At 35.0% G+C, this 125,577-nt stretch overlaps 2 protein-coding genes and 1 long non-coding RNA gene across 4 annotated transcripts; 2 read left to right on the top strand and 1 right to left on the bottom strand.

The window, feature by feature from the left end:
* The first annotated feature begins 19,253 nt into the window (after window positions 1-19,253).
* Window positions 19,254-121,502, top strand: cep85l (centrosomal protein 85, like). Of its 2 annotated transcripts, none has more exons than XM_073933608.1 (13): window positions 19,254-19,708; window positions 24,072-24,271; window positions 66,932-67,629; window positions 101,978-102,063; window positions 103,353-103,470; window positions 106,526-106,723; window positions 108,284-108,436; window positions 109,297-109,451; window positions 111,555-111,672; window positions 112,789-112,839; window positions 114,847-114,954; window positions 117,598-117,778; window positions 120,509-121,502. In XM_073933608.1, exons 3-13 carry the CDS (start codon window positions 67,006-67,008, stop codon window positions 120,670-120,672), a joined length of 1,956 nt encoding a protein of 651 aa, XP_073789709.1. In that variant the 5' UTR covers window positions 19,254-19,708; window positions 24,072-24,271; window positions 66,932-67,005; the 3' UTR covers window positions 120,673-121,502. The 2 variants fall into 2 exon arrangements, with proteins under 2 accessions (XP_073789709.1, XP_005170254.1); XM_005170197.6 differs by having other exon boundaries at window positions 19,254-19,611; window positions 24,113-24,271.
* pln1 (phospholamban 1) lies at window positions 70,817-86,466 on the bottom strand. The gene is made up of 3 exons (NM_001201561.1): window positions 86,356-86,466; window positions 75,722-76,024; window positions 70,817-73,386 (listed from the first exon to the last, which is right to left on the bottom strand). The coding sequence occupies exons 2-3, from the start codon at window positions 75,874-75,876 to the stop codon at window positions 73,368-73,370; spliced, it is 174 nt and encodes a 57-aa protein (NP_001188490.1). The 5' UTR covers window positions 75,877-76,024; window positions 86,356-86,466; the 3' UTR covers window positions 70,817-73,367.
* LOC141379424 (uncharacterized) lies at window positions 76,024-82,456 on the top strand. Its single transcript, XR_012396031.1, has 2 exons — window positions 76,024-79,504; window positions 80,669-82,456. It is a non-coding gene; the product is annotated as an uncharacterized lncRNA (long non-coding RNA).
* Window positions 121,503-125,577: the final 4,075 nt, after the last annotated feature.

Raw genomic sequence — 125,577 nt, forward strand, 5'->3', positions numbered from 1 at the left:
ATTATTAAAACTGATGTTCAGCAAAAGAGAGGGTATGTTTCGTATTTTCAATGAAAATTAAAAGAGGCAGTGATGGTGTAGGCTCTATTTTGTTATAAATATGCATGCAGTGAAGATGACGATCATATAAATATGTAGCTACATGACGCCTCAACATTTTTGGTGTCTGTTAAGTTCCTTAAATCATGTTTTCATTTTATTGTTAAGAAACGTAGCCAGGGTGATGTGAATGAGGTTATAGAGTACACTGTTCCCTTTGAAGATTTACCCGACGTGTCCTCGGCAGTTTGTTTTTCCATATCAAACTTGCGAAGTCTGAACTTACAAGGAGAGGATGCAAGACTGAACTGTGTAGGCTACCTTATATTGAGGAAAAAGCCCCAATCGGATGCAGCCCTGCTTCAGTTTTTCCCCATCCACATTGAGATGGAGCAGCAGCGTTTTAACACGAAAACAACCTCTTCAGCATTTTCAAAAAGCTTCGTTTTGTTGACGGATGGCAAAACCGCAGTAAAACGTATGTGTTATAAAAATAAAACATACTGGTGTCAACAGGGCCTCAGTGAAGATGAAAACAGGCTAAATTAAGCTAGATTCAATTACTGCAGAGATGTTTTCTTTGCAACAGAAATGCTAAGATAAATTTGTTATTTGTTGTAAATGCTAAAATGTAATGTTTTACAGTCACTCCCTGTTCTTCGCCTTTTACAAATATTTTTAAACCATAGAATTAAATACAGGGTCAGCAGTAATTGTGTTTGTTCATGTATAGCAGTTTCATATTTCCTTATGTGGGAGATCTATAAGAGAGATTAAGCAGATGTGTAAGTCTGCTCAGAGCAAGAGAGAACGCTCCGACTTATGCAACCCACACTCATTCTGAAAATATAGCTCTATATACATTTCTGGAGAGCCCCAAATACGTCAGGAGGCAGTTTTGTTTTCGCAAATCCACCAGAGGCCACTGTGTACCATTCACGCCTGCTCTTCTTGCGTAAGTCCACCAGAGGCCGCTGTAGACTGACTGACCAACCGGCTGATTCACCGCCCCACCTCCCACCCCTTTTCAAAACCCAAACAGCACTGATTAACCAGCCACCCACTTCCCTAAACCCGACCAACAGTGTTTAGAACATAGATCAAGAAAAATAAAAGGCCCCTGATTTTTACTACGTTTTCAGATTTTAACATGTCCTGTTATTTACTTGTTTATTTTATTTTTTGGCTTTGGTTTTTGTCTTACCTGCTTTCTGGAACTGTTCTTCAGCAAAAAAATTATATAGGGCTACGTTTTCAGAATGAGCCAATGTTGGACTTTTTTTTTTTTTTTTCCACCTCATATGTTTCTGTTAAATCTCTGCAGAAAAGTATTGGAAGTTACTAGATCAGTGGACGAGAGTGGATTATTTTTCAACATAACTGACTGGTTAACATTAGGTTTTATCCATATTTGCATCATTAATTATGTGATTGACTTTGTGGTCTGTTTGAGAATGCAGCAAATCTACACTTATACCAAATATCTACACCAGGCTTGGCGTAGCGGCACATTCTCATCCTGGATCAGCAACAGATTAAGCCAGGATGCACTGATTAAACTACTGTAGGTCAAATGTCACTTTTTCCGTTATCCTAGCTTTCTTTATTCTACTTTTGTGCTTTCGGAATTACTTAAAAATTAAATAGTTCAGCCCAAAAATGAAAATGCACATACACTCAATTGCTTTCAAACCTTTATGAGTTTCTTCATTCTGTCAAGCACAAAAGAAGATATTTTGAAGAATGCTGAAAACCTTTAACCATTTACTGCATTTTGCAAAGCATCTTTTGTGTTCAACAGAAGAAAGAAAACTCATAAAGGTTTGGAACAAATGAAAGGAAGGTAAGTGATGACAGAATAAAACATTTTAAGTGAAATATTCCTTTAAGATCTGTGTTTCAACTGAACACTGTCGAATATTCAATAGTCTATAGTATCCTTCCAGATTATCAGACCGATTACAACTCCCAACCTAATAATAGGCATTTAATCACCTTCACTGCAAAAAATAGTATGACAAAGTCAAGACAACTATATTTTTATGTTGCTTTAACTTATTTTAATAAGTCAATCAGGTCTCCACAAAAAAACGGTAAGTTATAGAATGGCTGCATCCAAAATTGCATACTTTCATCCTATGATAGTACGTAAGCAAGCGATTTCAGATGCAGACAATATTTTAAATCCGTTTAATTGATGTGGGTTGAGATGACTAGAAAAGTTAATTTGATTCAACTAGAAAATTGAAGGCAACATAATTTTTTCACAGTGTTCCAGTGATATTTTTTATTCAGCAATATCTGTATTTGGCCAGGAAAAATAGCCTTTTTGTTGTAAAATCAAATAACCATCAAAACATATTCTTTAATATCTGTTGCGGATGTTGTAATAGATGTTTTCATGCTTGAACAGTTCACCACTGGGGACCTGCGAATGATACCATGGTGAAGAGATGTTGTGTGTCTTCATGGAGACTGATTTGACTCTGCTGGGAGTTTAGGGATGAAGGTACAGCCTTGGGGGATTAATAGGATCATATTGGATCTGCTGCTGTCCTCAAGATCAAAATCATGGATGAAGAAACTTCTACATTACTTGATTGTTTGTTTGATCTGCTTTAAAGGGATAGTTCAGTCAAACGTGAAAATCTGATGTTTATTTACTTATCTGCAGGCCTCCAAGATGCCTTTTTTTCTTCTTCAACAGTAAGATTTTCAGTAAGACTTTAGGTCACAATTCATGCTATTAACTACTGGCTTATTGCCTGCCTATTATTAAGATATTAATTGCTCAAAAGTAGTTATAAAGCATGATCATAATCTGCATCCCTAATCCTAACCAAAACCTAAACTTCTACTTTACCTAATTTGAATCAACTGCTGATTAGTAGTTTATGAAGCTAGTAGTGTTAGTTAATAATAGTTTGTTAATACCGTGAATTGTGATTTAAACTAAAGTATTACCTGATTTTCTGTGAACTTTGATGATTCATAAAATGCTGATCAACAGCAAATGGCAATTAGATTTTTCAATGCAACATACAGAAGCAACCCTAACTGAACATTATAGCCTGAGCACCTTGTTTATAGTAACAAAGGTTTAAATATGGTAAATAATGTTTACACAGTCCAATTTATTTATTTATATATTTTTCATTTTAAGACCTCAGTGTATCATACAACACAGGCTCACTGTGAATATGTACCTCTGTAAAAAAATTCTGAAGAGTGCAATTTATGTAGCCAGATATACAAATGGCTGTATTTCGTCTTTAACATGAACGCTATGGGGTGATATGACTCTGCTGACAGCTTCTGTTCCTTTTTGCGCTTACCAGCTGACCACGTGCCTCAATGTGGAAGGCTTTTCTGCTGTTACCAGTTTGCCCATTAGCTCGCCATGCACTTAGGCAGACTTGGGACGAATAGTGGAATTGCTCATTTGAAAAAGTCGTGATTTTGTTATAAGAGATCATATAATGATAAAAATGTTTGTGATTGAACATACCAGCAGGCTGAGCACATTGTAAAGCATTTGAAATGTTGTTTTGGTTATTCTAAAATGCCTTTTTACCATTTCAGTATGTGTTATTATATTATTAATGACCTCCAGAACTTTCAAGAGCGTCTGCTCCGCGTTGCACTCCTTCCACCGCGCGTTCACTGCGTGCCTTCATTTAGTAAATGAAGAAAAGGATCACGCAGCTTCTCCTACCTCAGTAAATGGCGTTTGTACTGTTGATATTTGGCGTTAATTAATCAGGAAGTGACTATTTTGTTGGCTTTAACTCGTTTAGAAACGCTGCTTTATTCACACGTCTTTTATTCGATAATCAAGTTTTGCTCGTAAAGTAAATTCGCATTTTTGGATGAAAGCATAGCTACTGTTGGGTTTAGGAAAGGAGGTGGGTTGGTCAGTCAGTCAATCGACAGCAACCTCTGGTGGATTTATGAGAGAACAGCAAGTACGAATGGCAATCGTGAGAAAAATTTGAGATATAAAAAAGCATACACAGCAGCCTCTCGTGGATTAGCACACACACACAAAAAACGTACCTTCTGGGATGTATTTCATGCTCTCCGAAAATGTATGCAGGGGTACATATCCATAATGAACCTGGGTTGGTATCAACAGAAGCAGGGTATTTATTTTGTAGTCTTGATTGTATGGGGTTTTTTTAAGTGCTGATGAATTTCATTTTTGTAACGCATCAAGCCTCACAGTTTTAGCTAAAAATCTTAAATGTTCTAGTAATTAAAAAAAAAAAATTGATGACCTGAGAGTGATTAAATTCGCAGCAAATTTTCATTTTTGGATTAACATTTAATAGCTGGTAAACACCTTCTTTGTTTATTTTTGTCGGAATAATTTACTATTAATGTAACCTTTATTTTACCAGGAAAAGCACATTGAAATTAAACATCTCTTTTCCAAAAGCGTCCTTACCAAGATTAGTAAACAGTTCTCATGGATTTCACTAACAAACAAATAACAGTTAACATCATTCATCCATCAAAACACATAAAATGACAGTTATAAACTATTCAGAACATCTACAGGCCAATATTTCAAACTCCGTATCATATTTTACCAGAGTACAGTTCTATTAAAACCTGTTTTGTTAAATATCTCAAGTGCAACAAAAATTGATGGCTCGTCACTTCACCAGTTTAACCTCTAACATAATCTAGTGACACTGGCAGAAAAAAAATACAATTAAGTCAAAGTCTAGAGCCCCGCTTGTGTTAGTCTATGTTCTCTGTGGTATTTGTAATGTTTAACCACTTGTTATAGTGTTCATGCATGTGTTAACGTGTCTTTAATAATCATGTATTTCATCATGAAGGAGTTGTGAGACTGAGTTAGTGACGTGTGTCCTTGTGTTGAAGAGGGTCAAGGGCTGTTCAGCTTCGGTGTTGGTTTCAGAGGAGAACGACTGCGGTTTAGGGAGGCTGGAGGTAAGATGAGCCTTTAATGGATCTTAAACTTCCTGCAAATGCATCGCTGGCCTTATCAATAATGAAGCGTTATTGATTTAATGCCTCTGAATGTGCCACCAAAGAACACAAAGCCACCCAAACTCAACATTACATCATCTCTGAGTCTTATCGGAGGCTTTTAGACTAGAGGATTGGATTGACACATTGTCAAAATTCTAATTGGGGCATTTTTATAAAACTTTTCATTACAGTATCAGAAATGAAGGTACATTTGCAAATAGGTATGTTTATATAAGTTTTAAATACTAATATGTAACTTTAACGTACCTTTAAGGTTCAACACAGATCCTCTAGGAACTGATATGCACCCTTTAAAGGGATAGTTCACTCAAAAATAAAAATTTACTTAGTATTTACTTACCCTTGACTTTCCATGCCTGTTTGCGTTTCTTTATTATGCTGTACACAAAAGAAGATATTTTGAAGGAAGCTGAAAATCTGTAGCCATTGACTTCCATAGCAGGAAAATCAAATACTATGGAAGTCAATGGTTACAGGTTTCCTGCTTTCATCAAAATATCTTTATTTGTGTCCAACAGAAGAAAGAAACTCAAGTGAAGGATGAGCAAATGATAGATTTATTTATTTATTTAGTTTTTGGGTGAACTACATCACTTTAAGCACAAAAAAGTGTTCGTATTGAAAGGATGCCGCAACAATCCCATCATATCTTTTATTGCTGGGAGTGTGTGGTTACAACCAAGTTTATATACTTCTGATCATTATACAAATGACTTTTTATTGTTCATAATTATTACAAATAAATAAATACAATTACATCACACTCTAATCGATTAATCTGTAAAAGAGCAGAGAAGATACTAAAAGCTCATTAGAGAATAAATATCGTTTAAAACAACTAAAAATGCCAATAAAAGTCACTATACTCTGTTTAACTGTTTTTACATTTTCATTACATGTGTGTATATTTATATACAGTAATGTGAAAAAGTGTTTGCCTCCTAAAATCTCAAATCTTTTCTCATTTGTTTTTTTAATTTATTTGCATATTGTCTAGTTTTTGAGGATCTTTTGGTCTACTGCGCTTTGTCAGGCTGGTCCTATTTAAGTGATTTCTTGATTGCAAACAGCTGTGGCAGCAATCAGGGCAGGGTGTGGCTAGAGAACTTAAGCTTATGTGTGATAAACCAGAGTTGTGTTTTAACCATTTTAACCAGAAGCAAACACTTTCCCACAGGGCTATCTAGTTTTCAATTCTTAATATTATTATTATTATTTTTTAAATAATAAAAACCCTCAATTTTTAAAACTGCATGATGTTTACTTTTGTCCTTTTTGACTAATATTTAAATTAGTTTGACGGTCTGAAGTGCATGCAACAAACATGCAAAAAAAAAATCTGTAAGGGGGGGGGGGGGGGTCAAATACTTTTTCACACCACTGTATGTATACGTACACCTGTTAATTAACAGTGCAGTGCTATTTTTGTATTGAGTAAGAATTGTAATATAATTATTTTGATTAAATTGGTTCATGTTTTAAGGATTTATTTTTTGAAAGTGAAGTTTTCTGTTGACCATTGGCTTGTTTTGAAGGTTTTAGAAATGTGTTTGCTCACGTCAGCAGCACATGTGTGAGTGGCTTTGCCAACTCGAGTGACATGAATATCTGAAAGAGCTTCTGTCTTTAAACTGTTTTATCACATTCAGCAGAAGCTTGAACTTTCATGAAGCATGAAATTTTGTTTGCAAGTTTCCTTTTAGGCCTTCATCGGAACACTCTTCTTTAAGGGTAAGTATTGACATTTATAAGTAATATTAATTAGCCATATAAATACATGATGCGTGGAAATATGTAAATTACCTATATGACATACAAGTTCATCTTTAGATTTCGCATTTATAATATACAGTTGAAGTCAAACTTATTAGCCCCCTTGTAATTTTTTTTTCACAATTTCGGTTTAATGATTTTTTTTTAACACATTTATAAACATTATAGTTTTAAAAACTCATTTCTGATAACTGATTTACTTTATCTTAGCCATGATGACAGTAAATAATATATACTTGTTTTTTTTTTTTCTTTCAAGATTCTTGTACTCGGCTTGTATTCAGTGCAATTTAAAAGCTTAACTAGGTTAATTAGGTTAACTAGGCAAGTAATTAGGCAATGTAAATTAGGCAAGTAATTAGGCAATACCGATGGCTTATTCTTTAGACAATAAAAAAGGAATATATATATATATATATATATATATATATATATATATATATATATATATATATATATTTATATATATATATATATATATATATGTGTGTGTGTGTGTGTATATGTATATATATATATATATATATATATATATTGCTTAAGAGGGCTAATAAAATTGACCTTAAAATGTTTTTAAACATTTAACAAACATTAAGAACTGCTTTTATTGTAGCTGAAATAAATCAAATGAGAAAAAATTCACAGGAGAGCTAATAATTTGGACTTCAGCTGTATGTATCAAATATGTATATATATGAACACGTAATAATATAGCTAATATATTTTAATATATACTGTGATAAATGCTGGATTGAACATAAATTAAGTTACCCACAAGAAAGTCCTAAAAGCATGGATGGAAATTACCACGGACATTTATAAAATGGAGCAAATTACCACATTTGTAAATCGAAAATTGGAGCAATTTATTTCATCCTGGGAAAAATGAATCAAATATATGACATCCCATAGACCTGAACTTTTCTGTTTCCAAAGTAGAGGTGTAAAAAACCCTGCTGAAACAGGGGGGTTTCATGGCCCTTTAAAATCAGACGGATCACTCCCCACATGTGCATAGTTTTGTTGCTATATGTGTATGTATATCTTATTTTATTCATTTTTAAATATTTGTCTCCCCCTTTTTTCTTTTTTTTTTAATTTATTTTCAATTTCCTTTTTTTTAATTATGTAAAATATTAGTTTAAATGTACACAGAAATGGAAAGCATATATTGCTGAAAGAGAAAGTGGATGTACAGAATTTGAGCTTATTTTTGTTCGTGTATTCAGATGTATGATCTCTGACATGTATCTGATGTAAGTGTAAAACTATTTGAGAAAATAAAGATAATTATTTAAAAAAAAAAAAAACTATGTTTCCCCAAAAACTCCAGAATTGTGTTGTTTAAGCTTATGTTTAGATAAGCAGTTTGAGCAAGCAGCAAGTATATTGCCTTATATCATTCAGATATCTATCTGGGGATGCTTTAAGTAGAGATGTAAAACCAAGAATGTGAGTGAAGTGAATGAAGTAAGAGTTGGTGTTAGAGTTGTTTTGGTGTCTCACAGTGTGTCACATGATCAAATAAATGGGACAGAGCTCAACATGTTGGCTGACGGTTGGGGTGTAGCTCCATCTCATAAACCCAGAGGTGTGATGCAAATGTTGTTTTTGCAACTCTTCACAGGGAGCACTGAATGAGAAAGAAAAAAAACATCAAACATTGTGAATGTCAGCCTAACAGGAGTTGCTATGAAGAATGCTCTGTTCTGTTTCATTCTTAATTCATGATAAATGTAAGTACATTGCAAAAGTGATTCATGACATTTACTACATTTTTAAGGCAAGTGGTTACAACTTATATGGGCTGAATTTAAACAAAAAATTGGTAACACTTTACAATAAGGTACATTAGTCAATGCATTTGCTAACATGAACTAATCATGAAGAACACTTGTACAGCATTTATTAATCATAATTAAACATTTACTAATGCATTATTAACATTCAAGTCCATGTTAACATTAGTTAATGCCCCATGAGTTAACATGAACTAACAATGAATAACTGTATTTTCATTAACTAACGTTTATTAACATGAATAAATACTGTAGTAAATGTATTGTTTACCATCTGTTCATGTTAGTAAATGCATTACTTAACATTAACTAATGAACCTTATTGTAAAGTGTGACCAAAAAATGAAATGTAGTAATGTTTAACTTAATTTGATTGTTCAAATTCAGCCTATATAAATTGTTTGCAACCACTTACCCTAAAAACTTTAGTAAATGTAATAATTCACTTTTTGCATTGTTTCTTAGTTTGAGACATTAAATGCGTGTACAGTTAACACGTCTTCCTCGTTTGCTCAGTAATCGGCTGTTAGCTGGAAATAAAATTGCTGATTTAGAAACACACTGACTCACATGTTAGAAAGTTGGCGAAATGCGCAACATCCTTCTGGCTGTCTCAACAATGCTGAGGAGAAACTCCCTCCATAATGAAAGATCTATTATTTGACACTCTCACATTTTTAAGCTTTCCAGTATGTTGTTATTTTACATGGAGATTTGAATAGGGAGGTATTTTAAATTTGAAAATAATAATAATAATAATAATAATAAATATATATATATATATATATATATATATATATATATATATATATATATATATATATATATACATATACATACAATCAAGTTGAAGTCAGAATTATTAGCCCCCATTTGAATTATTTTTATTTTTTTTTCCAAATGGTGTTTAACAGAGCAGGGAACTTTTCACAGTATTTTCTATAATATTTTTTCTTATATATTCATTTTGAGGTCAGAATTATTAGCCCCCCTGGTTATTTTTTCCCCAATTTCTGTGTAATAGAGAAAATATTTTTCAACACATTTCTAAACATAATAGTTTTAAGAACTAATTTCTAATAATAATAAATTTTGTCCCTAATGTTTTTTTTAAGAATTAAAAATTGCTTTATATATATATATAAATATATATATATATATATACATATATATATATATATATATATATATATATATATATATATATATATATATATATATATAAATATATATATATATATATATATATATATATATATATATATATATATTCATTCATTCATTTTCTTTTAAGCTTAGTCCCTTTATTAATCATGTGTCGCCACAGCGCAATTTTATTTTAATATTTTAATTTAAGTTAATTTTAATATTTTTTTGAATATTTATTTTCATTTTTATTTTATTATTTTATTTTGTATTTTATTTTATTTAAATATTTTATTTATTTATTTATTTTAGTGTTATTTTATTTTAATATTTTATTTAACAGTGTAGGTGCACATACACAATAAAGCACTCTGCATATCCAGAGTGCATATCCACTGTACCTTCAAAATGCTGTGTAAATGAGTGGCCAAAAATACTTCTTGTTTTTAGTAGTAGTGCTGTATTAACGCCACATACGTGCCAGGTCATTTACGTTTGTGGTGCAGAATCAAAGTCTGCTGCAGTTCCACAAACACCTCATAAAGGTCCCTCTGACCTAGAGCTGTATTGATCTTTGACTCTGGTTTCTAGCGTGGCCACTGAGACCGGACGCCTCCTGCTGGGACAAGTCACAAGTCCTGACCTTTGCAGTTCAAACAAGCATCAAAACCTTTTTTTTTTATCTTAAATTAAAAGGAAAATTCTGTCATCATTTATTCACCCTCCACTTGCTCCAAATCTGAGTTTCTTTCACCTGTTGAGCACAAAAGTATATATTTTAAAGAATGTTGTCAATAGCTACCGGTTTCTGTAGTTGTTAAAAATATAATCTTTTGTGCAGTGTTTTATAAGTCTCTTAACATCTTGCTTTCCATTTATGAGACGCACTCTCCTTACTTATAATTTATTTATTAATTTACATTTTATCTAATATTCTTTTTTTTAACTATTATTAGCTTATACTGTTGATTTGTAAATATTTACTTTCAACATTGACAACATACCTGAACACTTGATTGTGATTGTTGAATGACTGCATTCAGTTGGTTGTAATATTTTTTACACTTATTAGTCTTGACTTGTTTCAATTTTTCTCTTTTTCTTTCCTTTTTATTCCTATTTTCCTATTTTTGAAAAGCTAACGATATGTAACAATTATATTGTAATTGAGGTTTTTTTTTTTTGCAAAAACAGAATGTGAACAAAAATATTAGGTGAGTAAATGGTGACCACGTTTTCATTTTGGGATGAACTATTCTTTTAAATTGGGAAATTTAGATCCAAAGCATTGTGATGAATGTTGACATTATTTTCGTGACACTAAGGAAGTGATTATGTCACACCTATTCAAAAAGTGTCAGTGTTGTGTTTGTTGTCATCTCATTGGCTGACAGATTTCCCCACGAGGTAACGTTTGCTCAAACACCACTTCCTCCCGCTACTTCTCCATAATGTGCCTTTCTCATGTCGACCAACAACTGTAAGTTTGCCATTTACACATCTATATTTCTGCTTGTATTTTTCTGTACACTGTAAAAAAAATACTGAGCTCCACACAATCGAGTTTTGTTGGGACAACATAAGGGAATTAAGTTTAAGTTTTAAGGGAATTATTAAACTTGTTAGTTTTCACAAATTTAAGTGGATTGAACATAAAACAATGAAGCTGTCCCCAAATAAATCAAGAATTGTGTTGTTTCAGCTTCAAGTAGTTTGTACAAACAGTAAACATGGCAAATAATATCATAAAATGGGCCATTGCTATTGATTTTGACACTAGAATTGATTTAAATCAATTCTGTCATCTGTCAATTGTCTGTCATAGGCTTTGAGATGCTTCGTTATTAACGCAGATGACCCTTTTAATGCTTTGCTTGAACGCAAAGGTCATGTTTTAATCATAACAATGCAAGAGTTAAACAAAACATCCATGTTTTATATTGAATTATGGATCGTTTTTGTATTTTTAAAAAGCATAGGCTATATTTTTTGCCATTTTCAAGATATGTTTAAATTCTGAATTGCATTCATTAAATGAAATATAGCCTAGCCATTCTTTGCAATATCTACAGGTTGATAGTGTTACTCTGCAGGTCTACTGTGTTGAATGCAGCCGCTGGTTTCCTGGCAGAGAGACAGGAAGTGGGGGTTGGGCGCAGTCTGCATTAGTCCGATAACATGCACAAAAACACTGATTCTTGATGCCCTGGTTTGTACGTCCCACATGCTCCAGACTGCAGGGAATTATTCATGTAGTTTTCTCCCAAACCAGCCACCCCCCCCCCCCCCCCACCCCCCAAGTCTGGTGACAAAATATAGGAGTGAAATTGTCAACATGAGTGGCGTGCTAACCTGTCTCTCTGAGAGGAAATGTGTTGTTTTGGTCGAGTAGCAATAGTGTTTATTCATTTGCAGGGAGGTCAAGCGCCTCTGCTCTGTAAAAACACGATTGCACGGTTGGAAATGTGAAAATGTTGTTTATGGAAAATGATCATTGAAATGTTATCTTGCTGTATGTGATTGGGGTTGATTTTTCTGTGCTACAGTATTGTGTTGTCAAGTTTAACAGTGGATTCTTAACATTGTAGATGCTGATGTTTCAAACAAAACCAACAAACTAAAAAAATCTAACTGAATTTGATTTGTTTCAGTAAGTTGGTAAACACTCTATTCTGTAAAAAAAAACTGACAAAAACTCAAGACAACAAATATTTTTATGTTGCTTTAACTTATTTTAATAAGTTAATCAGGTTTCAACTAAATGTTTAACTAAACTAAAAGTAATACAAAGGCCCAATCCCAACTCTATTTTTGTACCCCTACCCCTTCCCCTTGGCCCTTGAAACAGAGTGTGAAGGGAAAGGGGTACCAAATTTAGCCCTAAGAAATGGGACAGCACTACAGCACCTGCACACTTCATCATATGTCATCGCAATCTCTTACTTCATATGAGATCGACAATGGCAACTGCTCAAGTTGCATATTTGGTATTTATCTTCAGGAATTTACTGAAGCCATGTATTATGTTATCATAACGATCAAATGTGGCAATAAGATTGTAACTGTACTGCGCATTTGCACAGTGGCCATATCCATCTATCTAAACACACGAAAACAACATTAACATTATAGCGGACACTGCAAGAAGCCCATTTCCAGCCAATAGACTTTTTTAACAGGGTATTCGATTGTCATTGAGTGTCAGAATGTTGTGGGACTGCTATACAGGATTTATTGTTAGGGATTATAGATTTAACGGTTTTATTTCAGCTTTTTTTTTTTTAAGCATGATTGTAAAATACGAATACCATTATGAATGTATTAAAACATGCGCTTGTTTGTTGTTAAAATTTGTAATGACAAAAAATACTAATTTGTGCATCTTCTGACTTCTGGGTGCAGCTTGTGGCTGGTGTATTTTGGAAACTTTCGTACCCCTTGGTTTCGAGTCTGGTCCTAAAAAATCATAGTTTCGAGGGGTATCCAGCTCTTCCCCTTAGCCCTATACCTTCACGCTAAAGAGAATTGGGACACCAAATTTTTTTTAAAGAATTGAATTGAATTGAGGGTGGCGCAGTGTGTAGCAATGTCGCCTCACAGCACGAAGTTCGCTGGTTTGAGCCTCAGCTGGGTCAGTTGGCATTTCTGTGTATGAGTTTGCATGTTCTCCTCCTGTTTGTGTGGGTTTGCTTCGGGTGCTCCGGTTTCCCCCACAGTCCAAAGACATACGCTTCAGTTGATTTGGGTCAGCCAAATTGTCCGTAGTGTATGTGTGTGAATGAGTGTGTATGGGTGTTTCCCAGTGATGGGTTGCAGCTTGCTGTGGCGACCCCAGATTAGTAAAGTGATTTAAGTGTCTTAAATCATTTTAAATGGGTCTTAATTTTTCTCTGTTGAATTAAAGCTACCAAATCAGTCCAACATCCATCCAATCACCAACAATCCATTTAATAAACCATTTTTTATATATTAAGTTTATATATTTTTTTAATTTTCTTGCGAAGAGAGACAATACACAATTGCTGTTAGACATTTTAACAGCAATTTCTCCAAAGTAAAATTCCTTAATTCCCAGGAAAAAGAAAAACACACAGTTTCTCATGACAATAACAAAGCCATATATCCCTTTACGTTATCTTCCATTAAAAAAAAAAAAACTCTTTACTGAAGTATTGGGGAGTAGGCATAATATTTCTAAATAGGCAAGAAATGTAAGGTTTTATAACACAAATGGCCAACAAATAAATATATATATTTATAATATTTATAAGCATGTAATGTGTAAGAATATTTTAATGATTTATATTACATTTTTTATTTAATAATTTATAATATAAATAATCATTATTATATATATATATATATATATATATATATATATATATATATATATATATATATATATATATATATATTTATTTATTTATTTATTTATTTATTTATTTATTTATTTTTGGCAAGCAAAAAAAGCCTAAAATGTAATTTATAATGGTCTTAAACTGTCTTAAATTTCACTTGATGAAACCTGCAGAAACCCTGTCTATAGTTCTCTGGGTGGTTGCTTGGCAATTATTTATTGTTCCAAGAGTCGACCTTAAAGGGTTCACAATGTTATGTTTTTCTTGGTGGTTGACAGCATTGATATATGGTTCAATTGAGTTTTGAGTAAACTACAATATGTTCTCAGATTTGGTTGTTAGGATGTTAATGGGGGTGTTTTGAGTTCTATGTAGTTGCTGGTTATATGTTCGTGGTGGTTGCTACTCTGTAAAACAAATGCTGGGTTCTACACAACCGATTTGTGTTGGGACAACATGAAGTAATTAAGTTCACTTATTAGTTTTTACAAATTTTGTTTGTTACAAAGTGGATACTGTATAACAATTAGATTGCCCCCCTAAAACTCAAGAATTCATTTTTAAAGGAGTAGTCTGAACAAACAGCAAATGCCTTTTTTGTGTATGTAGGTTGTATCTTTTTGACCCAACTTTCTTTAATAGTCAATCATTATTTGCTTTCGCTCATGTTCTGCTCTTAAGTGTATTTTTCTTATATTTTTTCAGAAGTCAGGTCACTTCTGTAAGTAATAGCACACCTCTTCCTGATAAGCTGTATGATCTGAGCTATCATTCATTTCTGTTGTGCAACAGCCCAGAAAAAGTTATGCGCTGACATATTATGAGCAGTAGAAGTGATGCCTCTTGGCTGCATTTTGGCTGTATCACAGAGCGGTTCAGAAAGTGTGTGTGTGAGTGCTCTTTGTTTTGTGAAGTGTAAGGTCTCTGTGTGTGGAGTGAGTGGGCCAGAACTGTGCTTCTGTTGTGTGACGACAGACCTCAGTGTCATCCAGTACCACAGCTCTATAGTCTACAGGAATGTCTGCTCTGGGTTTTTGTTCACCTGCTCGGTATGGGTTTATATGCACAGGTGGTGTTTAGCAAGACACAGCTTGTAGCAGAAGCCTTTTTTAAAGACTTTGCTTGGTCTTAATGAACACACTGTCATTTATTTACTCTCTCAATTGTTGGTTCAAACCTGTTTGATTTTCTTTTTTCTACAGAACATAGTTTGAGGAATAATATAGTAGTGGTCGCTGTTTTACCTACAGTTGCTATAAATGGTGTCTAATGTGTTTAGGTGAACTTCTGAATAGGATCTTTGTTGATGTAATTCACTCATGAAACGGATTTGATTATCAGTGGAATATTTTCAGCATATTTTTGCAAATGTTTTGGTTTTTCAGATTTAATTTTATTTGAACTTGAAGCTTAAGACTATGATATTTTCATTAAGCCCCAATTTGCACAACGCTATTTAAAATTCAAGAGTTCACACTTACCAGGATTGCTCCAGGATGGGCCAGCCCAGTCACCAGAGATGAACATTATTGAGCATGTCTGGGGTAAGATGGAGAAGGCGTTGAAGAGGAATCCAAAGTCCTGCATGTACACTTTCTTTGCCATTCCAGATGACTTTATAAGTTATTTGAGTCATTTCAGAGATGTATGGATGCAGCTGTAGCTGCTGATTAATAATAAGGCATGTTAAGTGGGGAGTCTGAGCTCACGTAGGTCTCGAGAGCTCCACTGGGTTAGTTCTTTGGGCCTATTAGTGATTATTGGAAGTTGCCACAGTGTGATAGACCCCTAAATGAAAGGCATATGTTTGTGCATTGGAAGCCTAGAGCTAAATGCTCATATACTGTGCCAATTTGGTTTAATCAATTCACTTATACTGCATGTCTTTGGACTGTGGGAGGAAACCGGGAAACTTGGGGGAAACCCATGCGAGCACAGGGAGATCATGTAAACTCCCCGGCCAGTGGTTATCTTGGTTATCTTGTTCAAGATGAATATAACTTCACCTCCCTTGTCCAGGAGGGATCCAAAACAGATGCCCGAGCCACCTCAGCTGACTTCCCTCGATGTGGAGGAGCAGCGGCTCTACTCCGAGCTCCTCACCCTATCTATAAAGGTGTGCCCTGCCACCCTGCAAAGGAAACTAATTTCGGCCGCTTGTATTGGAGACTTTGTCCTTTCGGTCATGACCCAAAGCTTATAGGTGAGAGTAAGAACGTAGATTGACCAGTAAATCAAGGGCATTGCCTTTCAGCACAGCTCCTTCTTCACCACAACGGACCGATACATTGACTGCATTACTGCTGCCGCTGCACCGGTTCACCTGTCAGTCTCACGTTCCAATCTCACATTGCACAAATCTATTACATTATTTCATTTCCTTCTTATTTTCATTCTGTACAACCAGTGACCAGTTAAGTTCTTAACAACTTTGTCTCACACACACACACACACACACACACATTTGTTTTTGTAAATTGTGGGGACATTGCATAGGTTTCCATTGTTTTTAAAGTGTACTAAATCACAGGAAACAGTTTTACTTTCTGAAAAAATCTCATTCTGAGTGTTTTATAGGCTTTTTGAGAAATTAGGACATTAGCAATGTCCTCATATTTCACCATCTTCTTGTAACTGTCATACCTAAGTTATTATACAGATTTATGTCCTGATGTCACAAAAACACTTACACACACACACACACACACAAAATACAAGCCATAAAGTTTACAAAGTGGGCGAGTAATTAATACATTGATTTTGGGGTGAACTGTTCTTTTAAGAAACATTACATCGTTTTAAATGAAGTGCAGGTCAGCTCCAGCTCTAATTGTCAATATAAGCACTTTATGCATACTGTAATAAATCAGGTTAATAGACCCTGAGGTGCTTACACAATACTGCGGAAGTATTTTTTTAGACTGAGCTTTCGTTTAAACTCAATCTTTTTATTAATACAGATTATCTCTTATCGTCAAAGGGATACAATAAACCCCGATAGAACAATGGTTTGCACCTTGAATGATTCCAGCACAAGCTATAAACCATAATTGTTAATCTAGAGTTGAATTTGAAGCCTGTGTAAATAGCTTGTCCACAGAACTGGATAATTGGAATTGAATGCATGATCTTAATTAAGACATCATGGACAACTGAATTTTGATAATACACTTGTTATGCAGCCTTTCATCAGTTTAAATAAACCCAATTAGGCAAATAACTAACCAATGTTAGTCTTGGTGTGTGCAATTAGAATTTTGACGTGTAGTGTAATTATTTTTTCCAAACACATAAATATATCAATTTTTCATTTTGAAAAGTTGTTGCATTACATTAACGTGTGAATACATGTGACAATTGTTTCCTCGGTTATCATGATAATTGTACATTGATGTAATGCTATGTGTTTTGCAATACGGATGTTGTGAAAAATCAGGGCCACCATCCCTATGTTTTGTGCATTTATATGTTGCGCAAGAGACAAAAGCAGAGTTTCCTGCGTCTCTCTCGGTAGTTCTCCTAAGGGTTTGAGTGTAATGAGACAGCAAGGTAAATAGATGTGAATACTGCAGAGGAATGTGAAGAAATGAATGGCCCATTTGGGCAGCTTGGACAACAACCCCTAAGTCTGTCAAGCAGGTGTGGAAACAAACAGCCTTAAACAGCTTTAAATATAAATAGTTGTGCTGTGTTTCCCTCTAGAAGAATGTGCCATCTGAATGGGGGGTGGGTGTTCTGGTAGATTTCTATTCATTCATCCATCCATCCATCCATCCATTGTTTTATCTGTCTGTCTGTCTGTCTGTCTGTCTGTCTGTCTGTCTGTCTGTCTGTCTGTCTGTCTGTCTATCTATCTGTCTGTCTGTCTGTCTGTCTGTCTGTCTGTCTATCTATCTATCTATCTATCTATATTTCACTATCTATTCATCCATCGTTCTATCTATCTGTCTATTTCTCTATCTACATTTTCATCTATTATCTATCCATCATCCATCCATCCATCCATCCATCCATCCATCCATCCATCCATCCATCCATCCATCCATCCATCTGCCGTTCTATCTACCTTTTTATCTATTGTTCTATCCATCCATCTATCTATCTATCTATCTATCTATCTATCTATCTATCTATCTATCTATCTATCTATCTATCTATCTATCTATCTATCTATCTATCTATCTCTTTCAAAATATTTCACAATCCATCCATCCATCCATCCATCCATCCAACGTTCTATCTATCTGTTTATTGCTCTATCTACATCTTTACATTTACATTTTTGCATTTTATCTATTATCTATCTATCCATCCATCCATCCATCCATCCATCCATCCATCCATCCCTTTTTAAACAACTTCACTATCCATCCATCCATCCCTTTTCAAACAACTTCACTATCCATCCACCCATCGTTCTATCTATCTGTCTATTTCTCTATCTACATTTTTATCTATTATCCATTTATCCATCCATCCATAAATCCCCTTTTATTCTGTGTCTGTCTCATTGCTCTTTTATTCCATCTGTTCCAATCTGCATTATTTTTATTTATTGTAAAATAAATAGAAAAACATATTTTATTGCACCATTAATGATTATTGTATCTTTTAAAAAGCAAAGTGTGAACTGTAATTAAAAACTAAACCATAGAAATTATTTATAATATACTCATAAATTAAGATATAAATTAATTCCTCAGAGTTTAAGGTCAATATTATTAGCCCTCTTAAGCATTTTTCCCCCCAATTGTCTAAAAAACAAACCACTGTTGTACAATAACTTGCTGATTTAACCTAGTTAAGCCTTTAAATTGCACTTTAAGCTGAACACTACTATCTTGAAAATATCTAGTAAAATATTATTTACTGTCACCATGATAAAAATAAATCAGTTATTAGAATGAGTTATTAACACTTATGTTTAGAAATGTGTTGGAAAAAAAATCTCTCCCTTAAACAGAAATTAGGGGGAAAATACACAGGTGGTCTAATAATTCAGGAGGGCTAAAAATTCTGACTTCAACTGTAGTGTGCTCCTGCGGTGGCTCCGCCTTTCTGCTCCCGGTGGGCGGAGTCAGTGTCGCTGTGATTGCGTTTCTCCGTCCGCGTCTCTGGAGGAGATTCTGCGGCCAGTGAGATCACATCCTCGCGATGCAGCTGCCAGCGAGTCACAGTGCGAACAGCACCGCTTCACAGTAACTCAAATCTGCGACATTTGCGCCAGCTTTTCAGGAGCTACAGCGTCGCGACACACGGAAACGCTTCATAAACGCTTATAAAAACGCAGGTTCTTCCAGTCGCCCATCACTATGGAATGCGGTTTGACTTAAATTCCTCCCCCTCTACCTTCTTGGTGGGATCGCGCATTTTCTCTCGGTTTTTTGTGTTGTGTCTGAGGCTTGAGTCACTGAGACCGAGCGCGATGTGGGCCAGGAACGACTTCGAGGACGGTTTCGACGCTTATAAGATTGGTGAGAATATATCCCTTATATTTTGACATGCTGTAAGGCAGATATATGTTCATAAGGACAGCCATGTTTGATCTTGGACTGGCGCGTGTAACGGCGCGTGTATTGTTGTTCCTCGCGCTCAGCTTGTGATATATTAGATAATGTGATGTTTTCTCGTGGGCTTTGTGATGTTGTTGTGCGTGTGCAGTTTTGACGGCATCGTTTATGGCTGTTTTGTTTAAGTCAAAGGACAGTTTGAGACACAAGGGTCTCTATAACAGGATCTGTCCCTTTAATAGAGGAGTCTCTGTAATGTATGCAGTGCTGTGGCACACAGATGTCATAATTGTTCCTATGCATGTGTGCGGTCTCTGAATTTTTGGCATGATTTGTTTAAGACATTCACTTAGACGTCATTCAGTGTTACAGGCATTAATATAAACAAAAAAATTGTCAGGCATATTAAGAGTAAGGATCATTTGGTAATGATACTCTGGAACCCCAAAATAATAATTAAATCTAAATGTTAATAAGTATGTTGATTGAGTTTTATGTAGATATCTGTTTTGACGTTTTTATTTTCACAAATGCTATTTGAAACTTTAAGATACTTTATTTGCATAGATCAGTTATTACCATCTATATAAAATCACTTAATTTTACCCTATATGGTTAATTAGGTAGTATATATATATTTTTTGTAAAATGTTAATATTTCTGAGTAAAAGGTCTGACCCACTGAGAATGGTCACTATTATACTTAGTATTATAGTAGTATTAAAGATTTCAAATAGAGCTTTCTTAAATTTTCTAAAGTTATATTGAAGTTTTGTCTAAAAATCTATTCAAATATGACATCTAAAAAGATGAACAAAATGAACAAAATTATGAACAAAAAAATTATCTAAATAAAGGACTATTTTTTTGGATTGATTTTATCCTAAAGCAAAGTAAACTGTCATTTCTAGAAAGATATATCTCATAAATACTATGCTATACTATACTATACTATAGTTTCAGGTTTGTAGCTTCTAACAATGTATGAAAACTAATTTCTATGATCTTTTTACTGTTAAAACATTTAAATGCTCTAAATTCTGTTAATAATTGTAGTTTTTCCTCTCAAATATTGAATTTTTTAATTTCTTGCCTTACATTAGGGCTGGACGATATCGCAAAAATGCTATCTCGATAATTATTTTCCATATTGAAAGATAACGATATATATTTCGATATAAGTTGCTAATGCTTCCAGATTTAAAAGACTAACCCAACAATGACTAAAGCCACACAAATTAAAGGGGCCATTAAAATGGCATGACATATTTTTGGCTGATAAATTTTCTGCGGCAAAATATCTCTAATATCAACACACATTTAGTTTCCCATTGGTGTACATTTCAGCTGTGTGATTGGCTCTTCAATCAATATAGAATAAAAAAGTCCAGAGTTTATCATTTTTATTGACAAATTTTATCGTGATTCGATATAATAAAGTTTATCGGCCCAGCCCTAGCTTACATGCATCTTTAGTACAATATTTCAGTATTTTTTGCTCTCTTGTGTAAATCGCACATTAATTCAGTGCTGATTATTCTGTGTTGAAAGTTGTCTAAATATTGAACAGCGATGCTACAGATTCAAACTCTCTGCCAGTCGTCTTAATAATTCATATCACATTGCATAACTGCTGGTGGGCTAGAAGAACGCTTGGTGCCCCGTCAACAAGCAGCTCTGTTTACCCAGGATATTTACAGATCTGCTACTCTGTCATGATGCCTAATGTGGATCACTTTCATATGAACTACTGTGAACTTGAGGTTTTTTTCTACCTAGGAATTACGAGGGTCTAATTTGGGCTCTGACCTTAGTGATTTTCAATGAGTTTTAGCGTCTTCACATGAAGCATCTGAAGTATTTAACTTTTCATTTTTCTGTAAATTAGCTCTGTGATGTAATGCTGTTTCAGGGAAAAGTACTTGAAATTCCATTTTTTGCTTTTCCAAAGATATATATTGCACAATAAAACTGCATGTGTTAGGTGTTTCTACAGACTGTACCTACAAAAGAAGAAAAAAAAATTAAAATAAATATATATATATATATATATATATATATATATATATATATATATATATATATATATATATATATATATATATATATATATATATATATATATATATATATATATGCATTGTTTTTCAAATACTTTGCAAGTATTATTTAACAATAAAGGAAATCAAAGGTAGCAGTCATATGCACCCGTCAAGCGCAGGTTCACATATTAGAAACAATGGAAAACATTTTAATTGAAAAATGCATTCTGTGTTAATGGTCTCTGAATAGATAAGCTTAGATAGATAGGTCTAGAGAACATCACATGTGATAATGCATAATGCATTGTTATTATTACTGTAGTTATTACATGGATCATGTGTAACAAGGTCAAATAAACAGTTACCAAATATAAAATAATAATATATTTTCTCAGTTTTTCTGTTCATCTTATTGGAAGCAAATCATAGATGCGCAAGAGATGTTGGCAAGAGAGATTTCTTATACCATTTTTTCCCCTGGCAGGCTTTATGGAGGACAGCCTAAATGGTGGCATCTAAACGGATTACACCTTAGAATAGATTAGGCCAGCACACATCGGGGACAAGCTTTTTAGCACAAGACTGACCAATTGGTTCACTGAACTTGACCTTATTTTGTGTTTGAACTGCTCAAATAGGTAAATGACTAGGGATCAGGTTTAAAATCTTAATAATCATAAGAACAGTTTAGGTGTTATTATACATGTTAAAAACATTGTGGTGCTTTATTGGATTGTTTTTGTATTTTTTGTTTAATATGAAGTAATAAAACACTAGTTATAATAAATGCAGGTTACATTTAATTTTGTTGTCATTGTTATCTTGCCATGAAATAGCCATATATAGCTCATTTGGCAATAAATAAACATACTGAATTATTTAACTACTGAGGGGGAATATGAAATAACTACATGTACTTAATATGGTTAGGGTTAGGACATGGGCTAGGTCTTGGTTTAGTTGCAATTAATTATGCATAATTGATTAGTACGTACTGTAGTAAAAAGAAGACCTTAAAATAAAGTGTGAACTGATTGTATTATTATAAATAAATTTACTAGCATTTTTGATCAGATTAATGTGTTCTTGCTAAATAAATTAGTATTGATTTTTTTCAAAAATATTGGCCCTGAAGTCTCTTGGTGAGAGAGACACATTCCCAATGGTTCAATCCGTCTCTTTTGTCCGCTTTTTGACCACTTTTCTTTGAATGGAAAGTCTCTGGACTGATGTTCGGACATTTTCTAATCTTACAAATAATCTATTACCGAATAAATACCTGTGAGCACGAATGAAGTCAAATTGTAAAAGATACAAAACGCTACAGCTTTTCATTTCTGCTCTGATATCTGTAGGTTTGTGTTAAAATCAGGACTGTTTTTAAAGATTGTGTGTGTTTCATTTACAATTTTACATAGCAAAGCTTAAAGTGCACCATGCTAGTGCACATCAACACCACATACTGAATCATTGAAGAATTAGGTCAGTAGGCTGAAAAGTAGGTGATTTTTTTTTTTTTTTTCCAACCATATGAGCATCTATGAAAGCAATGTGAACAAATGTGTTTTCAACCTCCTCTGGAAGTGGTCGAAAGCATAAATGCTTCAGCTTAAAACGTTTACACCTGCATTTAGCAATTAGCGTTCGCTTGTAGCTGAATCTAAATAAAATGCATCTTAAAGCCAGGTGTAAATGTGGCCAAATGTTTGCAGTTCTGTAGTTCTTAAGCAAAATCCAGTTTAGGGCTGAACAATATATCGTTTGAGCATCGATAGCGCAATGTGTGTATCTGCAGTAGTCACATCGCCAGATTTGATTGTTTATTAAAGAAATTGTTATTTAAAATAACTAACTAAATAAATAAAATATACAATGATGACCATGCAATTTTACATTTGATGTTCAAATTTTTAATTTTTTTTCCCCTGAGTTACTTGATTACTGTTAGACCAAAACTATAAAGCACCATTCATTTGTTTTTGCATGTAATTTATTATGATTTATGTACTGCATAGAAAAGAACTTAAAGCATCCTGCCAATCTAAATCAATGAAATCTTTCCAAATAGAGCTATCCAAATCATCTGGTGAAATTATATTCATATCGCAATATATTCATTCATTCATTTTCCTTGCGGCTTAATCCCTATATTAATCCAGGATCGTCACATTGGAATAACTGCCAACTTATCCATCATGTTTTTACGCAGCGGATGCCCATCCAACCGCAACCTATCTCTGGGAAAATTGCAATATATATTGCAGCTAAACAAAATAATGCAATTTCAGATTTTTCTAATATCGTCCAGCCCTAATCCAGCTGCATTTCCTAGTTGTTTTGTGTTATTGGATGCTCAATTAACTGTAAATAAAAACAACTAAGTGGACATCTTCCATATTAACCCTCATCTGTTTGTTTCGTAGGTTCGAGCACGTCCTCTCCTGGATGGGTCCCAGGTTGCGACTCGGCATGGCAAGCATCCTCTTCTGCCACTGGCATTAGCAGCCGCGGGCGCCGTCATAGTGCCGCCTCAGACAGTGGTGACACCGGCATCGGGACCTCATGTTCTGACAGTGTAGAAGGTACGAATCTTTATGTGGCGTAACAATGCTTGATGCCTTGGTTGACTAGTCTAAGGGTGCTTTCACGTCTATAAATCGATTGTTTTGTTCCAAAACAGGGTTTAAAATTGTTACAATGTTACTTTTTGTTCTTGGTGCGGTTTTTTCTAAACGGACCAAAATTGTTCAAACAAGTCACGAGTGAGTAAACTCTCCTCACATTTGTCAGAGTTTGGTTTATTTTCTGGGATTCCGCTCAGCTGTCATACGCCGTCATTTTAATCTATGCTTTCATTTTGAATAGTGACACCCACAGATTTAGCCATCACCAAATACAAATCAGAGGTAATAATATTTCATACATAGCCTCAGTTCAATTGTCAAGGGTTGTAAAATATATAGTGGTTCTATATCAGAAGTTGAGTTAACCAAAAAGTTAATTATATTATATAGATATTGTATATTTTTTAATAGTTCAGTCAGACAGCATGCTTCCACTTTCCTATTCGACATAAAATGTACTTTTACCAGTAGAAATGATCTCTACTCATCATTCTCTCTTCCAATAGGCATATACAGTTAAAGTCAGAATTATTAGCCCCCCTTTGAATTTTTTTATTATTTTTTTTTTTAATTTCCAAAAGATGTTTAACAAAGCAAGAAAATTTTCACAGTATGTCTGATAATATTTTTTCTTCTGGAGAAAGTCTTGTTTGCTCTATTTCGGCTAGAATAAGAGCAGTTTTTTATTTTTTTAAAAACAATTTAGGTCAAAATTATTAAGCTTTATTAGTTTTCGATAGTCTACAGAACAAGCCATTGTTATGCAACAACTTGCCTAATAACCCTAACCTGCCTAGTTCACCTAATTAACCTAGTTAAGCCTTTAAATGTCACTTTAAGCTTTCTAGAAGTGTCTTGAAAAATATCTAGTAAAATATTATTTACTGTCATCATGGCAAAGATAAAATAAATCAGTTAGAGATGATTTATTTAAACTATTATGTCTAGAAATGTGTGGAGAAAATCTTCTCATCGTTAAACAGAAATTGAGGGAAAAAATAAACAGGGGCCTAACAATTCCGACATCAACTGAATATGCCTTTTATATATCCATAATCTATGATATAGTCTGGTTAGTCCGTTAAATCGTATTGCTTTTCTAACTTCGATCAATCCACTCTAGAGTTAATTTCAACCGAGCTGAGACCCCCTATTCTGGCGATCTCGAACTGATTGTTTGGAGCAGATTAGAGTCAACTGTGGGTTTCACACATGCTCAAACGAACCAAGCTAACGGGGCAAGTGCGCCAGAATGTGTGTTGTGAGGTGTGGAACACATTATTGATTGGCTGTTTGCAATTCATGGCTTTCGCAGACAGGATTTTCATGCAAGCTCATTACAAAAAACAAAGAGCCAAAAGTCATGACCCGTCCTTAAGCATCGCTTTAGTCAGACAAAACCCTAATCAAGATCTTTGAACATCAGCTCTAGTTTCTATCGCTAAGAAACAGTAGAGCTTCCAGGTGATTGTTGATTTTTGGGATGTCATCCTGAGCTAGCGACAGATTGTCAAAGCAGCTAGAAATAGGTCACGCTTCAGTGTCTCCTAAATGTATGTAGGCCAATGTGTGCAGTGGCTTATGGGTAGAGATTATACGATGATGAGTAATGTGAAATCTGTTCGGTTTCTCTCTTTTAACATGAATATTTGCATCTAAACACACTGGTTCTGGCAGAAGAGGATGCCATGGCCACATGTGTATTTATTAGGGCCTCAAGCTGATCCTTCAAACTGAGCCAAGCTTTTTAGTTAACATGTTAGACAACATGGGACTTATAAGGTCAACCAAATACAACTTCAGTTTAAACTAAGAGTTTAGTGTAAAGAATGTCTGCATGGAAATAAATTAGAAGTGAAGAGAAAGTTATTGTCTTAATACTTGAAATTGTTCATTCACGCAAACATGAAAATGTTGTCATTGTTTACCTCCACTGGTTACAGACCTATAGGAGTTTCTTTCAAAACACAAAAAAGAAGTTGAACTAGTTTAACTCTTTATTTTAACACTGGGTAAAGGAACTTTGCATTGTTAGCATTGCTTTTTAATTGAGGATTTGGAGCAGAGATAGGACCACTTGAACATATTTTGGATAGTTATGTAAACAGTTGTTTTAGGAAAAGTTGGGAAGTGTCAGTTGTAGTGAAAAATATAAATTTATTCTTATTGTTGTCCAAAAATCTTGATATCAGTCAGCAATACATATTATGAAGATGCACATTCATGCATAATCCTGCTAGATGCTCTGCGCCAATACTTCTTTCTTGCAATATCTGATATGGTCATTCATATTTCAGTGTTTATAACTACTAACAGCTTAGCAGCTATAATCACTTGAAGGCAGTTTAAAAGTAGTACATTCACTGAAGAGTTCTTCATGCATTATGCAGGAGAATTCAGTGCAAGGATGTTTCTCTGCATTCTAAATAAACCAATGAACTTCATTTGCAAACAATAATTGAATGCCAGTTAAATTTAGCCATTCTACTGATATTTATTCATGAGGTGCTGGTGGTCCATATCTAGACTTTCAATGCTGATTAGTTCCTGTATCTCATCAGAAGTCATAGCTAGCATTATTATAGCGTTGTTGTTTTGGTTTGCTAAATTATTAGTTCACCCAAACATTTTAATTATGTTACTAAGTACTCACTCTCATGTCACTCTAATCTGGTCCTTCACATTGAGCCAAGCTTTTTTAGTTAACATGTTTGAAAACATGGGAATTATAAGGTCAAGCAAATACAACTAGCAATGTCTGCATTGGAATAATTTAGAAGCAGAAAGAAAAGGGAACTAGTGAAACTTTTGAAGTTTTTGAAATACTTTTAAATTGTTATTTCACACAAAAATGAAAATGTTTACTCAATTTACTCCTCTTGTTACAGATTCAGTTTTTTTTTTCAAATACATCAACAACAATAAAGTTTTCCCTTCATAATTCCCTTTGTTCATCTTTGAAACACGAGGCAATAACAGGATTTTTGATTTGGGGTGAACTAATGCTTCAACTAATAGAGCACTTGTTTTATGCCTAAGTGGTACAGTATGGTACGGTTCAGTATGAGTCACCTTTATCAGGCTTGAGTCTCCACTGCCAAGATACCAGTGGTACCCTTGTGGTAGGCATGGTGTATGACAAAGTTGCAGTCGAAGTCATTGTCATTCGAGGAAATGTCAAAGTAAAGCTATACGGGTCGTGTATCATACGAGAAGCACTTCTTACAAAACAGATGCTTCACAAACATAAATACTGTTGTATAAATGTTCATTACTCACCTTTCTATGTACATAATTTCATTATAACAGCAGATCTATAAATAGCTTAATAGCTTACTGTGATGCCTGCAGTTATATAAAACAAATAAATAAATGCAACATGTATGAACACATACAGACACTTACAGTCTCCAGTCTGTTACTAATTACAGAAAAACTACACACAGCATACATTTAGTTCTTATTTGGGTACAAAAACAAATCTGTCAATCTGTATCTTTATTCTTCACCAGCACATATGTCACGTTATAACATAATTTCATCATTTCGAGTTCATAATAGTCCAAAAGGACCATTGCTATTGCATTACATATGCGTGTCTGTGCTTCTTTTTGGCTTTGTAGCGGTTCATATAGACAACGACAAGGTTTATTTGAGCTCGGGTCGACCATGGCTCGGTATTTTATGTATATATTATTACGATGTAATGTCTGGGCTGTGTATTTAAATCATGGGAGTTCCTTTATTTTGTTCTCCTGGCTTGTGCACGAGCAAGTAATGTATCTCTATCAGGCCTCGAAATTGCGACTATTTTGGTTGCATATGCGGCCAAAATTTTACCTATGCGACTTCAAAATATATTTGGGAGCATGTGTGCGAGTGCAAAAAATTGTTGTATGCGACCAGTTTTTACTGTTTTTATTGGCCCACTACTGCTCTAGCACCGAAATATCAGCTGTCAATCACTCAGCCAATGCCCTCTGGCTTGGGATGACAGAGAGAGCTACTACCGCGAAAATCTGTAAAGCGCTGAAGATGAGAATGAAGATGACACTGACAGATTTTCTGTGGGATGGAATTTTCAGGTAACTGCATGCCACATCTTGCACGAGATCTTCTGTTTAATGCTTCATATAATCGCCAGATGCTGTACTCTATGCAAGTGGCAGCTATATGTCAAATTTAACACCACAGACACCACCGCAAACGGGCTGACATTGACTAAACTATTATCGCTACTCATGAAAATTATTGCTTTTAACATGACGTATGCATATAATAAGGTACAGTATATTTCAAAAACATCGGTGCAATATTAGATACGACCCGTGAGAACAGCACAGTTATATCGTTAACAGATTCATTCATGTCAAGCAGTGCGTGCAGGGCCGGTGAGCGCTCCGTGTACCTTTTGGTCACTCAGTTATGTTATAAAAATCTATTCTTGTGATAACGAGATTTCGTTGAGACATATTTTCCTCACGCTTGCATATATATTTCTTTGCTTGTTAGTTTGATTAGTGTTGATTTCAAATGCAATAAATATGTTTGTATAAAACTTGTAGTAACGCTGCTTATAAGTGCGACTAAATTTTGGCTGATGCGCCTATTTTTAAAGTTAGGAGCACCGATGCTATTAAGCAAAAAGGTTAATTTCGAGCCCTGTCTATAAACCAATAGCGTTCAGCTGTGTGTCTGGCTCCACCTTTTGGTACCCTTTTGTTGTGCTAGGTACTATTGCTAATTGGGTACCCTAAAAGTGCTATGGTACTGTTTGCTTTTTGGTATCTTTTGATAGTGTAAACGAACATAAAAGCGTACCGAACTGTACCGTACCATATCACTCAATAGAAACGGGCCACTAAACTACACTTTTTTTTTTTTTTTCAACATCATTCAACAGAAAACCTTTTGTACACTTTACCCATTCATTCGGTTTCTATGTTTTTGTGGTCACTAGGACAACTGTGTATTCCCCCCATCAGTGGAACTCAATGGGGTTTTCTTTGCCCCTGTTTTATAAACATAATTGTTTCCTAGGGCTGTGATGGATTTGTTCTCTGGCATATCATGTCTTTTCCAGCGTGAGCTCCCAGCTGGAGGCGCATCGTCCTGCCCTACATTTCAGCATCTAATAGCCAACATCCCCATCTCACCATCCTCACCCTACTTCCTGTCCCATTGCTGTCTAAAGGGAGTTGACGTCTGTCTGGCTCAGGGCCACAGGAAGACTGTACAGAGCCGTCGAGTCGACCGCGGTCATGCTCGTATTGATCAGAGCTTGCTGCTTTAATTGATCTCTTTATCATTAGTGCAGTAAAAACGCCTCCGCTCTGGGCTCAAATCAAGGTCAAGCACAGACACATGGCTGCTCGTACATTGCTTTTAGGCTGCTGTTGTTTTTGAGATTTTGGCGAAAACTTGTGACTTCATTGAAATGATCCAAGGATATAAACCCGGGGCTTTATTTTAGTGCTGATGTAGATGCAAGCCGTCAGTGTGAGTTGGCTCCAGAAGTAGGACAGATCTGCTCTGGAAACATCTGTAATCGTTGTGTAGGATGAGTGCCGTGATATCACTGCATGGCAGAGAAAATAACTATGACCTCCCCTGCAATGCTAGACGTGATGACTAATCTCCAGGACTTTGGTTCTAAGTCTTTACGACTGACTAATTTTCATTGCTGATTTGTAAAAGGATGTCTATTGTGCTTTTAACAATTTTAAGTGTGTAAAGTCGCTGCTTGAGCATAAAAAAGATTCACAAAAGGTGAAGATTCTCCAAAGGGAGTCACTTTCCATATCTGTTGATGAACTTTCTTAAACCCCTTGAATGTGCTCTTCACAGGCACATCCTTCTGACACCTGAGACTTCAATTATACAACCCATTTAAATATTGCTAAAGGATCATGAACATGGTTACATGTTACATGGTTTCTGCTATATTAATTCTTCCATGGTGGGGCACCACACCGAAATTCATCCCGCCACGGCTACATTATAGCTTCTCATTCAAAACAATTAGTCGTTGTTGTTTTTTTAGGAAATCTGCGGGCAAGCAAAAAGATTTGCATGCTCCGATTACATAAATGCAATCTCGACTTGTAATACTGCGCTCACGCCATTTGTCATTGATCTGTGTAAAAGGTCTGCCGCCACTTAGAGGAAACACTGTGTGAAGATGTTTCGCATCATTTAAGTCAACATTAGTATGTATGGGTTCCCATGCTTCTTTATAGTAGTTGAATTTTAGACATGGAAAGCACTTAAAAGCAAACATAGGTCATTGAAAGGGCTTAATTTTAAAGTGTATGGTGTTAATTTAACAATTGTACTGTGTTGCTTTATAAAACTGAACTAAAAAATGAAAAAGTTCCTAATAAAAAAATCATACTTTTAAATCTTATACAAGAACTATGACAAATAATGCATTTCATCAATATTTCAGAAATCACATTTAAATATGAACAGTATTGAGGTCAATTTATTGTATTAAATTTCTTTGAACATGAACATTTTTGGAAATGACACATTCAAAACATCATTTGTTCTGTCATAACATGAGACTGAGTACTTCGATAATGCGCTGGTGTCTAATTATTATTCATGAGACATTGCTACTGAATCATTTGGTCAATTTGTGAGACCATGCAGTTAAGTGATCACGATGGGTCGTGGTGGCAGTAGTGTTGGCAGAGGTACAAACTTCTACATTTCAGTATAAAAATGTAATTAATATTATTTTTTTTTTACTATAGCAGCATTTCCTGGTTGTGTTTTATGCACTGCTGAGTAACTTTTTGAACACTGCCATTGTGTTCATATGCTTAATCGATATGACTGTGATTAGCTGTAATGAGCATTGCTTTACAAGTGCACTTACATGGACGTTGAAAAGTTTGAAAGCTGCGCCTATTAGCTGATCCGTCAATGGATTGATGCGGTTTTCTAATGACAGACATGACTTTTAAATGTGCCAGTGCCCGATGATGTTTCTGTTCCTATGAAGCAGATGTGTGTTTCTAAATTTATAAATAATCACTCTTTAAATATAAAAATCTTGCATTTCCTCAGTTTTCTAGTTAATTAGTCTCTCTCTGCTGCTTTATTCTATCACAAACCCTCACCTTCTGCTCACAGCTTTCCACACACATTTAAATTGCATTAAAAGAAAGTTGAAGTAGACTTGAACTGAAAAATCAGAGATTCATCATGACCCTTTACATTTTGTTGCTTTACTTTTTGGTGAGCCTGTAAACAGGAAAGTTTAAATTTAAATTCTAATTTAGGGTTTATTTTTGTGCTGATCGTTTCCTCTTTTATAGCTCAACTAGATTAACACAACTAAACCAGAAGTTTCTTTTCAAGTACGACTGTTTTACTGCAGTGAGACCAGGGTGATTTTGCAGACAATGCTATAGAGCCGTGCAGGGCAGGGGAAATCTGATAAAGAAAGGCTTACGAATGATTCTCCAAAATAAGCCTCTTTGTTTTAATCTGGCCATGTTGTGCTGTGCTCAAGGATGGTTTCATGCAGGCCTCAAGTCCTTCTCTGCTAAATCTTTCTTTCATGAAGTATTCTAATGCAGACTCGCTGGCTATAATCTGCATGAAAAAGTGATACTATTCTGGGAGCCTCTGCAAAACCGCTTGATTTCAGCTCACAATTGGCTTATACCATTTTCACTCTATTAAACTTTAAAACTGCATTTACTGATAATGTACAGACAGCAGCACTCTAATTTAATAGCTATTGTCCCATTTCCTTTTTCTTGGATGATTTTAGCAGTGTAGTTCATCACATTTAGAGTTATAGAATCTGTTGAATATATTGCTGTCATGCAGTAATCTAAATTATATGGACACTTTGCTACTATCTGATTGGCCCCCTTTTGTTCATGTCTTCATGGCTAAAGGCCTTGAGTTGCTACAACATGATTGGCTGCATTGTTGATATATGCATATTTGCTTTAATGAACAAATGTATATAAAATAGTGGACGGTGAGGTTAATCCTTTCTTCCTAGTAATGTTTGGGATTCATTAATTTAGTCACCCACTTACATTGATTCAATTTTTCAATTCAGCTTTATTTTTATAGCGCTTTTACAATGTAGATTGTGTCAAAGCAGCTTCACATAAATGGTCATAGTAACTGGATCAGGGTAGTTCAGTTTTTAGTGTTTAAGTTCAGTTCAGTTTAGCTCAGTTCAGTGTGGTTTGAAGTCATTATTGAGAGTCCAAGCACTGAAGAGCAAATTAATCGATGAGTAGCTTTTTCAGATCCTGAACCATGCAAGCCAGTGGCGACAGCGGAGGTGGAAAAAAAACTTCACCAATGGGAGAGTAAAGAAAAAAAACCTTGAGAGAACCAGACTCAGTTCGGCACAACCATTTAAATTTTTTTTCAGCTGGCCATTGCTAGTCAAAGTAGTACTGTTTGGGAATCAGTAATCTAGTTCTCATTTACATTGCTATTGCTAACTTCTAGTCAAAGGCCTTAGCTTCTTTGTGCTTTGAGACTTATATACTATGGATGCTCTCTCCTCGTGTGGATTTCAGAATTAGCAGACGGCCTCATTACGGTTCATTAGAAAGTGCTGTATATCTGTGTGCCTGGGGACATGTCCTGCATTGAGGACATCCTGTCATATTGCAGTCAGTCAATTTGAGCTCAGATGCATCGAGACAGATGCATAGTCACCATGCCTCAAGCCAGCCAGCTTAAAAAGGCTTATGAGAAACTGTATTTACAATTCGATACATGGGTATTTGGCTGATATGATGAAATGGCATTGGTTGGGTGTTGCAACTGATTGTTTATAGTTGCGTCTTGCACCTCACATGTTATAGACACAATATTAGTTCTTGCAGTCAAAACTTTTGGTTTTGGTTTTGTTGACCCCAACTTTATGGGTAATATCACTGAACATTAAATACTTTTATGCATCAGATCTTTATTTCACAGATGCTGGCTTCAATTGGATGACATGACATTATGGTGTGATTCTCTCTCATTGCTTATTTTGTTGAGGATATGACACATACAAATTCAAAACTGATTAAGTAATTAATATATCATTACTAATTAATATTAATAAATATAATTAATTAATATATTTTTTATTGATCACATAATCTTTTTTTTTTTTTTTTTACCCATTCTTTGTGGATACAGGGTGTCTGCAGGGTCTTAAAGAATTAAGAGTTGATAAATCCATTTGGAGAAATTTAAAGGCCTTAAAAAGTATTAAAAAGTCTTAAATGCTATTTTACAACTATTACATTTTGTATCAGTATGCTAAAGTTTGCCTGAATTTAACATTTAAAGCCTGAGATACTATGTAATTTTTCAGAAATCGGTAAAATCCTGCTAGATTTGACACCACGCTGCTTTGTTTACTGCAGTAACCAGGGAAACACTGTTATTTCTGCTGTTCTATAGGCAACACCTGCTGGATTAGCATTTTTATTCAGTCTATGAATAATGTTTTATCACAGTATTTAGTAAATTTACTGCAAGTTAAAATGTCTGCCACTTAAAATGTATAGGAAGAGTCTTAAAAAAGGACTTAAAAGGTATTGAATTTCATTCTCTGATTCTTGTCTATACCCTGGGATATTAATGATTTATTGTATTTTTTTTTGTTTATATGCATTTTACATTTGATAGAAAGGGATATTTTCATTATTAGAGTTTTAATTTGTCACTCTTTTTAACATTTGATGTTGTAAACCATTGATTTTTTTTCAGCTGAAGGAATATATAGAAACTACATATCTGTATGTAAATATAGATGTATGTGTTAAGTTGTTTTATCCATCTAACGAAGCAATTTTAACAATTGTGAATGAATTTGTTCAGTATTACGGCTGTTATCAGTTGTCATCTTGCCCTTCGGCCCACCAATGGTCTCATGACAATCCGACTTTTCCATGCAAGTCGACTTTATTCTCAAAACCCCACCTAAGCGTCTGGCTTTCCTGTGACACGCATCTAACCTTGAGAAGCGTCCTCTTGCAGATTAATTTACCTACTTTTATCCACCTTGAGGATCAGTATTCCCTCTCTCTAAATGAGCTGCCGGTGGATGACCTAGAACAAGGCTCAGGAAATTCCTTTCGTTTTGAACCAGGACGCCTCATGACCCGAGTCACTAATTATACCTTTCTATGGGCAGCAGCGGAAGTTTCGTAATTACCCCTGTGGGTCCTTTGGCTCCATTTAGGGCCTTCATTCTTGTTTTAACATCTCTTGCATGGAATTGATGTTATGAGAACGACATTTGAGCCAAATCACTTTTTATGTCCTGCTTTCAATCAGTATGTTTGCATGGACAACTATATTCAAATGATAACAAGAACAAGAATCTACCATTTAAACTTTTTATTTATTTATTTATTATACCTTAATTCGGCTAAAGTCATATTTAGTAAATACAAATCAAATTAAGACATGGAGTTTTCATATTTAAGTCACGTGTGGGTAGGACTTTTTGTTGTGTTTTGTGATCAGATACACGCATTACTGTGCAGAATTACGGCTCATTCACACTAAACGCTTCTTTCCTTCCAAAAAAGCAAGATGAAATGCTTTGAAATGGTTTGTAAACAAAAGCACAGCATAAAGCACAAGGGTGTCTAGACACAGCCGCTGAGTGCCTGTAAATGGAAACGGTTGTCACGCCTTCAAGCGCTTCTGATTGGTCAACTGCTTTGATACTAACAGTAATGAGCAGCACTGCATGTGAAATTTGAAAATTTCACTTGACACACTGTCTAAAAAAATTTGCATGCTACAAAAGACGTGATCGTTACAGTCGCACATGTCTGTCAAGCATGTGTTTACAGTGAAAAACAATAGAAAACTAGCACATTGTAAAGGAAAAATGTATTCTGTGTGAACCACCCCTTAATTTCATCAACAAAAAGATGGTATACAGTACAGTAGTGGTTTCTGCTGACTATTTAAATAAATATAGTGAATTTTGATGTCTTGTCGCAAGTCAAATTATCGTAGTATCTGTATTTATTGACCGGACACCATTGTCAATAATAATAAAAAAGTGTGACATTTACCTTAAGTTTGAAACATTTTATCAAGTTTAAGAGTCTACTTAACACTTATGTTTATTTTTTTTATAAATCGAGATATTTCTGTTGAATATATATATATATATATATATATATATATATATATATATATATATATATTTTTTTTTTTTTTCTTTCTTAAAATAATATAAATAAATAAATGTATCCTAATATTCCTATTTAGATTATTTTAAAAAAATCATTAAGTATTGATTCCGAATGATATGAAACATTGAATTATAATTTTTTTTTTTTCTGTATCGCCCAGCCCTGACTATTTTCTCTGACCAATCGGTGTCACTTTTTTGGTAATGGTACGGCTTGCTTGAAACTTCAACCAGGGTGGTACTAAAAAAACACTAGGTAATAGGTAAGGAATGCCATGAAAAAGACCCCAAAAATGAATCGCACTAAACTAGAATGTGTCACACCATGCAGTGGAAAGCCTTTAGAAATTTTTTTTTTTTCATTGATTAAATGAATGCTAACAAGTCAGTAGTTTGACAACGAACAAATTACATATATTTTTATATCACTTTTCCAGGGCTGAGGGATGCTTTACAATGTATGTTCAAGAATCACAATGAAAATGTAGACAATAGTGTCAAACAATAGTTTTATATAAGAGTTTATTTATAGTTTCACTATATAGATTAAGCTAGGGTTGTCCAAACTCGGTTCTGAAGGGCCGGTGTCCTGCAGATTTTAGCTCCAACTTGCCTCAACACACCTGCAAGGATGTTTCTTGAAAGCCTAGTAAGAGCTTGATAAGCTAGCCCAGGTGTCTGATTGGAGTTAGAACTAAACTTTGCAGGACACCGGTGCCCCAGGACTGAGTTTGGACATGCCTGGATTAAGCAAAACAAAGCAGAAAAGAGTCAAGCACATCAAATAAACAACTTAGGATGCAACGTTGTGGAATGAAGTGTGTTTCAAGTAATGAGTAATGTTGTTGATTTATGTAATTCTGGATTGAACTTGTTGGGTGGAGATACAATGACTAATCAATCTATGTACTATAAAATGTAAAATGAGTGATGAAAAACATGTAGTGTCTCCCTCCCTCCCTAGCTTTTATTTTTTCAACAATGTTAGAAATATTTTATTAATTATTCATTCTTTAAGTATTGCCTCTTTAAAAAAAGTTAACTAAAGCCTTCCTTGTTTGTAAGTTACTTTGGACAGAAGTGTCTGCTTAATAACTAAATGTAATTGAAAACGAAAGGAATATTCAAAAAGCATCTCATAACACTTTATTAATAATCATGTGTTATTTACAATAAGGTAAATAATCCGAATACTAATGTCCATCCGAATGTACTCCGTGTGTCTGAGTAATGTCTCCATCTTTGTCATTGAATGTTGTTTTAGTCAGCCACTCTTGTTACATGCACTTATGCAACGCAGTAGGCCGGTAGGTGTCATCTTGCTGTGTGCGGATCAGCTGTGCTTGAAGGGAAACGTGAGTCGCATGACTTTTTAGCCAAGAATAAACACAGAGGTGCCCGAAGACTTGCTGGAAAGGATGCCTTGGATGCCACTGAAGCATCTAGAAATACACAAGAAGCAACTTTAACTAAATGACATGCATACCTGTGTATTTGTAGCTATTTAAAAAAAAAAAGTTTTTAGCTTTTAAGAGCAGTAAGTCACATATCGGTCCTTGTTATGTTTACATAACTTCTGTATTTGGATAAAGCAAAATGTAGGGTGAGCTAGGGTTGTTGTTGTTGTTGTTAAAACTAAAACCAATGTAAAATTAAAGTGGTTACTTGTAGAAAAAAAAGTATTGACTAGAAAATATTTATTTATTTGCTATTTGTTTTTATAAATTGTATTATTTAAATATTTTTTAAAGCTGTATTATCAAAATATATTTGTATATTTGTGTTTTTTAATAAACTTTAATTTTTTTTATTTAACTCAAATTGACAGAAAAAAAGAAAAATGTTCATATTAATTCAATCAAATTAACATAACCAAAACACTAGAAAGTGCAAACATTTTATTTATTATTTTTATCTATTTTTCTAAATTGTTTGTTTAATATTTACGCTGTTTTATCAAATATATATTTGTACTCTTATTATTAAGTTTAATTTTCGAGGAAACTTTTTCTCCTTTTATTTTAATTCAAATTATATTGACATAAAAACCAAAAACTAAAAAATATTTTATTCATTCTTTCACTGATTTATGTATAGTGCTCAGCATATATGAGTACACTACTCGCAAATCTATCTTTTAAATACATATTTTTAATAGGAAGCTCTACAATATTATTTGTGTAAATACATTACACTAGTCAGTATTGAAGCCTAATCTAGAGCTCTTCTAACAAAATAACTTACAAAACAGGCCAAATCAAGAAAAGCAAAAAAAATAAAAATAAAAAAAATAAAATAATAATTCAATTTTTAGAATATGTTTGGTGACTAAAATATTACTTTAATAAATATATCTGTTTAATAAATCTGTTGTGTTTAAATGCACCAAAATACATTGCCCATAAATTTACTGAGAAATGGATAAAAATACTCATTTTTAAAATGGGGTGTACTCAATTATGCTGAGCACTGTATTTATTTTTCTAAATTCTATTATTTAAATTTTTTAAGTTGTATTATAAAAATTAAGCTGTGTTGTTATAATATACAGTTTTACTCTTTTCAATAAATGTTTTTTGAGGAAATTTTTCTATTTTTGTTTAATTTAAATTAAACTTGCATGAAAACAAACAAAAAAACTAGAATATATTTATTTATTTATTTTATTTTATCTGTTTTTTTAAATTGTATTATTTAAAAATAAATTGTTGAAAAAAAGTTGTATCATCAAAATGTATAGTTTTACTCTTTTTTTAAAAAATTTCTTTAAGGAAAGTTGTGCTTTTTTGTTTAATTGAAATTATATTGACATATAAACAATAAAAAATAGAAAATGTATTTGATATTTATTCTTTAGGATAAACCCCTTGAGATGTACCATCTCATTTTTAAGGGGGTCCTACAATGAATCACAAAAAATATTTATTTGTTTGATTATTTATTTTATCAGTTTTTTTTATTCTATTATTTTTATATTTTTAGCTGTATTATCTAAATATATTTTGTACTCTTTAATATATTTATTTTTTGAGGAAACTTTTTGTTTTTTGTTTAATTCAAATTATACTGAAATTAAAAAAAAAAAACTAGAAAATATTTAATTATATATATATATATATATATATATATATATATATATATATATATATATATATATATATATAATCTGTTTTTCCAAAAAAAAAATGTATTTGTTAAAGCAGTATTATCAAAATATATTTGTAATTTTCTTTGTAAATGTTGTTTTTTTGTTTTACTTTTTCATTTAATTCAAATTATATTGACTTAAAAACAAACCAAAAACAGGCTAAAAATAAGAAAATAATAATAAATAAAAAATTTCTAAAAACTTCAAATGAAAACAAGGAAAATATTTAAATGCCTTTATTCATATTTGATGTTTATTTGCTTTTTATAAATAAATAATGATATATTAACTAGTAATAATAATTATTATTTTAGTTTAAATTTTCCAAGTTTTGAAGTGATAATCTGTGTTTTTTAATAAGCTTTTCTGCTTTTTCTATCTGTTTCCGTAGTTGTTGGAAATTCATATTTACAGTGACACAATAATTGTTTTTGTTAAATTAATGTTTTTAATCAGTTTTTTTTGTGTCTTCTAATACTTTTATTTGCTCCTGTGATTTAAAAAAAAGTGTCAATCCAGTAGTATCAACCGAATCTCTCGTTTTAGTTCTGTCTGATCTCCCCTAAACCTCCTCGTCCCGAGGGAATGCTAGGTCAGAATGTTAGCCTGTATTAGATTTGGTCTAGATTAGCTCTTGGCACTCTCTGATTAGCCAGTTGGGACTAGCGTATTAGCGTTAGACTGAGACTAGGGTAATGCAGTTAGCATGATTAAGGGGGGTATTGTTTGCTTACAGCCTTCTGTGTCTCATACCCCAAAACCCCACCCTGAAACAACATATTTCACACACCAGCTGCTCCAAACCCATCGCTTTAATGATGGCTTAGACTCTGAATGAGGAATGAGTTCGACAGGACACTCAATTAACATTTGCTTTTCCGTTTACATGAGCACCAAAACCATTGTGCGCAAGATTTTTGGTGCTTTTGTAAATGTAATTTCAATATGAGGTATTTTTATTCATGAATATCCAATGAGGTATATGGTAGATGTTATTAAATTTGGTAATTGCTCATAACATCTCATGCATATATGCAGATGAATTTGTTAATTTGCCTTGCAGACATGTCCCATTTGAGAGAATGGCAGTTAGCCTAATACTGTAGCATTTCCTCCCAGGACAAAAACAAATTTTGTTTATACAGTTAAATACAGCTTCTATACAGCTTAAATTGACATTTAAAGGTTTAACTAGGTTAATTAGGTTAACTAGGCAGGTTAGGGTAATTGGGCAAGTTATTGTATAATGATAATTTGTTCTGTAGACAATCAGAAAATATAAAGGGGCTAATAATTTTGACCTTAAAATGAATTAAAAAAAATTAAAAACTGCTTTTATTCTAGCGGAGATAAAACAAATAAAATTTTTTCCAGAAGAAAAATTTATTATCAGACATACTGTGAATTTTTTTTTGCTCTGTTAAACATCATTTGTTAAAGATTTTAAAAAATAAAAACAAACTCAAAGGGGGGGCTAATAATTTTGTCTTCAACTATATATATATATATCAGTGTTGGCTTTTTTCTTAGAGTCTTGAGCTTTACTATATATTCTTTGAAAAATCTTGGAATTTTGAATTTGTCTTGGTATAATATGTATTTATTTTCTGCAGGATAACACTGTCTTACACAGCCAGACCTCTAACTAGATGATCATTTAATGTTGGTGAACTTTTAGTTGGTCACAATTCATGCTATTAACTACTGGCTTATTACCTGCATATTATTGTGAAATTACCTTTTGTTTTGGTAGTTATTAAATGTGATTTTATTCTACATGCCTAATACTACTCAAAACATATACCTTATTATTAATAAGTAGCTAATTAGTGTTTTATTGAGCTAATTGTGTTTGTTAATAGTTTGTTGATTGCATGAAATGTTACTTGAAATAAAGTGTTACCCTTGTGTTTAAATTAGGCCTGGGCCATACAGCAAAAAATATCAAGATTTAATGTTTCATATCATTCTGTATCGATAATTATTGAATATTTTGTTACAATCTATTTAGAAATAAAGTCCTGTAGATTTATTTGAACCCTTTATTTTAATTTACTAACATTACTTACGCAAATATTTTTATAGTCAAAAACAAAAAACTAAACAAGTATATTGTCTCTTATGTCTTATAATAAACATGAGTGCAAAAAAGACTCTTAAAATTGATTAATAAAATGTTAGCCTACAAAGAGTGTGTAATGCAAACTTTAAGGTAAACCAACATCTGTAAGATGTCAATAGTGATCCATTAAACCTCAAACTCTGTATCTTAAACAAATTCATTCATTCATATTCTTTTCAGCTTAGTCCCTTTATTAATCGAGGGTCGCCACTGTGGAATGAACTGCCTACTTATCCAGCATATGTTTTACGCAGCGGATGCCCTTCCAGCTGCAACCCATTACTGGGCAACACCAATACATTCATTCACACACAAACTATGGACAATTTAGCTTCTCCAATTCACCTACCACATGTCCTTGACTTGTGGGGGAAACCGGAGCACCCAGAGAAAACCCACGCAAACACGAGGAGCTAAAAACAATTTTGATAATCAAATCTAGGCTTTCAATTAAGGGAACCAACCATCATTATTTAAATACATATTGCAACATTACAAATCGTGAGCAAAAAAAGAAAAGTTGGTTAACTCTCTAACTAGAGGTTTTAATGCTCTCAGAGTACATGTACATCACCCCATACGCTAAAAATTATTTTAGATGGGGTGCTAGTAGCTGGGATGCACAATAAAAGAAACCAAAAAGCTGTTGTTCTGACCTTAGGTTGCGATGACAAAGCCCAACCCGAGTTCGTTCACATCCGCTTGTTAAGTGTGATGTTGTGCAAATCGGTTTCCGGGTCTAAGTGCTCTATCTAAATGTATGGTCTAGACTCAACAAATGAAATAGTAAACATTTGCAAAGCGCTGTAATACTTTCAAAAATCTCAATCGCAATATATATATATATATATATATATATATATATATATATATATATATATATATATATATATATATATATATATATATCCATGCCTAAAATCAGATGGCCTGAATGTGATTAATTTTTAATTAATAATAAAATGTTAAAATATTGGTGTCTGTGATGCAGCAAGTCCAGAACCTCTAGTGTACACCATGATTTGTTATAAAATTCACTTTAAAGTGTGATATGACTAAATAGTGGTCATAAATGAATATTTTCTCAATTCAAATAAGTAGCAGCTTGGACCCAGAAACAGAATTTCATCCTTCATGACTTAACAAGTGGATATCACGTCTAAAACCATGTGAAACCATTGTCAGAGCGATTTGCGCTCATGCTACTCTGGCGTCTGCCGTAAACCATTGCTACAAATTTTACTTATGGAGAAAATGAAAAAGCACTGCAGTGTTTGGGTGCTCTATGTTTGTCTGTGGTAATTAGTCTGCCGTTATTACTGAAATTGCTTTTCAATAAGAAGTGTGAAACTGATTTGTTAGTTCTAGTCAAATTAATCACGGTGCACTTGCGACATTATAAAAGTTTGAGATCTTTTTAACTAGGTGCGCCTGGAAAATGCTACATATTTGTCGTGCACCTCCATTGGGAATAACAAACTTGCACTATCCCTAAGCTTATTGGCGCGTGCTCAGCCAGCCACATTTTAATAAAACTATAGCGGTTCAGAACCATTTTTTTTATATATTGACAATGGTGTACTCTCAATAAATACTGATATGGTTTTACCGCCTAGCACTCGTTTTTTTTTATATTTTATACTATAATAAATGTAAAAACTAATATAATTTATACTGAAATCTTGGGTACATTTTTGACCGTTGTAATTGTTTTGTGTGATTATTTAACTCGTGATGCCCCCCACCTGACTTTTTCCAGAATGATTTTTCTCTGGCATTTGCTTTAAGACAGCTGGCATCTTCATTGACTCGTCTGTCACACTGTGCTGTGTTGAAAGCTCAGTGGTGTCCTACCAGCGCAGGGTCGCCCAGAAATAACGCACCATTTCCCTTTTTGGCAAAGATGTCAGGATTTCTGTGCTTGGGAACTCCGGATTAATCAATTCTGAATTAAGGGTCAAGCTGAGTGGTGATTAAATCTCACTTAAATAGGATTTCAATCACAGCTCCATAACAGGGAAAAGCTTTTTTCTTTAATTATTATTATATATATTTTTTGTAGTATATAAAATGCCTTTGTGCTTATAGATGAGGTTGGTGTGAAAGGATGGAAGTGTGTCTGCATGAGGCTTTCTAATTACACTGGGAGTGCAGCCACAAACACACACTTGAAGCTACTACCCTGCCCTTTTTAATTAATAATCTCTCTGGGTTTTAACCACACAACCATGACGAGTTACTCTGGAAAATTCTCTGTATTTAGCATGCATTGACCATATGAAGGATAGTGGAAGATAAAGGTTTCACACTGACAAATCACTTAGAAATAATATTGAATGTATGCGAAGTGTACATTTTCACATCACTAAAATTAGAAAATCACAAATGAGTCTGCATAATTCTGTCAATCATGTTAAGGATTAACAACATGCTTAAAAAATCAATATGTTATATTTGAATTCAGAAAGCTTATAGTAAAATAAATGTCATTTGTAATTGTTGTTAAACCTGTATATTCACAGATGATTTTCCATGCGACGTTAGGTGCGATGGACGAGCAGTTCACATCTGTGCTTTGAATCGCTATTGCACTTAGTTTGTCCATAAGTCATTTTTATTGCACTTAGTTTGTCGATAAGATGATTTTTATTGATCATAACGATTTTGGGGAAAAGCACAGACATGGCAAGTTATTGACTGACAGATTGTGAGTTTAAAGAAATAAACAATATCAGGATTTTGAAGAAACCAACAATGTCAGGATTTTGGACTGTAGCAATTGAGGATTGTCATTGTAATTAGTACTAGCCTATATCAATTTAAACAATCTTTTGATAGGTCAGGAAATACTCTAATTCAAAAAAATTTATTTAAATATTTTTGCACAATAATGGCACAAATTGTCTTTATTTAGCCTGAGTAGTACCATATCAAGAATGCAGCGTACTTTGGTGTTATTGTAATACTTACTGTATAATACTGTAGTTGAGATGTGTTGCCCACTTATGTCTTCATAGTATTTGCTTGTTTTTTGTTTTGTTGTTTTTAATTGTGACTCTGGACCATAACGTCATCAGTGTCAATTGGCTAAAATTGAGATTTATACTTCATCTCAAAGCTAGGTAAATACACTATTCGTTGACGTATGGTTTGTCAGGATAGAATACTATTTACATAAGATTTTATTGTGAAGTTTTACAGCGGGACATTTATTTTCTTGGAAGATGATCTGTATTTTAATGATTATTGGCAAAAATAAATTACTTAATAATTCTGACTCAAATGTATTGATGGCTAATGACAAAAACATTTTTAAACATTTAAATAAAATCTTTTTAATAAAAAATCTGTATGTCATTCAACTTCATTTTTGGCTCTTTTTTAAAGTATCAGGTCAAACAACAGTACAGATTTTTAAAAGTATTGATTTAACATCAGTATCATAAATGAATATTTTATATCTTATTTTCAAGTGACATTGAGGATTTTTGACCCAAATATTGCTACTTTTATAAATGTAATGTTTAAGTTAAATAAATCTTCTCAAGTTGTTGACACATTTGATAGTCATTGGCTAGTATTCGATGCTCAGTTGGTTTCAGTTCAGTGATGAGTTATCTGGTAAACAGGAAGTTGTATAAGATCACTATAAAATCACACGGACACATCATTCACTTCCGTTCTGGTATTGTTTTAGTGTCATTGTGTTGTTGTAGAGAATCTTTTTCCTTGTTTTTTAGTATCATGGAACAATACTCTCAAAAGACATAGTTCATCCAAAAAGAAATGTATGAAATCCTAGATTTATCCTAGACTTATTTTATTCAGTAAAATCTTTAAAGACGAAATTTTAGCTGAAACCGTGGTCTTTGGTGATTCATGAAATGCAAATGTCAATGGCTACCAGCTTTTTGAGAAACCAAAATGCATATACAAGCAAAACAAAATGAATACCTGTGACTCCTTATGGTACAAATGAGATCTTATGAAGTAAATCTATTGCTCTGTACCAAACAAAAGCATATTATTTACAAAATTAAGTACATGCAGGCACAAGCCTTCTGTCACATAATAATCTCTAACTGTCAATACAGAAATGATTAGAATTTATACAGGACTCTCTCATAACTAGTTGATTTAATAGTTCATACATCACGCACGCTTAATTGATTTTCTGGATATGTAGTTCTGCAAATCCCTGATCATGGATATGAAGGCAGTTCTTTTGTTTACTTGTGCCGCATTGAAACATGAGTCATTTGGCCACCCCTGTAGAAACCAGAATGAAATCCAGCGATGCTTTGCAAAAGAGAGATAATCCTCTTGCCTTAGAGAAGCCAGATAACAGCTTTCAGCCCTTCAAACACTGCAAGATGTACTGTAGTCCTGTGGAAAAAAAAAAACTCTCCGCTGAGACTGAGTAATTTCTCTAATTATGAACCAAGGGCCAGGCTCACAAAAGTAGGTTAGCATCTCTTATTCAACTTGCCAATGGTTTGAAACGCACTGTTTTGTAACTAGAGAACTTTATTTGTTTTTTTTTAGTGGGTTAACTTTTACCTATAATTAAATGAAAGTTCACCAGAGCCATTTATGTTAAAGTCGCTGGATCTGGTGCTTCATCAGAGGAAGGAAACTATTTAAGTGGCTTAAATCTGGAACAAAGCTTTGAATGACTTTTCCGTAGTGGAACTCAATGAAAAAGGGGAAAGATCAGGTCCCGGTTGTTTTATGTAATGGTGCATTTTGCTGATTTTGGCTTCTTTTAGTTGCATTTTACACTCAGCAGTATAGGTTTTTGGAGGTTAAATCTGTTAGATGGATTTTCTGCAGTCAACATATTTGACTTGACGCATTAAATGTGCCATTTCTTTCAGATTTATTTTTAATTTACACTTGTAATGTTAGCAAGATTGTTACATCCAGTTTTCCACCTTGTTTAAACGTCTCTTTGAAAAATTGCAACATCGACTCATTGAAAATACATGCTTAAAGGGATATAGTTCACTTAGGATGGAAAATTACCTCACCATTTACTCACTGGTTTCAAACCTTTATGAGTTTCATTATTCTGTTGAACACAAAAAAGATATTTTGAAGAATGCTGAAAGTCTTTAATCATTGATATCCATAGCAGTAAAAACAAATACTATGGATGTAAATGGTTTCTAGCTTTCTTCAAAATATCACCTTTTGTGTTCAACAGAGGAAAGAAAGTTAAATAGATTTGAAATAAGCTAAGGACGAGTAAATGATGACAGAATTGAGTTTTGGGTGAACTGTTGCTTTAAGCCTACCTTTTGGTGAAACCACAAAAATGTTTTTAAGTATGTTCGAATTTATTTGTAAGTGAAATGGACACTACAGAGCAGTATGATGCCAATAAGTTTTGTTTCTTTTCACACTAATGATATTAACAAGGATATGTTATCAACGAATAAGATAGATAGTCAGAGTCAGATAAAATATTGTAAATCAGTAACAATCGTGGAGCAAGAACTATAGTTTAAAATATCTGTTTTCAGTGAGAATACGTACATTTTCAGTAATTTCTCCAGTCATCAGTGTCACATGATGCTTCACAAATCATGTTGACATGCTAATTTGAGCACATTTATTAATATGATCAGCACAGAGAACAGTTGTGCTTTATGAGCATACATACATTTTTTTAAGCATACATGAACAGAAAACTCAAGGAGTATCCGCATCTGTTTAAAATAGAAACTTTGTGACATTATGCATCTCTTTACTCTTTTAAATCATTTGTTGCTGAATAAAGTCTTTGGTTTTGAACAGTAGCCTAGCAAACTCTTGTAAAATATCAAGTCTGTAAAATACATGGCTCTACTTCAATTCATCAGATTTCAGTTTCATTCACGAAAGACCTTGAATGTAGAAAAGGAGAGCAGCTCTTCTTATAATGAATGAGGTCACCACCAGCTAATCCTCTTCTCTCAAACCACATTATTCTCCTCCTGTCGGCCTGTTTTACTATTTCATGCCAAACTGTTCCATATGTTTTCTGGCACAGCTTAACCATAAAGCAACCCTGTACATAGACCTTCCTTTATATTGCCCTCCTTTCATCTGTTCAGGAGTCACATGTAAGCCATTACAACTGTGATGATGGTCCTTTTGTGGTGGAGTGATCCTGTGCATTTGGTCTCCGTTTTTTTTTGTGGCCCCTGAGGGCCGAATGTCTGTCATCAGACTCCAGCTGCAGTGTGCTTCAGTGTGAGCTTTATGAGTGATGTTTGTGTGGAAAAACACAAAAACGTCACAAAGAATAATATCTATGTAGCCAATGAAAACTCGACGGCTTGTTGCAAGAAAAGATTGTCTGCATATTTGGATGTTGGAGGCATATAGTCACATTAACACAGTTAATTAACAAATTTAACATCTTAAATTTGCTTTAATTGCAATATAAAAACATTGCAAATAGATTTTTTGTGATCTGCATCTTTTTTTTTTCTTTGTATCGAGGTCAATGCGCTGCACTATGCTTGTGTTGAGAGGTATGTTGAAGCCTTGACTTTACGAAAGGGCTTTGAATTTTCTCTTTTTCTCATTTTACTTTAGGTTTTGTTGTTGGTGGAAAACCTTTTATATTGTGATTTTTATGGATGGTTGTTCTGTGGAATAATTTTATTGGGAACAGTTGATAAAAATGTAATTTTTTAGATCTTTTTTTAAAGCTGCTTTTGTTTATTCGTACTATAAAACCACTGTTTCTGTGGCCATATTCATACTGAGACATTTTATTATTAGTAATTTAATGATCAAGTTAACTACAAGAATTTTCATTATTAAGTAAATTACTTTTTATTTTGATATATCCTTTAAAGAGCACCTATTTTACCTCTTTTTCAACATTTAAGATAAGTCTTTTGTGTCTCCAGGTTGTGTCTTTAAAGTTTCAGCTCAAAACACCCATCAGATTATTTATTTGACCTTTTTAAATCTTGGAAATTTGAGCTTTTAGGACATTAAATCTGTTTTTGTTGCCTGTGCTCTTAATGCAAATGAGCTGGTGTTCCCTGCTCACCTCTGCAATGTAATCTAATGCATAACTCATGAATGAAATAAGGCAATAATTGGGAATATTTTGAAACTCTTTTTTTTTTTTTGAGCAAGATGATAATGGTCTAATCCGATTTAATGATCTATGCTAAGTTAAGCTGAAAGTGCTTCAAAAAAAAATATATATATATATATATTAGGGGTGTAACGATTTATCGTTGTACGATTTATTGCGATGCAAAAATGTCTCGATATGCATCGTGGCGTTATGACGATTTGATTACGATATGACGTCCGTTTTCTTTTATTAGTTGAGCTGTTTGCACGTGAGCTACGTTCCACCTGCTGTTGCACGTGAGTTCAGATTGCAGCAGCAGTAATGTTAGCAGACCAAGATGAGTGGAGTTGAAATAGAGGATGGCCCATCCTCTCAAAATCAGACGTCTGGCTACATTTCGGTTGTACAGTCATTGCTTTAGACTCGTCCGCTTTTTGACACACATACTGGGTCAAACATCCTAAGTTTTAAAGTCTTCACAGTGATTTACATACTTTGCAAAGCGACATGGATACCTCCTAATGGTATTGAAAGAGTCACATACTGTATTTATAAGGTACAATTCACCCTAAAATATCATTCTGTCTTCATATAATGATGTATTGGCGGCCGCAAAATCACACATGACGTGAGCTGTTACTACAGAGGGCGGACAATGATAGACGCGCGCGTATGGCAAGCCGTTTTAGCATTTAAACCTTTGATCTGACTATCCATAAATATATTTAGAGATATCTCTAATTATATTTTAACTAGTCATAATTATAATTCGACTAGTCAAAATATAATTAGAGATATCTCTAAATGAATTTAATTAAATATGAATTAAATATATTTATGGATAGTCAGAACAAAGGTTTAAATGCTAAAACGGCTTGCCATACGCGCGCGTCTGCTTCAGTGAACAGAACCTGCAGGTTGTGACTAATAAACTAGTAAACAACATTCAGTTTGTGGAACAGAGTGATCTTTCAGGAGCCCGCGTGGGAAGTATGAACAGCACTTAGCAGTGGAAATGAAACCGAAAACGTACACATAATTTAAACAATCATATCGCATTTTAGAGTTATGATTACGACGAGCATTAACCCTTTTGAGTACAGAGGTACACAAAAATGCACGTCAACATGATACACTTGATAGCGCCGACATCAGCGACGTCGAAGAAATAGTAAACCTGCCTAAACTGCTGAAAAGAGCCACGACTGTCCTGTGTAATGAAAAGACGGCCACCCTGTCACTCATCATGCCCAACATGAAGACAGCCATCCATAAAAACCTCTCAGACAGATACACATAAGTTCAGGATTATCTTATAGAACTGTTGATTACCTGGAAATGTGGATTTTTTTGCACACACAAAAAACGCAAGTGACCAAGCAAAGCCTTAAGCTCTTACTGTTGAATTCAATTGAATAGAAAGCTTATTTTTTTTGCACTTTTACTTATATTGTTCCTTAATTTGGTCTCTGTCATTTCAATAATATTTTTAAAGAAGTTTTTTAATTGTTTTATTTTCCAGAGACAGGCCTGTTTAATATATTTTCTAAAAGAAGGTTCAGTTTAACAAGTTGAAACAAAAGAAATACATAAAAAATAGTTTACTTGGTAAAATTTGCATTTCAGTTAAATTTTCAATTTTTATTCCAAATATCGTGATACATATTGAATCGTGAACATTATATCGTGATACACATCGTATCGTGAGCTGAGTGTATCGTTACACCCCTAATATAAATATATATATATATATATATATATATATATATATATATATATATATATATATATATATATATATATATATATATATAGTAGAACCTTTACAACTTTACAATATGTTTGTAGTGTAATGTGTAGCTCGTGAATGAAATAAAGCATCCTGTGCAAGGCAAGAGGTCATGAAAGAACATTTATGATGAATGAGAAATCTCCACTTGCTACTAGTGCTTTATTACATACTGTAAATCTGAAAGGAAGCAGGTAAACTAATCATACAGCAGCAGGATGCAGTCAGCGGTGCCTCAGACCGTACAGCATGTCTTAATATGGATCTAATCAATATATATGCAGTCGTAGTACCTCTTTTACTTGAAAGTAAACTGCTGATGAAGGGATGTGAAAAACCACACAGGAAGGGATTGTTTCATTCATGCTTTTTAGAGGAGGATATTGATCGGAAACAGGATATTAGATTATGCAGGCTGTTTTATGATGGAGTATAAAATTTCAAGACAGTGTAAGCATCTCATTCACATTTGCATCTAAAATATATATGAATGATCAGTGTTTAAAACTCATGTTTAAAAGTTTTTATGAATGTTAAAAATAAAGTATGTAAAAATATATGAGAATAAAAATAGTAGTGTGTAAGTGGATAACTAGGTCCCTTCAAATTTGTTTATGTTATTATGTACATAATATTCTTCTTCTTCTTCTTGATATTGCGATTTAGATTTGTTATGTGATTTTAATTTTGTAATGAAGCTTCAGCTCAGCTTTGTACTTTGCTGTTGCTAGTTACTAGATTGAGTGTGACTGTCTGGCAGTACTTTTAGTTAACTTTTTAGCGAGACACTCCTCATATAGCCGCCTGTGGTGCTTTTGTATTTCCTTGTGCAGTGGCAACAATTCTGCGACAGCTCTTATAAATTATCTGGTTTTCTTTGTTGTCTGTGACTTTAAAACCAAGATATTCCCCTTTTACCAACGTGCTGTTTTTTCGTTGATTTTAATTCATCTATTAATGCATCTGAAGCAACAGATGCCATTTTTCATCACACTAACTGTACCCAAAAAAAAAATAAAAAATTCTAATACTTCCCTTCTTAGACTTTACAGACCTGAAACTTGCCTAAAGCACTTATTCATTGTTGCTCTTAGTTGTGTAAATTGCTTCCTTGTCCTCATTTGTAAGTCGCTTTGGACTTTCCTGTTTGTTTGTTTTTTTTATTGTGGGCGTCCCGCATAGTTCTGTTGCACAATTCTGATTAGGCAGAACGAAAGTGTACTCACCCAATTGGCTAGTAAGAGTGTCACAGGCTGATGGCAGTCATGCATTTGCTCTGAGTGGGGGACGTTAGATAATATGTATTTCTTATTGCAGCCTCTTGCAATTAGCTAATCGCAACGTTTCAAATTGCTATTCGATTTTGATTAATTGCACAACCCTAATCTCTAGTCCATGTCACAATTTGATTAAATATGCAGCACTGCTTTTGATTCATTAATTCAAAACTGGCCAAATGTGTGTTACTCTGTACTATTCTTTAATAATTAAACCACTTTTATGACAATTAAATTTTTTTTTTCAGTTGTTTGTTTTTTGTGTTTTTTTTTTCACTTTAGGGCAATCACAGTGCCTTAGCCTGCTCTTATCTTTTTATTAAGGAAAATATTTTCCAAATGTTCCAAAAATTCTTTTTCAAAGTTCCTATGGTCATGTAAAACCTGGAAAAGTCATAAAAATGTTGTCATGGCATTTTCCAGCCCTGGAAAATTTAAAAATAAAATAACAAAAAAGTCCTCAAAGTTTTGGAAAAGTCATGGAAATTAGTTTAACAAATATCATGAATACTTGAGTGTAGGTTAGTTGTCTTCTTTTCTGTCCTTGGCCAATCACATACTCTTATTATTGATGTGTAAGTGTTATCTAAATTAATTTTCCATAGATTTAAAAGTGAACGTAAACTAATTAGACTGTTGCATGTTTTACTATGTGGTGTCATAAATTTGAGCATGCATTGTTTTTCTTATTATTTACCACGTATACATAGATTTTAGTAGAAAAAAATGTGTATGAACCCTGCTTTATGCACTTCCGAAGTTTTTTTGAATAAAAAGCACAGGACCCTGGAAGGAAAGTAAGCATCAAACCCTCTTAATATGCTTGTTTGTTAGTGACTTTGCACAACTGGCATCTAACAAGATCAAATCGCATGTTAGCCCTCCTGGCTCCCTCGGGTTTGCTCACAGACACCTTGTAATGGTTCAGCATTTCTGTTCCCCGAGCTGATAATTAGCCTCACCGGTTTGAAAACACACCCCGTATCATCTCAGCCCTCATTAACGCTCTGCTGAGGCTGTGTTTTTTCAGCTTACTGTTAAACTACTGTACTCCTCCTGGTCCACCCTGATGACGCCCATCATGTTCATCCGTACTAGACTGTGTGGAGTGTTAATTCTAATAGCAGGAGGAGATTACACTTCACCATCTGTCTGTCTACTCCCTAAAACCATCAGAAACCATCAGAATGTGTCTGCACTGTAAAAATTCTGGGTTCTACACAATTACATCATGTTGTCCCAACACAAATGGATTAAGTTAACTTAATAGTTTTTACAAATTAAACATAAAACTATTAAGTTTTTGTTTTTTTTGTTTTTTGAGTGGGTAATGTTTCAGCTTAATATACAGAGTTCAACGCTAAAGATTTTTTCTGCTGGTCCGATCGGGTCAGTGGTTCAGATTTTTACTTGCCCTACCAAAATTTTCACTGGCCCCACCAAAAAAAGGGAAGTTAATAGCTATTTTTAGCCACATATTTTATATATGCGTGTGTGGCACAAATAAAGTCTTTAAATCTAGAATTTCAATACTTCAAAACATGTTAATAAAAGTGTTATGCAAACAAAAAGAGCAGAGGAAAATGTGGAGGTATTTCATCGCGGTTTGAAATTATTTAACAAAAGGTGGCTGACTTGTCAAACTGACGGCAAACTGTGCAAAACATCACTTTATTTATTTATTTATTTTTTTGTCGCGTTGTTCACAAGATGTTAGAAACAGACATTTTCTTTTAGCCTTAGAATTTAATGTTGCCGCCATGTTGCCGTTTCTTCGCTGTACTGGTTGTTACCAGGTTACGGAAAAAAATAGCATGCTCAATCAGATAAGAGGAACCGGAAAGCAATATGGTCTTGACGACATCACAGAGAAGGAAGTGTTTAAAGACTTAAAAGAACAAACTTAAAATGCATGCAACTGACAAATAGTTGCAGACAAATTAAATGTTAGTGACAAGGCAGCACTGTCCCAATCGGGCCAGTAAGGATCCTGTCTACTGTCCCAAGTGTCTCTCACGCTGGCCCTGGGCCACCGGGCAGTCCTTATTGTTGAGCCCTGATATACCTCACATATTATGTATTATAGATTTTAGAATATTTGTGTGTGATGGATAGACAGACAGACAGACAGACAGACAGACAGACAGACAGACGGATAGACAGATAGATAGATAGATAGATAGATAGATAGATAGATAGACAGACAGACAGACAGACAGACAGACAGACAGACAGATAGATGGATAGATGGAAATAGGGTTGTAACGGTATGAATTCTTCACGGTATGATAATCGTCTAAAACAATACCACGGTTTGACGGTTTAGCGGTATACGGTATGTTACAAATGTTACAAAATAATAGAACAGTGAAGCAAATTTGACTTTTTCCAAATAATATATTTTTAGTTACTATAAACAACACCACTTACAATGAACAAATAAAAATAAGAAAATAATAAATAATTTGTCAAAGTCCAAATAAACATGGTGCAAATCCTCAGTAAAAAATAGATATAAATATTTACTATACTATAAATAGTTAAATAACGAAACTAGATTCAATATGAAACATCCTTAGGTTTTATGTGCCAGCATGGATATGGTTGTCTATGGATATGGATTTGGTTGTCTGCAATGCAGACAAACAGCTGCACCTTCATTTGCGTCTTTTGAAAACAGCAAGAGCAGCACTTCGTCTTTGCTGTGTCACTATTTTGTCATGTTTCTGTGCTGCTGTGCATGCAAAAGTGCTTAGTATGAGAATTATTTCATGCAAAACTTTTTTTTTTTTTGCGTTTTATTTAGCCGCGCATAAATGTATGCCTTTCTCTCATTCCGTGTTGTTCAAAAAGCTTGGTCCACAAACAAAAGCGAAACCTATGCTTATTGGTTGTGATATAGCGAGTTTGAACCAATCTGGGCATGGAGGAGGGACAATGCATCAATGTATTTTGTCTGATTTGTCCAGAGACACAGTGACAAGCGTTTCTTTGTCAAATCAGCGTTGTCAAATGTTGATGACGTAACCGCACTGATTCCGGAGCCTCTGAAAGTCCGTGAATGTTATGTGATACAGCACTGGAAAGCTGAGATTCTCTTCTTTATGCCAATCTTTGAATTGTATGAATCGGATCAGCGGATCAAAAGTTATTAAACATTTAAGAGCAATACTTATTTTTAGCCGCGGGCGGCTGTCTCGGTCTTTAAGGGTTAAAACCGTTGATATGCAATTGTTCATGGTATGATAATCGTGCACGTTCAAATCGTGGTAAACCGTCATACCGGTATATTGTTACAACCCTAGATGGAAACATGGATGAATGGATGGAAGGGAAAAAAAGAAAGAAAAAAGAACGTTGTAAGATTAAAGTACACTTATATTTGTTTCCGTGTGGTCTGTGCTTGGAGACGTCCTTGCTCAGCCAAGGCTCTAAAACTCTTCCTGACATGCGTGTCTGTCAGCAGTCAGTATTTCCGGCTCGCTGTTGCATCACCGGCTGCTCAGGATTCCAGTGACTGGAGAGGAGCTGATGTAACCAGTCAGAGAGCAGGTCACGGTCAAACCACCAGAAACATGAGCATCTGAGCTGCAGACGGACATTTACTGACAAAAGGCCTCCAGATCTGGAACATTTCACCAATTTAAAAGGAATATATGATGAAAACCTGACCTTTTCTGTGTTTAAGTGCTATAATCAATCCCTGGCCCATCAGCAACCCAAGTTCCCTAGTGACACAGGACGAGGATCTTATTATAATATCATCCCTTTAGCTGCTCCTTTCCACCCAGTACCAAAACATAATATAGCATCTTATAAAACACAATCCACCAACCATTCAGAATCACCCTTAGATGTTAAGTTATAACCTCTTCAGTCTGTCCATCACAGTCCTGAAACAATAATTATTGTGAAAAGCGCTATACGAATAAACTTGAATTGAAGTGTCTAAGCACAAACACAATAATGTAGGAGTTATCTATCTGTCTATCTATCTATCTGTCTGTCTGTCTATACGTCCGTCCGTCCGTCTGTCGTTCTATCTATCGTTTAAGCTATCTATTTGTCTGTCTACCTACCTGTCTGTCTGTTGTTTTATCTATCATTCTATCTATCGTTCAAGCTTTCTATCTATATGTCTGTCTTTGTCGTTCTATCATTCTATCTAACGGTCTGTCTGTCTAACTATCTATCCATCCGTCAATCTATCTATCCATCGGTCTATCTGTCTGTCTGTCCTTCTATCTATCATTTAAGCTATCTATCTGTCTGTCTGTTTTATCTATCATTTTATCTATCGTTCAAGCTATCTTTCTATATGTCTGTCTGTTTGTCGTTCTATCATTCTATCAGTCTGTCTGTCTCTCTGTCGTTCTGTCTATCGCTTAAGCCAGGGGTTTTCAAACTTTTTCAGCTGAGGGCCCCTTTGTGTAGGGCGAATTCTTTTGGGGAGACCCCAAAAATAAAAATGACGCCAAAAAAAAAAAAAAAAAAAAAAACCTCAAATTAACAACTGTACTTAAAAAAAATGTTTAATTGTATTATTCAATACATTTATATTATTATATATTATTCAATAAATTTATATTATTCATTATCTGGATTAATTTTTGTAAGATGTAAGAAGTTGAGTTGACATGATTTCAGTGCTTCAATCTATTGATCAAATCTTCATGCGCAGTGTTCATTGTGGTCTGCTCTCATTGGATTCCATCAAGCCATATTTTGTGTTCGAGTCATCACGTTTACACAGTTTTTTATGCCATATTTATGCTTTTTTTCTGCCTATGCACAGCTAGACTCTTCTGTATTTACCCTTACATCTGAGAGTCTAAATGTATCTACACATTTAAAGCTTTGAAGTTTTAAAGAGTTTTGTCATTCATCAGCCTGTTAACAGTTAACTGTACTGTTGTAACTAGCAATACTACAATGGAGGCTGTAGTGGTTCAGTGTGTTTTGTTTATTTTTATACCTTTTTTTTGTGCACATCAAAATTTACTCAGGTCGACAATCCTGACTTACACTGATAAAAAATAATTTCCTAAATGCAATCTAGAATTGGGTATTCAAGTTCAAAGAGCCACAAGTTTTACTTTGCATAATTTTAGAAGCTTTGCTGACTTTAAAATGTTCATACCAGTTTGTTCTATTAATAATAATACTGAACATTACATTTAAATTACACAAATAAATATGAGAAAAAGTGGATTAACATCTTGAAAAAATGCATTTACATTTAGAGTATTAAAGTTTGATCAGATATTGAGCTCCATTAAATACAGAGCACTAATACATTTTAATATTTAATAATTAATTAGCCCTATAACATAACACAAACAGATACATTATAATTTTTATAGGTTATAGTGATTTCACTCAGGGTGTATAAAATGTAGTTTTTTTAATCATTATGAACCAATGTGAGTAAGAGGTCCACTGCAGAGCTCATCCAGCTGTCATTAGTGTAACAGGGGTGAAACTCTGAGCACTCGCTGTTGTGATGACAGCTCCATTCATTGTTATTGCAGCACTTTTTGCTTTACAATTTTAATATGTTTGTTTGCCATGCTGCAAAGAGGACCGTCTCATATTTGTACAATGCAAAGTGTAAAGCCTATCGCACTGTGGATGAGGTGCAATGTTGTGCGTGTCTTTAAAATGCTATTTGTTCCCTATGAGTGAAGCCTGCGCAGAGAGGTGCGCACTCCGCAGCACCCAGCTGATTGGTTACTTAGGAACCCAAGCCATATACAGGATAGTGCTTTCAGCCACCGATAATGTTCTTATTGATCTTGTATTTTAACTGAAATATTGTCAGTAAATAGACCTGAGCATTCATTTAGTTGTTTAAGCGTAAAAGAGGTAAGCATGAGTGAAAGGTAAACGCTGTCAGGTGCAGGAGACAAGCGCCAAAAATCACAGGAAGCGTCCGGCCAGAAGCGCTTATTCAATAAAAGTCCCCTTTCACAGAGGCGGGCCGCTGCACTTCTTTTCCTGTGTCACGAAAGTGTCAACTGCATTTAAATGACATCAGCATAAAGCTTAATTTTTGCAGTACTTTTGAGCTCAAATTATAATAAAGAAGTACATTAACCTTCAGAATGATGCGGGACACAAAATTCATCCATGTGGGCCCATTGATTACCCCTCATCTAAAATTTTCTTTGCGGCCCCTCCTAGCGCCATCTGGCGGCCCCCTGTTTGAAAACAACCCCCTGGCTTAAGCTATTTATCTTTCTGTCTGTTGTTTTATCTATTGTTCTATCTATCGTTCAAGCTATCTATCTATGTCTTGTCTGTTTGTCACTTTATCGTTCTGTGTCCCATCCATGCATCCATCCATCGTCTGTCTGTCTGTCTGTCTGTCTGTCTGTCTGTCTGTCTGTCTGTGTAGTTTTGATGAATTGCTGCTTTGTCGTGTGTACTAATTTACCAACCCTGATGATATGTCATTTCGACAGCCCCCTTATTTCTTGTGAACAGGTCATATCCGGTTTAAAATGCCTTTCTTGTCCTCATATCCATATTGCTGTCGACAGAATCATTCACTACTTCAAGCAAGCACCCATCATGTCCTTTCTCTTTAATTTGCCTGATCTTTTATTAAACCCTTCTTGGCCCAGGGCCCTTATGAGAATGGCCCTCCAGTTCTGAATCGGTACACAGCAACCGTCTTTTTGGCGCCAGGCTAATGGTGAGAGACATGACAGTGAAACCTAAGAGCGCTTGCTAAATATGTGCTAATGTGGTAATACCACCCAGTCCACAAACAGACAGCACACACTTGACAACTGACGTCAGAGCGTGTTGTGATACACTTGATACAGAGTACTCACATGTATGCTTACCAATAACCATGTGCACGTTCTCATTAATTTTCAGCATTATTGACCATAGTGAGCGGCAACACTTTTTTTTTGTATCCTAAAAGTGATCCATGTGAGTGCTGTGCTAATTTTAAGGCTTTTTTTTAGTCTAGCACTGAATTGTAACTTACTCTTGACATTTTTTCTCTTTTGATTAGCTGGGAATCATTGCAACTGAATAAATGAGTCATTGAGTTGAGAATTGAGAAACTGTATCAGCCAGAATCAGTTATTTGTAGGGGTGTCACGATTTCGATTTTTGCTCAATTTATGCTCAATTTCAATTATCGAATCAAAAAATAGAATCGTCGATGCTGCCACGCCCCCATGTCACGTCAGCTTGGCTTGCCAAGCGGGAAAAAAACAGGCTTGTTGAAGTGCTTGTTAAACTGCAGAAGCAGGAGACCCGTCGACAGAGCTTAAACCCTCTCCTCTTTCAATGAAGTCGCCGGTGTGTAAGCATTTTGGATTTCCAGTGAGTTATGTTGACAACGTTCGTGCTGTCGACAAAAAAACACAGTTTTGCAAGCTCTGCTATGTACGTATTACGTACGGTTCATCCGATAGACAACACCGGCATCGCGATCCTCCACCCGCCCCCGTTGCAAATCCGCTTGCGAAAAGTACACACTCAGGCCCTGTTTACACTGTCTTTGTTTTTAAATGACATTTTAGAACGACAACGATTTGACATCCACAGTGGCGTGTAGCATTTTTGAGCAGCCCTCCCTCCTCTCTACCTCTGAAAATGCACATCACGTGACCACACAGACACAGACGCACTCACAGCCATGCGCTCCAGACAGCAGGTCCAGGCAGTCAGAGGACTGCTTCAATCTTTCACTCACTTGTACTTAGTCATTTTAGCGCACACCTCAGATACTGTTGGCTGGTTCCTGTTGGTTGTGCGTCTTTTTTACCGACGCCATTATAACGACACAGATCACTGCCTATTCACGAGTCCCGCAGAAAAAGTGATTGACAGCTGGTAATTATGTGTGTATCCTGCCTTTATTCATTTACTGTATGATTTGTTTATGGGTAACACAAAGACCAAACAGGTCAGGTAGTTTAAACGGTAGGCTACAAATAATTAATTGGTCATTAATTAATTAATTATTCATAATCAAAAATCGAATCGAATTGTGCCTTCAGAATAGAAAATGTAATCGAATCGAGAATTTGGAGGATCGTGACACCCTTAGTTATTTGTGAGCCAAATCAATGGATTAATTGAAAGGATTTGGAAAACATGTTCAGTAGAGGAGTCCTGTGAAAAGCGCACTGATGAAGTTTTTATTGAACTGTCATGCGGGTTTTCATCTTTTTTTAGCTGTACTGCTCAAAGCGCTGTTGGTTATGCTGTTGCGTAACTTTCACTTGTTAGCATGCACTTTTGCCTGTTGCTGAGTAAAAATAAACACACGTGTTCCAGCTGTGAGCCTCTGTAAGAGGTTGATTGATTGTAGTGGAGGAGGCGGCTGAAATAACACAACACAACTCTTTTGCTTATTCTGGCTCCGGGAGATTGTTTAGCTCGAGGTCACGCTTGGACGACAATTGCAGATGTTTTCTGACTGTCCATGTGAATGTCATGCTAGATGGTGGAAGGTGTCATTGAGGATAATGCCGGTGGTTCACAGTTGTTATGTGTGACATGGTGGTGCAAGGGTGCTTGTGTGTGTGTGTGGAATTTCACACTGAAGTCAGGAAAGTGATTCTCTTTTATTGGCTAAATTGTACATTCATGCATCTATCGATCGTTCTTTCTTTTGATCTATCCATTGTCCTTTTCATCCATGCAGAGTTCTGTCTATATATCCATCCATCCAATCATCCATTGTTCTTTCTATTCATCGATGTTTTATCCATCCATCCATCCATCGTTTTTTTTTTTCATCCATTCATCCATCCATCCATCCATCCATCGTTTTTTCATCCATTCATCCATTCATCCATCCATTTATTCATTCATCCATCCATCCATCCATCCATCCATTTAATCATCCTTTTGTTCTTTCTATCCAGCCATCTGTTCGTCCATTAATCCCTCCATCCATTGTTTTTTCTTTCTTTCTATCTATCCAGTTCTTTCTTTCTATCTATCTATCTATCTATCTATCTATCTATCTATCTATCTATCTATCTATCTATCTATCTATCTATCTATCTATCTATCTATCTATCCATCCATCCATTCTTTTTTTATCCATCCATCCATCCATCCGACCAGCCATTATTTTTTCCATCCATCAATTCTTTTTTCTGTTTATCCATTCTTTTTTTCTATTCATTCATCCATTCATTATTTTTTCTATCCATTCATTGTTCTTTCTTTCTAGCCATTGATTCATTGTTCTTTTTATCAATCCATCTGTCTATCATTTCATCCATTAATTTTTCTCTCCGTACATTGTTTTTTAATTCATCCATACAATTATTTTTGTTCTTTCTACCCATCCATGCATCCATTGTTCTTTCTTTCCATCCATCCATCCTTTTTTTCTTTCTATCCATCCATTGTCTATCCATTCTTTTTTTTCTTTCGATCCATCCATGCTTTATTTTTACTTTCTATCCATCCATCCATTGTACAGTTTTCTATTCATCCAACTAACCATCCATTGTTCTTTCTTTCTATCCATCTATCCATTGATCCATTGTTCTTTCCATTCACCCATCCATCCAATCATCCTTTGATTCTTTTTATTCATCTGTCCATCTGTTGTTCTTTCTTTCTTTCTTTCTTTCTTTCTAACCTTCATTCTTTCTATCAATCCATCTATCCATCCATTACTCCATTCACCCATTGTTCTTTCTATCCATGTATTGTCCTTTCTATTCATCCATCCACTCATCTTTTGTTCTTTCTACTCATTCATCCATCCTTTTTTTCTTTCTTTCCATCCATTCATCCTTTTTCTTGCTTTCTAATCATGCATCCATCCATTGTTCTTTCATTCCATCCATCCATTTTCCTATCTTTTCTCTGCTCCCACCATTTCTAAAAAAAAATTTAGCTCTAGGTTCACAATTGGGCTGCTCTAGCTGATAGCAGAACACCGCATACTGGGGAGACAAAATACAGATAGTAAGGCCTCATCTGATTGGTCAAATTTGGTTAAACAAGCTATAATAAATGTATCACACCTATCTGGGTACTTGCTGCCTGTTGTATTGTTCTTCAGTTTATTGTTTCCTCACTCATTTGTTCACTCATTTGTTCTATCTGACGTTTTTTTTTTTTTTTTTGGAAAGTCTATTGTTGTGTCTGTCGATCACTTATATATTCACACATTCCTCCATACACTATAAATTCCTCTATCATCATTGCACTTATATTTTTCTTAATTTTCTTCAATGTTTGTGAAGAAAGTTGTCAGATAGAGAAACACAGAAATGCGTGTCATATTGCAAGAAAAAAAAATCATTTTTGATGATTTATAAATGGCCTGATCTTTGTAGGAGGAAAAGCTTAGTAGATTTCTGTGACCCACATTTCAGAATCCCACAGATACAAGCACAGAAGGCACTGCATTTATCACCTCGCTTCTAAAAAGAAACACGCCAAGAAACCCAAATCACATGAAAGTGCACAGAACATGTTCATTGGGGATGGGTATTGTTTAGATTTTATAGATATCCATTCCGATATCGATTATTTGATACTGTTATCGATACTATTTACACATTTTCATTGCCCTAGATGCATCAATTCAGCCTCAGGGCAATGACATGCAATCACTGATCATCTGTGAGGAAAGATGATCAGTGATTGCATGTCATTGCCCTGAGGCTGAATTGATGCATCCAGGGCGATGAAAATGTGTAAATAGTATCCACCATCATGAACTTCACTTCAAATCTTCTGAATCTTAACCTGTTTTCTACAATCCTAATCAATGATCTGAACGTACTGTTCTCAATCCTGGTTGTCACATTTATTCAGTAGTAACACAGACATTCTGCTGGGAATTGTGGGACTGGATCACCCGTAGCCCAAGGCTCCAGCAGTCCTGGTTTCCTCAGCCTCGCTCTCCTCCACCTCAATGCAAATTAGATCCAGATGAGGTTATTCTGGGCCACTGAATCCAACCTCTCTGGAATGGCCCGTCCAGCCCGTTTTACGACACGCCGCTCCAAATATAAGGAGATTTTGGAGGCAGTTTGACTATATAAGGATAGAAAGTAACATGCTGTATGCTAAAACTCTTTTGTCATGTGCAGAACGCAGGTTTTCAGTATTAAATCATGATGTTGTGGATAAAAGCTGCTTGATTGTGTTGGATTTATGTGGTTTTCTTCTGTTTTAAAGAGTCTAGTGTGTGATTTTCACATAAGCCTGTTAAAGTCGTAAACACGAACAATTAGTCTGTCGTGGTTTACACATTCCTGTCTGCTCTTTTTCGCATTTCTAAGCTCTGCTTTTGCTGTTTGATACAGTTTTCATGAATATTTTCACTTGTTGATTTTTAGATTCTGTTTATCTTTTAATAGAGGTGAAGAAGATTGATCCGTCCATCCATCCATCCATCCATCCATCCATCCATCCATCCATCCATCCACCCATCCATCGTTTTTTCTGTCTGTCTGTCTCTATCTATCTATCCATCCATCCATCCATCCATCCATCCATCCATCCATCCATCCATCCATCCATCCATCCATCCATCCATCCATCCATCCATCCATCATTCTATTCTATCGTTCTATCCATCTGTCATTTTATTTATTGTTCTATCATTTTATATATCGTTTTATATATCTATATATCCATCTCTTAGTCTGTCTGTTGTTCTGTCATTTTATCTGCCATTTTATCTGCCAATCTATCAATCATTCTGTCGTTCTGTCAATCATTCTGTCATTATATCCTTCTATCGTACAATCAACCATTCATCCAACCACTCAACAATGTATATGAATTGTTCTTATATTCCATCCATCCATCATCCATCCTTTTTTATATCATTGTACTTTTTATTCAACCCGCCTTTCCATTTATCAAACCATCAAGTTTTATTGATCTATAATGTGTGTTTTTTTATCTGTTTGTTATAAGAAGCTCAGAAAATGTGCCAGTTTTGGCTCTGGTTCAGAAAGTCTTTTTTGTGAACAGTACTTTTTATTATTGCAATTTTTGTTCAATGTAGAGAGAATGCAGCATATGATTGTTTTATAAACAACCATAAATCCTCACCCCCACCCAAGTAGACTTGTTCTATAATGGCAGAAATTAAAGCATTGCAAGTTCAGAAAGTCTTGAAATCCCCATTTATCTCGACCTTGAGTGACCAATGAGATAATCAAAAACAAGTTATCACATTACACAGCAATTAACACGGCCGTTAAAAGCAGAAGTGAAAGTAGTCTGGAAGAGCAGGTAAATGCCGGAGATTTGATCTCTGTGGTGGTTTGGCAGTGTTCAGTACTGTATGTGTGTAAAGTAGTGCACATTTGCTGTAGCAGAGACTCTTCAGAGGAATTCCTCATCCAGCTGGTCTTCTATTGGCAGACACACAAAGAGCCTCCATAGAGACGAGCACTTTACTTTAGCCTAAGAAGAAGGCTGAGTGTTGTCATTCTAAAATTTATAGACTTTTATGAACATTGAAACCTAATCTGATGTCTCTGATATTACTTTGGGAATTACCTGCTAATTTCTCAAGTGACTTTTATAGCTCACAAGGAAAATAATGGAGAAGGGAAGCACAAACAGAAATGTTTTGTGAAGAACAGGAGAAATAAAACACTGTGATTTAAAATGATGTGTGACTTGTCACTTTTAATAATTTATTTTTAATTTTATTTCACTCGTTTCATTTATTCCAGTATAAGAGTTTAACACTTTTTAAAGCACTTATTTGGTCAATTTCCATAATGTAATTTAATTTTACATTTTAGAAGAAGAAATGTGCTTTTTTTTTTTTGCTCTGTTAAGATTAAGAAAGAAATGAGCAGAATGAAAGTGAGTTTATTTTGTGTTGTTTTGTTGTGTAAAGATAAAAAAGCAATAAGCAGAAGGAAAATATGTTTTGTTTTTGTTGTTTTTTGTGTGTGTTTTATTTTAAGATAAAGAAAAAAATAAGCAGAACGAAATTGAGTTTGTTTTGTGTTTTTTTTTTTTTGTGTTCTGTGTTGTGCTTTTGTTTTGTTTTAAGATAAAGAAAGAAATATGCAGCATGAAAGTGAGTGCGTTTTTGTTTTGCTATACATATTATGTGATACATATTGAAATATACACTTACCTGCCACTTTATTTAGTACACCTGTCCAACTGCTCAATAACGCAAGCTTCTAATCAATCAATCACATGGCAGTAACTCGATGCATTTAGGCATGTAAACATCAAGACAATTGTCAAGATGATCTGCTGCAGTTCAAACTGAACATCTAAATGGCAAAGAAAGGGGATTTAAGTCACTTTGAACGTGGCATGGTTGTTGGTACCAAGTGCCAACGGGCTGTTCTGAGCCTACTGTTGATCTACTCAGATTTTCACGCACAACCATCTCTAGGGTTTACAGAGAATGGTCTGAAAAAGAGAAAATATCCAGTGGCAGTTCTGTGGGCGCAAATGCCTTGTTGATGCCAGAGGTCAGAGAACAATGGCCAGACTGATTTGAGCTGATAGAAAGGCAACAGTAACTCAAATAACCACTCGATACACTCAGTTCTGAGTCTCAGACTGGTTTCCTGAACAAGACAACGAGTTCACTGTAGTCAGATGGCCTCCACAGTCCCCAGATCTCAATCCAATAGAGCACCTATGGGATGTGTTGGAACCGGAGATTCATATCATCAATGTGCAGCCGACAAATCTGCAGCAACTGCATGATGCTATCATGTCAATATGGACCAGAATCTCTGAGGAATATTTCCAGTACTTTGTTGAATCTAGGCCACAAAGGCTTAAGGCAGTTCTGAAGGCAAAAGGGGGTCCAACCCGGTACTAGTAAGGTGTACCTAATAAAGTGGCCGGTGGGGGCATATTGCAAAGTAATACATATTGCATTTGTAAAATAAGTATTTTAGTCATATTTATCTTCTATATACATCCAATAGATGTCTAATAGTTCATCTAAATGTCTTCTCATAATAATTGCTGTGTTGTGTTTCTTTTTACAATTTAATAAAATGCTTAACATGTATTACTTTAAATCAGACCTGTTTGTACAGGCGTGTGTGTGTGTTGTTCTTCTCCACTGACTCAGAGTCAGATGAGTTGTGTTTCTGTTTTTGTGGAGTGTATGATCGGGGAATCCCTGTGGCAGTCAGGGCAGTTGGAGGACTCTGGGTGTCAGTATTAGATCATCTCCTTTCAGTTACTTTGTGTCTCCGAGGAAGACTTAGAGCGGAGTGTTATATGCTCTATTTGTGCTCCTGTAGTAGTCATTTCCTGTAAACCTCATCAGAGGCTTGCCACTTCAAATGTCTCTGTCTAATACCTTTCAAACAAGAGCATGGAAAACAGCTCGTTTGTTGATCACTTTTACATGAAGCTTTTCTTTGTTTGTCTTCATGTAACTTTGAATGTTAGTTCATACATTATAAAATTCGTAAAAAAATGTATTTTATTTATTATATTTTATTTTTATTTTATTTTAAATATATATTTTTTTTATTTTATGCAGATTATTCTGATATGGCAACTCCTGGTAAATAAAGGGACTAAGCTGAAGGAAAATGAATTAATGAATTTTATTTTGTTAAAAAATGAGCAGTTTAGCTCTCTGTTCAGTCTTATGTACTACAAATTTTACATAATTCATTAATTTTATTTTTGAATTTATTTTTTTGGGTGACATAGTGGCTCAGTGGTTAGCACTGTTGCCTTACAGCAAGAAGGTCGCTGGGGTTCAGGCTGGGTCAGTTGGCATATCTGTGTGGAGTTTGCATGTTCTTCTCGTGTTGGCGTGGGTTTCCTCTGGGTACTCCGGTTTCTCTTACAAGTTCAAAGACATTTGCTATAGGTAATTTGGGTAAACTAAATTGGCCTTAGTCCATGTGTGTGTGAATGAGTGTGTATAGAAGTTTCCCAGTACTGGGTTGCAGCTGGAAGGGCATTCACAGTGTAAAACATATGCTCGATAAGTTGTAAGTTTATTTCGCTGTGGCGACCCCTGATGAATAAAGCGACTAAGCTGGAGGAAAATAAATGATTGAATTTATTTATTTTTTATGACTCTATCATTAATTAAATTAATAAAAAAAAACCTGTGTAAGAATGATATAAAAAAACACTTGTTTAGAACTCTTCAATTCAAAGTTTTAAATGTTTTTGTTTTCTTTTATTGTTTTCTTTTCATTTTATGCTGTTTGTGGAAATCATATGACGACTGTTTTTATTACACATAATATTCTTTTATTATTATAAAACATATATATCACTCATTGCATTCATTACAGTCCAAATCTAACTTCTTTTTTTCTTTTTAACCATGTTTTCCATTTTCTTTTTTATTTTAATAAATCTATCATCATTATACTTATAAAAGCCTAAGAATAATATATATTAATTTACTGTTTTGTGTGTGTTTTTTTTTTTTTTTTTTTTCATTTTATTGGGTTTAGGAAAATCATAACATGACTTTTTTTGAACGCATATTTATTTATTATTATTTTTATTTTATGTTTTCCCTTTTTCTTTTTTATTACATATAATTTATTTTGATGTATCTATCGTCACTATTTTTATAAAAGCCTGTGTAAAAATAATATAAAAAAGTTTTATTATTATTATTTTTTTTCATTTTATGCTGTGTGGGAAAATCATAATATGTTTTTTTTTACACGTATTATTATTATTTTTTTAAAAAAAACACTTATTACATTCATTACAGTTGAAGAATAACATCCAAACACTTTCTCTTTTTTTATTTTAGAATTGGTTTTAATTAAATAAATCTGTCATCGTCAGCCCGTATAAGAATATTTTAAAAACAATTGCTTGGAACTCTCCAATATTTATTTATTTATTTTTTTTTATGATTGGTGAAATCATAATTTGACTTTTTACACTTTTAAATGTATTATTATTATTGTTATAAAGAATAATAATAATTTTACTCATTACAGTCCAAGAGTAAAAACTTTTTAAAAAATAGTAAAAACTTTTCTCTCTTCCAGATCACTCCAGCTCTAGCGGGACGTTGTCCTTCCTCCCTCTGCGTCCCCACGGCCCGATCCCGACGGCCCACGTCATGCCCTCTCCATCCAACTCCAAACTCAGCGCTCCCTCTGCACCCAGCAGCCCCTGGAGCAGCAGCTGCCAGCTTCCCTCACCTCTCGACATCCCCCTGGACATGAAGGATCCCCGTCCCGTGCGTCGATGGTCCTCCCTCACCCGCCTCACCGCCCAAGAAAAGCCCTCTCCAACAAACCGTCCTTCCCACCGCACGGACCCACATGGATCCCTAGATCGAGGTGTGCTTTACGGATACCGGCACGACCCTCAATACTCTGATGGATTTATTTCTGAAAACTTGCTTAAACTTTCGACCAATAAGTATGACCTGGGTAGCAGCAACACTTTAGGTAAATCGGACTCATGTTGTTCATCTCCCCTGAAGCCGAGTACACTAGACCTCAGTTTTAGTGCCTTACCAGAGAGTAAGACGCCACCTGTGGGACTGGCAACGACGGGACAGAGAGGGTCGTCTTCACTCAGGCAGCAGGCGGTCGGTGGGTCACCCATCCAGCCAGCGGTCAGGACTCAGATGTGGCTGAGTGAGCAGATGGAGTACCGGCCGGGACCTGACGGGTGTGGATCATGGCAGCAGGAGCAGCAGCAGCAGAGGGAGAGACTCAGACAAGACTCTGAACAGGTCAGATTTGTTGTTGTTTTTTATGTAGGGGATACTGACGTATGATGGGTGCTACTGGAGGATTTATTTAATTTTATTTTATATTTTATTTTATTTTATTTATTTATTTATTTATTTGTTTGTTTGTTTTAGTTTAGTTTACCCATTACAAATTTGACATAATTAAATCATTTTATATTAGAATTTATTTTATTATTATTTATTATTTTAATTAAGTATTATTTATTTGTTTATTTATTTATTTATTTTAGGTTATTTTATCCAGACAATAAAATAAAATTATTTTTTTTATTATTTATTATTTTAATTTAGTATCATTTATTTTATTTATTTTAGATTATTTTATCCTAACAATAAAATAAAATATCCAAACAACATAGCACTCTGTTCAGTCTTCTGTACTACAAATTTAACATATTACATTTTATTTTATTATTTTCATTCAGTATGGGGTTGAGGTGTTGATGTAGAATTGGCTTTGTGGCAGCAGCAAAGAAATGCTGGAAAAAGAATTCCACTTAAAAAAAAAATAGGTTTGCTGCGCCCTCTGGTGGAGGCCCAGTGGAAGGAGGAATTATTGGTTACAGCAGAAGCCACAGGATAAAGAAATGAAATATGCTTTAGTTATCTTTTTTTTTTTTTTATGTGACAAAAATTCAAGTTATGTTCCATATAAAGAAATATGACATAGTAGTGTATTGTTTTATTAAGTGATTATATTTTAGCATTGCATTTATGTTATTTAGTATTTATCTAGTATGACAATATTTATTGTTCATTTTTATTTTACTTTTAGATTGAATTTCATTATATTGTTTCAAATTGTTTATTTTATAATATTAAATATTTAGTATTTAGTTTTTTAATTTAAATGTGCTGTAGTATTTTATATATATATATTTTTTTTTTCTCATTAATTATATACATACATTTTTTTCTCTATTCATATTATATGTCTAAAGGAAAATGTAAAGTTTTATCTTTAAAATTTAAAGTAAAATTTAAGTTTTCGTTTTATGTACAATTTTGTTGAATGAAAATATTTACAAATTTATTTTAAAATTGATAAAAAATCATACAAATTTTTGCTTCAGTTTTAGTTAACATTTGCTTTATCTAAGCTGCATTTAATTTGTTGCCAAGACAATAATTATTAAATTTAAAGTTTTTATTGTAACTTCATTTAAAATGTTCCCTCAGTTTGTTAAAACAAATAATGTGATGTCCATAGTAAAACAGTATTTATTTGATCTGCCAATGTTTTTTTTATATTTTTCCATAACATTCCAGAATATGTTCATGTAGATCCATGCTCGTTCCTGGAGGGCTGGTATCCTGCTGAGTTTAGCTCCAAATTGCTTCAGCACACCTGACAGGAAATTTCAAGTACAGGGGTCACTAAAGAGCTGCCTTCCTGCAGGTTTCAGTCGCAACCCCGACCAAACACACCTGTCTCTAATTATCAAGTGCTGCTTCAGGTTCTACTAAATTAGTTCAGGTGTGTTTGATCAGGGTTGGAGCTTAAAATCGCGGACACACTGCACTTTTCACCTTATAGGCTTCCATTCATACACATTTGAATGCGACACGCCGGAAAACGCATGCACGTGCGGCAAGTTTTTTCAGTTTGTATTGCAAAGGTGAACTCTGACCTGCGAAATTGCATTATGTGACTGTGAAACCAATTGAAGATCAAAACATGACCTCTCTGTACAGAAACTTAAAATATGGACCAAAATGTTTAAATTTTTTTTAAATGTCCAATCATCTTGTTTAATCCTGCCCCTTTTTGCAGCACCGTATGACAGAAGTTTGCATGCTTAAATATTAGTGTGAGCGTGGCAGAATTCAGCAGAAAGGTAGCTCTCCAGTGCTGCGTCCCAATTCGCAAACTTATACAACGCCCTGAAAGTACTTTTTTGTGAAGGAAAAATATATACTTTTGAGTGTGTAATCGAAAAGTATGCAAGCTTTGGGACGTACTACTTCCTCGTTAACAGAGCGTTGGGTTGCTAAGTTATGAGCCTTGTCAATCATCCACATTTCAGTCATATTTAAGCTGCGATCACATTAGAGTTTGAGCATGCGATATTCTGTCGTTCGGCGCTACGAAAAGGGGCGGGATTAAACAAGTTTATTAGACATTTAAAAAAGCGAGCGATTGCTCCTTGTTTTGACCCTCGATTGGTCTCTTGCAGTAAAGCGATACGATTTCACAGGCCAGAGTTCACCAAGCGTGAACTTTGCACCGCAGCAACCTGCGTTTCCGGTCTGACGCATTTGCGTGCGTATGAATGGAAGTCTATGGGAGGAAAAGCCCAGTGTGACCGCAGCTTCAATGTTAAGATTCAGCTTTAGATGTTAATGTCCAAACATGTCTTTATATAAGTTCAGTATAGTTATTGCAGATGAAATATAACACAGAACACGCGATTTAAATATTTTTCAGTTGGCTAGATATTGATTAACAGTCATACAAACAACTTTACCGAAGCCTCTCTACTTGACAGTTGGTCCTGCGCGTCGATCATGTTTGTAGTTTGTTTACACTTTTCACCTGCGTTTGTAGTTCTAATCACGTCCAACGCGCAATGCACTATGGGTAATATCAGCGGTTAGAGTATGGACGCTTCTGCGCTTCTGCACCGGAAATAGTAAACCATCCGGGAAGCTTTGGCATACTCTTTTCGACATAGTACGATTTGGGACATACTAATTCTATTTTAAAATACTATTTAGGATGGATAGTATGCGAATTCTGAAGCAGCACAGGAATAGGGTTGGTGAACCCTGTTGTAGTATAACTAGTAAGAGCCTGATTAGCTAGTTCAGGTGTGTTTGATTAGGGTTGCAGCTAAACTCTCCAGGACACCGGCCCTACAGGACCGAGTTTGAATACCCATGAGGTAGATTGAGTGAAGAGATTGGAAAACAATGTGCTCCGCTGAATCATGCACAGTATGACCAGGACGATGAGCATTAGAAAAATAAATGAGGTCAATTTTGATTAGATGCTGATTATAGTCTCCTGTGTCAGGGGTCTATTTTTAGTAGTGAAGAGCCAGTGTTTGTTCTTTTGACTCTGCAGGACTGAATATTCAAACGTTTTTAATTTTCCCTACTGAAGACTTTAAATGTATTATTCAGTTTTATTCGGGATTTATTAATCACAAGAAGCACACAAATGGTTGATTATCAGTGGAAGGGTTTTATTTGCAGCGCTTGCTTTAATGTTGTCTTGTATATCAAGCACTTAATAATTCCTTCTCGTATCGTTACGTCATAAATACATTCACACAGATACAAAACAAGAACACAGTGATTGTGATTGCATAAATAATATGTAAATATTACAACTTGGATTATAGTATTTGCAAACCATTGTGTTTTTTCATCATGATTTTTTAAAATATTTCATATCACACCGTTTAAATAGCAGGAATAATACACACAATAGTAATATAGTATCAGAAGAGTGATGTGATCTGAGAGCTTGCATATATTTTCTTTTTTAATTCATCAAACTATTTCCAAACCTGTAGTTCACCTAAATCAGTTTTTTTTTTATCCTAGTTGTTATTTTATTAGGCAAAAAGAGGCAACAACCACTAGAGGGAACTAAATGACAATGAAAGTACTGATGTTCACTTCTGCTACTTTAAAAAAGCGTCTCTATTTGTTTTGTTTATTTTATCATTAATATCATCTTACTTTTGGCTTTAGAGCAGGATCCATTTTTAGTAAATAATTAATAAATTTGTACATTACGTTAGTCTCATAAATTCCTACTGCCAAAATGAGTAAAATTTGTCTTAAAATGTCTTAGTGACAGCTGAGCTTTATTTTTAAAATTTCAAATTATCATCAATAACTCATAATCCTTTTAAGACAAAGTTGTTGTGAGTCTCTATAATGTTAATTAGACATATCGGTTTTTGTTAATTTGATCTGTTTGCATTAAGTAAATGAAAGTCTAACACATACTGAAAAAAACTACATTTCCCATGATGCTTAGCATGGAATTCACCAATCAGAGATTCGCAGTAAAGCCAGCAATAAGAGATGTTTAGCTCCACCCACTCCCAGTGCAGCTCTACACAATTAAAATTTTTAGTCGCAGTGCTTCGTAGGATTTTTTTTTTTTCTTGTTAAAAGTTGTTAGGCTTTGTTGTTGTTGTTGTTTTTTGTCTAATTTTGATGCAGTTATTTTGCTTTAAATCATGCTTTGTCATGTTGTGATTGGTTTGCTTGGTTCTTGACTGATAACACTTTAACAATTTTTTTTTTTTTTTTTTGATGAAAGTGAAGAAAAAAAAAAAACTTGAGAGAAACCAGGCTTCAGAACCAGCACTGCTTACGACTGCTTAGGGCCCGGTTTCGAAAACTAGCCAATCAGAATCATTCTTTTTCTGCTAATCAGTTTGCGGAAGTTTGTCAGGTCTATAAGTGAAGTCAGAAAAAAATAATAAAAGTCTGAAGTCATTTACTGCAACTTTTAAAATGGTTTAAGATGTAGATAAAGTGCGAGTTTCTTGAAACAAACGGATCTCGGATCTCGCTACGAATGCAAACCGATATTTTTAACTGAGATGGATAACCAGTAACTTTTTAGATTTAGAGGCTGATATATTAGCCAATAAAAATCCTTTTGTCCTCCTAATTTTTCTCCTTAATTGGAAACATTCAGTGAACGAATGATTTTTTTTTTTAATCATTCGTTGTAATTTATTTTATTTAAAAACTTCAGAAATGTTTGAGCTGATCTCTATACTGTAAAAACAACTGTCAACTGTTCAGTTCTATTGCTAACTTTCTTTTCTATAAATAAAATCTACTGCCTGACCAAAAATAATGCAACAAAACAATCAATTTATTGGACATTAACCAAAACCAAAATACCAATAAAATAATAAAAAAGTGTCAAGCAGCAAACAGGTGAAGTGGTTCAACCAGCGAAAATAATACATGATTTATATGCTTAAAATTATTGACCTAATTTTGTTATCAGACAGATAATAATAAACAAATTTATCATTATCAGCTGACATCGTGATGGTCACCAAAACCAAAATACCAGTAAAATAAGAAAGAAATATATAAGTGTGTATTTAAATGCAATTTAAATAAATAAAGTGTCAAGCAGCAAGCACGTGAAGTGGTTCCACCAGCAGAAATAATACATCATTTATCGGCTTAAAGATCAGCCTAATAATGTTATCAGAACGATAACATAAAAAATATCATTATTGGCCGATATCCTTATGGTCACCAAAACCAAGTAAAATAAAAAATAAATATAAAAGTGTCAATTTAAATGTGATCAAATGAATAAAAAAGTGTCAAGCAGCAATCTCGTGAAGTGGTTCAACCAGCAGAAATAATACATCATTTCTCGGCTTAAGATCAGCCTAATAATGTTATCAGAACGATAACGATAAAAAAATAGCATTATTGGCTGATATCATTATGGCCACCGATATATTGTACATTGTTACTTGTAACCATTTTTTTTTGGTCACATGAGCTTGACCAGAATAAGCATGAGCAGTAGAGCCACAAAAATGAGCAGGAAGTTGAGCAGCAGATTTAGTCCTCGGTTATTGATCAGATCCATACTGACGGCTGGAGATTTAATCAGGTTCAGGTCAGGATGATGTGCAGGACAAGTGTGTTTAGCTTCAGGTGGATGGTCTTCTTGTCTTTCGATGAGAAGCTGGTTACATCACGCCGTCGGCCTCTCACATGCCGTGGAAAGAGCTAAACATGATCGATAAACTGACATGAGCTTTGCAGACAAGATGAATGTTCAATTTTAAGTATCAGAAAGTGGTTTTGAGTTTGTTTACCTGTATTAGTAAAGTGGAGTATGAGTCAAAAACTGAAGCAGCACACTTTTTATAACACACACACATACACGCGTGATTTATTTATTTATTTTTTTTATTGAGCAGGTGTTTTTCAGTTTGGCATAGTGTGTAATGGCTCAGACCCACAGGTGACATGCAGTGATGGAAGAGTGACAGGAACAGTAAGACACTTGCATGCAGCATAGGTTCACAGTGAAGACTGGTCAGCTTTTCCATTTGAAATGTCTGTTAGTTGGACGCTGCTTTAACTGTCTCTTGATTTATTGTGCTTTTAAATATCTGTCTGCCGTTGTCCAAACCTTTGGGGTCAGTAAGTTTTTTAAAATGTTTTTCAACAGATCTGAAATGATTTGATTTTAATAAAAGGTCTAAAATGCATATAAAAGGTTTTAAAAGTTCTATTCTAGTTATTGAAAGCCTGGAAATTTTTATATATACTGCCAAGCCCAAAATTATTCATACCCCTGACAAATTCTGACTTAAAACTACTTTAAATCAACCGGAAAGTTTTTTTTTTTATTATTATTACTGAAAATGGCACAGGCTTTCCCAAACTATAATAAGACAATGTACAAGAAGTTTATTGTGGAAAAATATATGTTTCCAAGCTTTTATTTACCTTTGAACAAAAAATGGCAGTCGGAATTCTCCAGGGGTATGAATGATTTTGGGCTTGACTGTACATGGTTTCCGCTATATTCATTGTTCCATGGCAGGGCGCCACACTAAAATTCATTCCCACCACGGCTACATTACAGTTTCTCATTCAAAACATTCAGCCGTTGTTATGTTTTTTTTTTTTTTATAGCGGATTATAATCGCCTCAATGTATTAAAAGATAAGTGAATTATAACAGAGCAAACTTCTGTAATCTTGCATGCAATGACTTTATCTTGCTGGATTTTTTAGCCGTTTCACTTTACTTCAGGACGCATCAATGACGTTTTGTAGGTCTATTAGAGACATTCATAAATATTCCTTGCAAATCTTATAAAAAGTTGGAGACATCCTCATTACATAAATAATCACTTCAGCAGTGCTTATTTGAGAGCGCACAAGAAAATCTGTGCTTGAGCATCATATATTTGAGAGCGTGCAAGACAACGAACAGAGGAAATCGGCGTGCACGTAGAGATTCGCATGCTCGTATTACATGAATGCGATCTCGGCTTTTAATACTGCACTCATGACATTTGTCATTTAAATAACGCCTTAGGTTGCTGGAAGATCTGTGTAAAAGTCCTGCCGCCACAGCTGGAAAAAATCCTAGAGAAAACACTGCTGTAAATGTATTTTGTTTTTGTCCAGTTCATAGACAATCAAGGACTTTTTGTTGCTTTTAAATTTAGTCAGCATAACATGTCATTTTTCTTTATTGTATTATGTTTTTATTATGTTGTTTTACACATTTTACATTTACCTATAATGTTTATGCTGAGTGTGAACCCTAATGTAAAGACTAACTTTTTATTACATTAATTGTTTAAATTAAATAAATAATAATAAAAAATTTACAGCAATATTCAACATCAATTTTGAAAGCAAACGGGCTGCTTAATATTTTTGTGTAAAATCTTTTTTTCAGTTTCAAAAAAAATTATCAAAAACTGAATTTTCTTAATTCTTAAAGTTTTTTTTTTTTTTTTTTGCAGTACAATTTGTAGCACCATCGATAATATCTGATCATTTCAGGCATCCTTTAGTTTACATATATATAAAAGTTAGAAAGATCTAAATAAGTGGAAACAAATAAAAAAAACTTACTGAGCCCAAATCTCTGAAGGATAGAGTAACATTTTTTCTGTTTTTCGGTAATGATTTAAATGTTTAATTACACTCCGAAAGTATGCACTTCTCATTGTTTTCCCCTTATTCACCATCTTTTTTCAAAGTATTCATGTAATTCTGCCTTAATATTTGGCCCATAATTTTATTAAATTACAGATTTAAATTATGTTACTCATATATCACATATATTTGCATTTCATGAGCCAGATCTTTTATCCACTTAAAATCCTCCAACACACCAATAATTAATGCCTATTATTATCCCTACCCTCCTAACCTCTAAATGTGTACTATTTACAAACAAATAATGCATTGTAGAACCCAACTACTCTAAACCCTTTATAAATAATAACCCCCCACTCCCCTTAACGCCGCGATTGGCCCCCAATGTACAGTCCTTCGCTCTCATTGGCTAGAGGGAGACCCAACCCGCTCACATTAGCAACACAATGATGTAGATGAGCAGCAGGCAGATGAGGATGAGGCAGAAGTTGACGAAGAGCTCCTGCATGTTCTGCTTGGCCTGTTGGGGAACCTCCATGGTGGACGCCCGCCGAATGGCCGCCCGTGTCATGTGCTGCACCTTCTCCATAGCGAGCCGTGGGGCTTGTGGGTGGGTGGGATGAATGGATTAGTGCATAGAGAGAGAGGAGAAGAAGGAGAGATGGCAGTGGAGAAAGGAGTGCTGGATGTTGTGGTGATGGAAGAGGTGATCCGGATGCCGGTGGACCACGTGGAGGCTGAAGAAGCAGATGAAAGAGTGAATGTGCATGCGGAATTCACACGTGACATGCAGGATTGCTAGAAGTTTCAGGAGAATAGTTCATCTGTCATTACAGCATTAAGATTCTGACAGTATGATAACCTTGGATAAAAATATCATGTATTGTGATTACTGCTCTAAAATATGTTCTTAAATGGCTTAGTAAGAAAACAACACCTTTTCCACCCATTGAACACCTTCACATTTAAAAAAAAAAAAAAAACATTTAAATTATTTTAGAACAGAAAACATGTCAGGCTAAATAATTTAATTAATAAATCATTAACTTCTGCTATCTTTTTTAGTTTCAAAAGCATCTTTAAAAGGCATCTTTCGATATCTGTCTTGTCTTTGGATATAAAGTCAGTTCAGGTCCAGAACTGTTGGTGTTGGTGTATTAGCGATTTGTTGTTTGCTAAATCATGGGCTGACCCAAATTTGAGACACTTTTCTGCTTAAGATACTGTTGCCCTAAAAATAATTAAAATAGTGGTTAAAAAAAACAAATCTACATATACCGTAGTACGTTTTAATATATCCCGTAGTAAAGTTTTAAAAACCTTGACTTTTCCAAACCACAGTAAACCTTGAAAATGGTTATCGTTTGTTATCTGTCATTGTCAACTCAACTTCATGTCTGAAGAACACTGCAGATGAAGAACTTTGAATTCCTAATGCTGCGTTTACACCAGACGTGGATGAAGCATCAAACGCGAGTGATTTACATGTTAAGTCAATGCAAAGATGCAAATTAACATCCTGTGGTGTGTTTTGCGCAAATGAAGCATGCGAATGCCAAGCGTTTTGGGCGTTTGACGCATTTGACGTTGGAAAATCTGAACTTCAGCTGACATTTGCACGATGCTAACCAGTTTGTATTATAATTTATCATTTGCATGTTTTTTGATGCCTGGAATTGATTTTAAAAGCATTCAGGCATACGAAATTGTATTTGTAAACTTAACAACTATTAATTTTATCGAATTATTTTTACCTTTATTATTCAATTATTTTATTTGAATATTGTCAGACTCAGGAAATAATACTTGATTTTTGTTGTATCTTTTTCTTAATTGTATTTACACTCGCAATACTCACAGCACATGCAAATACAGAAATGCTCTGCAAATAGCAAAGACCATGATAAAAATGGAAAGAATGTATAGATTGTTTATTAGATTTTATGGAAATCCATCGCACTGCACAATCATTCCAATCGATCAAACATTATAAATTCTTTCCAAATAGAGATACTAAGTCATCTGGTAAAAATGAATTCATATCGCAATTGATTTTGTAAAATAAACAAACATCGCAATGCTAGATGTTTTCACTGTCGTGCAGCTAGGCCTATTTATCCTGGGCATTTTAAAAAGGATAATGTTTATTTATAATGCAAAGCTAATTGACCTAGTCTTTATCACGGTATAGAATACTATAACAACTATACTACTAAAATTTCTTCATAAAGAGGAGTGATTTCAAACACTTGATTATATAAAGTGAATTTAGAGTGAAAATTTGTGCGTACATCCCTGTTTTAAACAAGCACACAAAATTGTACTGCACATGGGCTTCTGTAATAGTTCATAGCAGAGACCAATTGTACATGTTCTCGTTATTAAAACAATAAGTTTTTTTTTATTATAGTTGTATAAATTTTTACCGGTATATTGCAGATGATAAGATAGCACCCATTTCCATTGATATGCACCCAAAATGAAAACCCCTGTGATCTCTTCTTTCAGACTGAAATGTTGTCATCTTATTCGTGATTTCATATCCAAAACAAGTCTAATTTTACTCTAATTTTACTCTAATTTTACTCTAAGTGTTTTACGTTTTGTCAGTTTAGTGGCTAATTCGTACAAAAATGTACAATTTTTAAAAAAGGGGTGTGGCACCCAACCCCGCCCCTAAACCCAAATGCCATTGGGAGATGAGCAAATTGTACTAAATTGTGCAATGAGATCGTACAAATGCATAAGAATTAGCCACTAATTAAAAAAAGTTAGGAATTGCTGTGAGATTGTGTTACCAAAGCTGCTCTTTTGTACAAAGCCTGGGTCTGTAATACTTTGAGAACAAGTGATTAACTTGCATTCGTTATTTTTGAATACTTGCAAAATGAGCACATATTGTGCCTTTATGTAACTCCCTCTTGCAGTGTGGGAGTGAGCTAATTCAGTTCTTTATTGTCCCATCTTGGCTCTGAGTAAATAAAAAGAGGTGTCCACAGAAAGGCGTTTTATATCTGTGATTTTACGTGTACAAAACAGCCTAAATCAGGATTTAGCACTTTGCCTCCAGAAAGATTAGATGAAGCTCTGTTTTCGTCGAAAGATAAAGTGGCCCTGATTATAAATCTTTGTGCATTAGTCTTAAACAAGCTTATCTGTCTCTTTCAGTCTGCTGTCTCCTCAGATCTGTCGGGACTTCTGTCTTAATGATGCATTCGGAGTAACATCACGCATACGGAAGCACCTGTGGCCTGCCCTCTCATTGGCTGGTTTATTGGTTTATCCGTATCGCCTGTAATAAGGTTATTCTTAGGAATGACCTTTGTTGGTCACAATATTCCATTCAAACTGTGGCCAGGATTTATCCAGAATCCCTCAGGGGTCTGAATCTATTTTATAACACAGAGCACTTCATCAAGACTGTTATGAAGGCCTGGGATGATGATGATGATGATGTTGTTGTTGTTGTTGGAAATGTAGGCTGTGGCTTCTTCAGTCTAATGGGAAATGGTTATACTCAGGCTATCTAGTGCTTTTGGAAAGTCTGATCTGTGTGGTCTTGATAGAAGCCAGTTTGTTTGCAGCAGCTTATGAAACATGCATTGAATTTCTACAATTTATGCTGTTTAAGATTGTTTTGAAGGCTTCGGCAGTGGTCCATGTTATAAAAACAGTACACTTTTCATCCTAAAGCATGTCTACAAGACAGTTTTCAGCTAAAAATAGAAAAATAGGGGTTGTTCTGATTCTTTTCCAGAGATTTGTCCCGGTCAAAAGTCAAGAGCAGGGGGAAGGGCAATGTCACGGGCCTTTGGTAATGGGTCTGGGGGCTCCCTTAATGTGTGGGCCCTTAGAATTATCCTAACTTTGGGATTGGTTGCAATTGTTAGGCCAGCTATTTTGTGTGACTAGTTTTATACTTTATCTTGTTAGCTTTTTTTATTATTATTTCAATTACCAACATCTGTAGTACTTGAGGTGTTTACTTCTGGTGTCGTTTACACTAGTGTGTTTTTGTTTTAAAACTCTTATGTTTTGATACGGTTATGCCTGGCATTCACATTACTCCATCTTTGACTCATGAATCAAAATGTTTTGATAAAGGCGAGTAGCGATTCTTTGTCATAGTGATCAGGCCGATACCGAGTACTGATTCTGATCTCGCCTTACCTAAGAGAATAAATTAAAGATGCTGCATATAATACTTTAAACCAGGGGTGGGCAAACTCTGTCCTGGAGGGCCGGTATCCTGCACAGTTTAGCTCCAACACTAATCAAACATGACTGCTAATTAGGGATGTAACAATATTGTAAATACCGTCATATCGCAATAGTAATTTTTTTCAACATTACAGTAGGCGCATGACTCAATAAAACTATATTTCTGAGAAAAGTTTGCTTTGGCGAATGAAGTGAACGGGAGGTAGCGGGAACTACAATTCCCATCAGCCTAGGCGTGGCCATCATCCTTTGCAGTCTGTTGCCACTACAGATCCAGTAATGCGGAAATGGGATGTGTTGCTAGTAGCGCTGAAGAAAAAGAGCTGGAAATGATCGAACCTAAAGCGGGTTGTGAAAGCATTTCGGTTTCTTTCTAAAAAGATACGAAAAAGGAAAAATGTGACAGACAAAGAAAAAAACAATATGCAGGCACTGCCAGACTGTGGTGAAATACAAGTCGGGGAATACGACTAAAAACAGTCATGAGGACTGCAGAACACAGCACACTTGTTAGATTAATGCAGACATGGCTTGTACTGCAAAGAGACCTCTATCTCACTCATGGCTTGTCCTCTCAAGTGGTGGAAAGACAATGCACAACGTTACCCACTGCTGTCAATCTTGGCTAAATCATATCTCTCAGTCCCAGAAACCTCAGTCCCAAATGAGAGGGTTTTTTCTGTTGCAGGGGACATGCCCAGAGATGCCAGCTTTTACCAGATTATAGTTTATGATAATTTTCCTTAAAAAACCATCTCTATCTAAGTGAGTGAGTGATTAAATGTTGAATGTGATGAGTTTTCAACAATACTAAATTGAAACTTTATTTCAATAGTTTAATAGTTTTTTGTCATTAAAATTGAAAAATTGAAGTTCCTGTTTCGAAACTTACAGATAGATGGCTAATTTGTATGTCATTGATTTGTTCAGTGCTAAGGTAAATAAACACTTTTGGCACTTTTTTGAGTCTTTTTATTAGTTTTGTTTTTCCTGTAAATTATTCAATAAATACCATACCGTGCCATTCATACCGAGGTATTATCGTACCGTGAAATTCTGATACCGTTACATCCCTACTGCTTATAGATTTCAAGTAATCTTGAAGACACTGATTAGCATGTTCAGGTGTGTTTGATTAGTGTTGCAGCTAAACTATGCAGGACACCGGCCCTCCAGGACCGAGTTTGCTCACCATTGCCTTAAACACATCTCTTTTAACCATTTAGTGTGGACATGTAATGGCTAGAAGCAGCTTTACAGAAAATGATAGGACAGATGTAAAAATTGGGTAGAAAAATTACAATTTGGAAACACTGCAAAAGATGAAAGAATTTAACATGTCTCAATCAAGAAAAAGTTTGGAGCGCATATTTGAGGCAAAAGATGTTAAAATGCACACCTATAAATCTATTAATTTTGTACTAAAAGGAAAGGGGCCTTCAAACTACTGTTTATTGCAATTAGTATACTACAATCAGATACATTTTTTAACTATTCATGAAAGTTTTATTTATCTAATTCCAGCCAGCTTTTAGTGAACTTGTAATTTTGTCAAACACAAAACTTTTTAATTGTTATGTAAAAAGGCCTAAATACATACATGACCATTCAAATATTTTCAAATACAAGTGTTACACTTGCAATATAAAGACCATCACTCATGCGAGTCGTGCCATAAGACATAAACAGGTCACACCAGATCTGGATATATTTTAGTCATTGTGAAGCAAGTGCATCGATCGCTCATGTACCTCATCGCATGTTGTGAGCGAGCGCACATGCGTCTTCCTCTGCTGGTAAACTCATAAATAAAGTCTTGTGATTGGTTCATGAGATCTTCGTCTGATCGATCCGAGCATCCCTAACCATTATACAACCGGTGGACCGCAAGTATGGATGCCATAATCTTTTTAGCTTGATAGTGTGGAGGCAGACCTTTTTTATCAAACACTGTAAAAAAAAAAACTGTCTGTACGAGGAGTGTTTTCATTCTAAAATGTGGCTTTAAAACAAAAACCCATGAGTGTAAATGAAGTCTCAGCTAATTTGTTCTGTTCTAAACACCTCACCCTATGATGGTTGGGTTTTAAGTTTAAGTATGAAGTCTAAAATCTTCCAACAACATGCAAAATGCTAAACACAAAACCGGTCTTATTGAAAACTTGCACAGATTCTTGTAATAAACCATTTTGCACATCCCTACAGTAGTTATGGCAAATCCAAATCCAAGCACAAATACTACGGAAAATCAATGGATACAGGTTTCCAGCTTTCATCAAAATATCTTCATTTGAGTGTAACAGAAGAATGAAAATCATTGTCGTGACCGATTTGAAAATTTTAGGTGAACTATCCGACACAGGCGGCTCATTCTGAAAACATAGTTGTATATACATGTCTAGAGATTAAGAATTATGTAGCTACGTGTGGCTGCATTTCATTCATAAAACAAACGCTACGGCGCTGTATGAAGCTGTTCCTTTTCTCGCTCACCAGCTGACCGCCTGCCTCCGTATGGATGGCATTGCTACTGTTACCAGTTTGTCTAGTTGCTCGACATGCACGTCGGTGACTTGAGACACCAAGGACAGTTGACCGCGACAATGGAAGGTTAGACAAAAGCTAAAAAATAAAATAAACAAGTAATTAACAGGGTGAGAATATGGTAAAATCTGAAAATGTAGTAAGAATCAGGGGGCTTTTCTTTTTCTTGATTGCTTTTTAAAAATTTTGGTTGGGTGTAGGGAAGGGGTGGGCGGGTCAATTTGTGCTTTTGAAAACACTTGATTGGGTTTAGGGAAGGGGGTGGGGTTATCGGTCAGTTGGGCAGTCAGTAGATCAGTCAGTCGACAGCGGCCTCTGGTGGATTTACACAAGGACAACAGGTGCGAATAGCACTCGCGAGAGAAATTTGAGATCTGCGAACTCAGCGGCCTCTGGTAAATTCGTGAAGACAAAAACGGCAAAAAAAGCTCCTGGGACCTATTTGGCGCTCTCCAGAAATGTATATAAGGGTACGTAATCAGAATAAGCCTGGGTTGGAACTATTTGACTATTTAACAATGAATTTGTGAATTGACTTTCGGCAGAGGGACAGAAATCTTGCGTTCCAAAGATTAACTGATGAACATTTTGGGCTTTCAAATATTTTTGATGTTGTTTTTTGTTTTGCTTTTTCAAGTTGACCAACTTCACAAAAGTAGGTGATGCTTTGGTTCCTAGTGACTTGTATTCATAGTGTCCATCTGTCCAGTGTCATTGGGGAGAGCAGTGAAGTAGGCGATTGACTGACAGTGAAGTCTGGAGTGCTTCAGTCTATTCAGGCGCCCACACAGCGGCACATATGACGCGGTGGAGATAAACACACTGCCGGTGCCGACGGGTGTTGGAGAGATGTTTGTCAACACCACAGCGAAACGACATTCCAGCACCCTAGTTAGCTAGTCAGGGGTCACGTCCACCATCACCAGCGGGAATGATAAGATCATTAACAATCTCCTCAAGAGGCCATCATGGCTGAAGACCCTTCCTCATATGGTCATTCAGAGCAGATTCCTATCAACTATCTCAAGACATCATCCTTTTGCCAAAAAGAAAAAAAAAATCTATTAAAATGAGCCAAGAAAGCTTGGGAAGAAGTAAAACAAGCGCAGCTAAAATAAGATGGAAATCGCACCGAAGAAGGAAAAAAGCTAGCCTGGAGATTTCTCAAGCCTGTTCTTGTTTATATGCATTTTTTACCCTCCGCTGGCAGCTTCACTGTGCAATAAGTCCAGCTGCGAGTGCACTCAGTTGGCCTCATTGCTGAACTTTCCATGATGGCATCACAGAGCAATGCAGAGGTATTTTTTTTTTTGTGGCTTCAGAGGTCATGACTCTTTGCAGGTAGGACAGTGTCTGATGAACTGCCTGTAGGGCAAACTTGGCTACACTGAAAAGGGATGTGTGGATGCAGTCGTATATTGGTATTTATTAATGTTCCTTTTTTGTCATTGTGTTGCTTTAAAGAGATGAAATTACTCATCCTCTACTTGTTCCTGTTTGAGATTCTGTAGGAACTCCCTTGCGATTTAAAGGGATAGTTCACCCAGAAATTAAAATATACTACTCACCCTCAAGTGTTTCCAAACCGTCATTTATTTCTTTATTCGGTCAAACACAAAAGAATATGTTTTGAAGAAAGTTGTTAAGCTATCACCATTGACTTCCATAGTATGTTTTTCCCACTGTGGAAGTCAATGGTTAAACCAGCATTAATGGTCTCCTCTACATAAAGCAGGTACATTTTCTGACTCTGCAGGGCCGCAGTGAAAGCGCAGAGCTTATTTGTGTCCGTCTAGCTCACGTCTCCAGCATTTGTGTCTGGATCTTAGTTTAACATGAACATACAGCAACCAAAACATCACAACACTGATTCATCTCCAACTCCTGCAGCTTTCAGACACGCATTACAAAACACTAAGAGCAAATGATGAAGAACCATCTGATTATTCATCACCAGAATGTGTTTTTCGTTCTAATGGAGATACATATGTATATAGCACTGGTAGGGATGTGCAAAAATAAATGTTTAAAATAGCTTTCTCCATCTTAGGATGTACGATGTTTAAGGCAAAATGTTGCTTTCTTTAGCTTCTTGTAAAATGTTTGTTCAGGCTGATATAAAAAAGACATCTGAAATACGCTTTTAAGAGTTTCTTTTGTCACACTATCAATTCATTTCTTTAGGTTTCAACTATTACACATCTCAAAGTGATATTTTCTCCCACATAGAGTCATAAATCTCTACTTTAGCAGCTCTAACATACAGTAAACTGCACAGTTTTATTTATATATCGTTTTAGGCACTATCTTACACCCAGCACAATAAGATGCAGGATGTGTTCGGTGTGATTTGTTGTTATTTTCAACCGAACGCAACTGTAATTTTCACATTTTGTGCCTCGTTGTTTAAATAATAAATCCAGGTCCCAATTTATATTAAGTGGCCTTAACTAATATGTACTTACATGGGAATTAATAGTTTGTTACAATGTACTTATTGTGTAAATACATGTATTTATTGTGTACTTATGCTTGATTAAATACCTGTATGTAATTACATCTGTAAATAACTTCTGTAATTACATTTGTAAATACTCTGCTGACCATTCCCTACACCTTAACCCACCATTAAACCTACCCATACCACCAAACCTGTCCATACCCAACCCCTATCCCAACTCAAAAGCACACACAAGTGTTCTCAAATACATTATGAACACAGTAAGTACATTGCATTTATTTTTGATGCAACTACATAGTAGTTAAGGACACTTAATATAAAGTGGGACCTAAATCCATTTGTGCCACATTGTGGACTTATGGGTGTGCTGGTCTAGAAAGGAGGTGTGTTAAGGTGCATTGCTGAGGAAGGCTGTTTTGAGAAACTGAAATAGACTGCACCATTAACAAACTAAAAGCAGGTCTACAATCTAGCACAGACCGTGTTAGTTATGCGCCTATGTGAGTCAAATCGTGTATGCTTTGCTTAATACAGACAGGATGTACAGCAGTACACAAATATCTTTACAGATGATAAAATAAAGGTTTAAAATGTTACAAAAATATTATTTTCTCCATAAATATAAAAATCACTGCCTCCGTGCCTTCATCTCGGGGGTGGGGGGGTGGGGTGGTGATGGGTGGGGGTGGGGGGCTCTTTCAGTTTATTCATGACAATTTGCAGTTGTATAATGTTATTATTATAATTAGCAGTATTATTTATTATATGCATATTATATACATATTTATATTTCTTTTATTGTAGACAAGCTTAGATTTGCCCACCTGTCATGTTTTGGAGACATCTACATCACCATATGGGGCATAGGAATAGGACGTGTGTTTGGATTTAACTATACATTTAATAATGTATTTGCTGTACATTAGAACTGAATTTAGAAATAGTTTTTAAACAAATCTTTGAGCTTAACAAATGAAAATAAATATGTCGGCTAATGAATGTCTTTAGTGGAGTGAGTTTCCACCGTTTCCTTACTCCGCGAAAGTAAAGAATAAAGTAAAGAGTAAAAGTAAAGAAAAAGTAAAGTTCGTTCGTTATTGTGGCTGCAGATGGACTGTTTAACTGTTTTGTCGCCAGTGAAGCATGTTTCAGATAAAAACAGGAGCCTGAAACCCCCTCTGTAACACATTTTATTGAAATGTAGAAAATATTATTTAAATTATATTTATATTTAATTTAGAAATATATTTAAATTTAATTTATAAATCATTAAATACTAAAAAAAAGGTATGCAATTAATCAACTGTGGAATTGTCTTTATATCTATTACTGTTTTGACTTTAAAAAAAAAGCAATATTTATAAAGTAGAATTAATGGAATATTATTTTATTTATAATTTTTTTTAATTATGATAAAATGGTGATTATAAGTAGACCCTCTCTATAAAATTTTTTCCCTCGAATAAAATTAAATCATGTGACAATTTTGAACCTGACTCCATCCGACGTTCAGATTTGTTTTTGTTTTTTTGATGGAAGTTTATGCAAATTAGCAACATATCATATGCTTATTTAAACATAACATTTGCTACATATTGCTATACAAAGAAAAAAAAATCATGATCAAAGCTATTACTTGTTTTGCTACATTAGCACAGAAAAAACACAAAAACACAGAGTTTTTGTTTTGTTTTGTTAATCAATCTATTTTCAACTTGACGCACTGTCCTGAAAATGCATTATTCATGAAGAGATGCTTCTGATCTTTGACTTTAATGAACTTTTGATCCCTGTTGCCCATTAACACACTGATACAATAAGCGTATGAAAAATATGACCTACCTGAAGTTGTAGATGGACAGTGTTTGGTGTTGGGTGGCGCTGCTGTGGTTTTCTTCTAGATCTGTGGCAGTGCTCTGGAGTGCTGAAAGTTTATGGCAGTATTAGTGAAGGGTGGAGAAAGAGCAGATCAGAGATGGAGGAAGAAGAGGAGGGGTCCGAGCACAGCAGACTTGCTCATCTTTTTTTATTTAGAAGCATATTTACGAGTTTTAACCCTTATATAAAACAACAGATCATAATAGATCGATTTAATGATGTTTTTTTTTATTTTTATGTAAAGTGTAGTTACATTACATATCTATTTGTTTTGCTAGTTAAATATTGCAGTAGATTATATAGAATACATTTTTGATTACATTTCTATAATTATTCGGTGAAGATTTATTTATTGATTGTTTCAATTCATTATTAGCTTATTTTATTTATTTTACATGTATTTATTTTTGTGTTAATTTAATATTATGTTATTGATCTGGGTAATAGAGATGTGTTTATTATTATTATTATTATCCTTATTAACCCTAATAATAGTCACTTGGTTTCGAGACACACTATCAGAGCCATTTGATAGACTGCTGTTATCTTTATTATTAATTTTGTAATCGTTTTCTTATTTACAGTACTTTTATTGTTAAAAGTAATTAGTTGACTTTATAAAAGTTATTGAACCCATTGCTTTAAAAGCAATGTGTTGACTTAAAGTGAGTACAATTTAGTAAATTAACCATGTGCATAATTTATAAAAATTGTCAACATTTCAAGTAAGGCAATGAATACATTTTTACAGTGTACACTGTTAAAAAAATGCAGGGTTCCACACAATTCATTCGTGTTATCCCAACACAAATCAATTAAGTTACTTAAATTTAAGAGTTTTAAACATACAGCGGGGAAATAAGTATTAAACACGTCACCATTTTGCTCAAAAAATATATTTCTATAGGTGCCGTTCACTTTAAATATTCCCTGGATGTTTTTAACAACCAAAGAAATCCATTAATGCAAAGAAAACATTTCTAATTAGTTTAAAAATTAAGTTTGTATTAAAAGGGTTTTTGTAATAAAATGAAGTAGTGCAGGGAAAAAGTATTGAACACATGAAGAAAGTGAGGTATAGAAAAGCAGTGAAAGCCCAGACAGCAGCTGAAATCTCACAGTAGTTCTTCAGCAACCCTCTGCCCTTCATCATTGTAAATGAATATTAGCTGCTTCAGTCCAACATCTACAGTAGCATGATAATGAAGATAAAACCAGATGATAATTTCAGCAAGACAATGATCCAAAACACAGTCAAGGAAACTCTCAGATGCTTTCAGAGAAAGAAAACCAAGCTGTAGAATGGCTCAGCCAATCACCTGACTTGAATCCAATAGAAAATACAAAGTAAAGATTAGAATTGATAGACGAGACCCACAAAACCATCAAGATTGGAACCACATTCCAAAATGAAATAAAACCAATTGATGTCCTAAATAAACAATAAACACTCTCTAAAAATGCTGGGTTCCACACAATCGATTTGTGTTGAGACAACATGAAAGAATTAGACCATAAAGAAAGAATTACTTAATTGTTTTGTTCAATCCACTTATATTTGTAAAAAACGAATAAGTTGTACCCTCCCCCCAAAAAAACTAAAGCATTGTGTTGTTTCAACTCTTTTTAAATAAGTTGTTTAAACATACATAAAATTTTGAGCGAAGGATTAATTTTTAAGTGCACATTTATTGTTTATATTAAAACTTAATCAATTGAAATGCACAAATAGTGCAGATCATTATAGTTTTGACTGGCCTACATGTTTTAGCATACATTTTTAGCATCCTGTAGCTCAATGGATCTTTGCATTTGTTTAATGTAATGAACTGTTCAGCTCTTGAATGTGTGCATTGAATTGAATGCAGATATTGAGCAGATCTGGGTTTTGCCTCTTCTCCGGCTTTGTTTGTGCTCAGTTTTGAGATGAACATGGTGAAGTTTTCTTCCTTATTAGGAGCTGTGTTTTGCTGGAGACACAGAAGCTCATATGAGGGAGGAATGAAGAGGGCACTGCAGTGGCATTCACTTAGTTTCAGTGCAGTCTCACTTTAGTAGTCATTTAAGTCAAAATGACCACTGGAATCACGCCCGTGTTTGAGGGTTGGGTCGTTAAAAATTAACAAAAGCAAGCATCAAAAGTTTGTTTGAAAGACTTTCCTGATGAAAATTAAAGCTGTTCTTCAACAAGCAGTATTGATCCGAATACAAAAATAAAGTAGAGATTGAAATAGTTGGGAAATTTCGCAGTTAATTTGACAGAAATGATTTGGGTAACACTTTACAATAAGGTTCATTAATTAATGCATTTACTAACATGAACTAATCATGAACAACACTTGTACAGCGTTTATTAATCATAATTGAACATTTACTAATGCATTATTAACATTCAAGTCCATGCTTGTTAACATTAGTTAACGCACCATAAGTTAACATGAAACAACTGTATTTTTATTAACTAACATTGACTTACATGAACAAATACAGTAGTAGTATTGTATTGTTCATTGTTTGTTCATGTTAGTAAATGCACTAATTAACATTAACTAATGGACCTTATTGTAAAGTGTGACCAATTTCTGTAACAAACCTGTGAAATCAAACATGAACATTTGATGTAGAAAGACTGAAGCTATATTTTATTTTAAAGTCAACTTGAAAGATCTTTATTTATGATCATAAAGATCATAATTAATGAATGCATAAATTATGAATAGCATAAACCTGGTATTTAGTACTAGTTGCTGCTACTTTGCCTTATGGTCAATGCAGTAGTGACTGTATTATCATCAATATTGTTACCTGTTTAGCACAAAAGTTCGTAACAATTAAAAAACGTAAATAACGAAAACTTTTACCTATGAAATGTTCTGCCTTTGTCCTCTATGTTCGCTCGTTACTACACCCATACACAGCGCTAAAGTCCAGCATCTTCACATTGGCTTTAATCTTGACTAGTGCAGCTGAATGACATTTGTCCTGGGAGCACTGTACCAATATGGCGGCGCTGTTGACGCATGCTCAGGCTCCGTGTGCGATATCTAGTGTATAAATCTATGATTGGTTTGAATATACAAAATAAAACCAGGTCAGTAACAAAGGTCAAATACAGTAAAACAACATTTTCAATGTTTACATATAATAAACTGGTAAAAGATGCCGTCCAAGTGAGTTGAGGGGAAAAAAATCTAATAAATAAATGTAAATAAATAATATTACTTAAAAGAAAACCCTCAACCTCTTTTTGAACGTGCTCTTGTTAACATGTTGTTCTCAATAGCATAATCCCAGCGCATCAGCACATGCAGTGTGCAGTTTGGCTCAGCAGACGTGCTGTTCTTTCTAGATGAGCTCATTATAATGGAGCAGGTCAGTCCTCTATGGTGACCTTGCTCGCCCGTTCCTCATTTGCCCAGTGTTTATGGCGTGTAAATGCCCGGTTGCCATGCTCATACATACACATGGTCCGCTGGCCTGAGCCATGCCCTCCGGCCAGCGCTGGAAAGTTTACTTGTTAGGTGCAATACATCCATGTCTCACCTCATGGTTGAGCTTAGCAGATCTAGCAGCTGTCAACAGGCCACACAAAAACACAGAGAGAGAGAGAGTATACAGTGACCCCTGAAGGCATCCGGACACTCGAGAGACACTTCAGATGTCTGAATGTCACTATTAAACACACACACACACATGGAATCTGAAAACAATTGATGCACAACCTTTTCTCGGAAGCTACTTTATAAACTGTCAGTTAATTGCACAGCCATTTTAATTGGAGGTCATTTGTAAACAAATGTTTTTAATAGCTTATCTGTTGTTTATTTAAGAGTGCGCTCATGCTGCATTTAAGGAAATAGCACTTTGTTTTGTTGCTATATCTATTGCATTGACATTTTCGTAGGAGTTTAAAGGAACACTCCATTTTGTTTATTTAAATTAACTCATTTTACAACTCTGCTAGTTGTGCGCTGCTATTTTACAGCACTTCCCACAGGTTTGAGATATTCTTGCGGTGGTAGCCGGTAGAGGTGTGAACCTATACTGGTCTCACGGTTCGGTTCGGTTATGATTATCATGCCTTCGGTTCAATTCGATATCTCGGTGCATCACGGTACATTGACGATGCTTTCTATATACAGTGTTATATTTTAGGGGGGAGGCTATAACAAGCTGTCTGTATAAACACACAGACACACAGCAACACACTGTCTGTCATTCAAACACATACACAAACATAGACAGCACCAAACAAACAAACACACACACACACACACACACACACACACACACTTAAGCCCTCGCAACAGGTAGAGCTCGCGCTGAGCGGAGCAGAAAAACGAAAAAAAAAGAAGCACTTTTCCGACGGTCCCTTACTGAGAGCTCCTCTCAGTGCGAGCTCTCCCGGCTAAACACATATTGCGAGGGCTTAAACGGAGCAGTGCTCGTAATGTCCAGCGGAAAAAAAAAAAAAAAAAAAAAAGACAGCTGTGAAACATAACCAGCTTTTTCTTTTTGTAGGAAACACACTTTAGATCTTTTTAGGGTAAGAGGTTTTTGAGTTAATGCCTTCTACAACTGAATGTGTGTCAGGAAAATCGAAAACAAAACCAACTGAACCGCGCTCATTTCTGGCGCCCCCCTGGATGTACAGCGCCCTTAGCATATGCCTATGGTGCCTATGCCACGGGCCGGGCCTGAGTTGGCTGAGTGTTGTAAATACTCGCGCTCACCTCCCTCGCGACAGAGCGCATAGGAGATAAATGACGTCACTACATAATAACCGGTTATGATTATTACAGAACCGATACCGAATTGTCCGCGTCTGCATCGCGGTGCACCGAAGAAACAATTAATTTTGACACCCCTAGTAGCTGGATTGAAACACACCATTTACCCACATCATATAAATAGTTGACTATATGCGACAAACAAAACATAATTTGATTTTAATTTATTAATAAATAAAGTTCTAAATAAATAAACTGTTTCTTTTCAATGGGTTAAAGTTAAAAATGCTTAAATAAAAAAAAATCCACTATTTCTCTTTTATGCCATTTAGGAGCCATATTCACCCACTGACAGGTAAAATCTGCTTCTTTCCATCTCTCATTCCAGTTCAGCTTTATTGGCATGACATTGTGTACAGTATTGCCAAAGCATTTTAGATGAATAAAATGTACAATACAGTCAGGTCCATACAAATTGGGACATCTACACAATTCTAACATTTTTGGCTCTTTACTCCAACGCAATGGATTTGAAATGAAACCAACGAGATGTGCTTTAACTGTAGACCACCAGCTTTAATTTGAGGGTATTTACATCCAAATCAGGAAAATGCTGTAGGAATTACAACAGTTTGCATATGTGCCTCCTACTTGTTAGTGGACCAAAGGTAATTGGACAATTGACTTCTCAGCTGTTCCATGGTCAGATGTGTGTTATATGCGTGTTATGTGTGTAAATAGCAAAAATAAATGTTCTGCCATTCTTAGTACACAGTGCAACTACAAAAGAATCTAACTTTTAATAGGACAACTATTAAAAGTCTTTAGTCATTTTTGATCGAGATGCTAATGGTCTAATCCGATTCAATGACTTATGCTAAGCTAAGCTAAAAGTGCTCCCGCCAGATCCGGAGAATGGCTGAATGGATTCAAAAATGCTAAAGCTCAAGTGAAGCTGTAAAATGAGTCTAGAGCTGCATCCCAAATCGCATACTTATGCACTATTCTACGCCATTTTTTTGTATAAATAGTGCAAGTAGTGTGTTCACACTGAAAACTCTAACAATAATAAGTGCACTTTAATTACCCGGATGATGCACTCATTCAGCCGGTAAAATGAAGTGTGTAATGATGGACACTTCACGCACTCAACGACCGCAAGTTTGCCTACGTAGCGAAAGGGGTGGAGCTATCGGACGCACATGTTGGATAACTTTATTTATTTTGGATAGTGAAAGCAAAATTCTCCTACGAGAGTGATTATAGCGCCTCCCGATGGTGAATGCGGTTATACTCATGGCAGGTATTATTTGATAAGTCGGTCGTTTATTTCACCGATTTGGCAACCGTCAAACGTCATCAGGGAAACGGTTTGAATTTCCGCTTAGTAAAAAAACATTAGTGTGCCATTTGGGACGACACGACATACATATACTATAATGTTGAGTGTGTAAGTGCATAAGTACATAGTGCATAGTGTATAGTGTGCCATTTGGGACGCAGCTTATTTTCAAAAAAGTGAAGTATTCCTTTAAAGGTGGAAATACTTGATGATAGCCCTGATGCAGAAAGCATGGACGAAGTCATGGAATCCATTCTTAGTCTCTATTTTAGAGGTTGCCACAGTGGAATGAACCGCCAACTATTCCAGCATATGATTTACACAGCGGATTCACTTCCAGCTGCAACCCCATACTTGGAAGTTGTGAAATCCAGTCAAATTCATAAATGTCCGCTTCTATTTGAAATGATCAAAAGTAGGGCTGTAGAGCTGTTCTGAGAGTTGCTTCAAAATGTTTTTTATTGTTTTGTTATTTATGAGAAAAACTATTGTCACAGGGTCTAAACAGCAACTTGTCAACGCAAGACTGTAATCAAAATTTCTTTAGGTTATAGTCTCGCACAGGACATCACTAGTTTCTCACAGGACAATGATTTACTGCATATTTTTAATCAAGGTCAGATCAGGACACTGGGCAGCCATTTCATAATTTCATTTTTTTTTTTCAGCTTTAATGAACTGCTTTACCTATTTTGCTGTATGACAGAGGCTGATTGTTTTGCATGACAATTGCTGTGTTATGAAGGAACAGGGAAGGTACATCATGTTGCTAAAGAAATTCTGCTAAACATCTGTAATAACTTGTATAGCTGTATAAGAGACTAAACTCCTGCTGTAGAAAACCGCATACAACCATTAGTCTTCCCCTCCACCTTTACTTACTTGTACACATACTGTAGCTTCAGTCTTTCCCCAGTTTGATGATAAACGAAGTTTCTTCTCAGACCCAAATAAATGAAAATAAGCTTTTCAATTGTGAACTTTGGACCAGTTCTAGTCTAGGCCTTTGATTCCTCTGCATATGTTAGTCTAGTCTTTTGATTCTTCAGAAAATACTACACTACTCTTTTGATTTATCACGATGTTTGGAAAGTCAGAATGAACTTTCAGTCTAAATTCTCCTAAACATCAAGACACTATGCTAAGACAGATCCTTACTCTGATGCAGTGTTGCCTAATCCAGTCCAGTGACATTCATACATTTAAAAGTGTAGATTAAATCTCTCAGCTTCATTTGTCAATTCTGAGTACCGTCACCTCTGAAGGAGCCTGTGTGTCTCCCTTGTGTTGTCCCAGCATGCCGAGCAGTTGATGGACATCTGTCTGAAGGCTCAGGAGAGAGCGCAGTGACAGACTCTGATAGAGTTCAGGGAATTGGCAGCAGATTAGCTCTGCAATGTGACCCAGTGAAGCTGTTCAAGCGCTGTAGCCGAAAGCCATCAGACCTTTCCGCTGCTCTTTGGTCCGTTTGGGAGGGTGGATCTGACTTTTTGAGCTTCACCAAAGGCCTCGCTTCTCTGTGGAAGAATCAAGCTTTTTAATGACTACCAGGCTAAGCTGTGATGTGTCCATGTCTGGTTTGCTTTGTTTCCCATAGCCATTACGAATAATACTTGTATTGGTACTTTACTGATTTTTCACTAGAACTTTTTAGTATGAAATTATAGTATATTATCATTTGTTATTGGTGGCACGGTGGCTTAGTGGTTAGCACTGTCAACCCACAGCAAGAAGGTCGCTAGTTCAAGTCCTGGCTGGGCCAGTTGGCATTTCTGTGTGGAGTTTGCATGTTATCCATGTGTTTATGTGAATCTGAGAGTGTATGGGTGTTTCCCAGTTCTGAATTGCGGCTGAAAGGTCATCAGCTGCATAAAACATATGCTGAATAGTTGGCAGTTCATTCCGCTGTGGCGACCTCTGATAAATAAGGGATTAAGCTGAAGAAAAATTAATGAATGAATGAATTTATTATATTATACTATATATATTATATTATATTATATCATATTATATTATATTATATTATATTATATTATATTATAGGTTAAACCATACAATAAGGTTTCATTATTAGTAATGCATTTACTAACATGAAAAAAGCATTTATTAATCATAGTTCAACATTTTTACTAATGCATCAAAATCCAAAGTTGTGCTTCAGTTAATGCTTTATTTTGTTGAACTAACATGATCATTTATTAATAAAAGCTGTAATGTATAGTTTGTTGTTTTTTCATGGTAGTAAATACATTGACTATTATTAACTAATGAAACCTTAAGCTGCGGTCGCACTGCGCTTTTCTCCTCAAAGACTTCCTTTCAAATGCACGTGAATGCGTCAGACCGGAAACGCAAGCACCTGCGAAATCGCATCACTTGACCACGTGAGATCAATCGAGGACCAAAACATGACCTCTCTGAACAGAAATTAAAAATATGGACCAATCGCTCACTTTTTTTTAAAAATGTCTAATCATCTTGTTGAATCCCGCCCCTTTTCGCAGCAATTACGACAGATTTTCACAAGCTCAAACTTGAATGTGACTGCGGCCTTATTGTTGTCTGGAATCCATTCAGGCTGTCAGATTTATTCACTGCACCTGCATTGCCCCAATCACCAGAATTCTAATCACCTTCACCTGCCGCCCATCACCCCGCTCCCGCTGTACAAGCCTGGCACATTCAACCATTCACTGTCAGATGTACTTGTGAGAACCTGGACTCATTTCTCTCCCAGCTCAGAATCCCTTACCAGTCGTTGTATCCTGTTTGCCTGTTCACCACTCTGCCTGTTATCCTGCCTGTGTTCTTGTCCTTTAATTCCTGAACTGTGTTTGCAGCCATCGTCTTGTTTCATTTGTCACCCGAAATTAAGTTCTGTTTGTTTGGTTTTCTTCTGTTAAGTTGGTATTAATTATGTTTCTGTTCTGAACAACCTTCTTTACTGTTTGCTTAAGTTGTTATTAAAAATCTGTTCTTTCTGTTAATCCGTCTTTTTCTTCCCTCTGATTTGTTACAATTGTTATTATTATATTATATTATATTATATTATATTATATTATATTTCCATTTCAGTCAAAACATTAACGTAAATTCAGTGCACAAAGCTTCACTATATGTGCGAAATTAGTTCAATCTTCATGTCCCACCCACACGTCCTGCTTCAATAGCGTGTCAAGTGATTTTATAGGGTGCTTAAATGTGTAGTAGCTAATAATAGAATCTACAAAGGAGGATTCTCCATTGTCAGATGAAGACCTGTTTAAAGTTGTTAACTCAGGGTGAACGAGGACCTTCAGGAGTTCAAATGAATCAATGACTCGTGATTCTGCACGTCTTTAGTCTCCTGAGGTTTGTGAGCTTTTAGAGTCTCTTGAGTTTAGAGAAACACAAACTCAACTCTGGAGAGCAGCTGGAGGAACAAGTTTAGACAAACTCCTCACTCATAAACCTTCCAGTGTATATAATGCCAATGCGTTTGGTAAACACACACATTTATTCCCACCAGATACCTTCTTGCCAAGAGAACAGGCGCTGTGTTCTTCATTGGGGAATTATGTGCTGCGATACTTGTATTTTTAGCTAACATTTATCATAACAATGAGGGAGATTTAGATTTTGGGAATCATTCCATACCTGCATTTATGACAGATTTACAGGGTCGTCAAAGTATCTTATGTAAGCATAAAGGTCTTGGTCTTGAATGGCATGATCCTTCTGGCATGTGGTGACAACAGCACCTAAAGACACAAGCCGGTGGAGAATGACGGCAATGTTCTGGCCTACATGCGCTTAAATCTTCAACACACAGACGCTCAGTTGGTTTTCTTCCATCTGTTCAGTTGCTTCAAGGAAGTCATTTGTTAATTAAGGGGGCTTTCACACCAATAGATTGATCGTTTTGTTCTAAATATTGATAAAAATGGTTACAGTGTTGCTTTTTGTTCTTTGTGTTTTCTCAGTGCAAAGTTAGTTAAAATAAGTCACATGAGTGTAAACTCTGAGTTGAGTCAGAGTTTGGTTTATTATCTTAGTTTTTATTTTCACTCAGCCGTCATGTCTTTTTTTAATTATTTTTTTACTTATGATGATGAAAAATTAGACATAAAAAAAATCATGGTTTGGGGTTACATTCAGTATGGGGGTGTGCGAGAGATCTGCAGAGTGGATGGCAACATCGACAGCCGGAGGTATCAAGACATTTGTGCTGCCCATTGTGATTGATGACTTTATCAAGAAGGTATTTAAGTCATTGCAGAAATGCATGGATTCAGTCCTCCAAGCTCATGGAAGTCATCAGACAGTATTTTTTTCACTTTCACATTCATCATAAAACACACGTTTACCAGTAGAAATTATATCTCGCCCTACTTATCATTCTCTTATCTTGAAAATGCACTGTTTTAAAAAAACATTTTCCTGTTTTTTTGTCAAGATTGTTGCAGTTTTGATTTAACCTGTCTGCATTTAAGTGTAGAAAAACAGGAAGAGTTTTTTTTGTATGTTTGATTTTGTTTTTTAAGCAGAGTCTTTATTTAGATATATAATATGGTATATTTTATTGGTATATATACTATATAGTTGATCTATTCCTAGCAGAAAATATTCAGTGGGTCGTCAAATTTAGGTGACCATTAAAACCATTAAAAATGCTGATAGAGACTTAACAGAGTAAAAAAACAAGACAAAAGCTAAAACAATACAAACCTAAAAATATAACAAAACAAAAAACTCTGAAAGTGTATTCATGTGTAATGACAAAATAATGACTCAAGGAGAAAGTACTGAACTACTGAAATGTATTTAATACTTTATATAAAAGTCTTTCTTGGTGATGGCAGCTTAACGATGCTTCTCATATCCAGAATGAAGTCACATGAATTGCTCAGGTCAAGTTTTTCACAGACTTAAACAGAGTGTTAAAATCTTGATGGTTCTGTGCGTCTCGTCGATCAAATCTGATCTTTAGTTTGTATTTTATATTGGATTCAAGTCAGGTGATTGGCTGGGCCATTCTACGGCTTGATTTTCTTTCTCTGAAAGCATTTGAGAGTTTCCTTGGCTGTGTTTTGGATCATTGTCTTGCTGAAATGTCCGCCTTGGTTTCATCTTCATCATCCTGATAATGTAGATGTTGGACTAAAGCAGCAATTATTCATTTACAGTGATGAAGGGCAGAGGGTTGCTAAAGAACTACTGAGAGATTTTAGCTGCTGTCTGGGCTTTCACTGCTTTTCTACACCTCCCTGTCTTTATGTGTTCAATACTTTTTCCCTGCGTTATTTCATTTTATTACACATAAAGTATAAAGTAACTTAATTTAAAAACCAATTAGATTTGTTTTCTTTGCATATATGGATTTCATGTGAACATTTCAAGTGAACATCACCTTTAGAAAATATGTTTTTTTTACTGGGAAAGATTATGGCAGAACATTTTTACTTCATCTAAAAACCCCAATTACCAACTCATTCACTATAACTTTTGTCATAGAACCTACTGGACCCCACCCAGAAGACATCGTATCAATGCCTCCTTTAGTCCTTTCTGTGATAAATGTCCCAACCAGGAACTTGGATCTTTTTTCCATATGATGTGGGACTGTGAGAAAGTACAAAGATTTTGGAATGAGATCTGTGTCATCTTATCAAAAATTATTGAATATCCTGTACCAGTGAATCCCTCTGTTCTATTACTGAGTGATGATTCTACGTTGAACCTTACCAAGCTACAAAAAGCTGTTTGGCTGGCTGGCTTAACTTCTGCTAAAAAATTAGTAGCGCAACATTGGCTGCCATCACATAATTTGGACATGTACAAGTGGTTGGTACAACTTAAAGACATTATTATGTTGGAGTTATCCACAGCTCGAGTGAACCTGGTACAACTGAGTACATTACAGATCTGGGGCCTCATGTATCAACGCTGCGTACGCACAAAAACGCTCACGTTTGGATTTACTAACGATGAACTGAACGTGGGAATGTGCGCACCTCCACGCCAGCTTTCTGGCTGGCGTACGCACATTTTTTTGTGCGTGTCTGCTTTATTTCCATTGGCGACTCCTAGAGGCAGTTGTGTTAAATTCCTCTCTACAAAGTGTCTGAGCCTTGCAATGGCAGCTGTATGAGACGGGTTCATCTAGCAGGTATATAAGGTTTCCATACCATACAGTTGACCAGCTAAACATAAAGCACAATTTGCAGCGGTCGCCTGTTTTCCCAATGTAATCTGAGCGATCTACTGCACGCACATTGCTATAAAGACACAATCTGAAGAAGAATTTGCATGCGTAAATCAGAAACATTTCCATTCAATAAATGTGCAAATAAAATATGATGCACAGACTTATTAATGATTCCTTATTGTCTTTCTCGTGATAAATAGTTGGCAAAATCTGATATGTAGCGGGGGAAAAAAGAAAGAGTTCATCAGACGCTGGAAAGTGTCAAAACATGTTAACCTACGTCTTACGAGCTGCGCCACTGAGACTGTTAAGGGTTCTGAAACATTTTACACCTATAAACCACACTTTTTCTTTTTTTAATTCACTCAGTGCGATGTTCAGACCCAACTGTGTTAACCGCATCAGCTAAACTCTCCCACTCTATTTTTTTCTTTTGTTGTTAATTCCGGAGAACAAACTTGCAAATAACACCGTTTCCTCCGGTCTACCTCCGAAAGCAGCACCTCCAATTCACATTTTGTTCAAAGTTTCTCTTTTGGCTTGCTTTTGTCATTGCTTTTTCGTTGGGTTTTGTCAAAGTAGAGTCATTAGCATATTCATACGGGGGAGGAGGCAGGGAGGGGTTTTGTGCTCGTGCATGTTACGCTCAGATGTACAAAAGAATATGCGTGAGATTTGGCGTACGCAGTGTTAAATACATCTGAATTTTTTTTCTGCGTACGCACATTTACAGCTTTGTGCGTACGCAATGTTTTAGTATGATTTCCACGTAAGTACATGAGGCCCCTGGACTTTAGCTGCTGACAAAATCTCCTTGTTTATTGCACAAAGAAATGATCAGGATCCAGATTGATTGCCTTGCTTTGTATTATGATATTCGATACTGTATTCTGTTTTTGTTTTAATGTTAACTTCTATTCATTGGATACCCCAGTTTCAAGAGATAGCAGGGGAGGGGGGTGGGGGTATTTGAATTGATATGTTTCATTATATAGTTTTTTTCAGCCTGTATGTTTTGTTAACAATTAATAAAAAATAAAAAAAGAAAGAAATATGTTTTCTGAGAAAAAAATGTGATGTGTTCAATACTTATTGTTATTATTATTATTATTATTATTATTACTATAACCTGTTTTTGTTGAATCACTACCTATTTAAATGACTATATTGTAAAAAAATAAAGCATTACTATACATTAAAATAAAATGACTTCACAGAGTGAAATACAATTTTGGCCATACTGCCTCCTAGATACTGAATATTGCAGACCTTTAGTGTGCATGTTGCATTGACCAGTCTTACAATACATTTTATGGTGCATTTACTTCATATTCACTGAGTTATTTTTATTTAGGTTGAAGTAATCCTGTGAGAGTGAGTGTATTGATCTGCTGTGTTTGTTTCTTCTGCCTGGTTATGAACTCCTCCTGTGCAGCGCCAGGTTTACCACACACACACACACACACACACTTTGTGGTGACTGGAGCCAGTTTGTTGTGTTGGCCACACGCTGACCGTTATAAATATCCTGGGCTATGTGAAGCGGTGAGGGAGGCCTGGCAGTGAAAGTGGCACCTGCTTCTTATCACCACGCAGTTTGTGCTGGGATGAGAATCTCTCCCGAGGCAAATAAAGGCATGTTTGCGGGCGCTCCAGTGCCACTGATATTGTGCCGCTTTTATAGGGTTGGCATTTTGTGAGGCTGGCCGCTGGTCAAGTCTGAGAAGTCGGGTCAGGGGGAACGATACGCCCTATTTTAAAGGGTTGATGTAAATGCGGTTAATGCGTGTGTGATAAGGGCTTGTGTAATAGTTAGTCCTGCACAACCACATCAGTTGAATGTGTAGTCTAGTGGACGGCACGGATAAAATGTACCATACCAACATTCAGTCCACAAGTGCTGGAGTTAGAGAGATGTTCTGAGTCTCGACAGTTGTTCTTTTTCCAGAGATTCACTAACTATGAATATGCAGTGACTCTGGGGGCATATAATGATCAAAGTCAATTCATTTTGAAATAGATTCGTTGTAAAATAGTTCATTAGATCTTTCTTTTTTTTTAATGGAATAATTCAAGTTATTTATTGCAAATGAGTTTATTAATTTGGAATTAAAAAACATATTCATTTATAAACTCAAATCATTGAAATAAATTTTTATTGTTTTAAATTATTCAAATGTAATGTTAGTTACAAACATTAAATTTATTTTGAAGTCATCATTCATTCATTTTCTTTTCGGCTTAGTCCCTTTATTCATCAGGGGCCGCCACAGCAGAATGAACCGCCAACTTGTTGTTAATATCATTATATATCATTTTGTTGTTAATATTTACTTTATTCATGTTAATTAACTTTAAAAGTATTAACAATAAGCAACAAAATAAGCTGCAAAACCTCAATATATTTGATTATATTAAATTATTTCTTATTATATTTATAATTGTTAAATTATATTATTTTTTTTACATATAAAAATGTTAAAACTATTTAATTAAAATTATGTAACTATTTATTGGATTCAATTTATCATTTTAAATGTAATTTATTTGAAATGATTAATTTTATTCATTAATTTTTAATTTATTAAAGTATTGATAAGTATTGAAGATGGGCATGAACCTGTATTCCCAGCGGACAAAATGTGGCTTATTAAACTAAAAAATATTGTGCTATTAGAACATTCTACAGCAAGAATTAACAGAGCTAAACCCCAAACAATCAAAGTAGAGTCTGAATTTGAGGAAAAATCTTCTATAATAACTATAGATAAACTAAAGCATACTGAAAGGTCACTATTATTATATTAGAGGTGTATAAAGGTCACGTCTCACCCCAGAGTTGTTTTTTCTTTTCCTGCCTATTGTTATTTATTTATTTATTATTTTAATTAATTTTGTATGTATTTTCATTTAATGCAAACCCTGGCGTTGTTCTGTAATAAATAAATAAGCACAATAAAAAATTATAAATTGCAAGTCATTAATTCAATAAATTTGAAATGATTATTTACAAAACATTTAATAAAGAAAATAAATATTTCTAAAAGTATAAATTATGAGAAACTTTGTGTGAAGTTATTTGGAAGTAGTATTAGTAAATTAATTTAATGTTTCTAAATATTTTTTCTAAAAGATATGTATTTAAAATATTTTTTTATTATATTTTTTCATATTTAATTTGTAGAATTTAACTTAAAAAGTACATTTGAACTAAGTGACATCATCTGTGAGTTCCTCATCAATCTGACTCAGATTATGCTGATTACAGTAAGAACAGGCTGGCCATCAGATGAGGAGTCTAATGCTGTAATGATTGTGTTTTTGCAGATGTTGAGTGGAGCTTCGCTGCCGGTCAACACTCTGGTCAAGATTAAAGAGGGACTCTTGAGACAGAGAGAACTGGAAATTGACCGGTGAGTTAGCAAACACTGTTTTACAGTCATTATCAAGGTGCACACAAAAATAAGAGTAGGACTTAAAATATTTACCAAATGATGTTTAACAGAGCAAGGAAATTTTCACAGTGTGTCTGATAATATTTTTTCTCTGGGTAAAGTCTTAATTGTTTTATTTTGGCTTGAATAAAAGCTGTTTTGAATTTTTTAGGACCATTTTAAGGTCAAAATGATTAGCTCCTTTGAGCTATATATTTTCAACAGTCTACAGAACAAACCATTGTTATACAATAACTTTACCCTAACCTGCCTAGTTAACCTAATTAAGCTTTTAAATGTCACTTTAAGCTGTATAGCAGTGTCTTGAAAAATATCTAGCCAAATATTATTTACTTTCAACATGGCAAAGATAAAAAAAATCAGTTATTAGAAATGATTTATTAAAACTATTATGTTTAGAAATGTGCTGAGAAAAGCTTCTCTCCGTTAAACAGAAATTGGGAAAACAAATAAACGGGGCAAATAATTCTGACTTCAACTGTATGTATTTAAATATGTAAAATGATGTGAATTGTATAATATTTACATATTATGCATTGAATATTTTATTACGCAATATAATATTACATACATTTTCTACAATGTTATTATCAAAAAACCCCAATACTGTATTTAAAATTATGAGAATTGTATGATGTTTACATTACATGCATACATTTTATACAAAGTTTATGCCAATTTAACCCCAATGCATATATATTTTTATATGTAAAGTTGTGTGAATTATATGATATTTACATAGTATAATACATTGTTTACATACATTATATGCTATATTGTGTACGTAATAAAATATGTAAATATTATAAAATTCACATAGGTTTATATATATTGTATACATATGGGAAAACAATACAATTGCATGCAGCACATTTAACTGATCAGTACTATGACCTACCACAAGATGTCGCTGTGATTAATTCTCCAATCATGCTGCTGTGTTTAGTATGCTGAACTTGATCCAGCGATGTTTAACCACACTCTCTCCTATTCTACCTCAAACGCTGCTAATGTCCAAATCAAATGCAACAAGCGCACTTTCAAGTGTCATTACAAGTGTGAAAACACGAGGACAGTCAGCGGCTGCCTTCAGAAAACATGTCCCCTGCTCTTAAAAGCCATTTTTTCCCAGTCTGCTGGTTATTAAAACGCCTGCTCTGCATGAAAAGGCTCTGAAGCAGCAGACTGTAAACTCCAATAAAATCAAAGTGAATATTGAGTGTCTGTTTCTGCTCTGCAAATCCTAGGCAAAAGCAGCAGATCCTTCAGCTTCATGCCAGAATCAGGGAAAACGAGATAAGGGCACAACAAGTCCTCCAGAACCAGAGAGGGCGCTATGAGGACTCATATCTGCTCAAAGCAAAGGTTTGTCTTGTATTCAGATGTATACATTGCTTACTGTACTGTTACTGTACTGAAGTAGTAGTGGCTGCCTAAATTAAACAGGAGGTTCAATCAACAAGAAACTTTTGCCATTATTTACTGCCCTCAGGTTATTTCTTTCTACTGCGAAACACAGAAGATATGTTGATAGATACCGCTAGTCTAATTGTTATGGTTTCATTGGACATAAAAGAGTAAGAATCAATGGCAACTGAAGATTTTTCACCAACATTACATTATTTCTGTATATTTCTGTATTCTATATCTAACAATATTATTATTGTTAATAATAATTTATATTAATATTGTTAATTTCGTAACAATATCCTGCCCATTGACTACAGATGTAAATTAGCTTTATAGCTAACACAGGCTCAACATGACATGCTGTACAGTGTCCCTGAATAAACAAATAAATAAAAACAAACAAAAATATTACTTAAAGTATGATCAAGTTAACACAGTCTCCACCACAATGTCATACAATATTATATAATACTTTAAATAACATTAACTAATACAACATTTTCTAATGTTATTTTGTTAATGAAAATATAGTTGTTAATTGTTAGTTCATGTTAACTCCATGTTTGACCACATAGGAAAGCTAGGTTGCTGCCGGCAGTGGTGTTTGTGAGACGAGCAGGGGGCGCTCAACCTGTGGTCTGTGTGGGTCCTAATGCCCCAGTATATTGATGGGGACTCTACACCATCTTTCGGATGAGATGTTAAACCGAGGCCCCGACTCTCTGTGGCCATTAATAATCCCAGGATGTTCTTTGAAAAAGAGTTGGGGTTTAACCCCGGCATCCTGACCAAATTTACCCGCTGGCCTCTGTCCATCATGGCCCTCCTAACCATCCCCATATCATAACTGGCTTAATCAGGCTGTCTTCTCTCCAACAATCAGCTGGTGTGTGGTCTTGTGCAATATGGCTGCCGTCGCGTCATTCAGGTGGATGCTGCACACTAGTGGTATATGATGAGATTCCCCCCAATGTGTAAAGCGCTTTGAGTATCCAGAAAACACTATATAAATGTAAGCAATTATTATTATTATTATTATTATTATTATTATTATTATTATTAAGTGACTGTGCATTAACTGATGTTAACAAGTATGACTTTGGATTTTAATAAGGCATTAGTAAATGCTGAACTATGATTAATAAATGCTCTACAACTATTGTTTATACTATTGTTAGACATTAACTAATGAAAACTTATTGCAAAGTGCATTATTTTTATTTTATATATTTTAATCTGAGGTAAATTATCCAGTGCTGTTCTTCTAGTGGCTATTAGGGTCATGCAAAATGATATTCAATCCAAGACTGTTTTAATATGGTTATTTTTACAATATTATTTTAGGTGTTAGATTATTAATATATACTGTAAGCACAACAGCAGCCTGTTTTAGCGTTCGTTAGATGTCATGTAAATTCAGCATTTCAGACAATTTGAACTTTGTCTTAAACCTGAAGAAACTGTCCTTTTTTAATTCTTGCAAATGTATCCAAACTAAAAAAGTACAATCGTAGTTAAATTTTGACATGTTATGATTGATTTCCATCTTGCACTCTACTATATACTAACAACTATTATTATAAAGGCACCTCATTATACAGGTATCACTTTAAAGGCTGTATTTTTGTCTTGTGCATTTTAATTGTTGTTTTGTTCATTGATTGTTGTTTTTCACTCGTGCGTTTTTTTTTTTTCCTCCTTCAACTAAACCTTTTTATATTTTTCTGACAAATGCTTTTATGTTTGTCTTACTTTTGTACAAGTATAAATTTAACAACCACAGTTACAGTCAGAGCTTGACATTAACTTTTTTGATCACCAGCCCCTGTAGCTTGTAGTCGTTTCATCATTACTAGCCACTCGATATTTTCACAAGCCACAATTTTGTTGTTCGAAAAATGTTTTCTATGCATAAAATTGAATTTTGGCATGCTAAAATGACTAGATTTCGATTTTTTGTTATGTCCACATGCCTCCTCATTCATTTCACATTTATGTTTGTTATATGTGACCCTGCTCAACAAGCATGAGCAAATGGGTTCTGCATTCATATAGTGTCACTTTTCAGGCCTTAACACTGAGGATTTGTCCATTTTTTTCTTTAGCCACATCAAAAAAAAAAAATAATAATAATAATAATTCTTTACCCAAAATAACTGTAAGCAAACGAAAGCAGGTGAATAACATACGTGTGTGTGATAATGAAAGGTTGATCAAGTGCACACAGTTAACTTCAGGCTCTTTAATATTCTGTTTAAAGCAAGTTTAAAGTGAAAAAAGACATTCAAAAAATCTAGAGCTCTTGAAAGCAGCAGGACTGTGGATGCACGGGCGTCGCTTTTTCTCCAGTCTATTTCAAAGAGAACTGACGGCACCTGTTGTGTTTTCTGGCACAGATGCTTTGCGCAAGGAACCGTTTCTTTCTGAAACTTTTAAACAGTCTGATGTGAAGCTCTTGTCAGTGAGTGAGGATTGCCTGCGTTTCACTGCACGTGATCATCCTCCCATTCAGTATATAGCCAGCAGCCTACCTGCTTTCTTTTGCATCTCTTACGCCAGTCTTAAACTCAGATTTTAAAGACAACTAAAGCTTAAAAACTGACATTAACCAGCCAAAGTGGCTAGTGGGAGTGACTGTATAACCTGCCACAGCTGAAATCTACCTGCATTTGACGGGTGTTAATGTCAAACCTTGGTTACAGTATATGTATTTGTATGTATATGTACAGTATACAGTATATGTATTTCATTTGAATACATTTATATATAAATGTACAGATACTTCTGTGTAAATCACTCCGTATCGTGAAACAGAATTCCCTTGTTTTTATTTTTATTTTTTTAAGTATTTTTCAGCAAGATACTTGCGCTTTTGAATTTAGAAAGATTTTCAGTTTCTGTACTTGAGTAGCAAGTCTTTTTGCATCCCTGCTAATATTGAATGAAAAAGGGAGAATATGTTTATAATGTCATTCAAAAGCTCACTTACCTGCATGTTTTCATGTTTCAGGACTCTCCATATGACAGTCCGGTGTGCGGCCAGAGCCCGAAGTCTCACCTGCCGGATCGAGTGAGTCCCCTGTGCTGTGAAAATGGAGAGCTGGGCCGAAAATTAGCCGCATCAGAGCTGGAGGTCATTCACCTCAGCGAATTTCTCAAACAAAACACACAGAAATACACAGAAGACATCAAGAAACTGGAAGAGAAGGTAAGGAAGACAAATCTTAAGCTGCCTTTTACTGCATATGACAGGTCAGACTGGAAGTCACTCATTTCCAACGGAAAGTAGATTCAGATCCGAGGAGATTAGTAGTTAAAAATCTAAAATAATAATAATAATAAATTTTTTTTTTTTATTTTTGTACCAGAAAATCCTATATTAAAAACACATTTCTGTTCATAAATGAGGAATGTAAAATAATACATTTTATATTTTTTTTTTCCAAATTCCCTCCAAAATTTTTTGTGGTCAACCAATCATGGAGAATGCACAGAGAATAAAGGCTCTTGCTTTTGCACTCATTCATTTTTGGCACCACATTAATCAGCTTCTCTCCCTAGGTGCACGACAAAACTGAAAATTATTGTCGGCTGCCACAATGGGGCGGATTTTTAAGTCGTGTTCAAATGTTGTGTGCAGCGGCTTTATCTTTAACTTCTAAAGGCTCACGGTAGAAAAATGTCTCTTTTTTTACCTCCATTCATTGATAATAGCCAGTTGTTGTTCTCATCAGTTTCAGTTCTGTATGAAAGGATTGGTGATGGTTTATTAATAACAAAAATTCACTCTGCAGAAAGTATACTTCAGATTTTTACATATGCGTTAAAGTTGCATGGTTCATGTGCAGGGCTAAACAGAATCATTTTTTGGTCAAATCTGCAGATATATGCCCAATTACAGTATAGTAACTCAAATTATAAAACACAAAATAAAAAAAGAATAACTTAACTTTAATTTACAACGCAATGTTCATTCATTCATTTTCCTTTGGCTTAGTCTCTTATTTATCAGGGGTCACCACAGTGGAATGAACTGCCAACTATTCAATCATATGTTTTACGCAGCGGATGCTCTTCCAGCTGCAGTCCAGTACTGGGAAACATATACTACGGCCAATTTAGTTTCTTCCATTCACCTATACTGCATGTCTTTGGACTGTGGGGGAAACAGGAGCACCCAGAGGAAACCCATGTGAACATCCAAATTCTACCCAGAAATGCCAATTAGCCCAACCCGCACTCGAACCAGGAACCTTCTTGGCGTGAGGCGACAGTGCTAACCACTGAGCTGCCATGCCTCTCTAAATGCAATATTTTACAATGCAAATCCAATTCGATCCACTTGTTTGGTTAACAAAGCAAGTCTCTCATATTATATTTACTAAAAGACAGAAAATATTACTTTACAAACTGTATCATACATAAACTAATATCCAATAGTTTTTTTATTGTATTTTATCACTGAAATAAATATATAAACAAATATTTACACACATTGAAAGAAGTAAATAAATGGACTCGATGATGGTCATGTGATAATGACATGACGGTGGATGTAGTATGTCCCAATTGTAGGACCTACTTGATTAGTACAGTATGTGATTTCGGATGCAGAACATTGTTTAGTTTTTAAACAAGATATTTTATGGCTTGTTAGGAGGGAAAAACGGATGAATGGGTCTAGTGTGCAGATGTGGAGGGAATGACAGAAATGGCTGTGAGTTTGACTGTGTAGCAGTTTTAACTCCTTTGTCTGTTGTTTGTGTAGATGAAAACACGTGACCGCTACATCAGCAGTCTGAAGAAGAAATGTCAGCGTGAACAGGAGCAGAATAAAGAGAAGCAGCAGCGCATTGAGACGCTGGAGAAATATCTGGCAGATCTGCCCTCGCTGGATGAGGTCCAGACACAAGCTCAACAGGTACACTGTGTTTGTGCGAGTGTACACCATAGTCAACATTCGAAGTAGATCATCAACTTACATCAACGTTGTCCTGAAACTTTTGAACACCACCCATTTTTGTCTCAGGGTGATTTTGAAAAACTAGCTTGATCCACAAATGTTATTTCACTCATTCATTTTCCATCACACTGGTTGGTAAGTAGTAAGGTTTAAGCAAAATACAAGAAAAGCTTGAGCACAAGATAAACGCTAAATACGATTGATTTGTTTTTTAAAGGTAGTCTCATTATCTTAACGTGATTTTCTTCTCTGAACCTCAAAACTGGTGAGGATTTAACAGTGTATTACAATCTCCATCTTATTTCTGGTCCTCCTGATTATTATTCCAGCAAGTCAGATGCCACTTTTCCTAGTTCACCAACTTCTCCAACTTTAAATTGGATTGTCAGCCACCAAAAATGAGAAATGATGCTGGTTTGAGTTAATCAGGGCATAATTAACGTCTCATTTGAGTGGTAAACCAACAGATCAGTGGCAGTCCCTCCGGCGTCTGCTAATAGATCAGCGCAAACAGATGCTAATGTGACAGCAGGCGCTCTTCATTATGTTTGCGAATAATCTTATTTGAGGGTTATTTAATCATTGTTTCCTAGTGTGCACAACTGTAAGAGGATTAATATTATCTGACAGTCAACAACAAATGTTTGGGGTCACTTTTTTTTCTTGCCTGCTTAGCACTTATGCTGAATTTTGAGGCATCCGTTACTGAGATATGTACAGATCAATTCTGCAAAGTTTATATACACTCACTGGCCACTTTATTAGGTACACACATGTAGCGTTTCTGTACTCATCTCAGTCTGTGTGGTGTGTCACAGCTGCAGGACGTGCAGGAGAAGCAGAAGACGCTGGAGGAAAGCGTGTCTCAGCTGCAGAAAAGCCTGGAGGAGAAGCAGAGCCTGCTGCTGGAGAAAGACGCCCTCATCGAGACTCAATCCAAGAGGGAGAAAGAGCTGGTGGCTACTGTCCAGAGGTACTGCACTTCCACACACTTGACTGCTTTCCATTCTCAAACAGACTTAAGGCTCACACCGAACGTGTCTCTGCTTCTAAAAACACAAGAGTCAGGCCTGTTTAATCCCCAAAATACTCTGTAAAGATCAAAGTTAGATCTAATCCTTACTGTCCCCTTTGTTACACATCTTACATTGGCTCCTACTTGCATTTGTTTTGGGAATGGCCACTGTCGGTTCTTGTTTGGTAATATGTATGCTCTACTTTTTTGGATTTCCTACATGTAGACATAACGTGATCCCTTACTTCTTCTTGACTCCATTTTACAACTGAACGCTCATCTAAAAAGGAGCTTAACTGCTGCTAAAAAGATTATTTTGAAATAGTGGATTGAACCATCCACTCCCCCAAATTTTACTACCAGAATTAATGGCGCAAAAGACAATACTATTTAAAGCTGGACCTATATTTCTGCAATGTTGCTTGACATTATATACCGTATATATTAATCTTATATACAGAAAGTCTGAATTTTAGTTAATTTTACATATAATTTAAACTTTTTCTTTGCAAGTGGATGGTTTCATGGCATGTACTTGTGTATATAGTTTACATGTACGCATGTTTCATAATTGTAATAAAACATTAATCTTTAAAAACGTGAGAGTCAGCGCTCAGAAATATTTTCCAGAGCAATAACAGCGTTATGAATGTGACATTTGCAGTAAAAACTATAGTATAAAGTATACAGTATGTTAACATTATATGGAAACATCTGTTTATGTTTTCCAAAACTACTAACCGCAGAGATATGGGATCAGAAAAATATAAATCTGTAAACATTTTATATTTGAAATGAGGAAAATAAACATGTTTATATTGATGTGACCAAAAAACTTTTGAATTTACAGCATACTTTGTAGAAATACTTTGAAGGATTAATGCTAACTAAAAAGGATGAGAGTTGACTCATTATAGAACAAAAATCATTTATTTTATTTTACATTTTTGCATTTATGAGGAAAAAGCTGCATGTGATGTCACTTGTGTGACTTTGGTAAATCAAATATAACTGGTTGAAAACATTGACAGAGACATTTTTGCAGTACTGTAAAATACAAGCCCAAGCAAACTACATTTAAAGAGTTTTGCTATTTTGGTGAAACTTTTTTTTCCATGAGAATATTGATATTTACATGGAATTTCTGAAATTGATCATAAAGCATGAGGGTATCCAGACAGAGCCACAAAGCGCCTATAAACCGAAACTTGCACCGAAACCCCGCCTCCGCGTTATTCTGATTGGTCCACTGTTGTTGAACTGACAGTGAAGTAATGAGCTGCTCTGCATGATCTGATCTTTTTGCTTGATATGGCATCTAAAAAACACGGCTCTTTAAAAGACGTGAGCATAACGGTCGCACACATCAAGCTCGTTTACATTGAAAAACTTATGTTGTTTTTATGTGATATGTATTGAGATTAGTATAACATTTCAACAGCTTGAAAGCACTAAATTGAATGACTTACAGTAGGTTGGGCTAATTTAGTGTTTCCCAACACTGTTCCTGGAGGCACACACACATATATATTGGATGTCTCCCTAGTCTGACCCATTAACTTTTAAAGGTTTTTGTCTCTTCTTACGTTTTGATGAGTTGATTGAGGTGTTTTTGAGTTGGAAGAGGTTGAGATGTGTACTGTTGGTGTGCCTTCAGGAACAGGAAACACTGGGCTAATTAACCCATTTAATCCATTTATTCTTGTAGTTTAAACTTTTTGCCCAAACTTTATACTTCTACTCCAAAAAAGATACAGCTTTGATATATACATGAGCTGGCATGTCAAACTCAGTCCCTGGAGGGCCGCAGCCCTGCACGGTTTAGTTCCCTCCCTACCTCAACACACTTACCTGGAGGTTTAAAACAAGCCTGAAGAACTCAATTAGTTTGATCAGGTGTGTTTAATTAGGGTTAAAGCTAAACTGTGCAGAGCTGCGGCTCACCAGGAACTGAGATTGACGCCTGTGATTTAGAGTGAAGAGCAGTTGAGATTTCCCTCTGTGCATTGTTTGATTTCTCTTGTATTGAATGATGGAGTTTTGTGAAACGTCTGTTTGTAGTCTTCAAGAGAAGGTGGAGAAGTGTTTGGAGGATGGAGTTCGGCTGCCCATGCTAGACCTGAAGCAGCTGGAGAGGGAAAACACTCGCCTGCTGGAACAACAGAGCCACAATAGCCTGGTACACCCTCCAATCATGCACTTCTTTACATTCACTAGCTCGGTTCTTATACCAGAAGTAATCTTTTCAAAGTTTGCTTTCTATCGCATTGTTAGAGCAGCTGAAAAAAAGCTGCTGTCACACTAGTGTTTGTGCATGCAAAATTCTGCCATATGGTGCTGCGAAAAGGGGCAGGATTAAACAAAATGATTAGACATTAAACAAAGCGAGCGATTGCTATATATTTTCCATTAGTTTCTGTCCAGAGAGGTCATGCTTTGATCCTCGATTGGTCTCATGCAGTCACATGATGCGATTTCGCAGGTCAAAGTTCATCAAGCTTGAACTTTCCAACAGTGAACTGCGAAAACTTTGGGACTTTGGGTTTCCGGTTTGACACATTCGCGTGCTTATGAATGGAAGTCTATGGGGAGAAAAGTGCAGTGTGACCACAGCTTTAAACAGACAGCTGATTGGTCACATGGGTATGTTTGCTACGTCTGAGTTTATTCAGCAAATGTGTTTCCAGCTTCCATTAATCGCTTTAACCTTTTCTCAAATTCAAAAACACTTCAAGCGAGCATAAAAAAAGGCCTTTTTTTGGCAGATTAATTGATTTTTGTTTGAAATTTGCCATTGTATCACTTGTTTCTCATGCAATACTTCAACATGCACATTAAGACAAGCTGATGGAAACCCAGTTACTGCTACAGCACTGATCAATTGTTGATTTTATGTCTTACACTACACTATTTTTACATACACCGTACCATGAATCTAAACAACTGATAAAATATCTAGCATATACTGCCTAGAGCTTAGTGGTTTTTTTAGTACCAAAGGCACATACCTATGGACACAAATAAAAGTAAACCACCGTTTTTACAAAAAATGCTTAAAGACCAATATTGATTTGATTTTACCAATATTGAATGGGTTTCATTGAGGCTGGAAGGACATCCGCTGTGTAAAACGTATGCCGGAATAGATGGCGATTCATTCCGCTGTAGCGAGCCCTGATAAATAAGGGACTAAGCTGAAGGAAAATGAATGAATATTTCTTTCCATTATCCATTATAAACTTAAATTGTTGTAAACACTAACGTTTGGAATTATTCACTGTGTTTTTTTTTTCAGCTGATTGACAGTCAGAAGCAGCAGGTGGACAAGCTCACTCTGGAGATGACGGTAAGACCTATATTTTTGCATGAGCTCCATATTTTCATTATATAAAGCTGTATGAGCCATAACTAATATGATGGCAGAAAACAGTTTTTTATGGTCTGTATTGTGAAGAGAAAGTCGGAAGTATAAGATCAAAAAGTTGCAGTTAACCTTTTTTAATCATTTTAATTCATGGTGGAAATGGAAATATACATCTATACAGCACTTGTATCAAGTATGAGCTCCAAGTTCTAACATTATAAAATATAATATATATATATATATATATATATATATATATATATATATATATATATATATTATAATTAAACTATAGTGCACAGCTTAAATGAGTACACTCCCTTTAAAATGAGAAAATAAAGATCCATTTCTCAGTAAATATAGACAATATATTTTGCTGCATTAAGACCAAGCAGTTTTATTAAACCGTTTTATTTATTCAAATAAGACTGTAGTCATTGAACATAATTAGAAGTAAAAGGATAATACATTTGAAAAAATAAGGAATTACAAACTGTAATTATTCTCTTAATTTTTCCTCTTTATTTTTTTATATATATTTCTCTAATAGGTTAATTGGTGTGTACTAATTTTTGCACCGTGATCTTAAGTTATTTTTTTTAAATAGTGCCAATATTGGCCTGTTACTGAATTATCTATTCTATATACACAAATATCTGATGTTATTACATAGAATCGTAGAAAGTGTTGATTTAAATACCTGTAAAGGGTGTACTCATTTATACTGAGCACTAAATATATATATATATATATATATATATATATATATATATATATATATATATATATATATATATATACATACATACATACACACACACACACACATACACATACACACACACACACACATTTTGTATATAATTATAAATAAAATTGTGTATATAATTATAAGTGTGTGTGTATACACTACCTGAGAAGGGTCCTAGTTATCAATCCCAGTTGTAAGAGCAACAAATAATAACTTGACTTCTAGTTGATCATTTGGAAAAGTGGCAGAAGGTAGATTTTTTGGATGAATCTTCTGTTGAACTGCATCCCAATCATCACAAATACTACAGAAGACCTACTGGAATCCACATGGACCCAAGATTCTCACAGAAATCAGTCAAGTTTGGTGAAGGAAAAATAAATACAATACTCAATTGGGGTTACATTGAGTATGGGGGTGTGCAAGAGATCTGCAAAGTGGATGGCAACATCAACAGCCTGAAGTATCAAGACATTTGTGCTGCCCATTACATGACAAACCACAGGAGAGGGCAAATTCTTTAGCAGGATAGAGCAACTCATACAGTACTTTAGCTTCCACATCTTAGTTCCTGAAAGCAAAGAAGGTCAAGGTGCTCCAGGATTGGCCAGCCCGGTCACCAAAAATAAACATTATTGAACATGTGTGGTGTAAGGTGAATTCAAAGAATCTTGATGAACTCTGGGAGTCCTGCAACAACGCTTTCTTTGCCATTCCAGATGACTTTATTAATAAGTTATTTGAGTCATTGCAGAGATGTATGGATGCAGTCCTCCAAGCTCATAGGAGTCATACACAATATTGATTATTTTTCCTCTGCATCATAACTTTATATTCTATACTGTACATTATTTCTGTTTAGTGACAAGACTTTAGTCTAAGCAAAGTCAGACCTTACTGTCCTAATTAAATAACTAAAAATCAAGGCATGATATTTTATTTTGATAAAATAAGTGTAAATAGAGACCTTTGCCTTTCATATAAGCCCCTTCTAACACCAAACAATCAGCTAGAAGTCAAGTTATTATTTGTTGTTCCTAAAACTTAAAATAGGCGAAAAGACTTTTGTCAGGTAGTGTAGATCAAATAAAAGTGTGATGTATGCTTTATTATAAACTTTATTCAGATTTATATTTTTGTCTTACAGTCTAAAGACTCAAAACTGTTCAATCAAATTCAAATTCCTCCACATGTCAGGCTTCACAGGGTTTAATGCACTAATATCCACCTTATTTCAGGCTCTGGAGAAGAAGCTTCAGCGGGAGAGAGGGATCACACAGGAGCTCCGCAAGCAGCTGTTGGAGCGTGAGGAGGAACTGGACACGCTCTCCACCACTCTTAAACAGGTACAGCACTCTAAAACCACCTGCTACAGGACTCTAAGATACCGCTGAGACTTTTTAGTCCGACATGATACAGATGAGGCCTGAAGTGAGAGGCTTGATTGAAGGCTCATTTTTGTGCCATTAAATTCCCCATCCTGCTTTTGATGGCAGTGGAGTCATGAATAACCCAACTGGCCCTCAGCGCTCCATTAGCATTCAGGACATCATTTTTCAGCACGCCGTCTCAAGGTGAGCGAGAGCAGAGCGATTCACTGAGGCGCAGTCATGCGTGATACTGACACACACTTTCACACTGACAATGCCGTACATCATACTGCTGACACGGGGACGTATGATTATTAGAAGCACACGCAGGTATGAAAGAGACCATGCAAATTATGATGATGTCAATTCAGTACAAAAATACACGAAACAATAATATTAGTTATTTTTTATGTATTATCTTTCAAAATAATATTTATTTCAGAGACGCAAAGCTGAAAACTTGCAGCATCATTACTTTTCAGCATCATTTTGCTTATTTCCACCCCAGTATAAAAATAAAACTCTAAGGTAATGGCAACATTATCTCTCACAAAATATCTTTATATCTTGCAATCCTGGATTTTTGTCCACAGAATTGTGAGAAATCTCTTAAGTGTAAGATAAAACTTACAGTAACACTTTTCTTTCTTAAGGCATTATTACACTTCTATGAATTCACTGATTATTTATTTGTTATCTATGATTGATTGATTACTAATGAAAAACAGTTGTGACACTTTGTTACGGTTTAATTAAGTTGTCTAGGGAAAATAAACGTAACACTTATAATATTTAATTATTACTGAGTAGATGGATGGAATATACACCAGGACACAAAATTTACATTCAATTCGTTTATTCCTCTTACGAGGAGAAGAAAAATGAAGCCAACAAAACATGTGTGCGCTTTGTACAATGTATATATAATAAGAAGAAGAAGAAAAAAAAGAAATACAATCAAATGTTTTAGGGGAAAAAGGAACTAGAGTGGCGCCAAAGCAAAGAACTAAACAAAACCCAAAGCCACCTAAACTAGAACACAAGATTCCTCTTTAAACTTACTAATAAAAATCTAAATGTGAAAAAGAAACCGAAATCTTCAGCGTTTGCGACGCCACACCTAAACTCCCTGAAATAATAAGCAAAAATACAAAAATGCGGCGCTCACCCACTTACCTAGTGTTTCTGAACATCGAAGTTACCTACGGGCAAAATGTATGTCGCGCGACTTAGTAAACTATTCCCTTTTCCCCAAAAAGGAATGATAAACTCTTTAACCATGACTTAATTTACATCGATGTAATTATTCAGAAACACAGAACAAAGCATACATTATGAACAGCAGTGAGCGAACACAAACCAACACACACACACACATAGCACTCTGAAAAACAAGGCGTGCCGGTCGAATTTAAAGTCCGCGGAACGAAGTCCAATTGGTCCACGAGGAAACGCCCTAATGAGGAGTGACAGGCTCGGGATCCAATCAGCAGGTACCTAGTAGAGAAAACGTAGCGGAACAAAAGGTGATAGGGCGAGACAAAGAGCGAATGACAGTCGAGGAGATGCGAAGGGAGTCAAGCAAAACAGAGAGGGAGAAGTCACAAAAATACAAACTCCCACGGACCGTAACACACTTAGTTGAATACATTTAAATTGTAATATTAATTATTCCATAGGTATGTCCCAAATCACATACTGTACTTATGCACTATTCTATGCTACTTTGTAGTATAAATAAACGATGCCGTTATTCAACCAGTAAAATGAAGAGTGGAATGTTGCATGCACTTAACAGCCACTGCTTTCCTGACGTAGTGGAAGGGGCGGAGTTTTCGGGCACTGATGTTGCATTACTTCATTTATTTTGGATTGTGAAAGCAATATTCTCCTATGAGAGTGCTTACACTGCCTCCCGATAGTAATTGCGGTTATACTCAAGGTATTATTTTCTTCATTTACTTCACTAATTTGGCAACCGTCAAATGTCATCAGGAAATGGTTTGAATTTCATTCATTTTCTTGTCGGCTTAGTCCCTTTATTAATCCGGGGTCGCCACAGCGGGATGAACCGCCAACTTATCCAGCTAGTTTCTACACAGCGCATGCCCTTCCAGCCGCAACCCATCTCTGGGAAACATCCACACACACATTAATAGACACTATCATACACTACGGACAATTTAGCCTACCCAATTCACCTGTACCACATGTCTTTGGACCGTGGGGGAAACCGGAGCACCCGGAGGAAACCCATATGATACAATATGATACGTACAGCTGTGTAAATGCTAGTCATCCACCGTTTACTATTTCTATTCAACGTCTTTTATCGGTTTCACAAGAAGCTGCTTCTAAACTTCTCATGGCGTGTTTGAATATGAGAAGTGTCAGCGTTACAGTCCAAACTCTGAAAAGTTCCTGGATAAAAGTGCTGAAATAAGACGTTCTACATGTCCCTAATAGCATCTGAAGGTGAAAATAACCATTCTGCCGAATCTCCGGTGGCAAACGTGACGAGTCAGGACTTCATTGTACTTCCATGCTTTAAAATTAAACTATCCCGATTCACCCTGCTGAGTTTTCTTCAGTTTTTTTTTTTTCTTTTTGTCTGTTCAGAAGCACAGACGAGCAGCGGAGGAGACGGCACCGATGGCCCTGGGGACGAGTGTGAAGGACGCGGGACCCCTGCTAAAGGAGATGTCCCTGTGTCTGCTGGATCTGAAGGGCTTGTGCAGTGTCCTTACACAGAGAGCTCAAGGCAAAGAGCCCAACCTCGCTCTGCTGCTCGGTATCAAATGTAAATATTCACACTTTTACAGTGCTCTTCAATATTTCACTTGCATTATTAGTTATCCATGCCTGCATGACTTAGAGATTTAGACAAAACAAAAATTGTGTATCCCAAATTAATACAATATTAATACCTTAAACTGACCCACAACATCTCCTATAATGACCACAAACTCCTCAATGTGTTCATTCAGAGCAGTTTAATTGTATATACGCCTAGTTGAAGCTGTTACAAATATGGGGAGGAAATTAACTTTAAGTGATAGAATACATAGCTAATATTATTAAAAATGAAAAAAGTTTAGCCTATTAAATTAATGGCTTATAGAGAAATTAAATCATCATAAAAGTTTGTTCACTTTTTATTCACTGTATTTAAATATTGGTTAAATTATTTGGAGCAGTTGATCCACGGTTTCGTTTGATAACAGAGATGTCGTTTTAAGAGTCCACAGATCTACAGTGAAAGCATTCCATTACTTTCAGAACTTGTTTGTGCTCATTTAGGACAAAATTATTTGTTTAAAATAAAACACGCAGGATGCAGGTGTTTGCATATTAAGTGTATTTGTCTGTTTAAAAGCTCACCCAAATCCTTAAACAGCCCTTGCAACACATTTGAGATCGGCTGCTTGATCCTTCTTTCACTTTTCAGAGGATTAAAATAGGGGGGAACTATAGGAAAATACTTAAACAGGATGACAGCGGGATAGAATGGTAAAATACAGGTGAGTCCCTACGAAAACAGGAGGGTTGACACGTATGAAAACAATTTAATTGTTACGGGTGAACATTATCATAAACTGTAAGAGGGAAAAAGGATAGCCAATCTGAAATGTGCTGAAGGTTTATTTCAATAGTTTTATATAGTTAGTTCTGGTAATTTGAGTCAAAGCAATCTTTGGGTTACCTACCCCATTTTGTACATTGCGTAATTCAAGCACTGTGTGTGTATATATATATATATATATATATATATATATATATATATATATATATATATATATATATATATATATATATATATATATATGTATAAATATGTGTGTTTTTGAATGTCCATTTATCAGTGCATTTTGGAATAAGGTCTTTCAAACTATCTCAGAATTTTGCAATATGTTTATTCCTAAATACCCCAATATCTGTTTATTAAATGATGATTATCATCTAAACTTAAACATTTTCCTAATGAAGGGTATTTTATACTGCACTAACTGCAGCCAAGAAGGTTACATATTTAAAATGTGGCTTATTGAACTAAAAAATATTGCACTGTTAGAATGTTCTACAGCAATAATTAACAGAGCTAAACCTCAAACAATCATAGCATGGTTTGATTTTATTGAGAAAATGTCTTCTATAATAACTACATAAACTACTGCATAATGAAAGATCAATATTATTATACCAGAGGTGTATAACGGTCACGTCTCAACCCAAAGTATTTATTTTCCTGTTTATTGTTATTTATTTATTACATTTTTTTAAAATGTATTTTAATTTAATGCAAACCCTGGCTTGTGTATAGTTGTTGCTAGCTATGTATGCTGGCTTTGTTCTGCAATAAATAAATAATCACAAAAAAAAGAATTTCCATTTGAACATCGATCTCAATTCATCCTAAAAATGTTTAAAAATAAATAAATACAAATATTTGAATAAATTCATTGTTTCTCCAAAAAAAAGGCTGTTCTTTAGAATATTCTGTTAATCAAACAACTCTAAAAATCAGTTTTTACAGTAAAAAAAAATATTAATAATTGCATCACAACATGCATATTTTCATGATAACGAACTACTTATTGAGCAGTAAATCTAGTATGCCACTTAGGATAAAAGCATCTGCTCAATAAATAATTGTAAGGGTTAGGAAAAGGCTACGAAAACATTTCAAAGGCTGGAGAAGTTATTTGGACTGATTTGATTTCAGGCTGTAGTGTGACAAAGTTATTATTTCAAAAGGGTATGATTCTTTCTGTATATGAGAATAAGAATAATGCATGACTGCAGTAACTCTTTGAACTTTACTTTTACTACAGTGACTACGTTTAATCTGATTAAGACAATACTCTGATTAAGAGGCCATGATGTAAACAGCAAGTTTTGATTAAGCTCATGAATCAACTAAACACAAATGGAATTAAGTTAGTGGCGTTATTGATGTTCAGTACAGACATGTTAACACCGCAATCAAACTATTACCGTCATGTAGGATTTTTGCCGCATTTTGCAACAGGATATTCCATTTACACACGGCTGTTTGACACTATTCTCTGCACCTACCGAGTCAGTGAAGGACCACACACGACATCTGCATCGCGAAATGTGGAGATTTTTTTTCTTCTTCCATACAGTGTGCCGTATTAAACTCCATTAAAACAACTCTTCCAGCAGTTAATACCCTCATCCAATATCTCGTTTGGCACAGGGGACATGCATGAAATATTAACTAATAATAAAACGCCCAAAATTACATTACGTGAAACATGGAAAGCGTGGTGGTGACATTAATCAATCTATAACATGTAAAACAGGATCATGAAAGGAACATTAAAAAAAACATTCATACAATTTGATTACTGATGTGCATGTAAATCTACTCACTGTTAGCTTACTCAATCCAAAGGCAAAAAACATTCATTAAAATAAATTCACAGCTAAATTAGTTTCTCGTTTCTAATGCAGCCCCAGTATAATTTCCTACTTGTGATGCTCATCCTATTTCATTTGCTTCCAGCGATGAGCTGCTCAGCGGAGGAGAGCGAGAAGCCTCTGCTGGAGGATGGTCTGCGGGCCAAGCTGGTGGAGGTTTGCCAGCTGAGGAAAGACATCGACGAGCTACGGACGCTCATCTCAGACCGATACGCACAGGACATGGGTGAAAACTGTGTGACTCAATGACGTCCAGCGCTCGGAAAGGGGGGAAAAAAAATCACATCAACCTGATGGAAACTAAGTCTCTCTGACTGCTGAAGGTTGAACCAAGCTGTGAATCCAGTTTACAAGGACGTCTTGTAGTTTGTGTGTTTTGTTTTTGAATCTTCAAGGATTTTGAATGGAAGTTGAGTGTTTTTACTGTATTTATTGAGACTGTTGGTTCCTGTCAGTCGTTTCTGAGGGAAAGAAAAGAAACTGGTGTCTTTAAGTGCCTTTTGTTCCTGTCCAAACTTCATGAAGTCATTTTTACCCCTAAAAAAAAAAAGAAGCTGACTAATTCGCTTGAGGTCGCAGGTCGACGTTCAGGAGCGTCTAGATGGGAAAACCATCAACTGAAGGGTCCTCAATCATAAGCACCATCATAAGAGTTTTGTGTCTGAAGTGTCATTTGAGTGGCTGAACATCCATTAAAACAAGCATAAAGTGTGTTATTTAAAGGGGCTGTATGTAGAATTAACAAACAGCTTGACATTAGCAACACCGATGGCCATTAAGTGAACTGCAGCCAGGAACTTATAGTTTGCAATTCTATAACCAATCGACCTCAATTTATATTATACATTAAATAATAATAATTAATAATATAATCCATATTTTTTGGGGGGGGACTTTGAATATGCTAATAATGTTCAAGAATTATAGAAATTTTGGTAATATATATATATATATATATATATATATAGCCCAATAAATGTATAGAAAGTTACTCAACTATCACAAGTAACTTGGAATTTATTGTTATAACATACAAACAAACGATCAAAACTTAATTTATTGGTCGGAGAGAGAGGGGGGGGGGGGGGGGAAACAGCTGACCTGAAATTTTTAGGGATAACAATACTGATATCTCTGCATTTATTGGCCTATTTATCGGTTTCTAAATGTAATTACTCAACTATCACAAATAATACATATTTTATTTATTAAACAAACAAACTACAGGGAAATTACTCAACTATCAGAAATAATTATTAATTCACTGGTTGAAGATTAATAAAAAAGAAAAAACAGCAGATCTGTAATTTTGTGGGGATCAAAATACCGTTATCTCTAAGTTTAGAAACCAATATATAGTCTAATAAATACATAGATAATTACTCAACCATCCAAACTATTTATTAATTTATTGGTTTGCGAGAGAGAGAGAAAAAAAACAGCCAATCTGAAATTTTAGGGAAAATGATACCAATATTTCCCTATTTAGCAACCGATATATACAATCAACAACATACAAACAACAGGAAAGTTACTCAACTATCAAAGCTAATTAATTAATTGGAGACATAAAAAAAAAAAAAGAGAACAGACCATCTGGAATTGAGGATAACTACCGATATCTCCACATTTAGAAACCAATATATAGGCCAATAAATGCATAGAAAAAGGACTCAACTGTCACATATAATTCACTAGTTAAGCATACAAACAAGAGGGAAATTACTCAACTATCAGAACTAATTAATTTATTGGTTGAAGAAAAAAAAAAAAAAAAACAGCTGGTCTGGAATTTTGGGGATAACAACACTGATATCTCCACATTTAAAAAACAATATATAGGCCAATAAATGCATAGAAAAATGACTCCTCTATCACAATTTGTAATTTACTAGTTAAACATACAAACAAAAGAGAAATTACTCAACTATCGGAACTAATTATTAATGTATTGGTTGGAGAGAGCTGATCGGGAATTTTTGGGGATAACAATACTGATATATTCACATTTACAAACCAATATATAGACCAATAAATGCATAGGGAATTATTTAACCATCACAAATAATTCATAATTTATTTAATTGTTTGTTTGTTCAAATTTGGCTAATAACTTTAACAATGAACATGTCAGCAGATACCAATATAGCTGCCGATATACATTGACCATCCAGGATGTAGTTAGAGATGCACAAAGTCTAAAATGACAGCAAATTTTGCTCAACCGGTGTAAATATCCATAATTTATTGGTTTAAGTACCATGACAATACATTTAATTGGGGAAACAAGCATTTATCAGTTGATAAAACATCACCCTGAGGGAGAATAAATCCCTTTATTCATGATCCCTTTAAGTTGTTACAAGCTTCCATTAAACGTCGCAATAAATAAAGAGATGAATGTATAACAATTCATACATACAGCCTCTTTAATAACAAACAACAGCAGAGTAAGTAATCCAGGTCAATCTATTCAGGACACCGTTTGACTTTTTAATTTGAAAAAATACCAGCTGCTTTTTTTGCAGAACAAGTTGCACACGTTAAACTCCAAAGTCAGACAGGAAACGGAATGTTCTGCACTTCCTGAAAGCGCTTATGACATTTTATATACTCCATATAACACATGTATTCCTTACTAGAATTAGGAAAACGAGCGAAATCAATGCAAAACTTGTTCACTCAGGTATTTTTAGCGTTTCTTTTATTCGTTGTGGTCGTAGTGACTAGACTTTAGTAAGTGTCATTCAGACCCTGAGCTTAAACTGTTTTTGTCGTAGTTCAGAGATGCGGTCATGTCAAACTTTGCACCAGTGACGAATGTTTAAAACTATGTAAAAGTACAAACATCTATATTCTGCTTCTATATCGTAACTATTTCAAATATATTACGCATGTTTTGTTATAATATCTGGTGCATGTGCATAGAGTTTGGTTTATTTTCTTTGAATTTAACGAAGATAATTACATTAGACGTATACAGCGCTATGCAACCTCACGTTAACCAGCGTTTCTGCAGATCTTTCATGTTATTTTGTGCCTTTACGAGTCTATGCAGCAGAAGCTGAAGAGAGTTTTATTTCTAAATAACAGGCGGAGAAGTTTGTTTCTTAAAGATGCAGGCGAACGAAGCCATATTCACAAAGCAATGCATATTTATTCTCAGGCAGAGAGATGTGTGTTTATGTATGTGGTGCTCGCCATAACACCAATCTGACAGACAGCATGCTGAATTGTGTGTATATATGCAGGAGTATATAAGCATGGATTGACATGACCGAGTCGCTGCGCTTTAAAGCCACTGGTTGGCTCAAGTGTTTCTCTTTTAAAGCTTTTAAGTTTCCAGCTAGATTTTACACATGCCAAAGGTCTATTTATGTACAATGGGGTTTTCTCAAAAGTATTAACTATTTTTCCATTTTGTAAAATGCTTTTCATTTGTACAAATGTCAAATAAAGTATTTTTCTACAGCGGTTTGTTTGAGGTTTTTATGTACGGTAATTGTGATTTAGACAGACGTTCATGGGAATTGTAAGTGGCTCAAATCCTGGAAAAAGCTGCTGTACAGCATGTATGAGCCTGATCTCATGAGGAAACTCAAGTATTTTACATTTGAGAGTTGAGTTGCTAATTTTTGCAAAGTTCAGTTGTAACAAAAAGTATGATTTTAAAAAGGAGGCGTGGCACCCAACCCCTCCCATTACCCCAACCGTCATTGGGTGATGAGCAAAATGTACTGAATTGTACGAATCAGATTGTACGAATTCATACGAATTAGCCATTAAAAGAAAAAGTTATGAATTGCCGTAAGATTGCGTTGTGTGTGTGTGTGTATATATATATATATATATATGTGTGTGTATGTGTGTGCATGTGTTTTAGTTAGAACTATCACACAAATGTTATAGTCGCAAAGAGTAAAACTTTTCCATTTTATTTATTTTTTAAAATTAGGATTAAAGGAGGTAAATATCCTCTTTTATAAGCTGTTTGGACAGAACTGGGTGTATATATAGTGTCCACAGTCATATTGGGTTGATATAAAGACAGTAAGTGTATGATCTAAATCCCTCCCATTTTTAGTCTGACCGCAATGTGACTCAGGAGTGCAGTTTCCCAGCCCACCGAAGGACATGCGTAAAGCAACCAGGTATTAAAAGATCTGTTGCTGTGTCTCGTTTCAGAGGCTGCATCCTTGGAGGTTGCAGCCTCTAAAATGGGACACAGCTTGTTAAGCTCTCTGTGATCATCAATATAACAATTATCAAATGTGATCAAGAATGAGGTTTACAATCAGTAAATTACAATTAGTAAATTTGTCAATAAGGTTATGAAAGTAGATGCTTCAATCCCGGTTTGTGGACTTAAATCAGGTTTATTTTGTACTTTAACACAATGATGTCCATACAGCAGTGGATATTTACATGTACCCTGTCACATTTGCCCTGCAAAAACAATACTAAGCTAACGTGTGTGTGTGTGTGTGCGCGTACAGGAGCGAACTTTAAAACGTCATTGTGTGTTGACTCGTTGTGGAGTTAATTTAAGCCTTTCTGAAACAAATATAGTGTGTCAGAATTATTAGCCCCGCTGAATTATTAGCCCCCGTTTAATTTTCCCCCAATTTTTGTTTAATAAAGAGACGATTTTTTCAACACATTTCTAAACATAATAGTTTTAATAACTCATCTCTAATAACTTATTATAAATATTTTATGTTTGTCATGATGACAGTAAATAATATTTGACAAGATATTTTTCAAGACACTTCTATACAACTTAGTGACATTTAAAGGCTTAACTAATTAGGTTAACTATGCAGGTTAGGGTAATTAGGCAAGTGATTGTATAATGATGGTTGTAAACTATTAATAAAAAAAATATATAGCTTTAAAGGGGCTAATAATTTTGACCTTAAAATGGTTTTTAAAAAATTTAAAACTGCTTTTATTCTAGCCAAAATAAAATAAATAAGACTTTCTCCAGAAGAAAAAATATTATCAGACATACTTTCCTTACGCTGTTAAATATAATTTGGAAAAGATTTTAAAAAAGAAGAAAAATTTCAAATGGGGGCTAATAATTCCGACTTCAACTGTATATCAAACAACCATTGTGAACATTTTTACTGTAGTAAGGGAGAGCTGCATCAT

The sequence above is a fragment of the Danio rerio genome, chromosome 20, assembly GCF_049306965.1.
Source record: "Danio rerio strain Tuebingen ecotype United States chromosome 20, GRCz12tu, whole genome shotgun sequence".
NCBI classification, from domain to species: Eukaryota; Metazoa; Chordata; class Actinopteri; order Cypriniformes; family Danionidae; genus Danio; species Danio rerio.

What these genes read in the sequence shown, in the direction of transcription:
- cep85l (XM_005170197.6), top strand. Translation starts at nt 19,455, where the DNA reads ATGCGGTTTGACTTAAATTCCTCCCCCTCTACCTTCTTGGTGGGATCG. An exon ending in CTGGTGGCTACTGTCCAGAG is followed by an intron (nt 109,452 to 111,554) that starts GTACTGCACTTC and finishes GTCTGTTTGTAG; the next exon opens with TCTTCAAGAGAAGGTGGAGA. An exon ending in TCTCCACCACTCTTAAACAG is followed by an intron (nt 114,955 to 117,597) that starts GTACAGCACTCT and finishes TTGTCTGTTCAG; the next exon opens with AAGCACAGACGAGCAGCGGA.
- pln1 (NM_001201561.1), bottom strand. Translation starts at nt 75,876, where the DNA reads ATGGAGAAGGTGCAGCACATGACACGGGCGGCCATTCGGCGGGCGTCC.